The 144,179-nt window shown below is 31.3% G+C and overlaps 10 protein-coding genes across 17 annotated transcripts in view; 7 read left to right on the top strand and 3 right to left on the bottom strand.

Moving 5' to 3' along the window:
• The first annotated feature begins 2,324 nt into the window (after positions 1 to 2,324).
• LOC125064267 lies at positions 2,325 to 8,482 on the top strand. The gene is made up of 3 exons (XM_047671221.1): positions 2,325 to 2,400; positions 7,411 to 7,513; positions 8,211 to 8,482. Exons 1-3 carry the CDS (start codon positions 2,383 to 2,385, stop codon positions 8,339 to 8,341), a joined length of 252 nt encoding a protein of 83 aa, XP_047527177.1. The 5' UTR covers positions 2,325 to 2,382; the 3' UTR covers positions 8,342 to 8,482.
• A 5,670-nt stretch (positions 8,483 to 14,152) lies between these two features.
• LOC125064315 (shematrin-like protein 1) lies at positions 14,153 to 14,943 on the top strand. The gene is made up of 2 exons (XM_047671281.1): positions 14,153 to 14,206; positions 14,565 to 14,943. Exons 1-2 carry the CDS (start codon positions 14,192 to 14,194, stop codon positions 14,817 to 14,819), a joined length of 270 nt encoding a protein of 89 aa, XP_047527237.1. The 5' UTR covers positions 14,153 to 14,191; the 3' UTR covers positions 14,820 to 14,943.
• Positions 14,944 to 46,970: 32,027 nt separating this feature from the next.
• Positions 46,971 to 69,523, top strand: LOC125064179 (extensin). Of its 6 annotated transcripts, none has more exons than XM_047671096.1 (3): positions 46,971 to 47,045; positions 67,341 to 68,411; positions 68,586 to 69,523. In XM_047671096.1, exons 1-3 carry the CDS (start codon positions 47,043 to 47,045, stop codon positions 69,306 to 69,308), a joined length of 1,797 nt encoding a protein of 598 aa, XP_047527052.1. In that variant the 5' UTR covers positions 46,971 to 47,042; the 3' UTR covers positions 69,309 to 69,523. The 6 variants fall into 6 exon arrangements, with proteins under 6 accessions (XP_047527052.1, XP_047527051.1, XP_047527053.1 ...); XM_047671095.1 differs by having other exon boundaries at positions 68,499 to 69,522; XM_047671097.1 differs by having other exon boundaries at positions 67,341 to 68,993; positions 69,174 to 69,522.
• A 3,823-nt stretch (positions 69,524 to 73,346) lies between these two features.
• Positions 73,347 to 82,737, top strand: LOC125064326. The gene is made up of 4 exons (XM_047671301.1): positions 73,347 to 73,602; positions 80,872 to 81,694; positions 81,806 to 81,874; positions 82,124 to 82,737. Exons 1-4 carry the CDS (start codon positions 73,429 to 73,431, stop codon positions 82,735 to 82,737), a joined length of 1,680 nt encoding a protein of 559 aa, XP_047527257.1. The 5' UTR covers positions 73,347 to 73,428.
• Positions 82,738 to 86,090: 3,353 nt separating this feature from the next.
• Positions 86,091 to 105,211, top strand: LOC125063953 (cadherin-23). The gene is made up of 24 exons (XM_047670687.1): positions 86,091 to 86,262; positions 91,289 to 91,499; positions 91,819 to 91,962; positions 92,131 to 92,279; positions 93,024 to 93,152; positions 93,350 to 93,568; positions 94,047 to 94,259; positions 94,478 to 95,302; positions 95,520 to 95,715; positions 95,826 to 96,129; positions 96,477 to 97,359; positions 97,561 to 97,746; positions 98,150 to 98,324; positions 98,453 to 98,572; positions 98,968 to 99,188; positions 99,319 to 99,445; positions 99,739 to 99,914; positions 100,265 to 100,385; positions 100,516 to 100,682; positions 100,958 to 101,268; positions 101,416 to 101,476; positions 101,755 to 101,915; positions 102,035 to 102,288; positions 103,710 to 105,211. Exons 2-24 carry the CDS (start codon positions 91,289 to 91,291, stop codon positions 103,805 to 103,807), a joined length of 5,451 nt encoding a protein of 1,816 aa, XP_047526643.1. The 5' UTR covers positions 86,091 to 86,262; the 3' UTR covers positions 103,808 to 105,211.
• A 1,105-nt stretch (positions 105,212 to 106,316) lies between these two features.
• LOC125064324 (retinol dehydrogenase 11-like) lies at positions 106,317 to 107,388 on the top strand. Its single transcript, XM_047671298.1, has one exon. The coding sequence runs from the start codon at positions 106,408 to 106,410 to the stop codon at positions 107,386 to 107,388; it is 981 nt and encodes a 326-aa protein (XP_047527254.1). The 5' UTR covers positions 106,317 to 106,407.
• Positions 107,389 to 107,972: 584 nt separating this feature from the next.
• LOC125063955 (esterase E4-like) lies at positions 107,973 to 111,328 on the bottom strand. Its single transcript, XM_047670689.1, has 4 exons — positions 111,188 to 111,328; positions 110,889 to 111,020; positions 108,995 to 110,277; positions 107,973 to 108,263 (listed from the first exon to the last, which is right to left on the bottom strand). The coding sequence occupies exons 1-4, from the start codon at positions 111,269 to 111,271 to the stop codon at positions 108,092 to 108,094; spliced, it is 1,671 nt and encodes a 556-aa protein (XP_047526645.1). The 5' UTR covers positions 111,272 to 111,328; the 3' UTR covers positions 107,973 to 108,091.
• Positions 111,329 to 112,949: 1,621 nt separating this feature from the next.
• LOC125063954 (esterase E4-like) lies at positions 112,950 to 116,793 on the bottom strand. The gene is made up of 4 exons (XM_047670688.1): positions 116,589 to 116,793; positions 115,583 to 115,714; positions 114,231 to 115,507; positions 112,950 to 113,568 (listed from the first exon to the last, which is right to left on the bottom strand). The coding sequence occupies exons 1-4, from the start codon at positions 116,676 to 116,678 to the stop codon at positions 113,391 to 113,393; spliced, it is 1,677 nt and encodes a 558-aa protein (XP_047526644.1). The 5' UTR covers positions 116,679 to 116,793; the 3' UTR covers positions 112,950 to 113,390.
• Positions 116,794 to 122,227: 5,434 nt separating this feature from the next.
• On the bottom strand, positions 122,228 to 127,145 carry LOC125064248 (juvenile hormone esterase-like). 3 transcript variants are annotated; one of them, XM_047671198.1, is made up of 4 exons: positions 126,956 to 127,145; positions 126,468 to 126,599; positions 124,683 to 125,983; positions 122,228 to 124,273 (listed from the first exon to the last, which is right to left on the bottom strand). In XM_047671198.1, exons 1-4 carry the CDS (start codon positions 127,028 to 127,030, stop codon positions 124,090 to 124,092), a joined length of 1,692 nt encoding a protein of 563 aa, XP_047527154.1. In that variant the 5' UTR covers positions 127,031 to 127,145; the 3' UTR covers positions 122,228 to 124,089. The 3 variants fall into 3 exon arrangements, with proteins under 3 accessions (XP_047527154.1, XP_047527155.1, XP_047527156.1); XM_047671199.1 differs by lacking the exons at positions 126,468 to 126,599; positions 126,956 to 127,145 and adding an exon at positions 126,233 to 126,437; XM_047671200.1 differs by lacking the exons at positions 126,468 to 126,599; positions 126,956 to 127,145 and adding an exon at positions 126,292 to 126,437.
• Positions 127,146 to 141,635: 14,490 nt separating this feature from the next.
• LOC125064228 (cytochrome P450 4X1-like) overlaps positions 141,636 to 144,179 on the top strand; it is a 4,615-nt gene continuing 2,071 nt past the window's right edge. The window contains exons 1-6 of the mRNA XM_047671173.1: positions 141,636 to 141,748; positions 142,066 to 142,251; positions 142,582 to 142,778; positions 143,196 to 143,259; positions 143,340 to 143,538; positions 144,139 to 144,179. The exon at positions 144,139 to 144,179 is cut by the window's right edge and continues 111 nt beyond it. Of these exons, the coding sequence (XP_047527129.1) occupies positions 142,668 to 142,778; positions 143,196 to 143,259; positions 143,340 to 143,538; positions 144,139 to 144,179 (415 nt within the window). The 5' untranslated portion in view covers positions 141,636 to 141,748; positions 142,066 to 142,251; positions 142,582 to 142,667. The remainder of the gene's footprint in view (positions 141,749 to 142,065; positions 142,252 to 142,581; positions 142,779 to 143,195; positions 143,260 to 143,339; positions 143,539 to 144,138) is intronic.

Genomic DNA, 144,179 nt, shown 5'->3' with positions numbered 1-144,179 from the left:
AACCTGCATGTGTCTAATTTCAATGAAATTCTGCCACAAGTGTATTCCAACAACCCGCATTGGAGCAGCGTGGTGGAATATGCTCCAAACCTTCTCCTCAAAGGGAGAGGAGTCCTTAGCCCAGCAGTGGGAAATTTACAGGCTGCTAATGTTATGTAATGTAATTACAGGTTCCGGATATATATTGACACGTAAATGCTAAGTACTACAGTGTTATGAATATGTAGTGTGAGGGTAGCCCACACTACATATTAACATATAAACAGCAATTATTGGTATTGTTGTTTTACGATTTGAAGGCTGATCGAACCAGTGTAACTAAAGGCACAAGGAACATAATGTCTTATTTCCCGTCTTAATGACGTTGTAAATCAATATTTCTTTAATATTTAGCGTGTTGGTGATCACTAACCGTCTCTATCTTTTAATTTTTAATAACAAAACACTGTTATACATTTAAATTACCGTAATAACAAACTTACGTACGTACTTACGTTACGTTTTTGTATCGCTTGATATTCATATTATGTAGAGCTTGCTTAATAAGTACATGCTTAACTGTAGTATTAGTATATGGAATTTGTTTGTCAAGGCTTTTTACTAGCCTCATAACTGAAGTAGAATTGACATGTGCTAAATATTATAATAACATAGGTTCTTTAACTATATAAATATATTATTTTATAGTTTCGACATTAGAGAAATAAACTCTATCGTATATATATCTTTGCATGTATGTATGTATGTAATGTATATTGAATCTTGTTTTTGAATTTAGAATATTTCGGGCACCGACGGTGAATGACATCATAAACTTGACAATTGGAAATTATTCGAGAAGACTTGCTTCGATAGACTTAATTGAAGAGAGCTACTAAGTTTTAGAGGCGACTTTTGCTAGCGTTATTATGCGTTAAGAAATATTATGATTTATTCTGTTAGAGTTGTAAATAAAGGCTGTTATAGTTAATACATAAGAAATAAGAATGTAAATTTCCGGATCAACTCCTTTTAGCCAAATAAAATTGTTAAATGTCTTCATTAGGTAATCTTTTATAAGAATTAATTAAGATTAACTTAGGATTTAAGTTCGTATATAAATACAAGAGTCGAGATGGTCCAGAAACTAGAATAAATATTATATATAAATAAACAAAACCAAGTACCACTTAATTTTCACCCTAGATACCATTAAATATTTTTAAATGTATTTTTTTATTGTTACATAAAATAAATTACGTCACATATCCAGTTTATTTGCCTATCATAAAAATACAACTGCAAAATATTACATTCGTTATAATATGTAAATGAAAGGGAAAGTAATACATACGTCAAAAATCCGAGTGGTTTATTATCGTCATTCATTTAGAATATAATTTTAAATACTTTTGACTTAGAACAACGAAAGACGTAATCGTAAACTCAGCTATCTAAGAAGTTTTCAAATGATGACGTTAGAAGCGACCTTTTACAACACACTAAGAGGCAATTTTTTTGCACGCTAGTTTATTTGAGCTATACGATAAATGAATAGCATGCTTTTTATCAATGTTATGTGTGTGACTCGTCATATTTAACTATATAAGTACAAACTCAAGCTAAAAGTTAAGTTATCCACCACCATCCATGCATCCATCTAATATGTCCTTCTTCAGTTATTTTTTATGATGACTTTTTTATAGCATTTTCATTCATTAGACCGTGTCGAGTAACGATCTTTTAACAAATTAATTCTTAACATTTTTTTAAACAATATTTTTGATCACACAAAACCCCTATTTTCATTCATAAGGGCAAATAAAAAAGTATGTTCTTCAAGCTTACCTATTCCAAACTTAAGATGAGGAGCTTATTTCTTCAATATCGGTTAAGTGATTTAGCCGCGCAAGCCTAACAGACAGACAGACAGACTTACTTTCGAATTATGGATAGTAATCATCCAATTTACATACAAATCCTTGTAAAGCTTTTAAACGACTTCCTGAATGTTAAAAAACTTCCTTTGTTAGTGCAGTTAAGGTTGTAAAAGTATTTTTATATTTAAAATGGAATATTTATATCAAAATGTTAAGATTACATTACAATCTTTGTTATTACAACCACCTACATGTTTAGTTTTTTTTAGACCTATAACATCGTTTTGCTTGACAACCAATACCACCTAAAATTTGGTTCATAGTAATATTTTTTGGAAATATTAACTTTCAGGATGGTTGCTACGTATGGATAATGTTCCTGAAAATTTAATTGTAAGTATATATGTAAAATCAAAATCTCATACAGATTCGAGGGTCGCATCTTTCTGTATAAATAGTGCGCAGGCGCTGCGCGCGTTGTTTATTTAATATCTAGTGTCAGTATAAACAGCCCGTGACCACCATGCTCGCGATTAAACAGGTTCGTTGAATTTTATTGATTGGTATCGATAATTCATTAAAGACAGTGCTTTGATATAGAATTTAAATATACTCTAGTGTCATAAAAAAATCTGGAAGAATATTTCTGTTCGAATTACAGGACCAATAAAACTTATTGGGTTTTCGCGTAAGAACTCGTCAGTAGAGGCCTAGAGTTTTACCTATGTTTGAAAATATTTTTTAGCATTGTAATATCTCCTGCATAGTTGGCTGGTTTCCGTTCTAAACTGCCGCCTTTTCGGAGACTGCTTTTATTATATTAATATTTGTACTTTAAAGTATATTTTATATTAAACATATATATAAAAACCATTTAATTTTGTATCCTATCATTACCAAGAGCAATTAATAAATCAATTAATTATAAGTTTTTCTTTTTCGAACAAGAACAAGCACATTACTTAGGATGTGTGACAGATGAAATTTTGTGAATTTACAATTACCTATCAAACATGATCCTAATATCATTGTTATGTATAACCAAATTCAACACATTAGGATTTTTTTTAACAAACTTTCACTTCACCCTACAGATATATATCTGTATCTATCTGTGGTTGTGCTTCTATGATTGATAGATTAAGCATTTGGATTATTATCTAAGATTGGTTCAAAGGAAAGGCACGATTGACTTTGTCAAGTTCTAAAGTGTGTGTTATTAATCTCGTTGTGCGACGGTGAAGGGCAATATCGTGAGGAAACCTTCAAGTGTCGGAAGAAATTTCGATTATTCATATTTTTTATTATGATGACTTGAGTTTGAGTATTTTGTATGTATATAAAAAAGAGATACTTTAGATTTACGAGCTCCTTACCTTTTGACCATAGGGTCGATAAATACTTAGTAGCACTCACACATAGGACTAAGCCCTGCGGCTGCTTTCGACCCCGTCGTATTTGAATTTGCCATTCTATCAAAAATAGAGTGCAGAGTGCAACTTGAGTAACTTGTTTTCCTATAATCCGAAAACACTATCTTTTTATGTAGAAAACTTTGTCGCGAATTCGTCGGCTAATGAAAATTGAATCGCACGCTTATACAGTGTGTCCGGCTATGGACTAGCGATATTTTATATACTAATAAAATAGTTGTTTTATTAGTATCTAGAATATCGCTAGTCCATAGCCGGACACACTGTATATAGTACGTCTATGAAAAGGGAATATGTGTATTGTGTATTGTGTAGCTACACAGGACAAATTAAAACTTGTATGCGTATTAAAACGTATGTACTTTATAAATAATAGCCAGCTGGCTATATTTTATAAAGGATCGGCACCGTGTCTGACGAATTCGGGCATCGTATATATACCTTTTTCATAATTAAACTGAAGTATAATAGTATTTAACATTGTGACAATGCTGTATTTTTTAGCATACATAAGTTATTTTTATCTCTATAACGATTGTAATGCGGTTTTTATCAATTAATAGAGTGATTCAAGAAGAATGTCTATATTTATAATAAATAATATATACATACATTCATGTTATAGTAGAGAAAAGCCGAGAATTTTATCATTCCTAGTTGAAAAAAAACAAGAATTTGTCTTTAAAAGTTGTAAATATACCCGAAATTATAGGTACTTATGAAGCTAGGCCGGGACGAGTGGCTAGGTGTAAATACGTTACATGTAATCTAAATCATCCTGACCATAAACATTACATGTTAGAGGACGAATAATTTTAATCAAATTCCATTTTTGTACTAAAACCTTATTTTACTAAAATGCAAGCCAAAAACGGCGTGTATATGTGTGTCAAATGATATGCCCATGTGAAGAGGATTATGTTCGTCTTCTAATGATTGAAATTTTCATTTCGATTTATATTTGTGTACATATTTCCATGATTTCTTAAATAGGTTTCGTAAGATTTCGTAGAATTTGTTTTTTTTTTAAATTAGCTTATAGTATTTTATTGAGGTTAAAAATAGCTCAGTGCAATCAATGCTGTCCATTAATACTTTCTAGCTATTATTGAGCTCCACTTGGAATATCAAGTGAGTCAGTTTACAAGGAGATCCAATTAGGGCAAATACTTCTTAAAATCTCAGTGAGTATTGAAAACTTCTGCTATAAAATGATCTATACATAATATGTTGTTGATAACAACAACAGGGATAACCCTTAATTCAAAAACAAATTTTATTATACTATATGTATAACTAGAAAACTCCGTAGTGGAGCATCGGAATTATATTGACCTTACGATTCACGCGCTTCCGTATAGTATGTCGATGTACAGTATATCAAACGAATAAAACGAAGCGTTAATTTTTAGAACAATACAATATAGTTGTTATAATCGTTTGGAGCCACAAGTAAAAATAATTATAAGTTTGAGGTACTTTAATTACTGAAATCACAGCATAACTTTGACAACTCTAACGAGCAAACGTCAGGGCGTAAATTCTACTAACAAATTGAAATTCATTTTTTATTCTACTAACACAACAATTTAGTTAGGTGCGGCTCTTTATAAGTAGAATAGAAATATAATAGGGATAGTTTTGTAACCGATGATAAGAAAGAATTGGTTATCAGCTTCGATTAAAATGTAGTTTATTTTTGTGAGAAAAAGTCGAAGTTAAATAAAAATATAATCAGAAACGTATAACACTTATGAGTTCGTAGAAATCGCCATGTTTCGTTCAATGTCTTTAACGCACTCGTAACAGAATGTAGAGACGTACCGCCTCGAAAAGCTATCGCGTAAAGTGAGCAAAACGATTATGTGAAACTGTACAATGACTGATAATTATGTTCTCTGTATATTGTTCATTTTTAAAGAAATCATAACGACAAAATGTTCGGATTTATTTTTGTTAAAACATTTTTTTTTCCTTATAATTTTTGAGCTATTATTTATTTCTTAATCTGTATGAAACTGTAGTTATATTTCTTTAAAGTAAGTAAAATATATATATATTAAATTTCGCAATAGTTGATGGCATTGTACATAAGCCTTAAGTTCAAGGTTTGATTTCTAGTTTATGCAAATTTCATTAAATTACAGAGTACATTCCACGAAATGGTTATTAGAATTGAGTAATAATTATTTTCAAAGGCGATACTAATTATACTAACTATACTATACTATACTATACTATACTATACTATACTATACTATACTATACTATACTATACTATACGACCATGCGAAAAGTACGAAAAAGCAAGTTTTAACGGCTACGGCTTCCACTCTCCACCAGCGCTAGACAGATATCGCTCATGTGCAATCTCTATTCCTTCATATTTATATGGATGACAAACTCGTAATTTATTTCCCCTGTTACGGTTTCAAACCTCACAATCAGTTCTACATTATAGCTAGATTAGACAAACGACCCAAAACTAAAATCTGGATACACTGAGAGACAAGACTATCATAGTTGAAGTAACAGCCTGTAACGTTCCCACGGCTGGGCTAAGACCTTCTCTCCTTGAGAAGATTTGGGGCATATCCATATGGATGCATATGTGGTGGTAAATATTCATCCAAGACATCAAACATCCGAGCACGAATTTCAAAAAAATTCAGTAGTGCTGGTCAGGACTTGAACCCACATTCTTCAAATAGTTGGACTATCTGACAAATATTGGTCCAAACGATGGATCCAAATAATCGACGATCTGTTCAGCTTTATATTTTACTTATAGATAAATTCACTAGATAACTGGCCAAGGTTTGTTCCAGTAAATGTCATTACCATTCATGTCAATCGTTAACTAACTCGTGGAGTTATTACTTAGAGCAAAAAGTTCAATAGAATTAAATAACAGCGAATATTTTGTAAGTCCTATAACTTATAAGCATCTTATATTAATAAGTACGTTTGGATCGTGAGAAAAGGTCCATATAACTAACTACTGCAGTTAATTTCATTATGTAAAATGTTATATTTGTATTAGTATCGCCATAAGACAATGAAACACATTCAGACAATCCCATAGACAATTACTATTTTTTAACTGGGTTGCTAACAATAACTATAAAATAATTATTAATTATTTCCAAAGCTAAAATGTCACTTTGACGTTGCATAAACAATTAACTATTTTAGGGTCCCGTAACCAAAGAGTAAAATGGGACCCTATTACTAAGACTCCGCTGTCCATCCGTCTGTCTTCAGCCTTTGTCTCATGAACCGTGATAGTTAGACAGTTGAAATTTTCACGGATAATGTACCTATTTCTGTTCCCACTATAACAACACATACGAAAAAACACAATAAAATTAATATCCTACAAGTCCTACACAAAAAAGGTGCTTTTTTGTGTTGCCGGTTTTTATTTTTATACTAGTCTTTGATATGGAACATTTCGGTCATTCTCAAAATATCGAATGCTACTTCTGTAATTGTATTTGTTCTACTTACTTTAAGCCTGTTTAAGGTCTAGCTAAGGTCTTAAGACACACGTTGTCACCGTTGAGATATATTATCTTATGTAAGTATATTGTTACGTTATATGACATTGTTTGTAGGTACGATTATGGTTTAATATAATAATTGATATAGGTATTAGTTCACTTCTTGCCTTATATAGATCTAAAAGGTTATTCACGCGATTAATATATAGAACCTCAATAGCTCAACATTTTACTTAGCGTTGTGATAGGTGCGAGTTCGATCTAGATCTCGAGGTCTATGAAGATACTAATCCCACATAGCCCAGTCCCAGTTCCCAAGGGCCCGGATATCTTTCAGAAGGTTTTGCCTTTCAATAAAAAGATGGTAGTACCTTCTAACATACGATTTATCTGGTATTACGGTTATATTATGGTAGTTTTTACGACATCTTTATAGGGTAATATTCCTGTTAAAAGTACTTAATTACAAAGAAAATTATAACGTGCTTATTATTATTTATGAAATTATTATTAATTAATCTAATATTATGAAACACGTAGAACATTCCTGGATTAATAATATGAATGAATTCCGTTTTGCTAAGTCATGATAAAATTTTTTTATATACATTACAGATACTAGTTTTGATTTTCGTCTCGTATGCTGTGTTAACGTTCTGCGAGGCGAGACCAGACAGCGCAGGTCATGCTCCGCTGCCTGGACCGGGACTTTCATATGGTAATATAAATTTTTAGAGTATATTTAATATAATCTTTCTCAGGAACTAAATTTAAAAAGCGTTAATCTAAATAATCTCTTCATCGTATAATGCGACATACCTCTATCAACCTTTTGAAATAGTTGGTATATTACATGTTGATAAATTATTTTCAAAGTGCACAATTAGGCTTATGCTAACCAATGCTATACCATAAACGAAGAACGAATAGAATACCTTATCCATAATTTCCAGAGCGGTGTACAAAAGTTACAGCCTGTAAGTATTCCACCGCTGGACTAAGTCCTCTTCTGTCATCTGTTATGTCAGATTTTCATATAACAAACGTCATGCAGGTTTCCTCACGCGGAGAGTTATAACACCAAAACCCCGAATTTAATTATATATAAAGAAAAAAATAAGCACATGAAAATTCAGTGGTGCTAGTTTGTTTTTGAACCTACAATCTTTCGTAAAGATTCAGGTGATTTAACCACTTGGCTATCACGGTTTCAATGTATTAAAAAAATATCAGTAAAAGATTGCAATTAAAAATAACAAGTAGACTTTTACTAAAAGTTTTATATAGCCAGCTTAAAGGTAAGATGTACCTACGTTTTTCGCTAAAGGTCTTACAAAGATAACAAATATTTGGATAAGTAAGGTTCTGTCCTGATATGTAAAACAACATATTTGTAACATTTATTACCTTTACAGGTGGCATTCCCTATGGTAGTATGAGCGGCAATGTAGCTGAATACTACAGACAGCAAGGGCCATCTATCGGACGAGGAGGAAACTTGTACAGCGCCAATATAAAATACGCGCCGATTGAACAGTTTTTATAATAGATGGCGCTATTATTACTATTCATGCTTTAACCAAATTATTTTTCTTTGTTTTGAGTATTATTGCTAAATAATTAAGTACATTAAATTGTAAATGTACACAATTTAAGTAAAACTTTTTTTTAATACCTCCCTTCATTATTTCTATGACAATTTATTTTATGCATAAAAAGAACAAAAAAAAACTTAGTAAAGATGGCGTCATTAAATATTTTTAACACAGGCTTACAGAAGTCAGAAATTTAAGTGGACTAGCTTATACGCGCAGGTTCGTCGGAGTAAATTTTAATTTTATTACAACGTCCTCATTTTTTATACCTAAATAATATGTACCTATAAATTAAGTAAAATATATTATTTAAACATACTAGATTATAGCATTTTGTTTCAAACATATTTTAAATATGTCGATAAAAAAAGTATTTTAACATGATGTTATTTTTACTAGAGTGGATTGCTAATTGCTATCTAGGTTATGATATAAGTGTTGATATCCTATAAAATGTTAAAAATTTTATCGTCATATGTGGAAATGGCGTAAGAGGGTTTCCCAGCGAGAAAAATAAAAACAGCAACCATTTATTTGCATCTAATATTTGCGATTATTAAATAATTGAAGTTTTAAATTGATTTTTCATTGTTTTTACTCCATGTTCGTATAAAGTTACAATATCGGACCATCTCGACAAAAAGTCCTAAGTAATATACCTTAAGTGTTTTTTCGTATTGAAAAGTATCTACACAAGTACATTATTCAGTAACTATGTTAGTACAATATAAGTGCCATCCATCCATATAAATATCAATGTGATTTGAAATTAACATGTAATTTGTTATATGACAATTGTATTGGACACTCGTGGGAATATTCAACATACAATACGAGTATTATTCTTGTAGACTTATGGTCTCTTGACCAGACAGTTATGGAGAGTAGGTAGATGCACGTTTAGGAAGAAATTAAAATAATTTTTTTATGTATGTTGCAGAATATCCATTTTTATTACAATTGTATATGTTTTTAAAACTATTTATAATAACGCAAGTATTTTATACGAACGGACATACCTACATAACCTACATAGAAAATAAAAAGGCAAGTCTCGCAGCCCGCTTGTTTGCGGATTAAAATTGAAAACTTATTATTATTAAAATCGTAGCGATGTTTTTTTTGACGACAACTGACTATATATTAAATGATTACATAAATATAAATTATGATTTTAGTAGAGGAAATGTCGCATATGACATTCTGACATTTCACGTTGGTTCCAACGGTGAGTTTCGAGTTTCTTCTTAGAGATATCAGAACTATCACAATTATAATAATACTGTTTATTTATAACAGTATAATAAATATAATACTGATTTCAGAATGTATTAGTTGCTACAAAATAAAAAATACCAGACTATTGCTTGTTTTGAAACATGATAAATTCAGATTATTGGTTTTGGGTTACCAACAGGTGCTCATTACTGAGTTTAGGTAATCTAATTGTACACTCGCCAGTGTGGGGCGATGCGTGACGGTGGGCCTAGTAACTTCATTATGTCAGCAAACAAGTTGCCATAAAAATGACGAACATATTTCTTTTTGATTACAGATTGAATACTGAGGTACTCATTACGTATAATTATGAGTTTGATTTTTCCATTTGGTGGTAAATGGTGATTATTGGTAGTTAGATGTTCTTTATGCTGTCGATGTACCTCCTATAAAGTGAAATACATTTGGAGTTTGTCTCTTTCCCTTCAATTGTTAACTGCGATTACATACACATACCTACATATAGCCTACCAATTGTCAAAAACGCTTCGCGACAGGAGTTGATAGTTAAATGTTAGGCATGAAAATACTTAAACACAGCAATACTATGTAAGTACTTATTGCTGTTTGGTGGTAGAATAAGTAATAATAAGTAAGTGGTATATATCCAGACGGGCTTGCAAAAAGTGATACCATTACGTAATAATAGTAATAGCTATACCAATTTTATGATTTTAAAACAAAGGTTAAATAAATCAGAATCCAGTAATTCAACATACTTAATACCTACTAACTTACTAACCCGAAACCAACGTGTACTACTTAAGAAAAAGTTGAATGATTTGTTCTTTTACTAAAAAGAATCAGACGAAAATCCCAACCATATATTAGAAGCAATAAATATTCCGTACACGGAGAATCTTCTTACATTCATTGAGAACTTTTCAAGTAGCTCCCGTGACGCGAGCACGTGTTTGACAATTCCATAATCGACTCCATATTACAGTTCACATTCATAAAAATACTTCATGCTATTATAAAACTTATTGTAATGTAATATAGACGTCAGTCGCTTATATAAATTACGAAATATCTTCTCTGCTACCTACTGTATGTTCATTGTGAATTCGATACATGTATGGATGCGGTATTTTTTAGCGGTCAATGTAATATATTTGGAAATACATTATAACGCGATAATGCTTCGGAGAAAAGCATTACACATTGTTAAAAATTACAGATAAAATATAATACTGTTTTTTTTTTAATATGACAATATCATGGACAAGGCATTACGTTAATAATAAATATCACTTTGGTTATGTAAACTTTTATTATACAATACAATCAGCTCGAAGCAAATGTATGGTTTAAGTTTTTACGATGGAATGCAACTGAATAGATATAGAGCCTAAGAGTATTCAAAGGTTTTCATGTAGAGCATTAGATACAATTACAATAAAGGTTAAACGTACTTACTTTTAGACAACACTATTAACACGTCTAGTCTAGTTTTCAGAGTTATCATTTATCTAGCTACCCATCCCGTAATATAACGCGTATGTATTACACATCCTTTTGAATTACTCTGCGTATGCACAGAAAATTATGGCAGTAACTAAGAAAGATAGATAACTTTAAATACTTAAAATAACGAATTTTTCACATTATCATAATTATTAAACATTAATATGTAAAGTATATTACTCAGAACATAATTCTATAGGAGAATCAAACGTGAAATTTGAATGGTGGAAAAGAGTAACTACTGAATTTCTTGCCGGTTCTTTTCGGTAGAATCTACTTTTCATGCCGGCGGTAGCTTTACATTCAATTATTTAACGATACAAAATAGTGCTTTTATGAGCCTACTTGATAAATAATATTTAGATTTTGGTGCTCGTGGTACTATTTTAGATTTTCATACAGTATATACAAATAAATTTAATTTTAATTAATCGCCATGTCCACAGTCGGACCCAATGGTACTTTTACAAAAACGTTAAACAGTACTACTTGGTATTGTTTAGTTACGTTTTGAAGGACTGTGTAACTATAGACAAGTGACATAACATTTAAGTTCCCAAGGTCAGTTGCGCATTGGCGATGTAAGGAATGGTTAATATTTTTTTGCAGCACCAAAGTTTATGGGTGGCATTGACCACGTATCAACATTTGCCGTGTACCTGGTAGAAATAAAAAAAAAATATATAGGTCCAGATAAAACTTCTCAGTGGCCCTAAGACTCAATTAAACGTTGTAAAATTAAAATAGAAAGAAAGACTCAGTATTGTGCGAACGTGACATTAAGAATCTAATTCTAGTAATTTATGTTTTGAACTTTGACTTCATATGATTTGAAATATTCGGTCTTAATAACGTTACAGTACAGAAGCTTTCTTTAAAATATCGATTATTAAATAACTATAAAGTCTATCGAATAATCGAAAATCGTAAATCGTAAAATCAATGTCGCACGTAATACACCGTTTAGTGATTAGTGAATAAAATTAACAAAAGCCATCTCAATGACAGATGTAATGAAGAGAAACGCGCGAGGAAGGATGGAACCGCGACGACTGTGTCCGTTCTCTGTCTCTGGGTATGGTAATAAGCGAAGCGAGCTTGGAAATATATCAGAAGATTCAGCTGGCGAAATAATAACAAGGCCAAATATAAGTGACACCTTTGATCATAATGGTGAAAGACTGGGCGGATAGACTATAACTATCCGCCCAGTAATCGTAATAGCAATACTAAACATTTTTTCACTGGTAGAAAGTTGATTCCTGTTAGATACAAGGTATGAGCTATATTTATATCATATAATATTCTCTATTAATAAATTGCACCCATTGATTCATCATTGCAGTCCGTTTTTTAACATTGTAATAAAAACGATTTGACTGACTTTTACGGCCGACTGCCTGTTGCCTGCTTGGCTGTGTTGACGGATGCTATACAAAAGTCCCTTATTTTTGTTTTGTCGCTGATATATACTTATACTATTGACCACTTGGTCAACAAATCAGAATTAAAAATAACTACTTTCTCAATCATGATGATGTCTGGTAGGTGAAAAAAAAAATCGGAAAGCGGAGTTTCATCTTAGCAGTTTAATCTGACCGGTGCTTTAGCATTATAATAAAAATAAATAATAAAACTCGATTCGTTTTTTTAATATTATCGCTTTCGTCTATGGTATGTGAACAATCGTCATTCTCGAGGAAACAGCACCCATTGTGTTAAACGACCCTACTTATCTAATTACGGTCCGCCCCTGATTACAACAACACGAAATGACGTTACAATGTATGTTTTTTGTTAATACACTACATTGTAATTGATATTAAAGACAATACAATTGATTCAACAATTTAATATATGTAAAAAACAGCGCAATAATGGTCAACCGTTGAGCAAAGGCCTTAAGGGTGTTAGGCATATCTACTATCCTATTAAAATGATCAATGGTCCAGCTGGGTTCGTACACATTCATAGAATTACATCCAATGTAATAAATGAAATTTAAACCTATATAGTAAGCACATGAAAACTGTGTTAATATTGCCCAGATTTTAACGCGAAGATTAATATCGTCTGTACTCTCGGCAAACTCCGCTAATAAAGCCTCATATTTATTTAATAAAACATATAGCGTTTTTAGTTATAACAGGGTGGAAAGCGATTTTAGATTGCAGTTACTCTATTATTATTTAAAATAGCGTTCAATACGTATTAATGACAATGTTAAAGTTCTTTAGTTTAATGAGTGTGGTTTGTGGACAATATTATTTATGGCTTTTGCAAACCGTTGACGTAATCGACTGTCTTTTCTACACATACAAATAATACAAACTTAATACTATATCCACATGCAAGTTAATTAAAGTGTGCTTATTTTGTATTGTTTTTTCTATAAGAAATCAGGTTAGAATATAGTCTTTTGTAAATAAACTTTCTCAATGAAGTAGTCCTGTAAAAATAAAAACAATAAATAATAAAATATTCTACATCAACTCGCATGTATCGTTAAGGATGTTCGATTTGGCACTGATAAATTAGATATATTATATAATTTATCTTAAACAAACATCTTGATTAATCTTACACCTCAATTTAATCAGGCAACCTGATATTACGCATAAGGTAATTCATTGAATTCACTGAATCCGATATCATAATTTGTAAAAACAAAACATACTTTTTAAAGTAGACGTAGAATTCAATATGAACCACAAATAAACCTATTACTCTTTTCCACAAATTAAATTACTTAGGTAAGTAAAGAGTCCCAAAAATATGCTTCGAAATATAAACTTTAAAAATATACGATAAAATTCACCTCGTAATCAGTTAGCAATAATTTGAAAATGGAATGTGAAAAATCATTATCCATAATATCAGCACATACATTCCCTGGTAGTCTCTTCGCTTCGGCATTGCGTGCTAATCCAAACACCATGGAGGTCAATGGCACCATGGAAGGAAGCTCAGTCGACCGTACACGTCTAGGACGCAACGTTCATATAAAACGATCGTCTTCAGAACTGCGGACAGTGCGACACAGGACCTGAACCAAGATGGCTTCCAGAAAAGTAAGTCCTAATTCTATCCTAAATATATACATATGGTCGTTCGTCTATTTTACACTAAAAATCTTTTTGTTTCACTTCAATTTATTTTTGGTAAATTTAAATAATCCTCTTAGATAAGTTTGTAAAAATATTTTTTTACAAATTTGGATTTATTTTTTGTTGAATTTTCACTTTGATTTCAATTAACTTTAATAAACCTATTAGCCTTCATAGTATTCCCAATTTTTGTTAATTTGAATATTAAATATTTAAATCGGCGAAAGTTTTAAAATCATCGTTTTCCTAGAGACAATTTATTCGTGTTCCTTTATTTTTATTTTATATAAGTTTAACTAATATGGATTTATTTTCTTTTTAGATTGTTCTATTAGCTTTCGTGTGCCTGATAGCGGGGGCATTATCTGCGCCTGCACAGGAAAAAGATCTCATCTCCTCTGAGAAGGAAGATCTCCAGACCGCAGCCTCACACTGGGGTGGACATTACGGTGGTTACGGCGGTTGGGGTGGTTACGGATATTATCCGCACTACGGCTACGGGTGGGGATATCCGAGCTATGGATGGTATGGAGGCTGGCCCTATGGTGGATATTACGGCCACGGTTATTGGTGGTAATTGTCAATGAAGAATGTATTAAGAGGCTGATTTAAGATTTCCAAAGACATTTAAAGGTTAAACAAAACATTGTGTTATTTGAGTTTTAGTATAGTATATTATTTAAGAATGCATAGTTAATTTTAATATTGCAGATAAAATCATGTATCTCATTGACAGGAGTTTTACATATTTTCTTATTCACTTAATATAACTGATATTTAATTATATCATTTAGTCGCAATTTTCTATTGTTTCATATTATAAGTTTCATTTAAATGATATTATACCTATGTTAATCGTTTTGGAGTGAATTTTAAACCTTCGAAGTATTTTTTTCAATTATGTAATATTTTATCCAAATACGATATAAAATGAGTCATCAATCCAGAAAAAGATCCAGTAGAATGAAAGCCGTCGAACGCTAGATTCGTTTTGATTTGTGTACAAAGAGATTAAAATACTGTAAAAATTTCAATAATAACTGGGTTCTCTGAATTTACCTTATACACATAGTGTTATATGGTTAAAGTTTACTATTATTCATCACATATCCTTCGTAATGATAAACTTCTAAACACGAGCTATCGAACACAAAAAAATCGGACTAGTACAAATTCAGGTTTATATGAAAAAGTTTCTCTCCTCTGTATAAACTAATCTACGAATAGAGTTTACAACTACTTGCCTTATTTTATATAAATTATATATTATGTATAATGTAGTTTAACTATAATATAAGTAATGGTTTCTAGAATAAGAATAAAGTATATTACCTCTTTGATATTATGTATATTGACGAATGAAATTGATTCTGAATAAATAAGGTGTATCTAAGTTGTGAATAAAATGCATGATTTAATTTTTCTTTATTACTTACCTTTTCTTCTACCTACTTTACTTACTTACCGACTTATTTGACACAACACATTGTCAAAACATTATACATTAACTATATGATACAATTTCATAAAAATAAGGTTTACTTAAATAATTTAAGTATCGACATAGTGCCTTCTGATAAATGAATTCGGTGAAAACAATTAAACAATTTAATTTAATTTAATATATATATATATAATATCTAAAAGAATCCAATCAGTTTTGCTTTAATATTAAATCTAATTTAATAATGTTAACAAGAATAAATAACTAATAAAAGAATATTCCGTTCTATAACACAACTTTGTCATCACAAAATTTCACTAAAAAATTATCTTTTTTAAATATTATCTATATGCAGCTAGGGGTTCATCTAGGGGTTCATATCTTCAGAAGCGTATTGACAATTCTAATAATTTTTAGAGGAATGTACCTGCATTTATTTTCAAATTGTTTACCATTTTCCAGAGCAAATCCATTCCATTATTGATATGATATACGTCATAGAGATTTTTAAACGATTTGGATAGACACTATATAGTCTATTTCTACTTTTTATAAAGCCTATTATTGAGAGTTTATCTGCCAATAAATTCTCAGAATCAACCGAAAGTTTGGGAGTAATTAGTGGTGTATCGATTATCGTCTTATTGGATTATGAGAGCGATGGAACGGTGAGTGGATCTGCGTTTCCACTTTATTCGCGATCGATTATATCCCCAAAGTATTTAGCTGTTCTCTGCTGAGAATTGCCACCGAGACCGAAAACGAGCAGGTAAGCATTAGTCCGAAGGTCTTACAGTAATGAGACGTTTGTGTTCTGGGGATGTCATACTTATAATAAACTAAAAACATTACATCTGCCATACAACGCTTTATTGACTCTACTGATGACAGGTTTGTTCATTTTTCGGCCAAGGAATCGTCATTGCATTTCAACGGTAAAATACTTCTTGCATTCTTGCTTCAGCTATTTTTTATTTATTTATACTTTAGTGCAAGTAATATTTTAGTAAAACAAATGATTGGTCAGAGAACATATTAAAAAAAGAAATGCGTATTTAATCTGAGAAAATAATACCCTTGTTTTACATGAATATTTATTAATTGTGTGTGTTCTATTTATAAAGCATCTGTTAGTATACTTAGGTGTATTTTTATGAAATGTGATTATTTTTATATGTTACTTTTATTGTTATATTTACATCTCTACACACATGTTATCCTTGTCTTTCCTTAGGTTTATCTAATGATGGTGTTTTTACTATTCGATCATACATTACAATTCAATTTGGATTATTTTTTTCAAATTATACTTCATTTTTAGATGAAATTTAAATATGAGATTTATAAGTGGTAGATTCCAGATCACATCTTCGTTGATATCGGTGTGTCTTTGAAGGGGTGTTATTTGCTTCGTCGGATTTTGGATTCCTTTTCAGGTCTGCATAGTATTCAGCAAAGTGTTTGTGTATTATTATTAATTATATTGTATATTTAATCAAATATCTTGCGGTTATCTGGAGGGAAATGATCTTGAATAATTATATAATTTATTCCATTGAACAATATTGACTAAGTGTCTTTAATACATCTACATATAAAAAACTTTTAACATACCACTTTTAACATAACATTTTATAATATTTAAAAAACAAATTATTTACATTCTGAGATCATTTTACACATTTGTGTGACATTGCAATTATATTTTAACAGGAACTTAAATTTATTTGTAGAGATCCTTGGAGAAAAATGTAAGCAATTTAGTTTAACACATTTATTGTTTCAAAAATAGTTTTTTTTATATATATAATGATTACGCAGACTGACACTTATTCTGATTGAAAGTTAGTTACACTGGCTCATTTACCCTGCATACCAGAATACGACAATAATAAGTATTGCTGTTTGGCAGTAGAAAATATGATGAGCGGTGTCTTCCCAGATGGGCTTGCACCAAGCCCTACCACTACTTACCAATTATTTCGATTATTCAGTCAGTGAAACTGTTGAAATAAACTATATCGTCTTTATTATTTAGGTAGGTTCGTAACGTAGGTATTTAGCAGATGGGTGTCTTTATTGTACTACTAAATATTTGTATTTTTTTTCTTTAGTTTCCTATTTATTTTACAAACCGTATTTTATATTTCTTATTACATGTCATTAATTAAAATAAAAATCAAAACTCTATAGCAACATTGTTGCAAGCTGTAACTATACCATAAATCATATCAAAGGCTTCCCGGAAATCTTCTGTCGTTTTAGGAAAAAATAGTTTATCATTTTATACAGCTTTGGCCTTTTAACTAACCATTGATTATTTTTTTAATTAAACGCCATTCGAGTTTTTTTTTCAGCCTTTAGGTGTACGATCCACTAATGACCTATTATTTTTTATTAAACGATAATATGGTTAATATTTTCTAAAGTTGTTAACAAAGTCGCTCGGATTCTTAGATTAAATTAAATTAAATTTCTGTTGAATTTACTTAATACTATAATTACATTATATTTTTATTTTTATTACTATTACTATTATACTATTATGTTATTTGAAATAAGGGTTGAAAGTTTTTATGGGAGTCAGTCGTTTTTTAAGTTAAAAACATGAAACTTTACTTTTGGGATACTGATTAAAAATGAGTAAATACGTATTTAAGCATTTCTTGATATTTGACGCCTAAGGGGACAAATAGGGGTTGACATTTCGTATACAGGTTAGTCTGGAAGTCCGTCATTTTTGAAGTCAGAAAATTTTGGGCTACCGATTAAAAATTAGTTGATTCGTATTTAAACGTTTCTGGATATTTTACGACTAAGGAGGGAAATTGGGTTAACATTCCGTATACAGGTTAGTCTGGAAGTCCGTCATTTTTTAAGTTAGAAGCCAGAAATTTTATTTTTGGGATACTGATTAAAAATTAATTGATACATATTTTAACTGGATTGGGATACCGATTAAAAATGAATTGATACATATTTAAAACGATTCTGGATATTTTACGACAAAGGAGGTAAATAGGGGTGACATTTCGTATATAGGATAGTCTGGAAGACTATCGTCATTTTAAAGTTAGAAGCTCAAAATTATATTTTTGAGCTAACGATTAAAAATGAGTTGATTTGCATATTTATTTATATTATGACTTTAATTTAATAACTGCAGGCAACAGAGCTAAATGTAACACACGCATATTAAAAATCGAGTTGTATTACAAAGGAATGTACCATCTATGTATTTCACGAGTCAGGCATATAAAATATTCAACGGTGACGCACAAACCTGGCAAGGAATATGTAGACAACACAAATTGAAACGAATCGCAATCAAGTAACATATAATATAGTGTTTATTATAGGGTAAGCATAAACATAACAATAGTATTATTACATATCAAAGGGTAATAATCATTTATTATTATGTAATTTATATAATCAACTCATTTTGTATAATTGCTTCACGTTATTTATGTAGAAAACTATACCATTCTGTCGTCACTGTGTTTAAAAGGTAAACATCGTTTAGACGAGATCCTGTATTACGTGGGCAGTAAAAGAATGTGTAGGAGTTAATGGAGGCGCCACATTCTATTATACTAGCTAGGCTTATAGTTACCAGTTATTATTAAATAATAATTTAATTTAGTAAATTGTAAAAAAGAGCAGCCATTTTTTTACAATGTATATTTATTTAAATATTGAAGTATTACGCCTACTTATCGATTATCAAATTAAACGCTGCCAGGATTTTATTTTCATGAAGCAACTGTCATTATTCCAAGACTTAATAGTGTTAATCGTATACCTAATACGATTAAAACTATTGAGGCACCAAATCAAAACATTTATTTTAATAGGCTCTTGAATACCTTTGAAAGCCAACACCGGATCGGAATGTATATTTTACCGAAGAAATACTGAAGAACCTCAGCAGTTACTCTTTTTACTAAGAATTTAGTTGAGTAATTATTACAAATTGAAAAAAATAATATTCAAAAATAAAATGGAAACATATAAACAAAATTAACAAAAAATAAAAAATCTTGTTAGTTTCGTGAGTTAAAGTTTTCTTTATTTATTTTTTTCTTTTTTAATTGCTTCTCAGTGATTCACTTATTTCCTTTTTTTTAATTGTAATTTTCTATTTATTATAAGATATATAAATAAATGTTAATTTTATATCTGATTGTAAATGAAACACCTAAGCCTAACTAAAAGTCAACGAAATATCTCGAAAAGAACCTCGAGCTCCCAGATGATACTCGAAGGTTGGACAGCTGTTTATTGAATTAAAATAGTTGTAATATCTGTAGCGAAATCCAATATAAATATGCTGTAAGATCATAAGAAAATTATGATACATTTCGTCTTGTGAAATTATCAGATTATATTATTTTTATTTTGTGTTTAATGCCTGCAGTTATTCAATTCTACTAACAAATGATCTCAACCGAAACGTAACGTATCGTTTCCGTTAAGTCAATTTTTTATTCCACCAACAACGACTTGGTGGTAGGGCTTTGCGCATATCTATTCATATTCAATATATGTACTTAATTAGATTGACAAAAAAAAGACCCGCTGAATTTCTTTCGCTGGTTCTTCTCAAGTCAGGGTGTTTCCTTTTCCGAACCGGTAGTAGTGTTTAATTTGACTATCAATAAGTAAGTATAATGCTTCTATATTGAATAAAGGAATTTGAGTTTGAGTTTGCACGCCGTCTGGGTACCATCAACCATCAAATATTCTTCCGTAAAACAGCAGAACTTGGTATTGTTGTGTTCCGATTTGAAGAGAACCGTTGTAACTTCAGGCACAAAGGGCAACAAAATCTTAGTTCCCAAGGTCGGTGGCGCATTTGCGATGTAAGGAATAGTTAATATTTCTAACAGCGCCAATGTGTATGGGCAGTTTTGACCACTTAAGTTGGTTCAGTTATATATAGACTTATTTTAAGATGCCTGCATGACACAATGCGTCCTTAATGACATTTTTCATTTTTTACATAAAGCTAAATAATATAAACGAAATGAGCCGGTCATTTAATATCAATATTTTATTAACATGTATACCGTAGGTCTTCCGTAATTAATATAGGTATTGTTATAAATGTTCTATTACCATAAATAAAAAAAATATCGTAACGGTCTCTAATCTAGAATAGAATTGTATTAGAATTGGATTGGGAAAGACCAATTTTGTTTTGATATCTCTAATTTACATAAAATGAGCTTAGAATTCTAATAAATATTACGAAGGTCAGTTAATTGTATTTTAGGTCATAATAATTGGATTATTAAATCCGTATCTTAAAACTTGTATTTCCATTTATGTTTTTTTTTTTTTTAAAACAAAACAAATATTTATGGACTATTAAAATAACGATACTTCTGAGATAAAGCTTCTATCATACTACTCCATTACGGAATGATACATTTATCGCATCTTTAGTCCGCCAAGTACTGATATTCGCGCGAAGTTTTTCACTGCCCACCAAGCGAAATATTATTTAAACAAAGCATATGAAGTCCCCTGAAACTTTGAATAAGATTTGAAGTATCCTAAGTATATCCCACAGCTAAGCAAATGTCTTCTCCTTTGATAAGGACATGATCTGGAATTAATTCCTTCCATCACGCTGCCCCGATATTGGTTGATAGAGTTGATCAATTGAGCGGTTTCAATGGTCTGATGATGGTAATAATAATAATGAACCGAAGAGTGAATAAATTTAGGGGCAAGATATTCAATTCTATAATAAAAACACGCAGATAATTATTCCAATTAATAAATTTAATCCTTTGTTAAAGCAAAATTTAGATAATAAAAACTAAAATACTAAAGCAAAGCTTGCTTTACAATGTTTAGTACATTGCAAAGCAAGCTTGGTTTTAGTATATGTTGACATTCAAGCTGGATACATATTATATAGATGTAATTGCATTTGATTGATATAACTTGGTAATAAATGAGTAACTACTGAGTTTCTTGTATGTTATTTTTGGTAGAATCAACATTCCGAACCGATGTCGCTTTAAATTTAATATAACTCCGTAAAATGTTTATTTCGAAGTGCTTATAAAAAATGCTTACTTGAATAAAGTATATTTTGGTACCGGACAGGTTTTTTGTCGATTATTTGATACGCATCATCTTTACGATGAAATTTTCCGGAATATCCAAGTTAATAATTTGAGACACGGCCTTGCTTCCGGAAAGGTCAACGTGGCGACCTCACCAACGTACTCGCTACAAATTTATTCACGCCTTGTTGAATGTTTGTGATCATAAGTTCCAGTGATGACATCTATATAAAGATGTTCGATTTTGCAATCACTCTATATGCCGAGTCAGTAATATAATTCGTTACTTTATTCCAATGTTGAGATATTTAAACTGTGGTCTTTTATAAAAAATCTCACAATAAATAAATCATACACTGATATTTTTCATGACGATGATGATGAATACATTAAAAAAAAATGATTGTACAAGGGCTCTTCCTCACTCTCAAAATCCGACACGACGGGAAAGAGTTGAGGTGCTTTCCGAAGCGCGAGTGTAGACACTGCATTGTAACTTTGGTCCGCATTTAATTTCTCCTCAGAAAAAACAAACTTTAGTTGGCCTTAACTAGGATTTAGCAAGAATGAGACTATATGTGTTCAAGGTTAAGACTATAGGTATTCGAACAACAAACACATTTATAAGTAGTGAATGTAACAGAAATTTTTTCCCAGTTGTTACTGTATGGCGTTGTTCCCTGTTGTCTTTTCTATTTCAGGCCGGTAGCAAGTTTAACAAATACCAATAAGTATTGATTTTAATTTATGTCAGAGCAAAAGGGCTATGTTGCGCTTTATTATACCTATGCAATAAAGGTTATAATTCCATAAACATTTATGATACCTTCAACGATGTATTCTATTTATTGTATGAGACTGACTCTAATATATACTAGACAAATAATAAAATAATCATATTTTAAGTTGATGACTATTAGTAATTAGCTTAATGAGCATCTCTCATTGGTTTTTTAAAAATTAAGACGTCAATTGAAACTATATATCTATTTATAAAAAAAGAAGTCTTATTTCTAAGCCCAAAACTGATGTTAATATAGAACAATACCCAAAAGCAGCCTCAAGAGTTATATAAAAATTTCCATAGTAAGTAATATCGTATGTCTTAAGAATATTCACCTTCCATTTACTCACCGCTGGTCGACCTATTTCGCAACGTATCCCACTAATATGAGAATAATTAGTGACGTTTTAATGCTGAGAGGTTTATTTCAAGGATTCATAATTTTAGGTTCTAACGAATCAGTCGAAATGTGTAAACGTAAAAAAAACGATCACTTCTTAGAATTACAGTTAAAAAAATACTGTAATGAAAATAACTCATATCCTTAGGTACATATCTGTATTTAGTCGTTAAAAAAACAAACTGTTGGCTCGATGGTTAGCGTGCGTCAACTGATGATTGTGGGTTCAAACCCAGGCACGCACCACATAATTTTCATGTGTTTATAATTCATCTCGTACTCGGCGGTAAACGAAAACTTGGTGAAGAAACATAGTATCTAATTTTAATTAAATTTTGCCACATTTTTGCACACCAACCAGCATTGGAGCAGTGTGGTGGAATAAGTTCCAACTCTTCAATCTGAAAATCCAGCTATGGAATATTTATTTGTGGTTGCCCAGCGCCTTTATTTACATCAATATAATCAACATAACGTCACGGCTATAGTTTGATATGTATAACAACAAGGTATATATAATATAAAAATAATATAGTATAAAAATGTTCTTTTTTCAAATAAAAATCAAACATATGTGCTGACTTTCATGTAATCGCTAAATAGTATATATATTTATAAGAAACAAGAAAATTATCGTCAATCTAGATTTAAAACGGAAGGCTACTCTGGAAATGAAATATTATATTATGCCCAATTATAAATAAATATTTCGTAGATACTGTTAATTCGATGCGCAATAAAATATAAAAACTCAGGTCGCACGATTTTTATAAAAGACTGTTAATTTAATCCATTTAGATACAAATGGCTTTAAGATGTATACCTTTGCCAAACTTCTTGATACTGATATTCTTGATACTAATAAGGTTATACTCAAAGACAAGTATAAAATAGAATCGAATAGAACGCTACTCAAATTATCTAGGTTCCATTCTATTTTCAAAACTGAAGATTGTTTAGCTAATAAACTATAACATTTAACTCTCAAAGAAGTTTAAAATTAATTAACATATCAATTTACAATCCCGCAATCATCGGTTAAGATTCACTTGTTTTAACTGCTGGGGAGAGAAAGAGCTCTTAACCAAATTTTAAGATAAAAATATATATTATATTGTTCAAATGTAATACTCCATATCCTCCCATCGAGAAGTCAAAAGCATGAAACTCATCAGTTTTTTTAATTAAAATTTTACTTGGCGTATTAATTAATTTAAATCGAATATAAAAACTTACTTAAATTGATAAATTATGCATATTACTCAATACAAGATTATATTAATGATATAAAGCGTGGACTTACTACATGTTGATTTCTAAGCAAGATATTTATTAATTTAATTGTACTTTATTGACATGAAAAGAGTATTCACTGATTTTCCTAGTTCTTCTCGTTAGAATCTACTTTCGGTTGTTTTACATCTAATTCAATACACTTGTTGTTATGTATAAATGTATTATGTTTCATTCACACGTGTCCAGCAGTCACGAGTTTATTTTTCCGTCTACTGCAAAACGTGGGTTGTGGTTGTGTGGTGGTGGTGCAACGTTATAATTAGCATTTTTAGCGGACCTTGCTAAATCGGCTAATCCACACTACTAAAATTTCTTAATTTTCATCAAGTGTTTGCTTTTACTTAGTAGTAGCTTTTACTTGGTGGTAGGGCTTTGTGCAAGCCCGTCTGGGTAGGTACCACCCACTCATCAGATATTCTACCGCCAAATAACAGTAAACTGTATTGTTGTGTTCCGGTTAGAAGGGTGAGTGAGCCAGTGTAATCGCAGGCACAAGGGACATAACATCTTAGTTCCCAAGGTTGGTGGCGCATAGGTGATGTAAGGAATGGTTAATATTTCTTACAGCGCCTTAGTCTATGGGCGGTGGTGACCACTTACCATCAGGTGGCCCATATGCTCGTCCGCCAACCAATGTCATAAAAAAAAAAAAGTAGTAGGGCTTTGTGCAAACCCGCCTAGATTGGTGCCACGTTCTCATCACATATTCTATTGCCAAGCAAAATTGTTCCAGTTCCTGCTCACCCTGAATGGGACTGTGTAACTACAGTAACTAAGAAGTTCTCGAGATTTTTCTTTCATAATTTTTCACTCAGCATTTCGTGGACCATTTGAGATGTCTACCCATTTTATATTCAAAAACAGCACTGACCAAATTATATTTCAGCTAACAATTAATCAAATTCGAATGAAAAACCGAGATTCCCAGTGGTTCGAACGCATGCATCTTAACCGATGATTGCGGGTTCAAACCCAGGCCAAACCAAGTACCACTGAACTTTCATGATTTTAATTCATCGGAGGTGAAGAAAAACATCGCGAGGAAACCTGCATGTGTCTAATTTCAATGAAATTCTTCCACATGTGTATCTATTAATTCAAAGGGAGAGGAGGCCTTAGCCCAGATGAGGGAAATTTGCAGACTGTCAATTTTAATGTTGAATGAAAAACAATGTTTTGAAATATAGACTGATTAAAAATAAAAGTAATGTTTCTCTATACGAGATATCCAGGAACCACGAACGATTTGAAAACAAAATAAAAAACTAATTGTCTGACTTTATCCGTGATGAAGACGCACATATACATATGTATACATATAGAAAATAATATTTATTAGCTAAACACCAGCGGGCAAAGTCGCAAGCAAATCAAATAATCCATCATGTTTATTTAGCTGACCACAATGTTCTTGAACTCATGTTAATGGTACCAACTTAAATGCTTCACCAATTTATACAAATAAAGGCGTCTTGTACATACAATCAATTTTAAAATTTGTACATATATGTCAATGAAATAGCAATGTCATTTTCAAGTATTGTAAGGTCATGGAGTAACTAGAGTCACGTTAATTTATAATATGTATATACCCATATATATTCAATTTAGGGTAACATAAAACATGTAGCCCAACTTAAAAAAAAACAATTTGATATCTGAAGTTCGGTAGTTAACTACCTCTACTTTTTTTTTTAGCATTAGCAGCCCGTAAATGTCCCACTGCTGGGATAAAGGCCTCTTCTCCCTTTGAGGAGAAGGTTTGGAGCATATTCCACCACGCTGCTCCAATGCGGGTTGGCGGAATACACATGTGGCAGAATTTCGTTGAAATTAGACACATGCAGGTTTCCTCACGATGTTTTCCTTCACCGCCGAGCACGAGATGAATTATAAACACAAATTAAGCACATGAAATTTCAGTGGTGCCTGCCTGGGTTTGAACCCGAAATCATCGGTTAAGATGCACGCGTTCTAACCACTGCGCCATCTCGGCTACTTAAGTAGAGAAAATTCTGGTGGTGATATTATATTGCTTTAAATTGTAGCAATAAAGTATATAAAAGTTAGAAAAATATTTTATAGGAGAAGAGGCAAAAATTTATGAACGCTAGTTGCGTTAGTGTCGATTAGGTTAATCAACACTAACGCTCTCTATGAAAATGAGTAGTTAACCAAATTACGGACAGCGGTTTTAACAAATAAAACAACTTTAAAAATACTATTCAATTAAAATACAACAGATGATTTTGTTATTACATATTGTTATCAAAAATAACATTATTTACGTTGACAGCAGGCGGTATTTCATCTGTGAGCTATTTTTACAGATAATACGTGTTGAATATTAACTATGTACCTATTACGATTGTTTTAAAACAGCCACCTGGTTGTATAGACATACATAATGACATGGACATTAGAAATAAAACGTTACTTAAACAATCTCTTGATCTAAATCTTAAACTGTCAATACGTTTCTTATACCTATTATATGAGTGACTAACTCAATCCTCCACTCAGCACAAATTGTTTTAAGATTTTATTAACAGTGCCCTTTCCGTCTCAAAGTAACCTTTCCATGTAAAGTGTTTTATTAGTTTTGTTTATTTACTAAATTTGATTTAATAAAAAAAATATTACGAGGAAACAGAATAATACATTACATCACAACACCAGCGATTTCATATCGTATCGTTTGGCATTTAGCAGTTAGCAGGTTGAGGTACAGGTTAGTTCAAGTTCTACTTTGCGTAATTTATAAGATCATCAAACAAAAATTACATATTTGCTTTGGTAGTTATTAATAATAAAAAATGTGACCCTCACGGGACGTCCGGTGTGAAATATTGAAATTCCATCATTCATTACTAGTTGTTGCCATTACCATTACATTTTAGGGGTTGATTGTCATGCATTAGGCCAAAAAAGTAGCCTATGACCCGCGGCTTCACTCGCATTTTAGGGGTCGATTGTCATGCGTTAGGCCTATGACCCTATGACCTTTCTCGGAGTTCAAGATTTCTTCATACGAAATTTCATGAAATTCGGTTCATTGGTTTGGCAGTGAAAGACAGACAGACAGAGTTACTTTCACATTTATATATAATATTAGTATAGAAGTATAGATTAAAATAACAGCAACGTAGTATATGTATAGATACACATATCTAGCCCCGTAAAACAGGAGAAGAGAAAAGCTTGGTACGAGTCGCTCTTAACCTACCTATTGTGTTTCACATCAAAATATTTTTGATTACCATATATATACAGTTATTTGATGTACTTAAGAATAACTAGATAACCTTAAGTGTATTACGGAAGTTGGAATGTATAAAAACAAGAATACCATCAGCTCTAGGTTAGTCGAGCAGAATATAGTAACAGACCCTGATACGAGATTGAACTAGGAAAAGAAAACAGAAAACTTTTATATGTTACATGATTCAAGACCATGAACTATAGCATATAATAGTGCATAGTAGGTTATTATTTATATTAGAATAATATAAATTATATTAGAATATATGAATCCAAATAAAAGGTCCTGTTGACGATGGAGTCGATTGCAGGTTTTACAAAGTACGTCAAAAATATCATAACCTACAAACACATAACGAAGTATGTACCTGTGTTATATAATTAATTAGGTAAATTACACATTGCCAGGAATACCAATTAGTACTATAGGTATATATAATTAGGCTTCAATCCAATGTATGTATGCAGAGATAATTCTTGAATATTCAAGATTTGGTTCTAGTCTCGTTACATATACCAGTACTAGCGCTAGAGTTCTTTTATGCCGAATTATTTTTCTAATGAACAACATTAATCGAATTCTAAATGAGTTTTCAAAACATTTTTTAAATTCAACTAGGATTAGTATTAGCTGGGATGACATAAATCAACATCAGACATGTATGTACTGCGTAGGTTGGTTAACAAAGACACCTGTTATTAAATTTGCATGTAAACTGATTGTGATAAGCAAGTACAGAAGTACTGATAGTGCGCACGCGTAAATTCTTGCGATGTTTCTATTCATTTATGGTATGAGTGCGTATGTGGATCATTTACAAGAGATCAAACACGTGCGGCGTTAGGCTACTTGCTCACAGTTACTTTGTAACATATCAGTAGTTTTAACTAAGTAAGTGTTTATATTAAAACTATATCTAATACAAGCTTTATTTTGTGTTGCTAATTCTAGAGAAGAAAATATTTAAAAACTGCTGATAAATAATATTAATTTAATACAAGCATAAGATTAACAAAAGTATGTTAACTAAAAATATTTGATTTGATATTTAGTCTTTGGTATCATCAATGCCATGCATATGAATAGAAAATAGATAAAAATCAAGTCATGATCGATCGATTTTCTTTCTTCGACGTTTTCGAGGAGATTACTGCTCAATGCCCTTTCTGATTACGATCAGAGTCTTCATAAATAGTAACATTCCTTAAGTGTCCTCTCCATTTGATCTACAATTATTCTTAATGTTTTGCGCTAGCGTGAACTGTTACTTTTGCTGGAGTAAAAGCAGAAGTAACGAGTATTATTAATAAATTTCTTAGGTAGTTGTAACTTACATATAATATTAACATAAGGCTACATCAAAATAATAAAGAAAAATCGTTACTGTACAAATCATAACCGCGTGGAATGGTGGCAAGAATACTAACAGCATTTCCGCGTTGAATCGCAATTCCAATCCTCCCGATAAAAAATGTACCAGCGCTCCTGGCACCAGTTGTGACAATGAATCGAGAAGTTATAATTATAACGAAGAAAAATATTTAGTCAGTGTGACTTCTTCTATATAAATGAAGACGATTGAAGAAAATAAATCATTTCGTGCGAAGATACGAAAAAATTGGTTGAACTTTTATAGCTGTTTTGACCATAATATGACAAACATTAACTATCAAATACAAAAACAATACAAACTTAATGCATGTCATGAGCACTCTAATTCGCTGCCTTATCAAGACGTACCTACATTGCAAAAACACTTTAAATATTAGAAAGGTTATCAAAATTTTGATTTTGAAACAACAGTAAGTGTTGACTTTATTCAAGTCAGTACTGATACACTTTATTCAAGTAGGCAAGGCAAGGAGGGTTTACAAGCATTTGAACCTTTATTTTACGTTCATACGTCATTTTATTAAACGTAAAGCTACGACCGATTGGGAATGTAGATTCTACCGAGAAGAACCGGCGAGAAACGTATATAACGCAAACTGGTTAAATGTGGTTTTATGGTGGAGTAGCTGGCTCAAAATCATCAAATAAAACCTTCTCAATGCTATTTAAAACTACTAATAGGTTTATTTAAACATAAATCGATCTATATATGTCCTTAAGTACTTGAAATAGCCGTCCCATAGTTCGTCACCTTGAATAGTCAAACCTGTTTTTAATATTAATTTATTTCGTTTTAACTATTAATAATATTTTGTTAACGACCCTTGCATAATGCCAAATTTTTAAACACATTTCAATTATTTGATCGTAATAAAGACCATTTGATATGGCCATGAAGATGTTTTAAAGTTTAAAGATAATCATATTTTTATATTATTTTATTATACGAAAATACGTCTAAGATTATTACCTATCTACATTGATGACTGGTATTTACAAAAGAAATAAACAGTAAATTTATTATTTTTGAAGATCAAAATCGAAGGTCTCTTTTAGTTTTTTTTTTTTTGTGTTTAAAATGAAATCAAAACGAAACTTAAAATTAATTTACTATGATGTAGCCCGTAAGATAAATCGATTTTATTAGAATATGTCTGTTGTATAGAAAAAAAGCGGTATCATGAAAGTGTAATTCACGATTATTTATATATATGCATATAACTAAATTTCAAATGAGTTCCTAGTTTTGATTTCATAAAAACAAAACTGAAATGAGAATCGAGGAAACTTACTCTAGAATGTAAGCATTAGTGAAAATATTTTTGGCAGTTAGACTGGTTCTAGCTATATAATAGTAATCTAAAATGTATATTTTGTAAGTGGCTCAAAAAAGAACCAAACTGATAGTGATATTTTGATACAATAATTATACGGTCTTTTTTGGTCCATTTTGATATGACGATAATTTTTTTCCAAAAAGGCAAATTCCAGTCCAAATTTGTTTTTAACAGAACATATATCCCAGATCAATAAACAATTAAGACGAATCTAAGTATAGCGCAGATGTCAAAATCGATTGAGCCAAATTGACAAGTTTATACATATACAACAAATACACGATTGAAAACATAGCCCTCCGTCAGGGCAGTCGCGTAAAAAGTAGACTTTACCAGGTCCATACGATAAAGATTTTAGGCATTAAAATGAAGTGGTCATATGGTTCATAGGATTGAAAATACAAAGATAAAAGAAATAACAAGTCACAGTTGAGAAATAAATAATGTTAACATTCTCATTGATATCTTAATTTATCACGGAACTATATAATATCTGTAAATGTTAAATGCAACGTAATTGATACATAATAATATATAATAATGAGTAATTAGAGGATGTTTTACATACTTTAATGTAATAATCACAAAGCATCCTGTGTTTAATTATATATAAGAACGTGATATTTACTTTAAGCTCTTCGCACGTTAGTCGTACGATAAAGTATGCGTACGATGGATTTAGTACGATTGATATTTAGGAAATGTCGTGAGGAAATGGAAATACGCGTGTATTATTCGTACTGCTCACATAACTATTACTCGTACATTTGTCATTAAAAAAAATGTGTAGCTAAATGATCGAGACGAAATAGAAAAAATGTTATGGATACGACTGCAGACTGATAGTAATCGTGCGATATACACGATACGATTGACGCACGATTACGAAATATCAACACGACTATTATGATGCTATAAGACAATTTTACGAATGTAGTAGTAGTTTTTTCTAATATGTGATCAGCGCTTTATCGCTTAAATGTATAGGCATAATATTATTACGCTTATTTGTAAACGAAAAACCATTTTCGGTAATTACCTCATCAATGAATTATCATTTTCTGTTTTTTATGCTCGTTAGTTTAAGGAATTAAGCACATTATTTGGTTGGTTTTTATACTATAAATACTTTGTAATTTTTATGAAGTCAAGTTACGTTAAGCGTATTAAACTTTGTATCACGAATATGCTTTTTTTATATAGTGAGTCAAATGGTTTCATAATGATCTTAAAATTTGTAAGAAATTGTTTACAAAATTGTTTATTTATTTGAGATGGTCAAAATTATCCTCGAAACGACGGAAACGAAGATATTTTGACAATCAGTCTCAGGATAATCCATGAGCCAGAATCAGGTTCTGCATTATTATGGAATAGTTGATAAAATGTAATAAAAATACTACGTCTTTTGCCCATGGTTCCAGTATCGTTCATTCAATTTGTCGTGACTCTTTAAAAAAAAAACAGGCAATCATTTTGAGCAGTTCAAAATTAGAAGGACGATTATCTCTCTTTTGAATCCGAAGGCCATAAACTTACTACGCTTTTTTATGCTTTTCTACATCTCTAACAGTCGTCATCGATAACCAGCAAGACTCGAATCGTTACTAAGTTCATTACAGAACGAACTTAGTAACGATTCCGAAGGGCCAGGATATTGTTTCAATTGGATGTTTTATCAGGAATTTTAATAATTCTTTGTTTATTAGAAGATATTCATGAAGACATGCGACGTATGGTACCCTTGCTTTACTTGTTGATAGGGCTTTCCCGACTGCGAGGTACCACTAACTCATCACCGTTATTATATTCTACCACCCAACAATAATACTTAATACTGTGTGTGTGTTCCAGCATAAAGGGTGAGTGATGCAGTGTAATTACAGGCTCAAGGGCCATAATATCTTAGCTCTCAAGATTGGTGGTGCATTTTATTGGCAATATTTGTCACAGTACCAATGTCTATGGTCTGTGGTGACCACCAGCTCGTCCGTCTAATTATGTTATTAAAAAAAACTTAACAAATAAAGAAAACGTTTAACCTGATTGTAACAGGCGCAGGCTCAAAATTCTACTACTCTTCTAAAAATATATATAAATTATATAAAGATCTTAACTGCAAGTAATAATTGATGCCAAAAAAAATTATCATTCATCCACTAAGTGTGGCTTCAAACTCAACGGTGAAATTAATGGCATTCTTTCTAAGCATGACGGGTCAGGCCCAAGTTGATAAAATTGTAAAATGTATTAAAAATAATAATTGCAATAAAATTATATGATTAAAAAATCATAATTATTATCATCAATTCGCCAAATCGCAATCGCAACCCACTGCTGAACAAAGGCCTTACCCGAGGTGCACCAAAGTTTCCGGTTCTTTACTTTTCGATCTTCAACCTTCTTCCGATCATCGATCCTTATCAATTAAAATAAGAGTTATATACTTTAATGGCCTCTATTATGTAAAATAATCAATAAAATGTTATTACGTAACATTATATAAATGACCACCCATAAATATATATTTTTAAGTCTGTTTATTCGTTCCGAGAATGCAATGTCATATCGTATTCACATAATAATTATTTAGACCTTCCATTTATTTGTTAAGTTATTTAAAATATCCAGCCTTCGTCTAAAAACATAATAACAATATGTACTAACATCGATATTTTAATTATGTTCATTTAAATTTTTATTTAAAATTTACATAACAACATTTTTAATATATAAATATATTTTAGTAAAATCTATCTCTTTCGGTCGTAAATATTAATTTTATTATAATTAATTTAATGTATGCGCATGTAATTTGTACAGTTTAATATAAAATTAATTTTGTCGTAGGTTAAGATTAATTTGATTTATGTTTATTTTTTATGATATGTCCCTTATTTATTTCACAATCATATTAGTTAATTAATTGATATTTTTTCAAGAATATAATTGATTCTGAGAATTGTATATGACAGTTAGTACACAGACAGTAGAAAATTCCCAATAGATACAGAGCAAGAATCTTAATTTAAGATCGCAAGTTCAATTCGGGACAAGCACTTCGCAATCTTCACATGCAAAATTTCTGTCTAAAATTCAATTCGTCCTCGCTGGTGAAAGAACTTCATGAACCATGTGTTATATGTGTCAGGTGAAATGTTGGGATTGTATACTTTTATAACTCTTCTTATTTTGCGGGTGTCCAAGAACGGCGGTCATCAATTACTTCAGGTGGATCTTTTACTCATTGATATAATAAATATAAGTCGAGGAGGTTGGTAGAAAAGCTCTAAACTGTACTGATAAAAGAAGAGTTTTTTATCCAGCTGTGAGGTATCTGTTGGATATATTTTTAAAATATATAAAAAAAAACGAATTTGTAAACATTACTGTTAAGGACACTGTGTATATAAGAATATAAATACAAATTATTAAAAGAAATATATAAACATAATAGCATATCTCGGTTGATTCGCCATTAAGATTCTCTGTGTAAAAATTAATCAGCACTCCTTTAACCAGTGGAGGCAATTAGATACTCTATTGTCTCACTTCTTTTGCTTGTATTTTTTTCGCGTCATCTCCGAACCAATTGTTTTAAATGAAAATAGCGTAAAGACATTTTTTTTCTAAACGGAGTCTGAAATCTTGTTTGTTCGGTTTCATCGACAAGCTCGATCTCGTAGTTAATAGTAATAATATATATATAATTAAATTTTAAGAAACATCTGAGAATATGTTTTAAACATGTAGATTTCCTGATGATGTTTTTTTTTTATATTGCAGAGTACGAATGAAATATACATATTAATTAACCTCTTAAAAAACTCACTGCGCAAACACGTGACCTTTAAAGAATTGGAGATAAATTTTCATATAACTTCCTCAGCAGATCAAGAGTTTAGCTGTCAGTATGACGTCACAAATCCCGGATATCGGCTCTAAGCATGGCATTTACGTGGCGTCACAATTCCCCGGATATCGAAGACGGTATTTTAAAACAAAAAATAACTAGCTAACGCTTAAACTCGATATGATTGAATTAATTGATAAAATCTGTTACGAAATTACTATTGTAAATTAAACATCGTAAATATTTTCCTATGTCGACACGATGCTGATGCACGAGTGATAAGTATTGATAGTGTGTGTATGCTTAAACAAAAAAACCCTTTCGCCCTAACGTCAACTGGAGTTTGAGTTGGATTTGCTTTATCATATTAATACTGAACCTTGTGTTATAATTAATTAAAAAATATATATTTATTTAATTTATTTTTAGCACTCTTTAGCACTTCAGTAACTTTAACTGAATTGTATGTTTTTGTTTTAGGTACATATATTCTACCAGTAATACTTAGTAGAGTTGTTATCAGTTTGAATAAATCAGTATAACTACAGGCACAAAGGGTTATAACGTCTAAGTTACCAAAGATAAGGGATGGTGAATATTAGTGGGGATACTCAGTCATGGTCGTGGATATTTACAAATGTATACCGTTTTCGTTTAAGTACTTAGAGCGAATTCAAAAACAACCATGAGGGTCATAATATTTATAAATAAATTCCTCTATTTCAATATACCATAAGCCGTATACATATATTATTATACAAAAAGGTTATTTAACATTCCAATAATGTTATTCAAATAATAATATAATATATAATGATGCGCCCGATATATCCAATTCAAATTATTATTCAGAAGTTTGTAGAACCGGTCGACCATGAATATAGACTTTTCGAATAGATTTCTTTTAGAATATACGATATATTATCGACGACATCCCATCCAACAACGACTCTTGTAACAATTTAATAACTTTTTTTAAATGAAGCATTAATTCGGCTATTTTTTAGTACATTAGTCTTAGAATCTGATATTATTTTATATGCAAAAACACACTTATAGTTTTTCTTAACGGGAATTTTCTATGCGGCTGGGAATAAAAATAAATACCATAAATGTATTTAGCAATATCACGATAAATAGTAAATATTTATTAAATAATAAATATTTACTATTTATCGTATATTATAAATATTCAAATAAAACATCTTTCGACTAAAATGGTAACGCATGTTTATGAAGATACTCTTTTGAAATATTCATATATTGTAGCTACTAGGTATTTTATTATAGTATAATTTACTTAATATCATTAAATTATATTAATAACAATATTAATTAATAGCTATGGTAGTATTCAATTTCAGTTAATTACTTTGTATAAGACAAAATCTGTTACCCGGCCGTATCGCATTCAATAAAGAAGGGAAAGATTGACGAAAGTAAAAAAAAAGTAACCTAATATAACCATAAACATTTACGGACTATTTCTTTAGTAAATACGTGATTAACGAACAAAGAAAACAAATATTATGTAATTATATATATATATATATATTGATTCGCAAATAGACTAGGAGTTAATGACAGACAGACCAGACAAGGCATTTTCGCAATTCACACACACATAATTCAAATTAATTATATTTACATAACATATCTAACAATATTTTTTAATATCTCCTTCCATAGAAGCCTTTTACTTAATACATTTTAGGTGTCATATAACCTTTCGAATAAGAACCGCCCTAATATCGGTTAGCCAATCGCAGATCAAAGTTTTCGATTGGTTAATCGTAATTTTATCCAATATGATCGCAATTATATTTGTCAGTTGAGGGTACTTCGATAGATCATCTTTGATCTTTGACGCTGATTTCTGAAGTGCTAATTAGAGACTTCAACCTATCTGTCATTCGAGTTAAACTATTGATGCGTTAATTAATTATTAAACTCAAGCGAATTTGCCAACGATTTTTCATATGTCAAGATTGTCACCGTTTATTTTTTTTTTAATCGAGAAATATAATTATTCGTAACACTTCCAGGACGTTTCTTAAAACTGGTTTTTGAATTGAATTGAATGTAATCTTTTACAAAACGAGTATTCGAAATCTGATTAGTTCCTATTATTTAGACACCACACTCACATATGATATCAAATCAGTATTTCAATTAAATATTAAAATGCCCTACATTTGATGTCACGTGACATTTATTTAAACTTGTTGTTGACAACCCTATTCTAAATTTATATTTAATATATAAATATCCGATCAATACCACTTGCTAAGAACGTTGGTGATGACATTTAGTGATGGACATAAATTTACGTTACAACATTTTTTACATTTGAGAGGCTCACGAGCACTAAACAAATGAATATATTATATTGCAGATGATTCTATGATTAAGATTAATTCTAAGGGAAAGGTAGCCAAAGATCTGATAACTGCTTTATAACAATGAAGTAGTCTCCAAGAAATTATATACTCATATATATCTCAAATAATGCGAGTATGTGTTTGTATGAAATATTTTCCTCATATCCATTTAATCATTTGCTTTTCAAGGAATACATTATCGTCTTATAATAATTAAATTGATTTGATATAAACCACAAATCAATTATTTTAATAAAAATTAAAAACTAAATTTCAATGATTGTTTTAATCGTTCTTGTATAATTTATATCAAGATTTAAAATTTAATCGTTTTATATATTTAGTTCTATTCTATTTATACATTTTTACAAATTACGGATTAATTTTTAAAGTTTTATTATTCTTTGATAATAATAATTGGTTCGCAGAAACGTCTTGACAGGTTTTATCGTTGATATAAAATGAATACAATGCCTGTAGCAAACCAAAATCATCTATCGGAAGATAATCAATTTGTAATCTGTCTTAACAAAAAATTATAATCGTTCTTGCAACAAACTTAACTTTAACAAGAGTTCATGACATCTTAGTGTTTCCTTTCACTTACACGAGTGATCGTAAATATACCAACGCATGTAACGTTTAGTGTATAGCGAAAATTAATTTTAAAGTGCGTTTTTAATATCCAAATAATATATAGGTCATGATTCTTAATTATGTTCTAGTATTACATTTTCTTAATTATCAATTAACTTAAATATTAAAGTTCAATTGGCTGTTGAGAGTTATGTTTTAAAACATAAAGAATTTATATGAATATACGTTCTTTAGTTTAGTGGATACAAACTATAAACTGATTGTGATTGAGACCGTTCTCGGTGATGATGCCTATTGGGCAGGCGATATAGAGCTCACTGGGGGTACATCCACCGATTCGATGGCAATTCAAAACGATCGCAGAGACATAATTAATCAGATCAATGGCTTTACGTGTTTTCCGAGGCACAGGAGAATGGCGGCTTTAAATACCATTGACAGAAAAACCCAAAGAACAAATTATAGCGGTCTAACTGGGCTTAACGCTAGGAGTTTAGGAGGAGCTAGTCTATTGACTAGCTTATGTAGATAAGCTAGTCAATAGACTAATGACGCTGCTACCCTCTAGTATAGTCATTTATACAGAATTAGGCAAAACACAGCTAACTATATTATAAAGAACTTCAAAACATTTGAAAGTGAATTTATTTGGTTAAACTGAATAAAAATATTCTGTAGATGAATAATATGTATTATTGATATTAAATACGATTATATATATAAATAAAATGATTTTATTAACAGATCATTTATATGACATTTATCAATTTTGTATTACTTAAACAATATATAATTAATAGTCGGAAGCATAGTAGACTGAAACCATAATTTTATTTAAATAAATAAGCAAAAATGATTTTTTTTTAAATCCCATTTAAATAATAAACAAGACAGTGTAACTGAAACCAGCAATTACTTATCAATTTAGGTTCTAAAGTTCACATCCGATTGGCATACATTATTACATGTAAAGTATACTTTATGTTAAATATAAACGTGATTCGCTACAATCCTAGCCTATTAGTTCATCTACATTCTTGCCAAATCGATTCCAAATCATTAAAGTTACTTTTACAAAATATTTTAAACAAATAATCGGTGCGAGATTAAGGAATTATATTCTGATTGAAAATGATCTTCCAACAACCTCGTGATTTTGCCGTGGTTCGAAGTCGCATTTTCTGGAAGTATAATTCAAATTTTGTTTACAAAATAAGTATTTACTAATAAGCAATGTTAACTGGTGATAAAAACTCGTCTAGTTTTTTTTGTAACTGTGTATCAACTACATTTACATTTTTTAAAATGAGAAATTGACATTTTGTCGAGAGCGACATTTAAAATAAAAGAAAAATAATAATAATAAAAGTCATATTTGTTTGTAAGATGAAATATGAATATAAAAACAACTAAATTATAAAATTCAATACAAGCTGGGAAAATTTAATAATTATTTGTGAATTTTGTATACCTCAAATCCTCGTTTGGAAAAGTAAATTTTTACGCGATAAAGTTATTTTAAATAGGGACACGCCTTAATTGTTTCATAATTGAATGCCGAATAAATTGTTTTAGATATAAAATCGTCAATAACACTTGGGTTTGTTATATTTTCTTAGGCTAGTTTGATTCTTAAAATAAAAAATTAAAGATACATATTTTTCAAGAACCTCATGAAGTGGAATCAACACAATCATTAGTTATTGTTTTATAATCATAATTGTGGTCTAATGTCAAGTATTCGACGAGAAGAGTCAGATAAAGAGTAATTTCATAAGGATTCAAATTTTGTATAAAATATAAAATACCATAAAAAAGGGTAAACTACGTTTCTTAATGAAAGCAAGCTCTGAAGTGGCAGAATTTCAACCGGTTTCCTCGCGACGTTTTCCCTCATCCATGAGCACGAGATTAATTGTTAAGTACAATTTTTACCTACATTGTTAATACAATACAGCTAAAATCAGTCTTGAAACGTTTTATACATTAGTCTATTTAGTGAATCCATTTGCTAATAATTTAGACTGCTACAATGTTTTTTTGTTATATAATTAGTAGTATAGTATAGTATTCTCTTTCGTTTTTTTATATAATCATAAAATATTTTTAAAATAATTTCACTTGTTAAAATTGTGAGCGCAGTGTTCATTTTTAATTTATATACATATGAGTTATATGTTACTAAGTCTATCTTTCTTTTTTAGTATAAAATAAGTGTATTGTTAATTTTACTTTTTAAATAAATGAATCGTTTACTAATAATATGCTTATGTTCGTTGTTAAAGTAACTATTAATAAACCAGCGGTTTCGATTTTTTGTGACGTCATACACACATTGTCCTTTCGTCCTATGACATTTGCGTAATTTCGACAAACATAACGACTGCTCATTTATCAAAACCGATGAAGGTGTTTAAGCTCAAGGCGTTCATACATAAGGTTAATATATTATCATAAATAGCTGTGACTATGTCTGATAAATATCTTACAAAAATCGACGCGATATAGTTCATTTCCATATTTAGGTTGGTGGTGTTACATAACACTAAGAAAACACATATTGAAAAGCTGAGCTTCCAGGAAATGATTTTTGGTATCTTGAAATCTAACATAAATGCAACATTAGATGTTATAAACAGAATTGCCTTAAAGTTAACCGAGAATTTGAATCTTTGTTCACTTATCAATAATACAAGGTAACTTTTATTTAAGGGTGGGTACATTTGAATCATTATTTCTATTTCTATATTATATAAAGTTAACAAAACTGATTTTAGAACTGAAATTAAAAACTCACGCGACAAACTTAATAAATAAATTTATTTTAATTTGGAGCTTACTTCACCGGTGAATTATGTGACGGTATCTATGGATGGGGTACCAGTCAATTTATTATTCATCCATAAAATGTATTCGATTTTATGTATTGCTATATTTCAGTAATTACAGGTAGCACAGTACTTAGGTTAAATGTTTGGCGAAGCATTAAGTAAATGAGCAAAGTGACCACTTACCATCAATTTGACTATTTGCTCATTTGTCTACCCATTAATAATATAAAACACTCCATATATTAAATACTCATTTTTTAGCAATTATTCTAGTATTTTTTTTTAACGTGAACAACATTATTTATCATTTTATAAATATCACGTTCAAGTAAGTGGAATGAAATGAAAATCGTGTCCGTGTATCTATCTGTGTGGAAACCAGTCAGCGAGGGACATTTGTTAAGGATATTTAGCAATAAAATAAATCTTCTCGTCAACATTAGTCAAGTTTTTACTGATACTTGATTAAAACGTGGCATGTAAATGACCTGCGTCAAGACTTGTTGATTGAGTTTCATCAGTGATGTTTGTGACCATTTTCGCATTTATAGTTTTATCATTGTTTTCATTTTTATTCGATTTAATAATCTACGAACATCTGTTAATAATGATGTTGTTATATGTAATTATTACTAATCTTTGCCATTGGACATTTGCAAATTACAGCCTGTAAATGTCTCGGCTCCGATCAGGCTTTCTGTCATGCTGCTTCACGATAGGTTTGTCCATACGCATGTGGCATATTTCCGTTACCGCCGAGACAGGAGATGATTTTTTATAAACATAAATGTAGTAAGTAAGTGAAAATCAGTGGAGCTGGGCCTTGATGAAGTCTTCGGTTGTGATTCATGCGTGCTAACTGGATCATTGCGCCTCATTCGTACTATAAAAGCCAATTATTTCCTGTGTATTTCCAATGGACCAATCATCTCTTTTAGATTTTACCAGATCATAGCAATACAAATAATTTCTTTGTGGATAATAAAAGTGAGCTGGCAAGTAATCAGAAAACTGTTTAATACATCCTATAAAGCTTATTAATATCTTTATAATTACTCAAGTTATATGGATATGTTTTTTTTACTGCCTTCAATAATTTCTATTCGCCTAAAGGTTAACTGGTCTAGAGGTATTATGTTTTATTTATTTTCATTAGGATAACGAACAGTAGATATAATATTACATCAAAATAAAAAAAAAATACATTTCAAAATTATCTGGGCAAAAATTCCACTGCTTACAAGTAGTGCGCATCGTACTCACCATGCACTATCATATCGCACATTATATATTAAAAATATAAAATAAATATAAGCAATAATTAGAGATGAGAAGTTATAATACATTTTTTAACTATTATATAATTAATAAAACCAATAAAATATTCCATAAAATTAGAAATGAGAACAAATAAAATTCATTATTTTTCGATTGAACTGAGGGCGACTATCGTGACATAAGTCTAAATCTTATACTTTATTACTGATGATTATTCCAACGGTATTAGTCACTAAAGTATAATAAATAAAATTAAAATCAAATGTATCAACACAATCTATTTTTAAAAAACTCCTTTTTTAATTGATATGCAGATTTACCAATTAAAAGAATAATTAAAATTTGTTTATCGCCATCAATCAAAAATCATCGCGTGACACAAATTTATTGCTTTATTAGGTAACATTAATATACAACGCCTAGCTATAATATGATATTAAAGCATTTTGCATATACTTCCGAACAACAATTTCCATAAGAATGATACTTAAATTCTGAATCAGTTAATATACAAATAAATTATTGTAATATCGTATTAAACGTCCTTGAACCAATTTAATATTAAAGTAGAATTTCTTATTTCGCTAAAGCACTCAGCGTTTAGTTGTTTACCTCCTTGTTTAGGCTGATCGACTACCAGTTGCGGAGCTTTTTGAAGCGTTAAAAATGATTTTTCTTGAAGTCCGCAAGGTGAGGGAATCGCGTGTCCCATTTCAGGCGACCCGATAGAACGGCAGTCCTCGCGCTACTATGTGAATTTTAGAGGAGGGCAGGATCTGTTTCTATTATACGGAATTTTTGGACTGTTCTGTGTTGTAATAGTCCTTTTTATTAAGTTAAACTGTCTCTCTATAACATCTTTTGTATGTTTTGTTAGACTTACGTATGCTCCGCAATACTGAAAGTGGTAAGAAAATAAATAAAAAATGCAGAAATTCGCCCTCATCTACTTTGTATACTTTTCAAAATTGAAGTTGATCTACGCTCTCTATACTCTATGGTCTACTGGAATATCTATAGATCTAATCTGTTATATCCCCCATTTAGTAGGTAGTTTCAGGTAGTAGGTTTTTTTTTCAGTTTAATGAATCCATATTCTTGTAAAGGGTATGCAGATAATACAGATTTGGGCTTTCGTCTGACATTTACGTCTAAAGGTACATAGTTTTTATTTAAAACGTTTTATTAAATACCTCAATAATTTGACAGGAAAGCACTTAGCTTAGTATAACTAGTATCAATAAATAAGTATGAATTTCTAACTGTAAATTAAATTAAATATACTCATATACAAATATTTATGGATGTCTTAACATTACTCAAAAATGTTTACGCAGACTTTGTCATCCTGCATTTAATAAGGATATATTATTGCTTAATGGTGACTTAGCATAAATATACATAAAATAATAAATCAGTAGCGTGCGTTCTGTGAATGAATAACAGCCTCATCTTTTGGCTGGCTTGTAGGCAATTTTTCTATTAATTAATTCTTAACAGTCTTTCGCACGTGCCACCAACCTAGGGATTTGAGATTTTAGGTCCCTGTAGTTACACTGGATCACACATTCTTCAAACTGGTACATAACAATACATATAATCAAATCAAATCAATACTTTATTCATGTAGGCTTTTATAAGCAATTTGAATCGCCATTTTACAAACTATATTAATTGAAGCTACCGGTTCGTAGTGTAGATTCTACCGAGAAGAAACCAACAAGAAACTCAGTAGTTACTATTTTTCAACATTTAAAATACAAAGTTATTTTAGCCAAATAAAATTATATATGTATATAATGTATCCTGTCTGGAAGTCAACAAGTATTAGCTCCACGCCTTTCTATCCTATATTGAATAATATGCTTTTTTATTCATGTATTTGTTAGAAATTGAGTATTAACTACGTAATACTTTACAGTATCACCCTTGTCCACTCATGATCCAAAAAACTACTCCTGGATTGCGGTTAAAACTAGGACAATGTAATAAAATAAAACATTACGTAATTATTAACTCTATATATTCAAAGTCGGGATATCTGTAAATTATGTATATTATTGCGACGAACGACGTTATTCATCAAAAAGTAAAAAATCTTTATTGAATATAGAAGCATTACATTTACTTTTTAACTGTCAAGAAAAAAATCTACCACCGGTTTGCATCCATCCGCTCCAAACAAACATTGCTATAATTCCTTACGTTTTAAAAGTCTTAATATGTCTATCTCTTAGGGATAACCCACAATTACCATTTCTTATCCTTTACTTTTTACGAGAAATAATGGCTTATTTTCAAAGCAATTTAAGCAATATAGCATTAATCCTTATCCAATTCAGTACTTTAAATACATTGTGAATTTAATATAGATTAATATGGCCCGTTACAGAGTGTAATTTAAATGAATATTTTTGAAGATATTACAGATTTAAAATACGCAGGGACATAGCGGTTTACAGAATATTTTTTTTTTGTTAAAATTTTATATTATTTGAAACGTTTTCCTCTGAATAACATGAAGCTATTATAATTCTTTAACAATTCTAGCGAAAATAATTCTATGCTCATCAATCTTTATTGTAGCATTGACACCAAAATTATTAAAAAACAAAACTTCTTTATTTTAAATAAAATTTCGCATTTTTCGTAACTATTTATGAATAATCACAATAACAATACGTCGGAGACATATTTAAATATTCATAGGATATTTTGTTTGTATGAGATAATACGATATTTAATAAAAAAAAATATATACGTGGTTTTATGCTAACGGTCCAATACTCGTATAAGAAAAATAGCAAGGAGTCAAAGCTTTCTTAACAACTGTACTCAATTATATATTTGGCTCGCTAATTAAAATAAGCCGATGGTGACCAACCAAAGCCAAAGATCTAAGGTATGGTAAGTTAATCTGCAATCAACCTTAGCAACTAAAATGTAGATATACTCGTAAAATATCTCTTGCGATAATTGTAACACCAGTTTGTGTGAGCTAGCCATTTACATATCTGCTCAGGAGGAGCACCTAAATACATAAATATATATAAATAAATATAATAAACACTCATGAGTCTACTCACGCTGGGTTCTATAATGAAGTATAAGCATTTTAATATATCGTTACGGTATTTAAAGATCCGTAGTTAAATTCGGAAATCTTTCGTATCCTTCCTTTTCTTACCTTATGACGTCATCCGACATTTTCTCATAAATTCAAAAGTTTTCTTTTTTACATAAAGAAATTCCTTATGTATTTTTTTAATCAAATGATGAAGGTTGAAGTAGTTTTAATTTATAAATTTGAATAGAAGTAAGGTTTATTATTCATTTGGTTCATATAAGCCAAAAATAATACCTCAAAAACTTCATCCAAACCAAAAATACAACACTTTAGAAAATTAAGTTTGAAGGACAAGTTATGTATGTACAACTTAGACGAATACGGAACCATGATATCTAATTAAGACATAAACTTGTCGAAGTTATTATGTTGATCATGCATATATTAATTAATTTAAAAAAATATTTTCTTAGTGATAAATAATAATTTATTTTATTAATTGATATGGTGTCAACCTTCTGGTGTTTTGTTACCATATTTAATTAGACGATCAAGCTTGAACGGTTGAAATAATAGTCATGTTAAATATAATTATACAAATATACTTATATATATATTTTTTTAAATTTTAAGGTAATCAAGGTACAAGTTTACATCGAATAAATTTTTTTTTAAACGTTGAAGATTATAAAAGATTGAAGGAAGAAATGCTGCTAGCATTTATGCTACCATTCCACGTTGTAATGATTTGGACTATTTATATTACGAGCTCACAGCTTTGTCTACTAACTAACTTCCGCCTGCGGTTTCGCCCGGATGTGATCAGAGGGTGAAGGTGGGCATGTAGGGCATGAATCGTTCAAGCATCAAAATCATTATATTTATTGACAAAAGATAATAATAAGCAGAAACCGTTAATAAAATAGAATTCAATCTTGCCCAAAATATACATAAATATCCTTTTAAAATTTTTTATCTTTACAGAGGACCTTATAAAGTGTTACAGATCTCTACTATGACGTTACACAAGATAATAAGGCTTCAATGCTCAGGCTACAACAAATAATTGTAAGCCTGAGCGTGTTACGCGACGAATTCGAAACGGCGACCTTTCGCACAGAAGTCGATTGCAGAATCTATTGGTCGCTATTGTATTTTTATTTTGCGCAGCAGAAATATGTAATAAGTCACGGGAAAATTAACGACTAATTAACGAAGATTATTGATTGAATAGAGATATAATGTTATGAGGAATGATGCAATGTTTTTAATTTTAAATTAAAACGTCTATATTTTTTAATCATAATTATTTTACAATATATTAATAAATGAATTCCAACACTGTGGAAGTGAATAAAACATTTCTAACTAAAATACCATTAGGCCAGATTTAATAGTGAAACTAAAAAAAAAATTCAAACGAATTGAGAACCTCCTTCTTTTTGAAGTCGGTTAAAAATATGATTAACTAGCTGAACCTGCGGATTTCCTCACGCGAAATTTATAAAACTTTACCTACAGCACACTAAATCGCCGATTTACCTTCTCGAGGGTTGAATTATACAAGCCTATATATCAAATGTCTTCTGGATCGGTTCAGCGGTTTAAGCGTAAAAAGGAAAGAGAGAAGAGAAGAGACAGAGTTACTATCGCATTTATAATATAAGTATATTTTGTACTTTTTTGGAATAAACGTTCAGGCATTTTTATTTTATTACAAAGAACAATAAAATGATATACGTGTTTACAAAAAAACAACCATTAAAATGCCCATATTATGTACACTTCAACAAAGTTTAATATCATATTTTTAATTATTCTATTTTCAAAAAGTTTATAAGGACAATATATGAAATTACTAGTTTCCGCATTATACCGGTGCTATATTATATACCGGTGGTATAAAAAAACGCTATACGCTGGACTATAACCTATTACTGTGCCAAGTTTCATTCAGATTCGTTCAGCCATTAGCCAGCGCGATTGAGTTACAAACATCCATTCATCCAAACTTTTGCATTTATAATATCTATTCTGTAAGATTGTTATTTAAATATTTATAATAGTTATTTAATAATACAAAAACTTCTCTTGTTTTAGCAAACAAATATTCAGAGTCTAAGAAAAGTCTGAAAATAATTTCATTTTCTTTGCAGGACTAATTAAAAGTTCTATATGAAACTTTTTGTGAATTAAACGTGTCCTTGGTTATATTTAACAAGAATTTAAAATTCTAGATAGTCACGTCAATTGACTAAAGCGGTTGATTCTGCGAAACTTATATAATAATATTTTATACTAAAACTCTCCGAAACGTGTCTTCTGGTATACGTTTAATGTACCTATATGGGCTTAGTAAATTTTAGTTAGGCATTACAAAAAAAAGGAAACCTACTCAATTATTAGCATGGATTTAATTTGTATATTTATATGTATTTATAAAATTATATGAATTTTATATATACACAACTTTTACTTTAACAACGCATCAATGTATTAGAAGTGGATCGATCCTGTGACCTTGCAAATGCTAACCTTGCTGATCTTTTCTTTTATACGACCTATAAGGACATAATCACGCAAAAACATGTAATTAACAATTATTTTTTAGAGATGTTAATTGGTTATAACATCTAAAATAATATACCACTGAATGACCAATGTAAAGAAATCTAAATATTTGGTGTGCAAAGCTATATATGACGGGAGGATGCGCGCGCAGGTCAAACGAGTTGCGTCCGCGCACGGTTTGTGTTGTGTGTGAATATGCAGTGAGTGAGGACAGCTCAGGCGATATGGTGAGCCTATTTTTTTTTAACTTAGCTACAGAAGTGACTTAGTGCCTTATTTAAACGACGTTTTTAAGGTTGAAATTGTGTTCGGGATAAAAAAAATATCGTTATTATGTATATATTTTTTAATCTAACAATTATATTGGATTTGGATTTATATTTATACTGCAATTAAATATAAATGACTTTAATAAAACGTTGAAGGTCACTAATAAAAATAATATTTAATGACGATGTTATGAGAAAAAAAAACTATCTTGGACAAATATTTTGTTTAAATATTAAAATTTTGCTCAATTTTTTTTCATGGATTCGAACTATTCTGTATGTATGAATTTTGGATATTGATACCGTTTGAAATTTATATCATATTTCTATAAGTGAAAACAAAAAAATAGTAATTTTAGACGCTAATAAATATAAAAAATGTAAAATAAAGAAAACGAACAAGAAAACAAAATGTTTTAAGGTCAAAATTATCAGTATTTTATAAAAAATATATATAATTATGCGCATAGGAATTCGAGACTTTAATAATATATTTCTGGCCTTTTACCTGGCCTGTGGTAGACATTCGTATTTGAACCTAGGTCAACGATAATGATGGAACGAAACTCACAGAAGATAAGCTAAGGCATTAAAATTAATGTCACTATTGCTACTACGTATGTAAAAAAAATATGTTTTTTTTTGGAAAAAATTAATAAGTATTTATTATAGCACATACAGTAAACTCATCAGCAATAGATCAGATAAAAAAAATGATATAAATTCTATATCAGACATCGCATACTAAGTAATCTTTTTAATTCAAGGATTAAGTATGAGTGACAAAGCCCGTAAATATAGGAAATTTGCTGGAAACCTACTCTCCTCGTCACGAACTTTGAAGCTTTGTTCATCACAAGTAGGTTTCCTCCTAATATAATTGTTTAACGCGCCATGATTTAATTTAAAAAATAACAATTCTGTTTTAATTTATTCATAAATACAATCAGACACAGGAAGACTCATTTGTGCTTTTCCAGGTTAATTATTTTAAAAAAAGATAGAGACCGTAAATACATACGACAAATATTTGTCTTTGCAACATAAAATAATCATTTAACTTAAAAAAAAAAAAACATATTTTTCGAATTGAAGTTCAATCGAAACACCAATCCCCTTTACTCACTGTGCAATGTTCGCCTTGTTTCGCGACTGTCGTTTCGAGTACAGAAAATGTCAATACACGAAAAGTAAATACATTTTCAATTGTGCCTCTATCTCTGGTACAGAGTAACTTAAACATCTGCCAAGTCAACATTACGATGCTTTATATATCTCGTTTAACAATATCTTTTTTTAATGGTATCACTTTTATGTTATTTACTTTATATTTATACGAATCAATTGACTTAATTTTGGCTTCGGTGAACAGTTTCAACGATAAACCAGCTGAACAAAATGTATTAAAGTGTGCAAGTGTGTCTTGATATTTATGAATGTGACTGTGACTCTCGTATTTAGTTATTATACTCTCTTATACATCTGGGAAGGCAATCCGATACAAGTTGACATGTAGAGGGATCTGTTGCAAGATCAACGGCATTATTTCGAGAATTGTGCTGCTACTAAGACATTCATGCCGGAAAACCGTTTTTATTTTCAGGGTATGAACTCGTGACCTCTTTAAAATAATATGTGGATGTAGTTTATTATCGACACCTTATTAACAATACGGAAGCTCAGATGTCCCCAGTGACTAGAACGAAATGTTATCCAAGTGTTGACTTAAGAAAGCCTTATAAAATTTTCTTGTGATGAATTAGTTTTCATAATTCGTCTACACTATTCGGTAAAAGAAAAACACCATCTGTCACACGTGTCTTTAGAGCTGGTAGTTTAAATTTACTTCTCAAAATGAGTGACATTTAAGGGCTGTTACAGTAACAATATATCATATAAGTATAATTGCAATCTTTCGTATGTCGTAGGTCTCGTTATAAGCCAAATTATTGAAGTAGCGACGAAACTCTTTCATTGATCCGACATTATTCAAGAAACACGCAGATGACATCTTACAACTCCAATCAATGTTATATTCACTGTTACCTCACAACAATGCGTCAATACCTTTACGAAACATCGCGAGATTATTTTAAGTAAATTCTTGTTTTGTCAGTACTTTTGTTGGTTAAGTTATGTTTACTTAAAAATGCATTATTTCATTATATGAATAAGAGTAATTAATAACGATTTAAAACAGGAGTCAATATTATGATATAGTTAGAATTATATCAGGGAAATATAGTCAAGGTATTTAAGAAACTAAGTTTAATATAATTTACTCTAAGCTCACTATGCATGTTGTTTGAATGATAAGGACAAGACACATCATATAATTTTATTTTACAATTACCAACACACCATTTTAATTTTTGGTAATTATTCATATCAATTGGAGTTTAAATGATACATGCAGGTATCTTAAAAATGACAATATATAGAACACAAGGAGTATAGAAAACAATTGAATATAATTCAAATATTTTCTTTGATAGAGTTACTGTTTCTCCATCCAAGTCGTCATAAACCTGTTACACTGTATATGTAGTTATGGAAATAATAACTTATCCCTGTTGACAGTTCAAAATCGCAAAACATGTGGCTTTAATTATAATTCAATTTATTTTACAAAATAATATAAAACCACATGCCTTGTATGTCGTTTTTAAAAAGAAAAGATATCAAAAATTCTCTCATTATTATGTAACGAACACCTAAAAGTAATTATATTTTGAAAGTCTGGACAGGTAAAATAGTATAAAGCTTGTACACATAAAAAGTTATCCGATTTAACAATACCGTGATACGTGAACAGAAACACAAAAGTTAAAGTCTTTGGACAATTTAACGATAGTTGTAATTTCGTCACAATGACTTTTGAGTATTAAAAAATCTATTTTTAACTAAGTAACGCTGTATCCATTGTGGATAACTTTTCTCATACCAAACGCTCTCTTTAAATAGATAATTAATTTACTGAATCGTCGTTCGTTGCCTGTTTTATTTTCATCTATCTTTACCTTTGCTCATAGAGCTGGTAATGTATTTCGTACAAACCACTCCTCACTTTTCCAATATTTCAACAAACATACTTTATCTAAGATGTTATTTGTGTCTATAATTAAACTGAATCTTCACTGTATAAAATAAAATGCAACAGTACAATTTTCGGCGGTAGAATAATAATTGTAAGTGGTGCTTCTCTGTACCATCTGGACACAAAACTGTATTATCAGCGAAGTTGTACTGTAAATACCATACAATATAAAATGATATATCTTACGATTTAACAAGCGACAACAACTATATCATTATAATATTTACTAATAAGAAGATACAGTAGATATATTGATGATATATATATTGTTATACCGGAGTTATTGCTGTGAGTGAAGGTTTAACAGATCACTGGGATGTGTGACGTAATAAAGGCCGTTGTGAAAAGGTTACAGCGATGTCGACTTGTCGACTCACGGAGTCAACAATTTCGATCTTTTATTGTAATTTCTCTTTAAATTGCTTTAACAATATTTTTTATTTTTATATTATATTGTATCTCAATGTAAATAAGTTATATATTAAGGAAAATAGCTCATTTTTTTTAATGTAAAAATAGTTAAGAGGTCAGAATTTTTACGTTTTTAATATTGGTTGACGTTTCTGGTAAATGGTTTCTGGATTCGCTTTTAAGAATAGTATTAGGCAGTAGGTTAACAAAATGACGGTTTTGTTTAAGATGTCATTTATATTAGTTGACCTTTTTCAGTGAGCCTTCAACTGACAACATTGTTGCCTCTTCTAGATTCTTTGACATAAAATTTATTTTAACCAACTACGCGAAACTGAGTGCTGTAATGTATTTATATCTAAAATGTTAGTTTATGACTTGATATCAGTACAAAATAATTAAAGAAGAAATGACTTTTTATTTGGAATTAGTATGACAATAGCTGAGATGGCTGGCTAACCGCTGGTTAGAACGCGTGCATCTTAATTGATGTTTTCGGGTTCAAACCCAGGCAGGCACCACTGAATTTTCATGTTTTTAATTTGTGTTTCTAATTTATCTCGTGCTCAGCGGTGAAGGAACAAAACCTCGTGAGGAAACCTGCATGTGTCTAATTTCAACGAAATTCTGCCACATGTGTATTCCACCAACCCGCATTGGAGCAGCGTGGTGGAATATGCTCCAAACCTTCTCAAATGGAGAGGAGACCTTAGCCCAGCAAGGGGAAATTTACAGGCTTCTAATGATGTATGTAATAATGACAATAATTTAATAAGAACCTCTTTTTGGCTTTTATTTATACCGACAGGACACAGCTTATTTCGCCAATGTCAGGCTCGATGGAGATTGATCGGTTCGGTCAAGATTACAAGCTGATAAGATCCTATTTATTTTATAAGACTGTGTGTATAATAGAATGAAATTTTACTAGTGTCAAACGAAGCTTTGATGCACACTTATATAATAAAGTTGGCACGTTTACGTCTCGTGTGTTACTGAATTTAAACGTATAAATTATCTAAACGTTTTCACTTGAACTTTAAGTTCTTTTAACTTTTCTATTTGATATGACGATACGTTTTAATACTAAAATAAATGTTATTAGGTATATATTCTCGCTAATTTAACTTAATTTCACTTCCCCTTGGTATATTCGATATTTTAAAGGTCCAAATTATACGCTAGTTACTTATGCAAGTTATAAATTGGTACAATAACCTATCCGAATTGCAATCATAATATTTATTTAAAACACTATCGTTTTTTTTTTAATTAAATTTTGGGTTATATGAATATATAACCTTATTTAAAAATAATTAACAATGGAGTAGAAATAATAATTGCTAACAATTGTACGTCGTGTAGGTACAGATAAATGAAACCGCGTTGACGACGCAACTTTAGAAGGTGTTTTGAAACACCCGGTGTGTATCATCGGAAATTTCACTGATTAATATTACCCAAACCGGAGTTTATTAGTAACCGGAGAGTCTACCACTCTTTAACGAAGTTCAAGGACGTTTAAATCCGGGCAAAGTTTATATTAGAATTAAAGCAAATTTTATTTTATATATTATTTGTAATTCCATTATATTACTTTGAGCAATAAAAATATCCTATACTAGTAATTGTTTACTAGAAATATAATTAATGTAATATTCAAACTGGTTTTAGTACTACATTTATAAACGAAATTCGTTTTTGTTATTGTTGAATGTTGAGCTAAAATTTCTTGTCTTTTTCCTGGTAAATCAAGGGATGCAAGAGAAGGCAAGGGATTTTTGAATTACATGGAAGTTTTGAGAAGCATAAGTGGACTAGTGTTTGTGAACTATAACAATAGTGGTAGTTCATAATAATAGTGGCCAAAACGTGCTGGAAATCTTAGAGCTTAAATTGCTATGGTTGTTATTACACCGGTGAACTTATCCTTCAGGTATCTTTACCTCATATGGGTAAAATACCCAGATGTGTTTGTACCAATACCTATTATTATGCTCTAGTTACTAAACACTTAGAATCAGTAATCAATACAAGGATACAGCCTAATTTTTTTTTCATATAAAATCAACCATTGAAATCGTTAACAATGATCAATACATAAAGAACATATTTTTCCTATCAGTGAACACGAGGAACGTTTCTTCTTCAATAGAACAATGATTTGAATACATATCTTTGAATCTGCCTTGCTTCAGTTCAGAGCCGCAGTCTTGCGACATGGTCGATAACGTTTGTCGATTGTTGGGTGCTTGAGACTAATGACTTCTAGATGACTATATTGATGGCGCTCAAGCAGAGAAAGATACGCAAATGTCCTTCTTATAAGTCATTTTGCCAATAGATATTGCTAACGTAGCCCATACGGCCCAGTTGGATAAAACACGTGGTTCTTAACCGGATTACGATTTAAAATGTTTACAATTTTACACGTTTGAAGTGGTGGTTGAGGTATTAAAGGTTACCGAACACATCTCCCCTCCTATGTCTTTTTCAGAGTTCCTGACAACGTGAGTTTCATGATGATTGGTCGAGTTATTGGCGTGACAACAATCAAACAAGCTCACTTTCGCATTTATGATACTAATTAGGGTTATGAATAAAGTAATAGTATGTAGTAATATAAGTTATCCCCCTTTAATTGATCTCATTGATATTTGTATTGATGTTTATATTTATATTGCTGTATTAGATGTCAACCATTCTTATTTATCTAGCCCTAACTTTACATCAGAAACTACTCAATAAATCAGTGTTTATTTTATGTATATATTTTAGAATTAAAGAGCACACATTAAAAGTATATTATTAATGTACTTTTAATGTGTGCTCTTAATGCAATGTAATACTAGATAGCAATATTTTGTTTAAAAAATATATTCTTAAGCATGATTTAATCCTCAGATTTAATTGAAAAATTGGATAAATTTTCGGAACATTTTGAATTGTATATGTAGTTATTTACAAAAAATACATAACAGATTTCTGTAAAGACGTTATAAGCGTGTGATTTTTTATTAAATGGTTTAATTTGAATTTAAATTAGTTATGTAAAATCGTATTAAAAATAATCAGTTAAACTTTAATATATAACCATCAAAACAAGTATACCTATATATTATATGTAACTTGATGAATATTCAAATAAAAAAATATTGGTGTCAATGTAACGTCTCCAAGTTAAAAGTAATCGCTTATAAATTATACTCATAGTTACAAATTATTCACAAAATAGTTCTTAGACATTACGCAAGATGGCACCTTGGAGATGACAGCTGATTGATATGTAAATAATATTCAAGATGGAGGCGTATGAAGATGTCGTAGTTAATAAAATCGACTTCTAATTAAATTGTTGTAGCAATGGACATTCCGCCGGCTTATTATCTATGGATAATGTTAACTTATTAAAATAATCTATACAGATTCCCAACCTCGTATACGTAAAATTCATCGATATCTTACAGTCCTCAGTTAAAGTTAAATTTTAAATCTTTTCTTAGCGAATTCTTACGTTGTAAAATAAACCTGTAATCCCTATTCTCTAGACTCAGTAGTTTAGTTAGGACTAATGATTTTTAAAGTAGTTATATATCACAGATAATATACATATATTGCATATATACGTATTAAATTTATTACCATATAATGAGTTTCTTAATATTCTTTGACTTATTATCATTATTCATAGTCATCACTTGAAGCGGACACAGTTTCCTTCAGATATCTTTATACACAAAAGTGTGAGCGATTAACAAAATTATTCGATCGTAATTAGATTTGTTGTAACATCCACACAAAAAAACAATCAAATCGCATAACTTCCAAGTTTACTAGGAAAACATACAATGGAGACGTCTCAAACATTTGTACCTATTTAAAAATATTACAGTTCATTTCAACCACTGTTATTATTCAAATTACTATTTTAGGTCACGCTGCTTGTGTTTAAGTTTATAATTACAATACAACTATAAGTTATTATAAATTATTAATGTGAATTTAATGATGCTGCGTGAACTCACGTGCATTGAATCTTTACATTGATGTACATAATACTAAGGTATTATAAAATGAACTAAAACTGCAATTAACGCTTCATTGTTCTACTCGTAACACCTGATGACTACATATTATTGCATTCAAACATTTTTTATTTATGTTATTCATGTGCTAGCCAGTAAGGCAGCGGCGGTATTAAATCTGCGTTGACGACATTAATACTCTAATTTTTCTTTCTAAGAATTTCAATGTTCACTAATAGTCTACGTCTTTATTTAAACATATAGATGATATATAATTTTGTGTAAAGACGGCTTTTGTCTTGCTTTCGCGCGGTTTTAATATTTGTTCTATAATAACAGCGCGTTGATGTCTAATACTGACAAATACCTTTATTAAGTCAAAGTTTGTAGTTACGAGTAGGTGTATATTGTTTATAGATTTGACGACATTGTCATGGACTTTTTATGATTACTTATCGTATTTCTTTTGAACTAAGTATAACATCGCTTTGAATTTATTCCATAACCACTTTACTTATTAAGATAATTTAAGTATATACTATTACTATATAATACTTAACAATAGAAATATATAAAATATTCGATGTCGTGGTGGTGGTAATAAGAAGGGCCTGCGCAGTCTTATCATCAAATACTGTTGCCATATCTTAAGTATCACTTGGTTTTATGGCTCGGTATGCAAGCCCGTCTGCAAAATATCTTTTATTAAATCTCCTTCTATTATATTCTTAATTTAAAAAAAATATAAGAAGTAATGTTTTTTGCCGTATATCTGTGTCTAATTATATTATTTCATAAGTATGAAATATATGAGTTTTGCATATTTATTAAAAATATTTCATCTTAATGAGTCACAACACAAGATGGTCTTGATGTTACTCAACGTCGAACTGGTGGACCTTGTGCGAGGGAATCCATCAATTTTCGGAAATCACTTTCTCAATATTGCGAAACACGTTTGAATTTTAATAATGTGACAGAATACTTTAAGGTCAATGATAAAAAATAATCAGGTGTTTGTGTTGTACACAAAAAAAAAAAATCAAATTAACATGACTACTGTGTTTAAGTATTTTCCTATAATGAACAACAATATTATTTAAAAATTGCAAACAAGGGACTTTTAAATTAAGAACGAAGATATAAGTTTTCATGGGATTAATATTTTAAATTGGGATGGTTGATTTTAGTTTTATTTGATTTCTATTATTACTGAAAAATATCTTAGCAGTTGCATATTGCAGACACTCAGGTCAGCCAACTTACATTGCTTGTTGATTTTTTTTCAAGTGTTACTGCTAAACTTCTTTTAAGGATATATTTATACCAGTAGTGACAGTAATAGGGAATTTTTAATAATTATAAGAGTCAGAAGAAGTTTTCTAATCTTATATCGTCAGACGGTAAATCATTGCGCTATTGACGCTTAATTATTTGGTTAGTATATAACAAACACAGATAAAAAAGAAAAAAAAAAGGTGATATAAAAAATAAAATACATAGGAATAAAAATAATTAACTTTCACGTTGTGTAAATATCTCCATATTAATAGTTTAACGTAATTTAATATTTAATGATTAGTGCCTACAGGAAAGATTATATTGCTACTTCCACTAAGACGTGAGACTTAATGAAGTTCATCACAATCATGTTTATCAATACATTATATAAATATACGCCTTGCTCTAGCCGAATCTCCTCTATTCATCAAAATATCATTCACAATTATTTATAACCAGGATTTCCGCAAGAGCATTGCAATGCACAATATTTACTAAAAACATAATTATACTAAATAAACTTAACACCAAACAACTAACAGTCACAATCGAAATTAGCTTATTAATATGAAAAATTATTCAAAGATTCAATGTCAACGCCCATACAACGCTCCGAGATCATCGCAGTGCGTATAAACCGGTTAAAATATTCCACACCACTTTCGTTCTTAACACGTACATCGTAAAAGCTTAAATTTCGTGTACATATTTATTGACAAGAATAGTTGTAGATTTTAAAATATAGAAGCAAATATGCCAAAGGTCGCTGAAGAGTCTTATAAGGAAGAATAATACGGATCTTTGGGTATCCGTGTTGAGTAAAAAATAGCTTTACTTACTACATAATTTAGTCACTTTATCAAGTGTTTTGATTAACTAATACGCTGTTTTGTAAATGTCATATTATTATAATTTTTTTGTATAAAAATATTGACTAGCTTGAAATCTAGTCTAGATTCTGATCCCTTTTGATAAAATATTTAAAGGTTTTGATTAAATAGTTAAAGGATTTAGAATTTATGAATTTCAATACATTAATTGCTTCTGAATGTTATTTTTTATTTATAAGTATTCATATCTGTTATTTGATATAAAAATTAAGATCTAAGAACAAAAATCACAACAGAAAAGATAGAAAAAAATTATCGACATCATACTTTAAAAAAAAAAACTTGTAATACTTTTGTTCACACCAAATGATATTTCAATAAAAAAAAATGCTCCTTATAATATATTTTTTTGTTTATAAATAATATTCTTAACAAAAACAAAAATAACGTCACAGCATCGGTCAAGGTCAAAATAGTTTACCTATATAAATTTCGAATTTAGACCACTTCCATATAAGGTATTGATGTTATCATCGTATCCGCAACAGCTCTATTAAACAAAGATTATTACAATAAATCAACCGGTATTCAAGAATACCAAAACACCTACATATATTACAAAATTGAATTTGGTCCTGGCGATGTTGGACTAAATTTGTTTTATAAAATCTAAATTTACTTATACTTAAAATGAAATTAAAGATATTTCATAATTTTTGTTTTTATATATAAATATCTCGAGATTATACCACGATATTCCTTTTAACGCTAAGCACGAGATAAATGATAAAACATACATCATAGTCGTGAAGAATATTATGAAGAGTTTTCCATTTTATTCTAATATAAAGAAAGTATTTTTTTATATTAAATAGATAAACAATCGTCACCGAAAGTATTACATATCGTTCACGTCTCGTATGAAGAAAGCAGCTCTAATTGATTGTATAATCTTTGGATCCTTTGAGTGTTTAAATGGCAAGACAGACTTGACCGTGCATACTGCTTATATAACTTTATTGCTTACCCACTTTTATCTAAATATCACTTACAAATGTGTGTAACTTTTCTGTATGCATTTTGCATATGTAGTGTCTTATACAAAGACAATATTTTTGCACACTTATGTACAATTTATCTTTGAATTCGCTTGTCGCTTACTATTAAATATAAAGTAGCATGCTCTTTAGTGTTACTTTATAAAATTACTAGCAATAAATATTACTGTTTTAAGATTACCCTTAAATCCAGATTACATGCACTCATTTTACATACGTCTTTCAATTGGGCTTTATATAATGTGCTCAAAATAACACTAGATGAGTATTTAAGCTCACTCAAAAAAAGCATGCTTATGCCTGAGTTCGTTTTCAAATTCGTGAATATATACGTTAAGAATTTCGTAATTTAAGAAGTAATTGATTTTCATTATCAATATATTAAAGATAAAGCTGCAAGCAAAAATAACTGACAAATGTCAAACCAATCCACAATACTTCAAGAACGTATAAGCGATAATCATTCCTTGGATCAATATGCGACCACTGATTTCATTACTTCTACATATCACGTACTTTTTTACAAGAAATATATTATTGTTTCTCGTATTAGACATTAAAAACAGTTCTAATAAAACTGCGGCATTATCTAAGGAATATATATATATATATATGATAAGCTTCAAATAAAAAAAAAATCAAATCATGGCATATCAACGTCAACAATTAAAATATGCTATTATTATTGACATACAAATGGAACGTTAAACGTGTTCTTATTGTTTTTATAAAATGTTTATAGATATTTTATTGGATCGTTAAAACATACTGAAGAACACGTTGAAGTTTCAATAGCGGCCGTAAGTGTCATTTTATTATTATATATATATTTAAATCTAACGTCAACAATGACTATATCTTTATTATTATGTAAAGAGCGATTTATACACAAATACTTCAATCTCAATGAGTATAGCCTTCGTCCGTCTCTGTGCATCAAAAACAATGATTAACCTTCAATTTATTAAGGTTTTAAGACGCAATGAACAGACAAAAGTATGTCTCTTATAATTAAAGCTTAAAATGTGTATGAGAAGGTACATCTATAAAATATATATTAATGCCGCTATTACCAAAGTCGGTCAAGAGAAATAATCGTCACAAATCACAAATATAACTTGAAAAAAAAACAACTATAATCTTAACAATATTATTTACATTAATGACGAAAAAAATTTTATCGGAAGAATATTAATTAATATTTTATGTAAATATTTAGTTATTTTTGGAATCGTATATTATGTAGAAGTTATATCACGATTCCATTGTGATTATAAATTTAAAGTGAATACAGCATCTGGTATGTTTAATTAAATATTATCATAGAAGCGGAAGACAAGATAACAATACGACGTGAATACAAATCGCAACGTGCTAACCCACGTGATGACATAATTAAAAATACTTAAAAGTTTTTCTAACTAAAACGATAATTGAAACTGACAAAAGTATTTATCTATCTATAAAAAAACATAAATAAATAATATATTAATCTGTACGATAAAAATATCGATATTTGTTTAAGAATGATATCTTACTAGTCTTATCCTCGTGAAATTTATAAGACATTATCTATAATACACAAACCATCACCTCTTATTTTAGCCCTCTCGAAGGGTGAATTAGAATAACTTTAAAAAGCCTTTCATTTCCTGCGACTCAAACTATCTCTATAGCAAATTTCATCTAAATCGGTTCAGCAGTTGAAGCGTGAAGAGGTAACATATTTACTTTCGCATTTATAATATTCCTATAGATTGTGAAGACTTTGTTCGAATCCACTGATATCTAAGGATTTATCAATTTGATGTCAAACAATCTTTGCGCTTGGATATAAATGCTTCTTAATGTGTTAAACTGCATAATATAAACTTTACGCTACAAAACCACAGAGACTGCTATATTCTTGAGGAATAAACATCCGTAATGGAACAGTTTACAAGCGCGATAATTCGCGTAATCAATATCATAGTTACTATCTAAATCGTTTAACATTAGATACATTTTATCCTAAGCTGTCTGAAACCACAGACTGACCTCTGACCCGTATCGGACGCTTTCAAAACGTTGACTTGAAAGAGATCGTCTTTAATATTTCCTAATTCTTGAAGGTCAAAGTGAATTTTTATTATCATTTGATCCTAAGCTCAATTAGAAGGTCGTCATCGTTTTAATATTAATAATAATAATAACATATAATACTAAAATTAGTCTTATATGCATATGACGTACTTAATAAGTGGGTGTTTTTTTATCGTGTATTGTTTTTAATGGATATTCATGTGTGACAAATGCCAAAATTGAAGTTGGTAGAACTTTGTGCAAGCCTATCTGGAACGGTACCACAAACTTATCATTATCAAATATACTTCTGCCAAACAGCAATGTTGAGTATTGTTGCGTTCTGCTTTGAAGGATCGAGCCAGTATAACTATAAATGCAGGGGACACAGATCTTAGTTCGCAAGGTTGCTAGCGCCTTGATCCGTTAAGGGACGATGATAAGGTAGATGTGTGGTTGGTACAACTTACGTTCAGGTGGTCTTTTCGCCAGGCTGCTGTATAATTAAATAAAAAAAGATAAATCGTCATATCTGCCTATAGATTTCTTCACAAGGTTATTAATGGAATCTATTTCAATGGACTGCATTTTCATTTTGTTTCTGCGGTTTTTTTGTCCCATTCAAGTACTAAATGTTCCATTTAATAAAAATAGTTTACCTAGGCTGTATCAAGTAATAATTTTAATATTCACAGATTAAGTCTTCATAACTTTAATAATTAATGTAAATAAACAAACTGGATTGTCACTTAACATGCTTAGATAATAATTTATTATATTGTACATACATACATAATAATTTTATAGTGAATGCATTTAAATAAATTACATAAAGCAATCAAAAAAACAGGGAAATAGCACAATGTAGCAAAGATGACAACTTTCTGAAAATTTTGATTCGGGTAAAGAGACCAATGCTTGTGCCCGTTTGCGATAATATTGAAAAAAAAAAAAACAATTGAGAACCTGCGGTGTAAAAAGTCGCAGATTCGATACTGACATTTGGGCTATTGTTGTTCCTACTATCTTTAAGCCTAATTCGAAGGGTAAATAAGAATATGCTATACGACTGATTCATATGAATGGTGTGTAGCATAATCAACTATCTTGCACATACCAGTACGATTTGCTTAGTTGATAGACCTATATGGTCACTGATTCTCAGATCCATGACGTCAAGTTATTTATCTTATAATCATGATTAATTAACTATCTATTTAAAATCTCCTACTAGTAGTTCCTGAGATTATATCTTCAAATATAGTTTGTATTTTGGGTTATAAACTTTATGATGAACGAAAATAGTATCGGATGCCTATAAATATTTCTTAATAAAATAGTGTTACTGTTTTCGAAGTATTAGTATAGCCTAAAACTTTATGTATCATTTTAGGCAGGCTACCTGCTGGGCCAAGGTTAACGGATTTGTCGTAAAATGTCAAGGACTTTAAGGAAACTTCATATTACAGTGATTTAAAATATCAATGAAATTTCGATTACAACATGGCATATTTAAATATATATTTTATATATAAAAGAATTAAGCAATAAGAATTCCATAAAGATTTATTTTTCATTGAATCATACCTGTGTTATATGGTAAAATAAATTCATACGAACAGCCCATAAATTTAACCCTGTTATACAAAAGCAGTTCAGCCTCATTCCCTGTTTAAAGATATTCGGAGCTTTGTTTTTTTTTTTTAAATAATATGTATACCTGTTAAGTATTTCAATATTTTTAACAAAATGGTTTCCAGGGATAACGATATTATAGCGTAAAGTAAAACGTAAAAACACAATCTTTATAAATCTTTTAAATATTAATGAAAATAACATGATGAAGTGTTAGAAAAAAAATTAGCGTGGAAAGACTTGCGTGTACACGGTGCAGAGAGTATTTCCAGCATCTAAATATAAAATAGGTCATAGTTGCATACATCACAATGTAAATGTCTTATATACATGTCTAATGATAAAACATCCTTTGGTCGGTGTATTTCATTCGACTGATGGTCGGTATTGAGTAATATTGCTAAGGGCCTGCGCGGCCATATATGGTCGCGATGACATCGAAACAGATAGGTACTTATTCTCCACGCGTATTATAGAATTACCGGCATTTCTTTACATCGTAAAGCAATTATAGCATTTTTACTCTTCAACCGAATCAGAAAACGTCAAAAAACCTGTAATGTTTTAAACTGTGATGCATGTAATTTTTTAAAATGGGTATTTATTAAAAACGGTTCCTCATTCGGATTCGGTTTTTAAAATATTTTTTAATTGGCTGATATTTTTAGTAAGAAATTAAAAATAGAAAACGTCAAACAACCTGTAATGTGTTAAATTGCAATTCTAATATAGGTATTAATTAAAAAGAGGACCAAGGCTAGAAAATTCGATTTTAAAATTTTCTATATAATTTTCGTTTCGAACTTGTAGTAAGAAATTATGTTTTGTCATCTAAATTATATCTCCTTCAATAGATATAAAAATAACTACAGATATTTTAACGTTTTTAAAATGTAATGTGAAAAAAATATACACTAGAACGTGACTAAATATTCTATACAATAAATCATTAGTCAGAATTGTTAATATTCAAAGCAATACAGAGCTATTTTCACAACCAACTATAACGAAATAAGTCAACAATAGACATAACCCAATTCTTGGACAACCTTGCAGTGAAATGTTTTCGAACTATTTCTCTATTACTTATATAACAAATTTCGCACGGTGTAAAATCGTTTTACTAAAATATGCTCTGTACCAGTTTTCTTAACATTCCGTGACGCGTTTGTTTGTTAGTTTTGCGTAATTTTGAGGTCAGGTTCATAAGATTACTTATAGTTTAAGCAAGCTCACTGAACTGCATATATTTGACTTTGTTATGTGAAAAACACATAGATTAGCGATGAAACATTGACCCCGTGCTTGTGAAATTAACTTTTGGCAGGCATCCGTTAGGTCTTATGTAAGATCTTAAGTGTAAGATAACAATACATATGGCTCGACGCTCGTCCGCCGATGTAAAATAATACTTCTAGTAGTAATGTCGTACCTTCATGACTTATAACTCTAATAATGAAAAAGTTATGTTTTGAAATCTAATTCTGTTCACGTTTATTAAGATTATTGATTTTATTAAACTATTTATATATTTATACTTCAATTTTGATAATCGACTTCCGTTCTCCAAAGAACTAAAGATATAATAGAATAATATATATTATACCAATTTGATGGATATTATTTTATACATTTTAATTTGCATACCAAATCAAATCAAACATTTTTTATATACAACGTATAGTTTGGAATTACTATAAAAACTTTATTTTCTTTAAAATCTCGTTGAAAATAATAATATTTACTATCGATACGAAAGCTTGAAAAAGTACTTTTGAAAAAAAAAGTATTTGAAATTTACGTTTGGCATAAGTAACTCGCTAGAATTATCATTGTCCAAGGTAATCAATTCGGTAACATTTTTACCGAAAGATTACAATATTCTCTATGTATAGTTCACAAATTATATTTAATATATATTAAAGTCTTATGAAATTTGTAATTAAAAACAGCAAACAATATACCATGGTGCTGTCAATCATTTTGATTAACTTTTTTTGTAATAAAGGTCAAACAAAGACATGACTTATGTATCTATGTTTATTACAAAAATTGATCTATACTTTTGAATTGTCTCGCTATTTGTAATATACTAACAGGCAATGTAACATTAAAATACAACCTTTTCAATGAAGTAACAGACTTCTTAAAATTGATTTATTACCTTCTGGAGGGCACGTTTGTCTTACTTTGAAGATCCGCTACTTGCCCTTTGACTTAATAGTGTATTAAAAGACGTTTAGTTACTTAATTTGAGATTAATAGTTATGTTATGTATTTGTATACTATATATTTATGAATACTTTATCAACAGTAGTCATGGAGTCACCTAATTATTATTTATTAGAATTAAAAATCGTCGTAGAACTCGACTGTCAATAATCAGAAGTTGTTTAGCGAGATTGACGAGTTACAATTAAAATACAGGATTCATATAAACGACCATATCCACTTATATTTATTTTTTTTACATTAGCATTAGCAGCCCGTAAATGTCCCACTGCTGGGATAAAGGCCTCCTCTCCCTTTGAGGAGAAGGTTTGGAGCATATTCCACCACGCTGCTCCAATGCGGGTTGGCGGAATACACATGTGGCAGAATTTCGTTGAAATTAGACACATGCAGGTTTCCTCACGATGTTTTCCTTCACCGCCGAGCACGAGATGAATTATAAACACAAATTAAGCACATGAAATTTCAGTGGTGCCTGCCTGGGTTTGAACCCGAAATCATCGGTTAAGATGCACGCGTTCTAGCCACTGAGCCATCTCGGCTCCCTTATTATATTCAATAAATAATTAAATCAAATATATGTGTCGGTTTCAAACATTTCGCGTTGCAAAGTACATATCACTCTTTTTGAACACATTTATTCTTTAAACCCTAGGCAATCGAAGCTATGGAAGTACTTATAAGATATTGTACATCGTAGCCAAAGGCCTTTAAGAGTAGCGTAGGGCAATAATCTCCAAAATTTCTTCTTAATTAGAGATCATAGCTTAGCAGTAGGATACTAATAGTTCACAATTTTTACGAGCACTTGTAGGTGTTGAATGGACACTTCGTTAGTTGGATTCACCAGTGAATGTACAAGTATTGTCGAATTAACAACTGATTCGCCTTCGCCTTAACGTCATTTAGTATGAGTCCCGTCATGGGACAATTGAAAAATAGTTGTAAAAGTTTTGTAAAAGTTGTTACTTAGTCATGCAACTTCGTCTTCATCATAATTTTCTAGGTCTTTGTTTTTATTTACATCATTGCCTCGGATTTTTGCAAGGAATGTGGAAATAATAAATAATTACTAAATATATACAGAAGAGCGGTAAATTACAAATGTAGATGTCAATTGAACATGCGCCTCTCGTGCGCCATTTGCATATAAAGTATACTCAGCCAACTACTGTCTAGAATCAACCCACTTATATCCTACTCATTCTTAAAAAGATTTACTGACGTGTTTATCATCAAGTAGTAGGTATAAAATTTTTGAGTTAGTTTATTGAATTAATAATATAACATGAGTTAATCTGATGGCTAATAATATGAACAAGAAATTCAATTCGATTCGAGAAAGGTTATACTAGACATCGAAGTGTAGCTACTTATACGATAATTTGATACAAAAATACCTTCTCTAAAACGCGCTAGTTTATTCAGTAATAAAAAATGTCTCCTCATTTATACATATAGATTTTGGGTTATCTTACCATTCTGCGCCTCGAAAATTATTTGAGCAATGACTCATAAGTAAACTTTTTCTAAGGAAAAATAAATTTATGATTTTTTGTATTAATCCGTATAAAATAACCTTCTGAAACGTTACCTTAAAACCGCTTAACAGATTTGTCTTATATTTTAACGGCCATTGATCCTCTATTACATCACCGGTGCCCCGACCAATGGACATTTAGACCAAAACCAAATTACCTAGTTAATTGGTTTTTGATCAGCTTTTTAGTAACTAAAAGTTAGATACAACGATGCGTGACATCTGTCCTTTAATTTTTATGAAATCTCTATTGATTTCGTGAAACCCTTTTCATGGAAGTGTATTACAGAAAGGTGGGGAGTTGCTTGCGATTAGAAACGAGTCGCGCGGTGCTATTGCTGGCTGTCAGATGGCACAAACAGACGGCCAACTTTCGGCTATTTTCCAAAAGGATATAATGTTAATGTTGCTTATTAAGATGGATGTTACAAATCATAAGCGACTATTAAAAGACTCGCTAGTTTTTATTTTGTCTATACATGGACGCTTGTAATTTCTGATGCAAGGATAATTCGTTAAGTTAGTTCATATATTTCTTAAACTTTTGTAAATCACTAAATTACTAAACGTATATAAATACACCTTACGTAACAATTTCGTCACAACGATGATTAAATATTAATTAATACCTATTTACTAAGATGGTAGATCTGATTAGGTAAACGTCTTAAAATGTATGCGTATTCATCAAATATTTTGAAACACGATGATCAATAAGAAAAATCGACTTGACATAGCATTTGTCAATGTCAACAACCGAATTACCCGAAGAGACAACTACGTAAATATACATCGGTATATTTTATTGATATTTAAAATGAAACAATTAGCAAGCATAGCATCAAGACCCATAATAACTAGTGACTAGCAGACGTTAACATTAACCGAAGATTTTTGCCTTAAACTCCTTTACACCGCCCTTTTACATAGACAACATAAGTAATAACAAATGTTAATTTAATGTATTATCTGTAGTAATAATTTCGTGTGGATCTACGATAGACACGATCGAAACCTATCGACAATTATAGATCGTTAAAAATAATTATATTTTAGCCGCCAACATACAATCCGCAAAATTCGTATAATCGAGATATTTCAATATTAATTCATAAAATTCAATAACATGAAGTTCAACGGGCGGCCATGTTTGACTTTTACGGGTGCGTTCAGTAAGTATGTACCAAATAATGATTTCGTGCTAGGGATACGGTAAACACAATGGAAACTTATCCACTATAAATTATTAATAAATGATAAACTGTATTTGTTTAGTCTTATTTATTTTACCCTCAAGCTCATATTAAGATGTTAATATATATTTATTTTCTCATATTAATAAATTAGTTAAAAATACCTTAATATATTAAAATAATCACATAACGAGGAACATTTGTTTGTTTGTATGTAGGGGATAATCTGCGGAACGAATGATCCAATTCTTAAATATATTTCACTTGTCGATAGTTTGATTACTTTTGAGTGCTAAAGGTTGTAAATTATATTTATATAATTGAATTTTGTCTATTAATTAATAAAAAAAAACATGAATTTAGTATTCGTTGATTTGGATGCGGTATATTTATAAATTAAATTGAATATAAATAGTTGGAGTTATAATTTAATTATATTAATAATAGCTTATTATATTTTACTTTTATCACTGAATATGTTTCGTCGTTCATATACAAATAGCATTCTAGGATAATAAATAAAATTACTTTTGTTTTCAACGTACGCACAGCTGATACTGTTCACCTACCATGTGCGTGACCTCAGGTCAGACAATATTTAAACTGACGTTGCAAAATCTAGAGGCAAGCCTTGACCTGCGTTCGCGACTAATTTTTTTTCTTAACTATTAATTTTAAATGAAAAATATTCATTTATAATTCATCAATGTCGATAAAAAATATTAGAAAAAATAATGTATTATTTTGTTTAATACCAATTTCAAAATCTCATGATATAATTATTTCCCTTTACAAACTGATTTTATTTATCTATTACCTTATTTATTAATTATGTCATTTATTAATATAATAATTGTAATTATATTAATATGTATTTATTTGAATTACAGAGGCTGTCACTGCACATCGCGGTGGTCCTGTTCGCGGTGTACCAAACCTGCAGAGCGGACCGACTATACCGTGCTATCCCAAGCAATCCAAATCAAAACTATGCTGTCCTAGGTTCACCTATATCGGCGGATTTAAATGAGGATGGATACTTTTACCCTAAACCGAAAATACCATTCCCGCCGCCACCACCAGTAACTAGACCGCCACCACCACCACCAACAAGACCACCACCTCCGCCACCACCATCAACAACTCGGCCACCACCTCCACCACCTCCACCTCCTACAAGGCCACCTCCACCACCACCAACTCGGCCACCTACTACGGAGAACGGATATGTCTATGAAAAGCCTCGTATACCTTTCCCACCTCCGCCAAAATCAACACTACCACCGCCACCACCACCCCCACCTACAACTAGACCTCCACCCCCTCCTCCTCCACCAACTACTAGACCTCCTCCACCACCACCTCCTCCTACTACTAGACCTCCACCACCACCAACAACTAGACCACCCCCACCACCACCTACTAGACCTCCACCGTCAACAAGTGGATACTATTACAGCACTCCGAGAGTGCCATTCCCTCCTTCAACAAGACCGCCACCGCCGCCTACTCCAAGAACAAGACCGCCTCCTCCACCAACTCAGCCACCTACTTATTTACCACCTGTTACAACTAGACCTCCACCACCTCCTCCACCACCAACAACTAGACCACCACCACCTCCACCCCCACCAACGACAAAACCTCCACCGCCTCCTCCACCGCCAACAACCAGACGGCCACCAACAACTACGACTAGGGCACCAACATACAGCACTATATTAGACAACTTCAGAACAACTGGCTATGAATATCCAACTCCTAAAGTTCCGTTTACATTTCCAACCAGACCCCCCCCACCTCCAACTACGCAGAAAACTATAACATATTTGCCACCAACACGGCCCACAACAAGACCACCACCCCCACCCACTCGTCCAGCAACTTATTTACCGCCGCCGACGACAAGAAGACCTCCGCCACCTACACAACCTCCAACAAGGCCACCACCTCCACCCACTCGTCCAGCAACTTATTTACCGCCGCCGACGACGAGAAGACCTCCGCCTCCTACACAACCTCCAACGAGACCACCTCCACCACCAACACGTCCAGCAACTTATTTACCACCACCTACTACAAGAAGAACTCCGCCACCTACACAACCTCCAACGAGACCACCTCCACCACCCACACGTCCAGCAACTTATTTACCACCACCTACTACAAGAAGAACTCCGCCACCTACCCAACCTCCAACAACACGACCGCCGCCACCAACGCGTCCGTCAACATACTTACCACCTCCAACCACGAGAAGGATTCCTCCCACACGACCAACGACACGACCACCGCCACCCACAACTACTAGACCGCCAACATACTCGACAATAATACCTGAATTTAGAACTACTGGATACGATTACCCAACTCCAAAGATACCGTTTACTGTACCAACGAGACCACCTACAATTCGCACGCCACCTGTTTACATTCCTCCATCAACTACAAGAGCTCCTCCTGTGTATTTACCACCTTCTACCACTCGAGCTCCACCTGTGTATATACCGCCTTCGACAACTCGAGCTCCACCAGTTTATATTCCACCTTCAACAACAAGGGCTCCTCCCGTGTATATACCGCCGTCTACAACTCGAGCTCCTCCAGTTTACATACCTCCATCAACTACACGAGCTCCCCCTGTATATTTACCACCTTCTACTACCCGAGCTCCTCCAGTTTACATCCCACCCTCAACTACAAGGGCCCCTCCAGTTTATATACCCCCTTCGACTACAAGGGCTCCTCCAGTGTACATACCGCCTTCTACTACGAGGGTTCCATACACGACACGGCCGCCATTCGTGCCCGACCAAGGATACTTCTACGACAAACCTTCAGTACCTTTTGTGTTCTAACCTAGTGTAAAAATGTTATTAAGATGCCATAACTATTAAATATTATTATTGTGATACCAAACTGAGTGCTGAGCGCAACATATTGATTGTTGTTGTTGTTTTCATGTACGTTAATGTTGATGTATTGATTTGTTAAATCTAATACTAAAGTTAAAAGGGATATTGTTGCGAAATTTATTTAAACCAATGTCGCACTCTTGCTTTGTAAATGTACAAAATATTTCATTAATCTATTGATGTGTTTATGTATAAAATATATATAAATAATAATTATTATAATACTCAAAAGTCTCGAATGCGAAATCGCCACTGCCTTAATCTATTTTTAAGATTGTAAAATTATATTTTTTAAATAAAAATAAATTTAATAATGTTTTATTTTTACTTGATACAAGCTGAAATATTCTATTCTACAAGTTTAAATGGCTAAAATTTTTATTCATCCCAGAATGGTAAAAAAAATAAGTCGATTAAATTATACATTTGAGGTTTTAGTTGATAAGAACTTCGACAATAATCTATTTTCTTATAATAGTTTTATTTTCTTTCTTTATTTTTTTAAATTTAAATGTCCACTACACTTTTTTGGACAATTGTATTTGAATAAGAGTCAAAATACATAAGTTATATGAATTAAAAAATGCAGTCATTAGGACAGTCGACATAAAGTAAAATTCAAAACTTTGTGATAATTGTATTTGAAATACTGAACTATTTAATTTAATAACTCATTAATTACAATTATTAAAATTCGTCTAGTTATCACATCTGTTGACACTCCGAACAATGATAATATACATTTTTAAATTGTTTATTATTAATCAAAACAGGATGGTCTACGCAAGCTCAATAGAAACACTGATACAACTTATATTAAGTTTGAAAAGATTGTTAGTTTACTGTTATATTATTTATTAATAATAATAATATATACAACGTATTAGTTTATACTATACTTCGTCGTTTGCATGTACATAAGCCATTACGCGTTACAACTCTGGCATCGCACGCATCACGAGCATGTAGCGACTGTCGCTGACGAGGATTCATAAGATTTTAAATGAAATTGCCATGTCTCATTTTTTCTTTATTACATGGTATAGACGCCTCTAGTTTATTATTGATAGCACACATTGGGATGAAACGATCGCCTCCTGGTTATTTCTATTCATATTAAATAAATGTAAATAATAAAATTGACAAAAAAAAGAGCCGCAGAGTTTCTTTCGCGGTTCTTCTCAGGTCAGGGAATTTTCTTTTCCGATCCGGTGTTAGTGTGTAATTTGACTATCAACAACAATAAATAAGTGTAATGCTTCTATATTTAATAAAAGTATTTGAGTTTGAGTTGAGCTAGTCCATTATATTTAATTTAATGTGACGTTATCCATCAACCATTTAGAAGACAATCAAGACACTTCTAACGATGAGTCATTTGTCAAATTGTAAAAGGTAATTTATAATATATGTGGGACTACCATACGGAAACATTAACTTATATGATTATATATACAGTCTGCGGAAATCGTAACCTTACTTTTGGCTTCGGCGTACTCGAATACAAAAAATCTTGTTGAAGTTCATCCAACTTTAAAAAAAGAAGAGCAATTTTAAGGCAATTTTAAAATTAATAAATTTCTTCAAATGGTTTATCGTGTATAAAACTCATCAATCAAGAATGCTTTCAGATAATGTCATATCAAGAGGCTATAAATCTGTTTTGTTTGATTTTCTTTACAAAAAACACACAATGTGAACGATCCGAGTGATTTTGAATTAAATAACACGAGACCACGAGTTTTACTTTCAACACTTTTAATATTTACTTAAAAGTCAAAGTGTTTTTACAATCATTTGATTAAGTATAAGGAAAAATTTTAGAATATTTCGAATTTTTATAAATCTTACAAAAATGTAGATGATTTTTTATACTTTTTAAAATGTGTTTCTTTATATAGCCTGTAACGTGTTACTGTTAGCCTTCTACTTCCTGTGTGCTAGCTCGAGTTTAAGCCGACCATACTCGTATTTTAATTACTGGGCTATCTCAGCTCAATACAGCCTTACTTCCGTCAGCTTATTATAGATTTATTCACTTACGAAGGAGCATCTCTCTACGTTAAATTATTATTATTGGAGTGCATTGGTATGAGTAAGTATCGTGCTTCCTAGATGACTAAGAAGTCATCTCGACACAAAGACTACTCTTGTTAATGCACCAAAATAAATACAAATTAGATAATATTTTAGGTTTATTTTATAAAAATAATTTAACTTGAAGGGCGCCTTCGTGAATGTGTATATCTATACGTTTCGATTTTATTGCGCTAAATTGTCATTTTTTAGTAAATTGGTGCCAATTTCCACTTTTATTTTTTAATCTTTTATCCACGTTAGAGTAATTATTTTTAATAACTCTTAGCCGTTCAGTCTTAGCGTTCTTCAAATAGTCTTAAAATTCTATACATTTCAAGCTTATTTTAATAATGAAAAAATTCTAACATAAGACTGTGTCGATAGCAAGGGATTTTTTTATTTCTTCATCTCAATGGAGAACTCATACCAATAAATAAATTGACCAAAAAATTTACGTTTAAACGGTTTTCATAAAATCATAGGCAATGGTATCTTACTCTTCTAATGTGTATCTCCTATTGCCTAAAATGTTCCTATTATTATTGGGTAATAATAACACAAAAATATTCAGTATACCTATAGCATATCATTAAAATAGTTTTATATTTAAGTAAAACTTATCATAATTATAAAAATGTAAACTAAAATAATAAATGCAACTAGGTTAATTTAATAATAAAAAACACGTAAAAAAATAGTTTTAATTTTTTTACTAATTAATTGTACTTAATGATTATATATATAGGTATAAACTATTATTTATTATTAATATATGTAGTTATACAAACAAGTTTAATCAATTAACTATATAAATAGGCAAAGGTAAAACAGCTCAGTACCTTTTTCTCCTGTGTTTGTAAAACGATTTTAATATTTCTTGGCTATTTGTGTTTTTATCAACGGAAGTTTCATAAATGGATATGAGATTAAAAAAAAATATTATGCATTTTCCGATTCCGGTATATAACATATTATTCTCAAATTTTCAATAATGATTATTAATTTCGATCACTGGACGTACATCGTACACGGATTATTTATTATTATACGGATTATGATTATCTGTTCCATCGTAATCAAGATATTTTTTAAATTTAATTTTGAGTGACAGAATTTTATCAAAACATATTTTTGTGTAGAATTAATACCTATATAATAATCTAAGCTTATCCTTAGTTCGTAATGGGAAAATATTTTGTAAAAGGTCGGTGGCATATGACCCGTGCGATATGAAACTTACGAAAGTAACGTCAAAAATAAAACAAACGTTTTCACTCGGTGCTAGGTGGGATTAGAGCACTGTCCGTGGCTAGCACGCACCACTGCCCAGCACACGCGAATTTACAGTGATGTTTAGTTGTAATATCGATAGTACATTTCAATTATGGCAATATTTTGGGCAGTTGAAATTTTTATTTATAGTATTTTTTTAAATTAGATACTTTATGTATTATTTTTTCTATTTGCTTGAATTCGTTATATTTTTCGTAAATATTCGTTAATGTAACTTAAATGTAGCCTTTATTAACTTTTATTTTTTTGATATTTATATGACTCTATTTGGGATATGCGAGATTTTTTTAAGTAAATCGTATGAATAGATAAATTAACTGTTTAATTACATTAATTTGCATTGGTTGTTTTTTTTTAATCTGTTTTATAATAATAAAAAATTCCTGAGCCATAAAAAAATATATATTTTTAGAACCTGTATCTGTAAAAATGCCTATGTATATATCTTTCAATAGTGTTTTCTTAACATTAGTAAAATAAAAACTTAATTGAGTCAGTCGATAAAAATGTAAAAGTTGACAGCTCATCCCTATGCTATAAACATCTCTAAGAAAAAAATAATGGCCGCGCTAACAAAGAATCCGGCGCATTTTTCAGTACGGACGCGAGCGACGCGCGTGTTTTATCATAACAAGAACAAACAACGATACATTCTTTAAATCATTATTAGTGATGTGAACCAAACAACAAGATGTCGACAGACGAGTCTGACAGCATAACTAGTTCCCAAATCAGGCGTTTTGGGTTGTACAGAACCATTGATGCTAAGACGGAAGAATTTCTAAGGCTATCTAGGAAGAGGCAAATGAGACAGGGTTGCGCTTGCGCGGCTATTTCCACGACGATAACCGTTACCGTTGTAGTTGTAAGTATATTTTAAAATATAGTGAAAGTATTATAATTATCGTGTCTTTGTATATTAATATTATAATTATGGTAATGTAACCCGTTACGTATCCGTATAATTCACAATGACGTGTCTAATTAAATTCACATATCTTATTTACTCAAACCATTCTTTTGTAATAATAATCGTGTAATTTTGTGTATTATTTTCGTAATCTATACTAATATTATAAATGCGAAAATAACTCTGTCTATTGCTCTTACACGGCCAAACCGAATTTGATAAAATTTGTTATGAAACAAACTTAAACTTCATCATCTACTTTTTTTATGTCTAATTTGACGAGCAACCTCTAAAACATGAGCGAAGCCTTAGGTGACAACTAGTTATCTTTATATAAAATAGACAAAGTCCGAACCGATTTTTGTTTGTTTAGCTGTTAACGAGCTTAAGTATCTATTTTTATCAATATATAGAAGCAGAAAAAGAAAATGTTCGAAATATGTTTTTTTTCAATAACGATTATGGTCATCCTTGCTCATATGAAGGTCTCATCTATTATTTATTTATCTTTATACCCTTAAGAATGCACAGATCTTAAATATGCAAAAATGCACCGTTTTATACAGGTAAAGTTTAGAGTACGTCGTAAAGAAATGTGAGAACTAATTACTTGATACGAACGAAAATCTTGATCGAGGTTATCTTTCCTTATGACCATGGATTAAAATTTTTGTCAAGGTTCTACCTTCTGATTAATTTCGGTTTCTATAAAAAATAGTCTGCTGTGCTTTGCTGAAACCAAATTCTGTTGAAAGTAATACGTGTGACTTAATTTTAAAAATGGTAGTTGTATAGTCCGAGATGTATGTTTCTGTAGGCATTTTTTTCACCTATGAATGACAGTTAATTTTGTTTTAAAATGATAGATTAGAATTAGACATTATCTGTGTTTCCGCGTTCAACAACTAATTCGATTGTTACTGAACTTTCATAGTATGACTGATTTTAATGACATACGTAACTTTATAGGTATAACCTTATGTTGTATATATTTTTGAGATAAATATTATAAATATAATTACTCACTACCATCATTTGGTTCGATAATGTTTTTAATATATAATAATTTATGAAATTAAAAATGTATCATTACTCTTAATAATAATTATTTTTCCTTGAGTCAGATTATCTAGTCAGTATAATATTGCGCGACTAGATCAGTGATTTTCTCTCCTTATATGTTAAAATAATATTCAATGAATCGGAAATGCTATTCAAGAAGGCAATGTTGCTGTCACATTCCAAGTAGCTATGATGGCTAACATTAATTGATCCATCTACATATATTTAGCTATTTCCTAAAAATAATAATTGTTATGTAAATAAATTAGTGAGCATCTTTGACTTTATTGAATGTCACTTTAAGTCGGACTTAGTCCATGTCCCTACATGCATATATACAAACTATAATAATACGCATATTTTTTGGAAAATGAATGAAAACCGCAAGGGCCTTGTATTTTTGTGTACACAAAAATATGCTTGATTGCAATTAATCTAATATTATGAGCTTAGAACTTAAGCTATCAGTAATAATGACGATCTCCGTGGTCGAGTAGTGTGTACACCGGTTTTCATGGGTACGCTACTCTGAGGTCCCGGGTTCGATTCCCGGCCGAGTCGATGTAGAAAAAGTCCATTAATTTTCTATGTTGTCTTGGCTCTGGGTATTTGTGGTACCGTCGTTACTTCTTATTTTCCATAACACAAGTGCTTTAGCTACTTACATTGGGATCAGAGTAATGTATGTGATGTTGTCCAATATTTATTTATTTATTATTTAATTTAAAAAGTCCATGAATGATGGCAAGATAATTAAAGAATTCGTTGTTTGGCTGTTTTTCGTGAATAAGTAAATGATATACGGAACAAAATCATCATGACAGATGCATAGTATAAAAAAGGAGATATATTAGAACATACTATTTATACATATATTCTAACTTATCTCATTTTGGGACCTTCAAATATATTAAGCTTTCAGTAACAATTTTCAATAATATAAGACAACAAGAGCCTAGACTAAAGAGCTTTAAAGCTTCAGTTGTTTCCATCGATAGAGATTTTCATGAATAACTCACTGATAAATAAATAAATAAAAATAACTATATTCAGGTGAAAAATTAACATAGTCACAAAACTTCCAGAGGCCCCGCACTAGGCAAGACAGGCTGTCTTGCGTAATTTCGTTTAAACTAGAGCTCGGACGATATACAATCCCATAAAGAATTAAATGACAACAAAATATCATGACATTAAAAATTTATATAATTAAAACAAAGTATTGCACATGAATGTTTTCCAAATTAATAACTGTTTAAAATTTAATGACGTAACTAATGTAATCTTTAGGTAATAAAAAAAATATATACAATATGTTACGTTTTTTACAACATTTTATATAAAAACTCCCCAAATATTATTCAGATCCTGATCTGAATTGATATACATAATTTATATTTATTAGAAAAGGCGATTATTAGTAATGATAATCTATTAATTCATTCATTACATTTTTAGCATAAGAAAGTAGACGACCACGTGCCCACCAGATGATAACTAATCTTTTCTTAAAAACACTGTAAGAATAAAGTAGAAATTATTCCTTACGCCGACCATGTGCCGTCAACTGTGAGAAAGATTCCAAGATAACGTATATTTGTGTTTGTAATTATACTAGCGTATTCACCCTTCAAACCGGAACAAAGCATTAAATGTTTGGCGGTAGATAAACTGATGAGTGCACGACCAATCTAAATAAGGCTGCCTAAAATCCCTTTCAATAGGAAAAGATACCGAAAAGACATATAACATAGGTATTCGTATCTAAAAAAAATAGGGAAAAAAAGTATAATGCAAATACATGCTTTCCGCAAATTTTCCACAAAAATTATGGTCGACTACTAATTATGGTAGAAATAGCCTGTAAATGTTCCACTATTGGGCAAGGACCTCCTCTCCCTTTGAAGAGAAAGTTTTGGAGCTTATTCCACCACGCTACTCCAATGTGGGTTGGTTGGCTTACACATGTGACAAAATTTAATTCAAGACACATGCAGGTTTCCTTACGATATTTTATTTCACCGCCGAGCACGGGATGAATTATAAACATAAATTAAGCACATGAAAATTCAGTGCGTTTGGGTTTGAACATGCAATCATTGGTTAAGATGAACGCGTTCTAACCACTGGGCCTTCTCGACTCTGAAGTTATCCTAAAACTACCAGTATGTATTATATACATAAATGGAATTCAAAACAAATTGTGTCAACAATAAATATATCACTCTTAAAGCCTTCCTGTGTTGTTTTGTAAACATTTAAACTGATATATTCATTGTATTTTCTCTCGGTACATTGTTCACGAGTTTTTGTTGCACTTGTAAATAAACGATGTTAAATTAGCCTTGACATAATGTCTTTTTTAACCGTTAACATAATGGGTGGTTGATTATATTTAATGAAAGTTTAATTATCATTCATTGATATGTGGAAATAATATTGTACAAAGTAAACAGTTCAACAAGCGGAGTTTATAATTTATAGGGTGATTGAGCCAGTGTTATTACAGGAATCAAGAAAGTAAAACAAATTGTTTCGCTATTCTATTCATTGTGATTCAAAGGGGAAATGCAGCATTCTTGCAACCATTCCGGGCAGTCATTTTTACAGTGCATACTTATTTAATTCTTCCATGCATATACAAATAATTGATGCTCATGTAATATTTAATGTCAGTAATGTTTTATACATACAAATCACTGTCGAAATCAAAAATATAATAGGAAGAAATTTGGTAGGGAATTCCTTGTGGAGTATAGGTGAATATTGAAATGGAAAATGGAGGGTGGAAATTTGTATTTTTAATATTATAATTTATGAAAATCGGTAATAAGACTTACCGAGATAATGTGATAATCATTGTATTCGAATTACTAATAATTCTGAAGCTTGAATGAATAAAACTCGTTACATGCAAGGGCACCCCCAAGGGTTACTCTTGATGATTAACTTGTTAATGAAAATTCGGTAGGTTTTTGTATAGATAATGGTTCCGATAATATATTCCATCGTATATACGCTAGTTGCAAATACGTAATAATTCTTGTTGTTGCTTCTAGTTACAAGTTATAGCTCAAATTAGATTTATAAACTAGACTAGAAAAAGAAACGATTAAAACCCGAGATGTTATGTTTAAAAAAGTCATAACTGCACGTGTTGTATGTAATGTTTCTATTTCATATGAATATCAATAAAATCAAGGAATCCAAAAAGATTTTAATAAATTAAAGTCGAAACATAAATAACCTAGAGTTTTATGTAATATATAAATTTCTATTCGAGACCATTTAATTTCTCGTAACACTATTGGGGCTTAATTCTCGTTGTAACTTAGTATGAATGTATGTAAATCTGATGAGTATTAATTGTTATCAAGAAATTATCGCTTCTGTTAATTGATCGTGATTATTCTAACGAGAACATCATATTGACAATCTATTGTAACGTAGCTATGGCCGACTGGACATGCTATATGAAAGTTGGCAGATACATTACAATTGAAAGTTACATTACAATTATGTTCTCACATTAATATTTTATTATATTGCACATGAATATAACTGTTATTGTTTATAAAAAAGTTATATGAGTAATTGACGTTACTATTCCTTTTGTGTCTGTGTTTATTACTAACGATATCAATTATCTTTTTAAAATTACAAATAATGTCAGTGTTTCTCGCTGTTATCTAATTTTATTTTAGACTTTTCTTTTGTTTGTGTTGTTTTAACTAATGTATCGGTGCTTCGACAAAAAACAAGGTAAGTAAACTCTTAAGCCCTATTTTTTAATTTTGATCTGTGTGTTTTTAAATTCCATTTTACTATATGTATATTATAAAAGATATTTGGAAATCAATAGCAATATATATTATGCAAAAATAAAATTTTAGGCTAATATTGATTTAACAGATATAACTTTTTATGTTTTTTTTTTATTTTAAGTTTTATCTCCATTATGTAGTAAATATAAGTTTATGTTATATAACTTACTATGCAATATTATGCTATTTATTTAAAACACATGCACTAATTATAATTAATGTTAAACAAAAATTAACGGTTTTTTTTTGCTTTCAGAGCTTTATTCTGATATATGAATACAGCACGATCTCCGAAGTTACTTCAAAAACTACTTTGGCACCTAATTGGCTCAATTTTATGAATTCTACTTCCGATGACTTGCCTTTTGAAGTCAAATTGGACAAAGCCAAATCAGTCCTTGACCCTGCGACAGTGAAATTCATTCCACTTTTATTGAAAACATTGAAAAAACACAAATATTTTGATAATATTTTAGAAGAACCTTCCAGTCCAAATCCATTAGAAGATATGAGGGAAACAAGAGAAAATATATTTGCAGATACAAGAAATTGGATGCGAATGCCAACGTCAAGGTTGTATACCATCGAATACAAAACATCGCCCATTGTATATTTTAAAAATCCAACAAGGAATATTGATTATTTTAAGAAGGTTAGGAAGATAAGAGATTATCAGAGGATAATGAACTACGTAGATAAGATGATAAGCGAAAGAGTCACTTTTGGTTCTACGCAACCAATGGCTAAACATATTTACGATATTCACAAGAATTCAATGGTAGACTTAACAACACCAATGGTGAAAGTTAAAGGATATGAAGTAACCACGCAAAAGACACACAAATTAAAAACAAAACAAATATCTTCTAATGAAAAAAAGAACTGTAATTGCCCAAAAAGTATAAACGAAATCCTTAGCAAACTATTTTCTGGCATTAGTTCATTATTGCCCAATTTTACCAAAACTAAGTCATCACTAGGCACAAAGCCTTGTAAAAATTTAGATGCTAATGTGCCAAAAAAAACAAATGCGCAAAAAATACCTTTGAAACCAAAATTAAAATCTGTTACTAAATCTTATGATTTAAGGGACAGTGTAGTTGTAACATCTCCTACACCATATATATCTCAACAACCGACCACTATTTTGCCTAAAATAGATTATACGCTTAATGCTATAATAGCATTACTTAAACCTAGTATACAACAGAAAGGTGTAAATAGAAATAAATTACAGACATTAAAAATCAAATCTACTAAAAACGATATTGAAAGAACAGAATCAAATTATATGTTAGAAGATACTACAGAGGCAAATAGTGCTACATTCTTGTTTCCTACTTCAGCGATTACTATTAAAGATTTTATTTTGAAATCTCACTCTTTAAAACCAAGCAAACCTTTTTCAAGATTCCCAGTAATTTTTAAAAACGAATTTGAAGACAATTATGAAACCACGACAAATATTGGTGAGGACAAACATAACTTAAGACTTATGGAAAGTAAAAATATTACGAATGAACGAAGACTAAACACAAATGAAACCGAAGGTGAAGAAGGTTATCCATGCCAAGGCTGTAAGGAAGAAAGTAATAAATTACTAGAGAAAACAATAGATTTTTCGTCAACTGTATCTACTTATGTCAATACAAATTCGAGTAGGCAATCATATGGTAAAACAGAGTCTATAACTATAGAAGTAACTACCACACGTACTCGTTCTGGTAGTGAAATAAATTTAAAAAATAAAACAACGCTTCCTTATACAGGACAGGTATCACCTGAAAATGAAACTATGGAACAATACTTAAAATTAGATGATGATAATTTAGAAGAGGACACAGAAAAAACCTCTTACGAGGAAGGAACGCCGGAAGACGATATTAAGAATTTAGAAAATATTTTAAAAACATTAAATAATTCAAATATATATAATGAAACTACAACTGAGAACTCTGAATTATATGAATGGGAATTAATTAAAATCGAAGATAAATACGATACAAGAGAAGATCTAAAATCAATGATACCTCAAGATAGAGCTAGTTATCTAGAAATTCAGCGTAATGAATGGAAACAAGATGAACAACAAGATTATGATAATAATATGAATCAATATTTATTTGAATAAGTTATAGTACTTATATATTAGTACTATAAGTTATAATACTTCTAATAAAACTTTTTCTTACTCTAATTCTGATAAAGATGTGTCTTTTTTTTATGAATTAACTACTTTTTTCTTTTAACCGAAAAGATAAGCATATTATATAAATACGAATAATTTGCTGTAATACTACTAATTACTAATTACTAATTCAGTTATTTAATATTTCAGATAGTTCTAGTAATCTACGAATATATGATTGCAGTAGAAACAAGTTTTGTACAAGAAAAGAGATCTTTTAATAAAACAAAATACATTAATAAAGATCTACCAATAGCTGACAGACTTGATAGAAGCTTTTTCGGATTTGATCAAGATTATTATGAGAGAATGCCGCTTCTCATCAATGCTTTACAAGATATAAGCCACACAGATTCAGAAACGCGTATTAGTTCTCAAAGGAAAAAACAATTTTCTAAAAGTTATACCATTAAGCCGCGGTTAACTACTGTTTTAAATAGATTTGTAAGAAAAACTAGTCCTAAACCCTTCATATTCGAGTACAGAAGTCCATATCCAATGCCTTTTACAAAGGTTAACACTAGCCCAAGCAATTGGATGGAACAATATCGCAACGCTCAAAGACTAAAAAACTTACATGATGTAGTCAAATACCTAGAAAGAACATTAAATGCTAAGTTTGGAGATATCTATGTACCAACAAGAGCACAAATAGCATTGTCAGAAATGTATGTGGGACCCGTTGAAACGAAAGAAATTAATGTCAAACAAAAAACAGTGACACATAATTCGCCACAGTCTAATCATTACACGGATCCTTTACACATTTTTAGGCCGAACAATCCAGGAGAAGTTAATTTATTAGCAGATGGATTTAGATTCGCACCAACCTTTGTTTCAAAATTTAATGAACAGAATACAGAAATTAAGCACCCTGACGCCTCGAAACAAAGTTGTGTAGGAACAAAATGTTTGACCTTTAATAAGAATATCCCTAAGAGGGTTGAGCTTTCTAGTGCTGAAGAAGTTCTAAGTACTACTTCAATGAAATTAAATAATAATAAACTAAAATCGCTTGTTATGTTTAATTTGCTTCCCATCAATAAGTCTATTTCTCAAGATACGCTTTATAAAAATGAAATAGATCAAATTTATATAACTACATCGAAACCTCTATTTAAATTTAAAAGAAAATCTACTGTGCCCTCGAGGCGTATATCATACCGAAGGAAAAAAAGACCAACATTATTAAAAGAAAGAAATAAAAATAACTTTATTTCTCAAGTAAATAATGAGAAAAATACACAATACTTTAATCATCACACTACAATTGAAAATAATAACGACGCAATAAATATCAATGAGGCTAGCAAAAATTACTTTGATGGTACGACCAGCTCTGTCATCGAAGCAACTTCTGTAAACAGCCACATTATTAGTTATCCAAAATTAAATTATTCAGATATTGAAGATTACCATATGGGAAGCTCAGGTGTAATTCCTGTTGAATATGGAAGACCTCCAATATATTCTGTAGTCACACCCATAATACCGCTATCTGAACTTTTCATGTCCACTACGGAAACCATTACAACTATTCCTCCTGATATTATACAATTTAGTCCTGAGGACGCTAAAGTTCCAGATCACTATTTCAATATCAGAAAGTCTGACATAGACGAAGTCACAGAGACTGAGATAAATAATTGGAACGATTCGGAAAGTACCGTGATAAGTAACGATGAGTTTGAACCTAATACACTTATAGTAAAACTAAGAAATATGATTGAAGCTACCTCAAAAGAAAATACAGCCGATGAAAATTCTACTACTGAAAGTTCTGAAACAAGAGACGAAGAAAATACCTACACAACAATAGAAACTTATGTTCCACAGATAAATGGACACTACAGAGACGTGAAACATAAAAGTTTGATAAGCTTATTGCAAGAGAGTTCTGAAAAATATAGAAAAAAGAGAATCGAAAATTTATTAACGACACGAAATCCGACATATGTTCCTATGTACGTCGAAATCAAACGAAATAGAAACAATACGGCTAGTAACCAAAATTAAAAAATTAAATACATAATATATAAATGAGATGCAGAAATGTTTTCGATGGCCCACCGACTATGATTTTGTCTTAGCTGTAACATATTTACAGTTGAACGAAAATATTACATTTGCACTTTAAGATTGTCATTTAAATACTTTACTAGTTTGTAATACATATTTTTGTAATTTGTAACTTCTTTATAAAATTTTATTAATGAAATAAAACGAGTTGGAATTTAATATATGAAAAGCAGAAATCAAAAATTGGTCTCTTGTTACTGGAGGCCAAAAATATCAATACAATTTATTTCGTTGGTTACTAGTTGAAATAAATATACGTTTTTTTGTTATTTTATTTTCTTTCTATATTATTGAAAAATTCGTACAATAAGTTGTTCATATTGCTTTTTTTTTAGTACTCATTAGAAAAAAGTACTACTCAAAATTTTCTATCATTTACTCCTAATTTGAACGTCACTGTCGTCTTTAGTTTTGAGAAATCAGTTAAGTAATCAAGTCTTCATTGCTTAAATTTTTTCAGTAGGTATTGTTCAGATACATAAGAGAAATCTGTTCATTAATTTATTATGTCAAATTGTTGTAATCACTCAGATTGAAAGACAGGACTCCTGATAAGATATTGTGACTTATTCAAAAAAAGACTGAATCTTACTAATAACTTTCCAATTTTGATTTTTATATTTCCTTAAGTAATTTCAAAGTAAATTTTAGTGCCACTTGAATGTTCAATCTTCTATCTAAGAAATTATATAAAGAAAATAAATATAAATTAAAACGCTAACAAAAATTAATGTAAAACGAAACAAAAGTATGCAGGATCTTTTTTTATTTCTTTGAATTTTGATGACAGACCCGAAATAAGATCACCACGGTAATGATAATTCATGGTGTGATAAAAAATAGGAAATAGATAATTATACAAAAATAAAGAAAGAAAAAGACATAAAGAACTGTCTGACTACGATCCTCAGATATGAGAATTACTATTATCATCCTGTTCCTGTCCTATCTGAGGTCTTGGAATCAAACCCCAGGTCGGGCCGACAAAATTTTATTAGATTTTTCCGTTGAAACTTCTCAGTAGCACACAGTTAAAAATCTTAAGCTATTACTAGAGATAATAATGTAACGACATCTAGCGGTATATCTTCATATTATGGACTCAAACTCTACATTATCAGAGGACTTAAGCTATTTCCAGTAAGTTAACAGAGATGGCAGCACAATCATTTATTATTTGAATATTAGATTTAACGTCATTAACTTACGAATTAATCTATTCATTTTTCTTGCCAATATGTTATCAAATCTAGGAAGAAGACTTATTTTAGTTTCTTTATAACTGTAGCATCGTTTTGAAACTGCGAATATTTGTTATTCAGATGACAACCCACACATGTATTATAGAGGAACTCCTTAATGTTTTACTTATTTTATTAAAGAGTTATTGTACATAATTAAGGTGCAAGTGTGCACGAATTTTTACTAGTTTCATTATGTCTAGTTTACAATAAAACATACATTCATTGATTGCAGCAATTGACTTAGTACCTCTATTTAAAAGTTCACGATAAAAGTACCTAGTGATTAGAGAAAATAACTACAAGTATATATAAACCCATTCATTCGTTCAAACTGATCATTCGCAAAAAAAAATAAAATAAGTACAACTATCGGCACTTAACTTTTAATAAGCTTAATCAAAATATTTGATTTTTCGGTCATCTCTTCAGAAAAGTTGCACACGATACGAGTTCTAACTCTGTAGACTTATCGTATGAAAAAGTGGTCTCAAGCATTTTAAAAAGAGTAAACCTAATTTAACAATAAAAAGTTTAAGGAATTTGACTACTTCACATTAAGAGTGCTTGAATAATGTCAATATTTAACATCTTTAGCTAGGCGGTACAGGATAAGGATGCACGTGACATTCAAACATAAATGATAATATCTTCCTGACCGAAATTGGTCACGGTAGCCATGGCGACCAGCCTACTACACAGGATACATTGTAGTGCTTGAGTGTGTACACAAACACGGATGCACTCTAATGATCTGATAGGACTGTAAGTCCGACACGACCGGAGTGTTCAGCCGCAGGACCAACGCCTTTGCGTGCTTTTCGACCCAAGTTAGTGTACAAAATTCAAATTATTAAATATTCCCTAGACCGACAATGCCATGCCATCATCTTTGGGAACTTATATGTTGTGTTCTTTGTGGATATTTTTTTTTAAATATTGGTAAGCGGATGAACAATTGTTATGATACCTGGTAAGTAGTCACCACCAGCTATAGACACCAGCGCAGAGAGAATCATTAACTATTCCTTACATCGACAACGCGCCACCATCTTTGGGAACGAAGATGGTTTGTACTTTGTGCCTATTTTCTTTTAAATATTTACAAACAGGCGAGCAAAAGGTATGGAATCTGATGGTAAGTGGTCACCAACGCCCACAGAGACTGGCGCTGTAAGAACCATTCCTTACGTAGCCAACGCAATCTTAGGGGTGCCTGTAGTTATACTGGCTCATTCACCCGTCAAACCGGAACATGACAGTACTAAATATTGCTATGTGGCGGTAGAATATGTTATGACGGGTACCAATCCATAAAACTGGCACACTCATTCTTCAAATCGATAAGCAACAACACCAAGTATTTCTGCTACACGGCAGAATATATGATAGGTTGATAGTACCTAATCAGCAGACTTGCACGAAACACTGCTACCTAATTGTGTTATTTAACTCTAAATCATAGTGCTAAAAGAAACGCCTAAATTACACTAATGCTAAAAAATTGAGTACCTTATGCCATAAGATAAAGCAAATGCTTTTGCTGTGAAGTCGGACAAGTTTGTGTTATACTCAGGAAGCTTTGTCGAACATTTCATCCGGTTTATTTTAACGTATAGGGGAAATGCGTGAACGTCAACATCGTAAAATATTTAATATATCAGCCCTATTTAATAATAAAAAAGCAACATATATATTTAATATTTCCAAAAAGACGAAACATATATGTAACAAACTTATTCAAAGATCTATCTAGGTATATACAATAATTATTTCGCTCCCATGACCTTATAAATGCAACTATTTCACTCGCCATTATAAACATGACCCAACCATAAGACTATCTCTTTCCAACTATAGTAATATACAATTTCTATCTCAGCTCACATCTTAAGAGAATACCCCGTTACTTTTACCTGTGCAAAAAGGCGCTATCTGCAATGGCTTGAGGAGCATGCGAGAATATATAGTTGTCTCTTTTTGGCTTGTATAGCAAGCGTATATGCGTGAGAGAGTTTAATACACAACAAATTGCGTCTCAAGGACCGGTGGTGCAAGTTTTTGACAGAATGTTATTAACTAAGCGGAGTTGACTTCGATGTTTGTTGGACGAAAGATGGATTTTTTTAAATAATTATTACGTATTTGTTTTATATAATGTGTTTAAACGTTTTTGTGTAAAATGTGATTGTGATATGAGTTTTGTGATATTCGGACAAAGGTACGTATTTGGGTTATAACAGTAATATGACAGTTAGGTAAAGGTGCGTGTATACGGAACTTTCTTTGCGTAACGTATTGGTTAGTCATCAAGGTTATATTGTAGTATAAGATTTAGTATTGACACAAAAATGCCACTTTAGGAGAGAATCCGGCATATAAAATATCAGTATATAATAAATTATATACAAACCTTGAGTTATTCAAAATAAAGATAAAAACATATGTATGAGTTATGACTCTTCCAATTGACACTCATTTCATTTTCTTGATAATATCCAGAGATAAATAAATATGAATACATTTCTATCTTAGTGATTCTTTGTGGTCTTTCATTATTATTTCTTGTATATTTTAATTAATAAAAACTAGTTAAAAACCAATACTTCGCACGCGTTGAACTCTTTATATCTGATATGAGCTCAATTCACTTGCTTGCTTACATCGTATTAGAAGTAGTAGGTAATTATTATAAAATATTTTCCTAATTTTAAATAATAATTAATTATAACTTTAATTGTTATTTGGTAAAAAATTTATTCAGAACTTTGTGCAAAGTGATAACTGTTTATTGTACAAAATTTTAACCAATGAATTAAAAATAAATCTTGCTAAAAAAAATATTATATCGAGGAACATCCAATTTACACAATTCTCACGGCACCATTGTCTACAGTTCACTGACTTGGAGGCCGTTACGAATGTGTTCATGGTGTACATAAACATAGGTCTGATACAAATTAATAAATTAGTAACAATTACAAAAAGTGGAGGTTGACTAAGGTAACACAATTTGCTTTTTATAAAGATTTTTATTTACTTGAGAAGACAAGTACGTTATGTTACCCCTGCATATTACCGCTCATAGTCAAAGCATTTTCCAAGCAACCAGTAGTTGGCGAACATTACCTTAGATAAAAATGTCAAATCATTTTTTTAACCAGTTAACTTTTTTATATATTTATACACATATATGCAAATCAAATATATGTTTGATTAGTTAATTAGTTTTTAATAGTTGGTATATACAAACTCTATTCCAACCACAAGAGGAAAAAGCTAAATAAACAACATTTGACAGCAAATTGACGCGATATCATTGGTTGAGAGCTCGACTAATCTATGATATTCACTAGGGATATGCGAAAAAATGGCGTTTTGAACGTCGACGAAACTGTTATCGCAATTTTGGAAGTAAAATTAAGGTGGATATAGGTAGTCAAGTGTAATAGTATTGTATTATAAATAAAGATATATTAAACATAACGTCTTAGTTACTATTAGTGCACAATATAGCTGAGTTATTAGCAAATCGCATGAAAGACGTATATCTGTTTTGTTTATCTTTATTCCTACTTCGATTGGAATAGGCTATAAGTCACTCATCATGTTATGTCGTGTGAAAATTAAACAGTACGTCGGTATCTACTACGTGAATTTTCGCTGAATATGCGGGTATCCATTATATGAAAAAATATTACTCTGCGAAATGAGTCATATTCTATTTTATGGCTAATACAAACAAAGGACAACAAAAATATACTTTTATAGTTATGAGGAATTTCCTTGTATCTTTAATTTAGCTTGGATACTCATGTTTTTCCACATACACAAATCTTTCTTAATGTTTATCTTTGTTTCATTACATTAATTTTATATGTTAACATAATGTAAACACGACTTAAAAAAACTCCCATAGTGCTTAAATAGTGTTTTCGCTTACAATTTAATCAAGGTCCATGATTTTTATTCAATAAACTCTAATTTTATCGAAGATGATACCAATGTTCGTATCATGAGGCTATTAAATAATTAAGTGTTGTTCTAAATTTAAAAACTGAAATGATTTGTATTCATTTTTTATTTTAGTAAGTCATAGGACCGAATGTTTTAAATGATGGTATGACAAATTTCTCTTATAGATAGTGAAACTTAGCAGTATAAGGCACTTCTTACAAAACTAATGCGCTGCTAATCATAGAATCGTAGCTATTATATGCTTTAAGCCTGTAATTAAACTATGTTAATACTTTGAAAAAAACATTAACATTTAATAGGGACTGAGCAAAGCTCTGCGACAACTACTAAGTATTATAATACCCACCTAGAAAATTTTGCGCAAAGGTCAAAGTACTAAGCATCGGTAAAAAAATCATGCCTTTTGCGAGTAACCATAAAGGCACATTTTCCATTCGACATAGTTGTTTATAAAGAAAGAGATATTTAAGGTTCCGTATTTACTTGAGAATGGTAGGTACAATGAAATAAAAAAGGCTTTCAAAGATTGTTCCGCGCTGCTGTTTTTTTTAGTTTGTATTTTTATTGAAATATCGTATTTTAATGACGCGATTGCTTTCGGAATATTTTTGGAATAAAAATATTATTTGACATTTAAATCCATGTTTATATATTTTTTATTATTTATAAGTTTACGTAGGCAGACTGACACATAAACCACCAGGATGTAAATGGAAACAACCGCCCATGGACATTGGTATGGTAAGAAATATTAAACATAGAATACGCCAATGCGCCACCAAACTTGGGAACTAAGATGTGATGTTCCTCGTGCCTGTACACTGGCTCACTGACTCTTCAAACTGGAACAAAAAAATACTAAGTACTGCTGTTTAACCATATACTAAGTGAAGAATGGTGGGTGTACACTGTATATAGGTAAGAGGGCTCGCACAACGCCCTGTCAGTAGGGTTATTATTTAATAATAATTTGATAAATATTATTATTGTATATAAAGCGGACTTATTATGAATGTAACATAATGAAACAGCTTAAAATATTTTAGTAGGCTAATTAGGTGTTCATTCAACGTAATTTATTTAAAAGATTTCCTGGATAATTACATGATTTTGACATGATATGATTATAATGATATATCTCAATAAAAATAAATAATAAGGATTTATTTTGACAATCGTAACTTTTTAAATAATAATTATTTAACGTCAGGTCAATAATACCGATAATAGAATACAACCATGCCGTTTCGCTTCGAGGTGTGCATGTTGATTGACGCGTTAAAGAAATGTTTCTGTAAGCGGTTGCGACATGCATATTTTTATATTAAAAATTAAATACTACAAATATTTTCGATAATATTTTTTTGACTTGACTATATGTATATAATTATTAATAATTATTTATAGTCAGTGTCACTCGGGATACAAAATCCTTTTTGGGCAGTCATTTAAAAATACTATAGAAATTCGATAGACGTGTTTAATTTATAATGAACTGAACCAAGTGATAATTTGATATCAGAGTAAGTTGCTTACAAATGAGGAAATATAAGACGTGATGTAAAATGTATACGCAGCAAAACTTAAAAGAACGCAGGTGACACAATCTTATACTCATACATAAATAACATACCTATTTATAGCTTAATGGAATTCGCTACGATAGGATTACCAGATGTTAAAAATGTGTGTGATTGCATTTACTATAGTAGAGTACAGTGATAGCCTGTAAATGTCTATTCTAGCTTTTGGGCTAAGACTAAGGAGAAGGTTTGGAGTTTATTCCATCACGATGGTGCAATGCGGTTTGGAAGATACATTTGTGGAAGATTTTCATCGGATAAATAAGTAATCCCTCGCGATGTTAACCTATTGCCACCTCTCTATCATAACAACCTGACCCTACTAGGGAATATATTGTGTGTTATTTACCAAAAAAAGAAACCATTATCCCGTGTCTAAATAAAATTACCTACTAACGATGATAAAAATGTTCGTTACACTGTGCAAGACTTGCAAATAATAGTTCTACACTTATCTTTAGTAAAATTATATATAGCTAGATAAGATGTATAAGTAACGGACGAAATATACAGGTAAACAATGGCTTCTACGTCGATAAAAAACCACATTGACCACTATGTAACCAAAGAATACTAACTATTACTCCGACGCAACTGAACAAAATGAGTGCAAGTTCTGACCGAAACGCCACTCTCTTGATTAGAACTTATTGCAAAACCACAGCATTTTCCAATAATTAACCGACTGCTCTTAATTTAGGGCCGGTTATATTTAATAGTAAATTAGCCAAATCTAGGCGAGTGTTTCTATAGTTCGTGTATTTACTTGGTTTCAAAGAAAGAACGCTACATTATATTATTTAAAAAAAAAACAGATATTTTTTCTTTAATTTTAAATTTCTGATTGAATAACAGCGGATTGGTCAGACAGTAATAATAAGAGAAAAATCACCGAATTTCGACAAAATTGTCAAATCAATATTATTAGCAATCAAATAAGAGCATAACGTAATGTTATAAATATTCACATATTACAAAACATTTATTTAATAAATATTTATCCATCACACGACACTCAAATGTTCCTTAAAATAATCATCGTGTTTGACTGTATATTACCAATATTTTAATTTGAATTTGGAATATCATATTATGGTTTTATCGATTGAATACCATTTAGTAAACAACTTAGGAAGCCAACTTATGTAAAGTTATGTTAAATTTCCATATGCATCCAAGGGTCCGTTACTTGTGCGACAAGTGATGGAATTGTGCCACTTTCAATTCTAGTCAACAAAATACCGGTTATGCGCTATAATGACAAGGCCAAGATATATGATTTCCTCCGGGTCTATCAAACAATAGCTATTTTAAATGCATTGTAATTACACATTCATAATTCGACAAATTAAATAGTAAGAATAGTTCCGCAGTTTGTTGATATTTTAGTAACGACTTCTTGACCTGTTTCGTCGACTTTGTTAACTTGTATTTTCTGTTTTATTATATATAGGTATATGTATATACTTTATACAAAATAAAAATAAAAAAATTATTAAAAATCCGACTTCTCCGTTTACTATGATTATCGTTGTCTTCGAAAGTACATACTTTTAACAATCTTAATGTGCTGAAATATTTATAGTAAATAATTTTATAATGAACTTATCTATTGTTATTTTAATGTAATTGTATTTACCATAAGTTATATTACAGCTAGTAAACACGTCATTTTTATTTTTCTAGATGGCTGAAATACTTCTTCAACGACGGAAAGTGGCTGCAGTGCTAATCGAACCAAATCCTTTGATAATATTGTTGATTATTTCTTTGTTACAACTATGTGTGGCTCAAGTTATAAACAGAGCGCCTCATTTTATCCCGCAAACTGGAGATATGTCTAAATTTAGTTTACCTGAGAATACTCCTGTAGGAACGCCAGTATATCACTTAAAAGGTAAATAAATATTAGGTATATAAATGTAATTTGAATTTTGACTGAATTGAAATTCTGATTGTTTTTTCTTTTGAAGACCTGAAAGGTCCGGTCAATTATCAAACTCATAATACCTTTTAATTTTTTTTTAACAGAAGAATTAATTTTAGAAGTGTATTAAGAAAGTATTCTATTAACAACTTGGCAGGAAGCTTTGAACAAGTTCCCATATATTCACGTTCTCTGTGACTGCTGCTCTGATAATTTGGTCATAAAACTTATGTACTAGTTGTTAATTCCTTTTTTTGTTTAGACATAACTAATATTTTATTATATTTAGGCATAGATCCAGAAAATGGTCCATTAAGGTATTCCATATCGGGGCAGTACTTTAGTGTGGATTCTGCAACTGGCGTCGTCACATTGGCTAAGTCTTTAGATAGAGAGGAGCAATCAGCTCTAGAAGTCATAATCAGTATTACAGGTTTGAACCTAAAATGTTATATTTACATACTTTAAAGTAAAATTTTATTATTAATACATATTAAATTATTTTATGATTCTGTTTTAGACGTTGCTCTAGCCTTTGATTGTTATTGCTTGTTGTTTTCAATCAAACCAAAGAATTAAAAATTAAAATTAAACATTTCAGATGAAGGCATGGAAGACACCGAACCCAATACAGTATCTCTTCGACGTGTCATCCCCGTGAAAGATGTGAACGACAACCCGCCTATATTTCACAACAGGCCCTACATAGTCAATATAAGTGAAGCAACCGCTGTTGGAACTGAAATCGAGGTGAACTTTTCAATTTTCCAATTGCTATGCGATATTCGAAATAATTTAATAACATTTCAAAATAAAATACAAAATCATTAATGGTGTATACAAAGTAAAATTTGTAGCTGATGTTGATCGCGATTTCCGAAGTTCCTTGTATAAACTTCTTGATATTAAAGAGTTTTTGGGTTATTTTGTGTCTAAAGATTTTCAGTAGCAGGATAAAGTTTTAAAGATGGTAGTTTTAAGATGCCAGTAAAGTACGTAAAGCCGTTGGTACTGTGTCTGAACTATCTTAGATCGTATCGTACTGACGACTATTGGAATATGAAATTAAGAGAATAAAGATTGCGTCTATGCTTGTAGACAGACTTGTGCAATTTGTTTCGTTCTGCCAAGTTGGCTGTTCTCCATTGTGAATGCCTACACTATATGAAATAGGTTATGAGAACATCATTTTATGCCACTAGTATTCATACGTGGCGTTACTAAAAACGTTGATATATTATTTTTCAAAAACAAGCTTTTATTGAATGCCCTTACTGAACCAAATAAAATTTTGTATATCTTTTTTTGTCACCACCACCAAATGTGATCAAAATTTAATCAAAGCTTAATAGTTTTAGTGGAATTGGTATAATATATATTCAGTTATAAGATTTGACCCACACATTTAAACAGGCGAAGTTTTATAAAATATTGTAATTTAAAAAATGTACTTTCAACACTAAGAACTCGTGAAAATATTATTTTTATCTATAGGTATCACCGAAAATAACAGTGACGGATCGAGATGAAGGTGAAAATGCAAATATAAAAGTAATATGTTCTGCCAAAGAAAGAGGAAGCGATGCTGAAGCATGTTCCGTCTTCAGAATTGTTACAGATATGGTAAACATTTAAAGTTCATTTGGTACAAATTTCTACAATAAAGGTTGAAATGACAATTTTTTAATGTATATAATAATAATAATTGCATGGTTTTTATTTCATATATATTTAGGAATCAACAATGATATAAACTAGATAAGAATATCACGTGCTAGGAAAAAAATCTGCAGGTTTTAATTCATTCGGTCATTTTAAAGGTGACACCAAACGAATACCAAGTCAGAATCTTCCTCGCGAAACCACTTGACTTTGAAAGTCGATCAGCTTACATAATATCGCTGGAGGCTTCGGACGCATCTGACAAACCTCTTCGAGCCACAGCTAGTGTATCAACAGCTATACGAGATGTGCAGGACCAACCTCCGGGGTTCGTGAATGCGCCATATTCTGCAACAGTTGCTGAAAATACTCCACCTGTAAGTATTGAGAAAAGTTAATCTTGTAGATCTTGTAATAATCCAATATTTAATTAATAATAAGCATCTTACACCGTTTATTAAAACTGCATGAAAATACACTTGGCACACTATTACGGATTCTGACATTTTTTAGCTTGTATGTTAATGTCGAACATCCATTAGTGTATAAGCATAACCTTTGGCAATTAACGAAATCGCTTGACCAAAAATCCTATCGCTCTTAAGACACCTAATCTATTACAATCTTAGAAGGAATAAAGATAAACAAACCTTTTATTTTCACATTTCATGCTACTTGCAACCGTTTTGCTATATTAGTCAGTACAAAGGGTTATGAATTAATAAATTGTAATATATTATCAAAAAGATTCAGGCAATCCTTTTACCGTGGCAAGATTCGATTAAAGTAGTTGACAAAATTAGTTATTTTAATGTTTTTTTCTGTGACATTTGTTATATCAATTTTTTTTTATAGAACACAAGCATAATGGAAATCGTAGCCAAAGACGGGGACACGGCCAACCCACGTCCCGTGTTGCTGACTTTAGAGGGCGACATATTACACTACTTTAAGCTGGATCCGGAAAGGTCTATAGGAAGAGCCACGCTGGTGACAACGGATGTTCCTATAGATAGAGAGAGCGATGTAGTTGTGCAAAATGGAGGCGTTTATAGTTTTTACGTAAAGGTAAGACGTTGTTACATATTATAGCTTCAGCAGTAACTTAATTATTACAGAACACAATTTATACTAAATAGCACACTTTTATGGTGTATCTTGTCTTTAGTTTCTATAATTACTAAAATAATTTTAGTTGATTTTCCTCTATCAACCATAAATAACATGAAAATACTACAGTTTCTTATGTAATATAGATAACTAAAATTTTGATTTATTTTTTACAGGCAACAGAATTAATTAACAATGAAGTGCCATCCGATTCCACAGTTATTCCTGTGACAATAATAGTGACAGATGTTGACGATCATATACCCCAATTTAATCGAGATTTATTCGACATTTCGATACCTGAAAATATTGAAAACGGAAGTCCAATCCCAGGTCTATCGATATATGTTGAAGATAATGACTTAGGGCATAATAGTAAATATGATTTAAAGTTACGCAATGTTTTTAACTCTGAAGACGTATTCTCCATTAGTACAGACCACGGTGAAGGAAGAACTCCTATTAGCATAAAAGTAAAGGATTCATCTAAATTGGATTATGATATCGAGGACGAAGATAAACGATTGTTTAATTTCGATATTGTTACCTCAGTAAACAATAAAGAACTTTCATCTGCGAGAATAAATATCAAATTACTGGATGTTAACGATAACGCTCCTGTGTTTGACGAACCACAATATAAATTTAACGTGTCCGAAAGTGCTCCAGTTGGTTTTAAAATTGGTGATGTACAAGCAACAGATAAAGATTATGGTATATTTGGAGAAATTGAGTATTCTCTTACGGGATTTGGATCACATTTATTTAAGACTGATAAAAATAGCGGGGGCTTATTTGTAGCAAATATATTGGATTATGAAACACAAAGAAGTTATAGTCTAACCCTGTTTGCAAAAGATGGCGGTGGGAAAGGGACAACTACGAGTATTTTCATTGATGTTCTAGACGCAAATGATAATGCACCTATTTTTGAAGCTTCGGAATATAGTCGTACTATCAGAGATGGTGCTACTACTTTTGAACCACAGCTAGTTGTGCGGGTAACCATTTTTTTTTTAGATAATTATACGATCAGTCTTCATGTTGTTAATAAAATAACTTTTTAGTATATTTTATATTAATAGTGTGTATTTTTTATGCCAATGTAAAAAATACTAGATTATATATAGTTATTATTGTTTAAGTTATTGTCTTCTTGTAGTCAAATATCCTCTATAATTGTTTGGCATAATTATTTACATGAACTCGATATTTTAGGCAACTGATCTAGATGGTCCGACTCAAGGTGGTGGACGAGTACGATATTCTCTGGAGTCAGACAATAGCATCGCACACAAAGGAAAGGTGTTTGCAATTGATGAAGATACAGGAGAGATCACTATTATGAACAAAGTGGAGACGATGGACACTCCAAGAGGTCAATACGAATTGGTGGTTAGAGCTACTGATTACGGTTAGTTAATGATTAAAATAAAAGTGATTAATTGAACACTACATTTATATAAATATGTTATACTTTTAATTATATTTCCTATCTTTTGTTTTAATAAAACACGTTTTTAGGAAAACCAACGAAATTTAACGAAACGAAAGTTTATATAAGGGTAGGTGTTCCTGGTAATCAGCGACCAACATTTAAAGGAAATTATCACAATTACAAATACATAGTCAATCAACGAAATCCAGAAAGCAATGAAGATTTTACATTTGATCTTAATCCGATGAATTATAAAGCTAGTATTAGAGAAGATGCCTCACCTGGACAAAATGTTACTACAGTTGTAGCGAGTGACCCTGATGGCTTGGACGATCTATTAACATATCATATTGTATCTGGCTCTAAAGATAATTTTGTAATTAATGAGCGGTAAGAACCAAGTATATATATACATATATATTTTAAGTAGTTTAGGCCAGTGGACGGGCAAAGGCAATATATATCGTTACATCGCCCATCTGACAGTTAGTAGTTACCGTCGTTAAGAAATATTAATATTCCATCCTAAAAAGCAATTCTAAGTTTTGCTCTTTGGCGGTAGAATATCTAAAGAGTGGTTGGTTGAATCTTGAACAAAGCCGTACCACCAAGTAAAAAATAATTTCAATGCATAGTTATAATATGTATACTACTTATAATATATTATGTTGACTTTTGCACCATTTCATTTCATTTAACATTAAAAAAAATTAAATAATAAATAATATATTTTACAGGAGTGGCTTGATAACTGTTTCTAATGATTCAATTCTCGATCGAGACGTAAATCCAGACCGCTACGAAATAATAGTTTCTGCGGTAGACAGTGGTATACCAATTCCAGAAACAGCAACAACTACTGTCTTTGTAACCATACTGGATGTTAATGATAAATCTCCAAAATTTAACGTTACTGAATCAACAACATATATATCTGAAAGAACTAGAGTAAATGATGTTGTAACTAAAATTGGTGCTTATGACTCAGATTTAAATGCAAAACTTAAATTTAGTCTCATTGAACCGATAAAAGCATTTTCAAAAGCAGGCGTCCAACTAAAATCGAATTCACCATATGATTACAAAAATATTTTTAAAATTGATGAAGATTCTGGTGAAATATTAGTTAATGGTAAGCTAGATTATAGTCAAATGTCTATAATAATTCTTACTGTAAAAGTATCGGATATCAATGCAGAAATAAATAAAGACAAACAATTTGCTATGATGGAACATACAATATATATCCAACCGTATGCAGATAAAAATCCACAGTTTACAAATCCAGGCTGGACTAGCTCTAATCCTGTAATACATCATAAAGTAAAAGAGGATCAACCTATTGGAAGTACCGTCCTTGTACTAATGGCAGAAGATCCAACATCAGGTCATATGGTGTCTAATTTCAAAGTAATAAATTCACAGACTGGTTTATTACAAGTAGATCCTTTGAGCGGGCAAGTAGTTTTGACTAAACACCTGGATTACGAAGAGTTGACTAATCCAAATTTGACCCTTACTGTTCAAGCTACCAGTAACGATGGTAGTAAACATAGCACAGCCAAAATAATAATAGAAGTTGTGAATTTAAATGATATCGCGCCAGTGTTTGATAAAGAGGTATATTTTTTATTAGTAACATTTGAATCAGTTTTATTATATATAATACAAAACATGTGATAGATGTAACGATTCATTTTCTAGAACCTTAATAATGCTTCTTTCTTTTTACTTATGTTGCTATATTTATGTGTATGCAAATTTTTTAAAATACTGGAGTAAAATAACTTTTTTGTAAACTGTTTATAATTTATATTGCAGCTTTATAAAGTGAGTGTTCTAGAATCAATTAAACACCCAGATCAGATAATAACAGTGAAAGCTGTAGACAACGATGCAGTTTTAACTGAGGAGGATAAAACAAGCGGGTACGCTGATGTACGTTATACATTGAGAGGAGACAATGCCGAACTGCTTACTATTAACAATGTTACGGGAGTAATTAAGGTATAATCAAAATTAAGAAAAAAACATAATTCTAAATATTGAAAGTACTGTCAGCTAAGATCTTGAAAATCATTTAACCTGACAAATTAGTATTGTTTTTGGATGACAATCAAACTGCTAGTTTTCAAGTGTGGTATTAAGTTGTGGTAATACGACCTAGTCTAAAAATATGCACAAAAAACGATCTGTAAGAGTATCATTTCTGTCCATAGAGCACAAATCGCGCTAATGTTTATGAATCAAATCAAGTTTTACATTGGTACATAGGTAGTACTCGTATTCTTTACTAAAAACTTCGGAAATATGAATAATGGATCGACAAACAATTTTGCTAAACATTCGAACAAATGAGTACAGTCAAATTAATTTTATAAGCTAATTAAATTGTAACTTGAATTTTTAGGTAGCCCCAAATAAAACGTTAGATCGTGAACGGCAATCTGTTCTCCGCTTAGAAGTGGAAGCATTCGACACACCTAAAGGTGGGGGTGATCGTCTTAAATCTGTAGCTACACTTCTAATAGACGTGTTAGACGTAGATGACAACACGCCGACCTTTGAGAAGGCTCTATATACAGGTAAATAGAAGCATTCCCTGAAAAAACATGCTAAAATTTTTATTTTTTTTAAATGTTATTAAGAAAACAAAATACATAATTAATATAAATTAGGTACAGTCGTGAAAATTATAAATTACTTGTTTTAGCTGTTGTACCAGAAAACGTCCCAGTGGGTTTTACAGTTACAAAGTTAACAGCAACTGACCCAGATGAAGGTCTTGGTGGTGAAATTAAATACGAATTCCTAGATGAAGGGGAAGCTAATGGTTAGTGATAAAGGTTTTAAATATTTTTAATAAATGATATTATAAATCATATAATATTATAGCTACAAAATTGCATATTATCCAGGATTCGTAAGCACAATGGTCTGTTGGAGTAACTTTAATGAAAACAATTTTTACACATCATCGTTTCATTCTTATTTTCGACAATATCTGGTTACAAGTTCATCTATTGAGTACAAGTACGGATTTTGCCAAATAATTTTCAACCCGATTGTTCTATTTGACGCCCACTGAATATAACATATAATATTTTTGAATTCGAAGTTATTTTACTTTTTAAATAATATTATTTCAGATTCGAATATATTAAGACAACAATATATTATGATGACAGCCTACTAGCGTTTTAATATTTAATCGTTATATTTTTAAAGGTTTGTTTGCTATCGATGGAGCCACGGGCGTGGTGAGCACGCATGCCGCACTTACAGGCCGCGGACGTACGGCGCCCTACCGTTTGCTGGCGGCTGCTACGGACGGCGGCGAGCACCAAGCGGTCGCATCGCTGGAGTTGTACGTAGGTGACGTCAGCGCTAACGATGGCGTACCCGCCTTCATCAGACCCACGCCCGGGGAGGAGCTTAGTGTTAGTGAGGTAAGAAAGTATGTCAGCTCGAAGACATAGCTTGAACGCAGCTAAATAAAAAAATAACCTAAACTATCTCAGATTTATGTAAACAATACATACTCAAAATTAAGCATCTAAATGTCAAATATTTATCCAGAATGCAACAATTGGCACGACGGTGTTTCAAGTGGTTGCGACCGACCCTGACGACCCCACGCAGCCTTCCGGGCAACTTATGTACTCCATACAACCAAGTAATGCTGACGCAAAAATATTTGCTATCGGTGAGTCTGGTATAATATCTTACATTTTTATATACGTCTAAATAGTCAAATCACTTTTTACTTTATGAAATAACACTTTATGACATATTTGTAAAATATATGATTTGTCAATTTATTATAATAGTAAGAGTTACTATCCTTTACTCTACATCAACGTGTAAAAACATTGCAAGTATACATGTATGTAACAAACACTTATAAAATATTTTACAAATATGTCATACAACTTTCGGATTATTTGTAACGCAGAAAAATACTAGTAAAATAAGTTTAACCATCCTATCACTCCCCAGATCCACACACAGGGCTAATAACGACACGTCAGACATTAGATCGTGAACGTCAAGCACAGTACACATTAGTTTTGGTGGCAGCAGACGGTGGGCGACCACCTCAACAAACCTCACGCGTAGTGCGTGTGCAGGTGGCTGATGTGGACGATCATCGACCGCGGTTCGCAAGAGCTCTGGTGAGGTTTTGATTATATTTATCTATTAGGTATAGTAAGTTTTATATAAAAAAATTTCTTCATTGAATTTAGAGAGATATATTCAAAGTTTCAATATTGTTCTGATGTGGAATTTGCAATATGATTATTCAAGTAGATTTTATTTAACAAACCTGCCAGCTAGGCATATTTTATTTTATAATCAAAGAACTATTGTACTGTTGTTCAAGTAACATAAATGTGCAAATATTCAAATTGACACGTTGATAATTAGAACTAGGTTAAAATAAGTTTATTAGATTTCTTTCATCAATCGATAAATATAAGTGAAGCTAAAATAAAGAATATTAAAATAATTTACATTTTTAAAGGACGATCCGCCAGTACTAATGTCTACGAATGAAGAAGTTCCAATTGGAACTGTGATTGGACAGCTTGAAGCTGTTGATGAAGATATTGGCGAGAATGCTGCTATAGATTATACCATAACAGGTAAATACAATAGCAACTGAATGACTGCCGATAAAGAATTCCAAACAAATATAATATGTTACAATATTATTTGATAAATCGCAAACATATATAACTTCAAGCTCTTGGTCAATTAAAATTTTTCTTGCAGCGGGCAATGAACTCGAATTGATAAAAATACAACGCACTAATGATAGTAAAGCACTTCTAATTGCGGCTGCGAGATTGGACAGGGAGGCTGTTTCAAGACAACTACTTACCGTAAAATGCTTCAAATATGGTACCAAGCCGAGATTGAGTAAATCTTATAATAGATTGGTTAGTATTTAAATTAATAATTAATCTTGAAACTGCTTAAATTGAAATTTACTAAGAATATCGTGTTTGTCGTGTTGTTATATTATGTTTATTATAGAAACCTAGACCATAGTAATCCTATTATAGATTTTTCCATCGTATCAGGATTTATTTGATATTTCCGAAATTCTTAATAAATGGTAATTATAATATATGGCATAATTCTATAATGTTTTGGTATGATCATTACTAAGAGAAAATATACTAAATCAGTGGTGTTATTTTTCCCCTTTCAGGATCCGACTGAAATCCAGGTGGTGATCAAGATACTGGATATAGACGATCACCTACCAGAATTCGAAAGCACCAATATGACAATCGGGGTCCGTCTTAACGTACCGGTAGATACAGTCATAGCCACAGTTAAGGCCATAGACAAAGATCCTGATGCACTCCTTATTAATTATAAAATCATAAACATGACTTTTGAGTCGCCTATAAAGTCGAAATCATCGAATAACGTAACTGATGTGATTTTAGTAAATAACGTGACAGGAGAAATTAAGATTATGAAAAATTTGATACATTACGCTGATGGTATATTCAGGTGAGTGAAGTTGGAAGCCTCTCTATAACGTTAAACGGTTATGAGTATGTATGCTCATACGTCATTCGTCGTAATTTTTTACCAATATATCACCGCTAAAGAAACATATATTGTAATATTTTGTATAATTTATTAATGCACTTTCAGATTAATCGTACGAGCTAACAATTCCAACGAAACAGACCGATACAGTGACCTTCAAGCTGAAGTAAGTAATATAATTATATAATTTTGTCAGCAGACGTTAATCAAATATATTAATTTGTTTAATTTAAAATGAACTAGTAAATATTACTAATTGTGCTGATTACCATTAATATTCTTCTATTGAGACAAGAATTTAATATCGAGATGAAGTAAATTTGAGCTCGAATAAAACTAATAAAGTTTTTTTCAAATGTTCTCAAAATTAATATATATAAAAATATGCCAACCATAACATACCTTACAATAACAATACCTTTATATTCCTATACAACCTTCAAGGTCGTAGTGGTGCGTGAGCGCGACTTGTTGAGGCTGGTTGTACCCGACGGACGGTCCCGCCTCGCTTCACTGAAGGAACAAATATCGAAAATTCTTGTACCTCGCAACTTAAAACTGCAACTACACGACGCTCCACATGCAGCTTTCTATGACAACGTTGGGTGAGTTTTTGTGCTCTTTAAATTTTAAATCTAGTATTTCACCGAGGTGTGTCCGAAATCAGGATACATCATCATTAAATTCTTATATTAATATATTATAACAATCTGTCATCGGACAGGCCGTGTTTTCAGTTGCGCAAGACGGACACGGGTGAGGCTCTAACTCCGAAGGCAACACGAGCCGCTATGCGGTCTGCGGGTGACGAGTTACAAGCGGTGCTACTCGAGCACGGTGTGCGTGGTGTAGCAGGCTGCGGGCCCACGCGCAGCACGCAGCACTCACCAGCACAACGCGCACTATTGCTTCTAGCTGCAGCATTGCCGCTAGCTGCGCTTACTGCTGTCATAGCGCTGTGCTGTCTGCGCTCCAGAGGTAAAACTAGATATACTGGCACGTGTGGTGTTTTGTGTGTGTATCAGAAGAATTAATTATTTGTTAAATCTACCTTAGTTTTAGTCAAGTTTATTAGTAACATATAAAGTTTACTATAATATATCGATAATAAATAATAAAACAAGTTGAACCCACGATGTTAAATCATGTAAAGCCTCCTCGAGAGCCGTGTTGATTTATTTTATTGTTATTAAGAAGCAATCGCATAGAAATACTCAAGCGTCTCAGATACTGATAGATTAGGTTCCTACAAGCTGCTGCTGTTGCGGATAGTTAGGAAATGGAAGAAAAAGAATAATATTCAGACGCATCATTTATTCAGAGGGGATGTTAAGTGAATACTAAAGATGCTCCCATTCGAAAGATTGATTTTAAGCAATATAGCATTCATCCTTATCCAATAAAGTACCTTAAATACATTGTGCATTATGGTGCATTGTGCATTATAGAACATTATAGCCCTTTACAGCATGTAATTTAAATGAATATTTTCGAACATATTACAGATTTAAAACGCAGGGACATAGCGGTTTAAATTGTCTAGTGACAGAAAAGCTGTGATCGTTGTACCTATATAAAATATAAATAAATTCTGAGTAAGTATATTTAGTATCAGCATTGCACCCATGCGAAGCCGGGGCGGGTCGCTTGTTAATTATAATTCATGAAATTTAAAAATACATTATAAATGTTCATGAGTGTGCAAATACTTCATGTTTAAAAAAGTCGATGATATAACGGGTTTTTTGCGATTGTAATTAAAGCGCGCACGGCAGCCGGCATCTATGCTGACACATCGTAATTAGTAAATATTTCTATTGTAATTTCAGTAGTTTAAGACGACATAATAAAATCACTTTTTATAATAATTCTCCAACAAATATATTTTTCTATAACTTCTAATCAACTCACTATTTCTAGTGACAGATCAATCTTTTTTAAAAAAAGAAGTATGTATATGTATTTGTGCGAGTATTAATAAAAAATAGTGTGCCAAATAAAATAATATTTATTAAAGTTTAACAAATTATTATACATCTAATTATAACATTAATTTTATAAATATATTATTATGTAGCAGTAGGTGTATTTAAAATAAATAGTTTCGATTATTATCGCACTTAACGTCAGTTTATTGAAATGTGCAGTTACACTCACCTGACGCGCTTGACTATTTCTGAAGACCATTTTTTACTATTCTGATGAGCTGCCCTAGACTCACGACCGTATGTAATGTGCTTATATATGGTGGAGGTTTTCATCGGGATGCAAGGAATCCCCCCTACTGTTAAAAGGCCGCGCTCGAGTACATTCCAAATTTCCTCATGTTTCCATACTATAATTAATTTTCACGAATTTTTTAAATGTGTTGTTTTAAGTGTTTTAAATGTTGTCTACAGCCAAGAGTCGCATGCGCGCCGCGCTCCACGCCGCGCATGACGTCCCGCCGGCAAGCCGCGCGCCGCGCCTGCTCGCCGAGCCACTTTACTCCACGTGACAACTCCTCCACAACACTTATACATAATATTGTCGTATATAGATTGCGTCGTTACTTGCCCACATCCCACATTTATACATAGATAATTATTTTAAAATTCAATGAGCCAATTCAAAAAAAACCTAACAAAGAATTTGCCCATTTTTATTAATTAAAAATGTATATTGCCGTTGAATATTTACTCGCTTAGATATATTTTCTTAATAATGAATTTAATATGTAATGAAAAAAAGAGAGAATTAAAAAAAATACATTTTACAAAAGTAAATTGAATGGTAACCCAAATTATATGTTGAATTGATATACTGAATGATTTACTCTTTTACAAATTCTATAAAAAGACGTAATTAATAATCTGTTCAATTAATTTCGTGTTTCGCATGTTTGAGTTAAGGCGGTATTTACCAAAGCATATTCGCTTAGCGATATTGCCTTGTTAGACTGATTGGGTGTATTCGTAAAATAACAAACACGTCGCATACACGTAACAATTTGTATGTGAGAGCACGTGAAAAAAGTCATACACAAGCCAACAGGACTATAAATATAAGGAGTACCTATAAACTATGCTACATGCCTCAAAAGCTACATAACTGTATAATTCTATAACTTCAAATTATAAATATAGACCAAGTCATTGATATATTATATTTTGTGTTTAAAAAAATAAAAAATTAACTCTACGAATTTATATTAATTGTAGTTCTAATAAAAAAATGTGTACCTTTATTAATAAATAGTAAATTTTTGTTTATATTTAACTACTGAAATCCATTTGGAATACATTTTTATTGTTTAAATAATTCATCAATAAATTTTAATGTATGTGTGTGTGCTTAGATTATAGGCAAACAACTGCGTTATATGAGTAATTGCTTCGAGTTTATGCCGTTTTCTTTGAACTCACTGTTTTAGGAATTAACGTAGAGCAATTTTTCAAGAACAAACCCGATCGTAAAGTGTCAGAAAGTGATATGCGACATTGATTACAATAATCGTATCACATAGAGGATACACGCATTGAAAACGCATATCACCGTCAATATTACGAATTACAATTTCACGCGTTAGATACGAAGTGAGCGCTTACGGAATAGCGCTGCAGGTGCGACTTACAGGCACATAGGGCTGCCAATCATACTTTATGAATATTAAATATACTTGATTTATAAGGTTACGAATTATACGAAATTATAAGATGTAATATAATAATTTTCATAGATTGTATGTTATTTGCTAAATGACCTTGAAAACGAAACGGTTCGTACAAATGTTTCTACAAATCTGAAGTAAACATATAATTGTGATAATTTAATAAGAGGTTAAGTCTAAGTCACAACAATATGAATATTTTTTTTTTATATTTCCTTAAGGAATTATTGTAAAACTTATCCTTGTATATAGAAAATAAAATATTGCTGTTTTACAAATTGTATTTTTTTCTTTTCAAACTTTCACTACCTACAACTATAATAATTTAATTATTTCTGCTGTGTTGGCAGTCATGTTTTAAATGTTAACATAGTTTGATATGTCATCTTAATATTATTACGTGAAGCTATAAATTTGTACCCCTTTTTACCCAAATGATGCGGACGGAGGTGTATAAAATTAGGCACTATTAAAGTTTACACTGATAAGATATGCTTTAGAAATACGTTAAAATAATAAAAATGAAACCCTACACACACTATAACTATATACTAATATACTATACGTTTATGACACACGTTTATCTACATAATATTGAATATGAAACATTCATAATTTACGTTCATACTGCCAATTACAATCCACGTCATGTCAGTTTTTTTTTTTCATTTGTTTTTTTTTTATTGTAGCATTGACCTGGTATCGTCTAGTTGAGCCCAATTTTTCCTATGTATATCTTTCGAATCAATGCATAATAATTATTTTATTTTATGTAACATTGAAAATTGAGTTCAAAACGAGCATGAATTAATTCAATTAATTAACATAAAAAATACGTTTTAACTTATAATAACTACTTCAAGGACAAGGTTCTGTACAATATTACGAACGAGGTGCTCCACCCGTTGCTAACCGGCCTATAACTAACCCGCGTTATAACTACGTTGATGCTGCGCCCCGAGAATTATAGCAGCGTGATATTATATCGTCCTTAACCTTTCTGAATATATTAGTTATTTAACACAAACATATAATTTAAAATAGTAATGCTAGACACTTAATATTTACACGGACTCATTAAATCTTTTATCCAGTAATTGTTTTTAATAATTTATTGAAAAAAAGTTATTTCATAAAAGTAATAGAAATAAATATGCAAAGTACACTCTGAATATGTTTAGTATTAGCTTTTCTTTCGTAAAGTATAATTTTTACAGAGTTTTTCAAATGCTACAAACAAATCACGAGGCACCCACTCTATTGTCTAATAAAGTTGAGGTTATATATTATAGGGCTTTTTTATCGACAAAGTACAACGAGCAAGGTCAACAACATATAAATATACATTTAGATGTTCCCCACGCAACGTGCGTAACGTATAGTTTGTTAGATCAAATTAAAATCGAAGTGATTTTTTTTTATAAAATATAAATAAAGAAAATATAAACATGTTTATTTTAATAATGTTATTGTGTGTATTTATCATAATATGTTTAATAATAAGTAATTATCAGAAGAAACGTAATGCAATGTGTCAATCAAAAAAGCGACTCAATGGACGTACAACAATAGTCACGGGCGGGACTTGTGGAATTGGATTACAAATAGCCCTTGATTTTGCTAAAAGGGGTGCCAAAGTTATTATCGCCTGTCCATTTAATGACGAAGGTATTGAAGCTCAAAACCTAATCATAGAAAAAACAGGTAACCGAAATGTGATTTTCAAACTTCTAGACTTGGGGTCCTTGAATTCTGTTCGTCAATTCGCTAAAGATATATTAAAAACAGAAGACAGATTGGATATATTAATGAATAATGCAGGTGTCGGCGTCATAGGAGATTTTTCAACCGATGATGGTATGAGTTTTATAATGCAGGTCAACTATTATGGGCATTTTCTTCTATCTATTCTCCTCCTTCCACTGCTGATAAAAACTGGCAAGGAATCCGAAAAAAGCAGGATAGTAAATATGACTTCGATGTGTCGTTACATTGGTTCGTTCGACGTGGATAATTACGATAAAATTAGCTACTGGTTTAAAATTAGAATATATTCGAATAGTAAATTGTGTTTTGTATTATTTTCAAGAGAGTTGACTAAAAGGCTTGCCGGGTATAATGTGGTCGTGAACAGTGCAGACCCAGGACTTGTTGGCACGAAAATATACGATAGCTACAATGTAGTTATTGGTTGTATCTTGAGATATTTTTTAAATATATTTTTCAAAAATTTTCGGGAAGGTGCACAGACGGCTATTCATATAGCATTGGATGAGAAGTGTGGACTGCAGAGTGGAAAAATATATGAAAATTGTGAACTTGTTAATTATAATTTTTTTGATAACATTGATTCCGCTTCAGATAAATTATGGGAAAGATCGATAAAGCTTGTTAAATTAGAAAATCATGAATTAGAATTTTCAAAATAAGCTGTTAATAAATGAATTATTGTAACAGTTATTTTTGTTTTATTTCATGTAGGTATTATCTCAACGTATTAATATTGTCAATATGATCACAAACTACATTACAGATTTTTTTTGCCAACATGTTAAGCAAATAATAATAAGGCTTACTTTTCTCAAATGAATGCCCCGAACTAAAGGCAAGTTTATATTGAGACATCACTGTCACAAATGATGAGTGTCAACAGTTACCTTTATTATCACAGTAGCTGCTGCGGCTTGGTTTGTTATATGCCTGTTCAATTTTTGTGTTAATCTTTTTGAGCGTGTGTATATCACGTGAATATTTTGATACGTATAGAATATACTTCAAATGTTGAACCCAAGAATCATTATATATTTTATCCCATAGCTCCTTTAGTTATAATAATGATACGATCCAATATAAAATTGTCATTATTTTTAAACAACGTAGGTATATACTCGTACTGTTTTAAATTGTACCAATTTATAACTCCATAAATTATTTGAAATCTTGAGTATGATCACTATGATACATAAATTTATAAATATCACCAAGTCGGTATAACACTAAAAGACACATCAAATGTATTTAACAAATTATATTTACATGGCACGGCCGACTTTAAGTGTAAAATTCCAATCACAAATATTTTCGCGTATTACAGTTACATTATTTATTGCTTTACCTACATTCCTCTCTGATTTATTCCAAATGTTGAACCCCAGATTCCTTATATATTTGATTCCATAGCTCCATTCGTTCTTTATCAGCGAATCGTCCCACTGTCATCGGCTCACCGATGTTAAGATATTCTCTTCCCTCCCTGGTGTATGGTTGCCAAGAGACTCCCAAGTCGTTATTAGGTGTTGGTTGACTGTAATTAAAACTTATTATATTAGTCATTTAATTGTCAGAAATAGCTCGTAATAAGTATTTTAAAATTAAAAAGGAAAAAAATATTGGTCGTTAGATTTTATTGTAATTACAAAAACATATGTATGTATGTTAAAAATGTATGGGAACAATGGTCTAACGTGGCCTATAAAAAGAATTGTTGATACTTTTCATTGGTAGGAATATACATAAGCAAAAGCTCTGTGAACAAACGAATTTATTGTCCATCGTATTTATATTAAGTTAGTCATCATACCAATACGAATTAATATCCACAAACAAAACATCTGACGATTGTTTTTCTTTCACACATAGTCCAAACCAATTAAAACTTTTAAGCAAAGAATATGGAGAGCGATGTGGATGAAAACTTCAGAAACCTGAAATATTTAGTCACCCACGAATTTGCTAGCGTTTCAGTTTGGTCGACAAGTGCTAGGTATAAAAAAATAATCTATGTCCTTCCTTCGAGTTCATGCTTTCTTCATAATTAATTTCATCAAAAAGAGATAGAGTAACTTTATATAAATATAGATTAGGATGCTATAGATTTTAGATATGAAAAATAATAAAACGAATAAAATACCAGAGCGATAGCTCGAGGAAAATAAGCCATATACATTAGTTCCTTTGAATTATTAACGTTAGCTTAGTAAATAATACTGTATAACGAAGCAAAAGCGTACTAGAGAAAATAAATTGTTGTCTTACCCAGTTTTTGCGAAATCCGTCCAAAGTTTTGTCACTTTAAACACAATCTCTCTCAGATTCTTCTGATTTTTGTACAGTTTTTCATTTAGGTAATTGTAGAACATGTAAAATAGTTCATCAGCATGACTAGCGCCTTTCAGGTCTCTAAGACCTAAAGCTATTTTAATGATATTTAAATCTGTCTCATAATTGAATCTATACATATACGATACTCCGCACGTATAAGAATACAAATGCGCGAATCTATGCGTGCTATATGCAAAATGCATATCTGTTTGCATGTCAGTGATTATATTTAAATCTTTTTCGGTTATATTTCTATCGCCGACGTAAAATTTTTTAATTCTATCACCGAAGTCAATTAATTTTTCTCTCGAAACTCTCTCTGCTAACTCTCTTGGCACGTAGAAGGAAGGCTCTTTATTATAAACATCCAATTTTGTTATATGATCTTTAACGATTACTAAGCCCTCTCCAGAATTATAGCCAAGCATAAGAGGAACCGGCTTAAATCTTTTTTGAGCAAGGATTTTTAAGGGATCTTCGTCTATAAACGCTTTTACATTGGGAAATTTCTTTTCCGTTACAGGTATGAATTGCTCTGGAAGACCTCTGTACATTTCATCAGGTGTTAAAGTGGCAAAAGTAAGATTAGTAAGAGAGCTCGCATTTAAGCCTCTGAAAAAAGTAAGCAACTCCTGAACGTCATTTGTGTCTTTCCCTAATATTTTTCCTGCCCGAAAAGCTCTAGCTTTTGAATCTTTGCCAATAGCCCAATCGTTAATCGCCACACCGCTTTGTGCAATCACTTTGTGAAACAGTCCTTCTGACATTGGAGACAACAAATGGTAAGTAACAGACGATGCTCCGGAACTCTCACCAAAAATTGTAATACTTCCTTTGTCACCCCCAAAGTTAAAAATATTATTTTGAATCCATCGGAGGGCGGCAACCTGGTCTTTCATCCCGGCGTTGCCAGGTGCTTCTGGTATTTCTAAAGATAAGAAACCTAATAATTCCAGCCTATAGTTAATTGTCACTAAGATAACATCGTGCTGCAAGAGAAAATCTGGCGTAAACAAGTCACCAGAGCCCTCATAATAAGACCCGCCATGAATGTATACCATGACCGGTATTTTAGCATTTTTGTCTAGTGACTTTGTATACACATTTAAGAATAAGCAGTCTTCGTCCCCTTGGAATGTCGTGTTAAATTGTGCGCAAATAGAACCAAATCGTTTCGCATCACGAACGCCTTTCCATGGTTTTGGTGGCAAAGGAGCCTGAAATGTTTTAAATATTTTTATTTTATGTTCTGGTTTTTTTTTTTATAATGTCAGAATTTAAAAAAATATAAACGTTTATTTACAATAACAATATGTATATATTTTTATGAACTTTTTTTTGCAATTAAAAAAAAAGTGGAACATGTAAATCGGACATTTGGTATTATTTAAATTAATATTTAAAATAACGTTAGATATATACTGCTGATGCTTGTGTTTATCTGAAATATGTACGGAATGATAATAAAAATTAAAACACTATTTAAAACACTATACATTAATTTTGAAATGCTTTAGCATTGCTTCAGTGCTATTTTTTTTGTAGTTTCAAAAAATATAAATATTATCCGTAATATAATACGTTAATAAATTAAACTAACTTTCAAGAATAATTACGTTTTTAGTGATTAAATTTAAGAAATAATTATATGTTTTATTCCCATAAAAGTTCTGTTGATTTAATTTTATTATGGTGATTGGTCATCTCGACAATATTCACCAGAGAATTATAGAATATATTTTGACATTTGGATTTGATTGATGTATATACCTAAGTACTTCAGTACAAGTGTAAGGTTTCTTTCAATATTATTTAATAGCAAGCTTACCTTAAACCTAAGATTTCCAACAGGCGGCGCTGCATATGGTATTCCTTTAAAACTAAAGCAAGACGATCCATCAACTAGTTTTTCCACAGAACCTTTAAGTTTTCCTTCATTTACTCTTACTATGGGATCATTCTATATAAAAAAGGTCGAGTTATATTACATTTTCCAATTATATAAGTACTTCCATAAAATATTAATTGGTCCATATTCTTGCAAAAAATACCATTTCTCTGGTATCTTCACACTTTTTTCATATTATTTGTTATTATATTATTCGAATATAATTAAAACCAACTTACATTTACATGTGTTAACGCGAGCGCAACATTTATTTGTAAGTAATACAATATAGCACAAACTATAATATTATTTGAACCAAACATTACTAGAAAGTAACACTTCCTTCAATAGTGATGAAATAATAACTAATATATAAATTGAAGTACGTTTTATTTTATACCAAGAATACGTATCGAGTAGGTAGCCTAGATGTTTTTTATTGATGTTTTCCTCAAACTATGTTTAAAAACCCAATAACATCGAAACGAGTTCCATATGGTCTTAATCTAATTTTGTTTGTTATTAAAATTATATTCTATCCCAATTGTATTTATATTATTTCTTAAATGTTAAAAATATATCGATTTACGACTTTTTGATCATATGATATTATTATGCATTGTTACTAATTCAACGTTCGTTTAAGAATCGAGATTAGAATGCAATACAAAAGTGTTGCCCGATTAAAATTATGTCCCACATTTAAGAAACTTAATCTGGTCGGATTAAATATATATTTTTTTATTCATCTTTATGATTATAGTTTCCAAAACACTTTAAAAAAAAAACCGTTCTAATGTTTATCCTATAAATAACTAAAATCCTACCTCACATCAATAAAAAACTCGTCCGTGTATCGGATATTCGTATGAAGACTATATCGATATAGTCTTCATACGAATATCCGAATGACCGAATAGTCAAATGGGGCTTTAGTCACGACCGAAGAACCTCATAAGACGTAGTTAGAAGAAAATAAGTGTAAATTGAGAATTGATGTGGCCTTTTGTACTTTATACAAAAAACCTATAACAATTGCGACTTAATTCTCAATAACACCTACGCAAATCTTGTAATACCTATTGACATACACTTACTCAAAATGAGCCGTGACTTCTTTCATCGTCGTTGTTTGACTACTAGTAACTATTTTTTTATTGATATCACGTGTTTACTCATAAAAACATAGCATGATATATTTGCAGGTTTTCCCGAACATATTTTACAAATATTCCAGGGAGGTGAGGTTTAAATAAAGAACTCTTTGTGTTTCCTTTCCTTTCCGTTGGAAAATTGCCAGGAATGACAATTCTTAATTCGATCCTCATAATGAATAAATAAAAGTAAATATATCAGTAACGCTTTTTTATTATAAACATAATTTGTTAAGACAGTACTAATAAATAAATACTTAAATAAATACGAACACTAATATATATGGATAATTGTGTTGTGGTTAACGCCTAATCGAATGCAAAAGTACATGAGTTGTACAGTACCGAGATCACTTTTTTTATCTTCAATGTTTGGCAATGATACAATTTTATCTAATTAACAAAAAAAAATTGTTAATAATTAAAAAAACTCGAAAAAGAAACATACATCTTTGTACTTTCGAAATTGTTTTCTAATGGCTAATCGGAATTTTTGCAAAAAATATTTTTTTTTTTCAGATTTATTTTTGTCTATTCCCTGAATTCAAATTCGCTAGTTATACTTTCTTAGCTGCAGGTGTAACTTACAACTTATTTAAAGCGACACGTCTAATACGTCTAATAAAGCAAATTATATTAATAGAATTTATTTCCTATATAACTGAAGAATAATATAGCTTTCTACTATTGAATTCCTTTTCAAATTTTTGTATCATTCGTACCGGTGATTACTTATATATTATATTGTATAACAAGCAAATTTTATTTCTTTATAATATTAAGAATAGACTAAGATAACTTAAACATCAAGTTAGTTCTTTAAATAAAATACGTTTTTGTTTCATTTTCATTTATTCGATTAATTTAGAAGAGAAGTTATTACGTAAATACCAATTAATTTATTGTAATCAAAACGTTGACCGCAAGTCGTCAACGTCCATATTTAAATTAAGGTTTGCATACACATAATATTGATTACTATCAAATTTAACTAAACGATTTTCGTAACGTGGTTTGAAAAGTTACTGACCAAAATATAGTTATATATGAAAATTTATTCTTACAAAATACGGAACATGATTGTGTGTGTTTACACTTATGTAGTGTCAATAAAGGTTATCATTATTGACATAGCTAGAGACATGTTCGTTACTAACTACTTATTTAATTGATAAAAATTGTCCGGATATTCACTAATACATTTATATATATATAATTATATATAATTTTTTTACGATATAATCTCTACAATAACAGTAATTAAATATATAATATAAAAATGTATTAATTATTTTCCAGATATATGTGGAAGGCCAGCCTCAGTGTAAAGTTCATCCCAAAACTGCATCCTTTGTTTATCTGCATAGTGTCCCAATGAAAAGGGCTCCTCAATATTGAAGAACTCTTTTCCTTCAATTGTATAAGGTTCCCAGATAGCTCCTAGATTGTTATCCGGAGTTGGACGACTGTAATAAGAAAAATACTTTATTCTATTAAAATCTTTAATACTTTCTTTTTTCACGCACATTGTTTCTAGAACATTTGAATGAATTTTAGTCGATAAATTGACCCAACAATTAAAATTAATGGTTTCGCCAAAAGGCCTGTTTTAAGGTCTACGCGTGCCTGTCCCTAAAAAAATACAATGTTCTTTACTTCCGGAATACCAAAATTGTATGACAATTCTAAATCCTTCTATAATTACACGATTAAAATACCTCATTTTAGTTCTTAACCAAATTATATAGATTAATTGGTTTGGAAAAACCATTACCGGTAATTTACTATTAAGACCTAGGTGACAAATCGATGAATGGAAAAAACCCGTCTATGTGAAGTATAAGGTAAATATTCAAGAATTACGTTAAGGAAAATACGACGTTATCTTTAAGGGGTAGACAAATTCTTTGTGGTCAGTCAGAATACCAATAAAAACTATCAAGTATTTCGATTTTAAAATGCCAAGATTCTGGAACTTAATGGTAAAACCAAATATAAAATAGTAAGTACTGAAGTTTATGAACTCAGTGATCGTAAATGTTTTCCGACTCCATGAAATGTGCTATTCAATAACCCAATTTTAGTGTTATTATAAAAATAACACTTGACATCAAAAAACACAAATTACCCAGTTTTAGCGAAATCTGTCCATAATTTCGTTACTTTATACACGATGTTTTTCAATTTCTCTTGACTTTGATAAGCTCTTTCATTTAAGTAATTATAAAATATGTAGAAAAGTTCATCAGCATGACTAGCGCCTTTCAAATTGGTCAGTCCTAAAGCAATTTTCAGAACATTTAGATCAGTGTCAAAATTAAATCTGTACATATAAGTGGATTCACACAACTCCGTATACAAATGTGCAAATCTATGAGTATTATACGCGAAATTGATATCCGTTTGCATGTCACATATTGTATTTAAATCATTCTCAGTTATATTTCTATTTCCAACATAGAACCTTTTGATTCTGTCGCCAAAATCTATCAATTGTTTTTTTGTAATTTTTTCAACTATTTCTCTAGGCACATAGAACGACGGTTCCTTGTTATAAACATCTAGTCTAGTAACATGATATTTAACAATCACTAATCCTTCTCCTGAATTATATCCAATCATTAGTGGTACTCTATTCACTTTACCTTCAAGAAGAAGCTTTTCTGGTACCTCGTTAAGAAACGCTTCTACTTGAGGAAAGTTTTTTTCAACGATTGGTAAAAATTTTGCCGGTAATCCTCTATATATTTCATCAGGAGTAAATGTTGCTGCAGTTAAGTTAGTAAGAGCATTTGCATTAAGACTTCGGAAGTAGTCGAGTAGAACTTGAACGTCATTTGTTTCAATTCCAAGAATTTTTCCAGCACGAAAAGCTCTTTCTTTCGCACCTACCGCTTGAACTAAGTCGTATGTTCCACTTTGGGCTATGGCCTTATGAAACAATCCTTTTGACATTGGAGACAACAGGTGCAAAGAGACACATGATGCACCTGCACTTTCGCCAAATAACGTGACGCTATTTGAATCACCTCCGAATTGAGCTATGTTATTCTGAACCCAACGAAGAGCAGCTACCTGATCTTTCATTGCTGCATTTCCAGGTACATCTGGCGTTTCAAGCGATAAAAAACCCAATACTTCTAATCTGTAGTTAAACGTTACCAATATAACATCGTGCTGCAAAAGAAAGTCTGGTAAAAAAAAGTTTCCCGAGCCTTGGGTGAATGAGCCTCCGTAGATAAATACCATAACTGGTAACTTAGCCCCTTTGTTTAAAGATTTTGTATAAACGTTAATAAACAAACAATCTTCATCGCCTTGGTATGTTATATTAAACTGTTTGCATATAGGACCAAAATCTATTGCATCGCGTATACCTTTCCATGGTCGAGGCGGCAAGGGTGCCTGAAATTATAATGACAGTGTTAGTAGCTGAATTAATATTAATTTATTTAAAAAAGTAACAAATATAAATATTACCTTAAATCTAAGATTTCCCACCGGCGGAGATGCGTAAGGTATTCCTTTAAAACTATAGTACGGGGATCCATCTACCAGGTACCCCAATGAACCTTTTACTTTGCCCTCTTTTACCGTTACTATTGGGTCATTCTAAAAAAGTTTCAACTAAATTTAATCCAGACAATATAAATTCTAGATAAAAAAAAAGTCACTTCTCATATTATTATATTATTTGATAAAATAACTACATCTTTAAACAATGATGGTTCAAAAGTTCAAGTTCAATTAGAATATTATTTTAATCCAAAAATCTCAGTAGTAATTGTCTATTGTAACATTTAATATATGTTTTTGATATTACGTCAGAGAGCTATGTGTGACTAAAGTGTTAGTCTATGCCGGTTACTCTTACAATTTTATAAACATAAATCGAGTACTAAGAGTTATACGAGATTTATTTGAACAAAAAGCTAAAAATCGCACTTTTCTTAGAATCGAGTCTAAGTATGCGCAAACTTGAGTCATAAAACCTCGAAGGGCTTCATCATCAGAGCAGTCCAATATTACCAACTGATTTCGTAGTCATCCATATTACATATGCATATGATCGATGCACACAATCGATACGACAATTATTAAGTATTAAGGTTAAAATTTTATCTTGACCTTTTAAAAATTATAATACACATGTCAAAAAAAGATTGATAAATAAGGCATTTTACTCAATACAAAGTTATATTAAAGGTAACAAAGCGTGGCCATAATATTTATTGATTTCTAGATATTGACATTTCTGTAATTAAAATGGTGGAAAAGAGGAACTACTGAGTTTCTTGCCGGTTCTTCCCGGTAGAATCTACTTTCCGAACCGGTGGTAGCTTACATACTTATAATAAAACACTGAAACATGATGATTCAAAAGTGTTTTTATTAGGTTCATAAAAATAAAGAATATTTAGATTTTTTGATTTTGAGTACATATAAGTATACCAAACACGAATAATGTAAAAATAGATTAACTCACGTGTTGTTTTGAAGACGATACCACAGATATTTGTAAACAAACTACGATAATACTAAAACGTTTCCAATGTGACATCATAATACCTAACATTATGCCGGATATAACAACATAAAAGAAAGATAAACGAGAAATATATTACATTTTAACAATAAATAGGTGCATGGAATACATTCTACTTGAACACAATTCATTGGAAATATGATTACTTAATTGATATTTTCCTTATAGAGAACTCTAGGACTTTCCTATGTTGCCAGGCTTAAAATTATACTACCAAAAAAAAAGAAAATTTTAAATAATAAATTATATGTAAGTATATACTCGTATATTTATAATATCACAATTATATGTAAGTATATATATTTTATAAAAGAATAACTAAGAACCCAATAATTTTGACAAGAACTACGTCGCGCGCTATTGCATGGTCTCCACTCGCGGCTAACTAAAGAGCGATTATCTTTGTAATGGTGAAATTTCGTAATGTCACTTGCCTCATTTTTAAATTGGGTTTTGTGTTTAATTTTAAATGTGCAACCTCCATTAAGATCCGCGTCTTAGGACGTGGACCCATGTCTACGGTGTGGCGCCGTTCGGTAGTGCAACGGTAATGCACCGCCACCGGCAGATGTACCGGCAAGTGCTCACTATTATTGTGTTGTCAGTTGCATAGTGCGGTAATTTTTTGCATAAAATGGCCGACGATTTAGATTTTTTGATTTCACTAGTGGAAGCAAAAATTTTAAAACTTTTGACAAGTTAAATTTTGGTATACGTGTTGAGTGGGGTGCCGGTACACGACGCCGTGACGCGGCACGGCGCCGCGCAATTTGCCGGCGGCGGTGCCGTACCATTGCACGGCAAACGGCGCCGCACCGTAGACATGGGTCCACGCCCTTACACCTGTCATGAGGGCAAACGGCTTGTGTGCCTTGACGTTCTCTTAAGCAATCATGCTCCTCCGACACTTCACTTCATAAAAATAGTATTATACGAATGTAATAGACCTGTATTGAGAAGGCATAGTTTATTGATTTGTTCTTGACTAATCAAGTAGAGAAACCATTATATACTTATTACTTATCCTTTATAACGCAGAAGATGCAACAGTTGCTTTTTAATATGAAAATGTACAAAATTATGCCGGATTAGCCGTTTTCACTAGTTTTTTTAAATGGATTGTGAAAAATTTTACAATTCAGTAAGATTTTAACGCTGTTTTACTCATAAAAATGTTGTTAAATGAGCTATAAGCTATTTTTGTAAACATTACATAAATGAACAGAAAACCTTATTATTATTATCTTTAGAATGTATTAATAAAAAAAATATGTGTTACTATACTATTTCTAGAAATGAAGGAATTAAAACCATGCTAAATGCGCACAATTTCACGGTATTTCCTCAAAACTACATAGTAATAAATACCAATACTATTATAAAATTTTTGTTTTTGTTCACGGATTTTTTTTTTACTTTAAATTACGTAGGCTTCAGCGGGGTTGCATCGCATTTAAAATTACAAGTCAAGGTTCCCTTGGTGTTGTTTTATTCATTAGACTGATAACAATAAAACAATTTTGTGACAGCTAGCATAGCAGCAAGGAACAAATAATTACGTAAACTGAGGGAACTTTGCTGTTCTATTTCTCTGACATCATCTAATTGCTTAAAAATTTTGTGAAACGAAGAGGAGATGCTATGTTGTAAATTGAGTTTTTGAATAATATTTCTATAAACACCGAAAAAAAAATGTTTCAATACAATGATTATATATATCATAATAATATTATGAGTAGACGCTGTTCCCATCGTAAGTTTTTTTTATTTAATTAATTTAAATTAATTAAATAAAAGAAGTAATTAAATAATAAACCTTAAAATAATTTTAATAGTTTTATTCAAAACCTTAATTCACCTTAAATCTAACATTTCCAACAGACGGTGTTGTATATGGGATTCCTTTAAAACTAAAGATGATCCATCAATTAGTCGTCCATAAGTATACAATAAACAAACATTTTTGTATTCGGTAATTTCACGTTTATTATTAAATAAACTAGCTCATTTTTTATGAAAACAATCAAACAATACTAAAACCAACTCATGGTTATTTTTATTAATGTTAACGCAGATTTTATTTGTAAATAAAATAATATGGTACGAATTATAATATATTTCGGAGATTCTCTTATCCACATAACTGGCTAGATCAAATAAAAAGAAAAAAATAAAAAAGAAAACAAAAGCGCGCAAAACCGAATTAACCGCCATTTTTTTTTTCTTTTTGGGCGCGGACAGTAAGGTCAATATTGGCTCGACTTGTAATTTGTTAAAAGTTTTATTTGGATTTGTAAACTCAACTGAGTCAGTAATTACTTCAATATGTATGATTTGGTGATTTATTTATGTTAAGACAAATTCGAGGTTAGAACTATTTTTGGTTTATCAGTAAATTGTTTAAAGTAATTTATATTCTTGTCTTTTTTTAATCTATTTCACTTCTGTACGCTAACTTAATGTTATTTCAATTAAACATCATTAAAATGTACCTACTACTTTCTTCAATGGTGATGAAGAATACCGGATTTTGTATCTAATAATTTAAATTGAAGTATATTTTACTTAAAGAATGTGTATCAAGTAGGTATATTTAAATTAATATGATCTTTATTACCTTCTTTTATGTCATTCAAATTTTATGGTCATAAAAAAAATGTTTATTGTTTTTAAATTAAATAGTTATAAAACACAAGGAATAATTTAATATTCGTTAGAATTCAGTTCAAGTTAAATTCTAATGTAATTTTCCTTTTAATGACTTAGAAATTTTCATCTTTTTTAAATCCCTTGCTTATATTATTATCTAGAATTACCTACGGAAAATTTTAATTAGTTGGATAAAATTAATAATTCACTTACTAACGAGTCGATTTTATAAAAAAATGGAATATATTTTAAAATATTTAAGAACTATATTATTCACATTATATCTTCACTTCCGTTGATACTCACAAGACGACTCGCTGACGGCGTACTACTACACACTTCTTGTCTTCGTCGGCGGCGTCTCGTTTATTACGTTCGAGCGCATTGAAGCTAGTGTCTCTTCATGGACAAACAGTTCTTTTCAGAGCTAATACATTTCAAACGATATCGCATGCAGCTACTTGTTTCAAATAAAACAGTTCTTGTCAGAACTATTCAAGTTTACATTCGCTGACGTCATCTATTGTTGCAGGCGCTTGTTGTTACTAACGGCGTAAAGACGTACTGCTGCAACGCGTTACGTGTTTTCCCCACATGAATTGGGAGAATATGTGGGACAGGACGCCTAGCGACTAGCGTGCTCTAGTACACCGGAATACCCGCTTAAAACCAGCGGTTCCCCCTCCGTCTCTTCGGCGGGTGTCACAGGGTCGCTTTCGCACGCTACCGACCGACTGATATTAATAATTATGCGCACTATTTTAACTATAATATCCTAATACGTATAAAAGCTTATTCAAATGATAGGAAGATTAATGATAATTAAATAACTTAGTCGTTGAATATTTGTCGAAATACTTATATAATAATATACATTGGACGAAATCTCCACTATTTTAATATTTTGCGGCTTAAACTAAGGTATGGATCTTTAGAAACCAATATTAAAATAAACTCAATAGCAATAGTACCTATAGTAATTATACTTAATCATATTATCCTTTTTTTTGTAACTCTGCATTGATCTTTTCATGCAGACTTAGGCATATTGCAGTTATATAGAAGTTACATGTCTGACTGTCCGTCCTTCAATATAAACGGTTGATGTAGCTCCTAATTCTAGCCATTAAGGGTAGCTAGGTCATATGTTAATATATGCTCTTGGATTTTTATAGACAATTACATGAAAGGAACAGTAAATACCATTCTATCCAAATATATTTTGGATAGAAACGTTTGCTTGCAAAGCACTTGGGCATATAATTTTCAATCGAAGTATATTGACATAAGGTTAACTATTAAAAAAAAAACATATCCATATTGTAAGGAACTTGCCGGTCCTGAAACTGTAAACATTTATCATGTGTTAGTTATGAATTAGTCTTATTATTTTATGTGCGTAACTAGCAAACTAAACTAATCTAATAACTAATCTTTCGTGTACAATAAATTTTAAATTGTGTCAATTTTTTTTATTGTTGTTTAACAATAAAAAAATCACAATGCAATGCTCCTTGCGATTGTCGACAACTCAACTTTTAATGAGCCTTGTGATAAATAGTCTTGAGGATGGTGAGAAACCTCATTGACAGGCTATAGAAAATTCAAGTTTACACAGAAAATCGGAACTACTTATCGACGACAATATAATGCTACAATTTTCTCACCAGTCCTCCGCGAGCTACCTAATTATTATTTTGTTAATTAAAGACCTGAATAAATATTATTCTTATCTGTTTAATTATTTCAAACTTACATTTATTTAACAATATAATGATAATTGTACACCAAGCTAGTTCTTGACATACCTAATCGTTGTTTTTCATTTGAATTTATAATTAATTTATAGCAAAAACCAGTTAATTTAACACTCACAAAACGCTGTTTGGTACTCGTTGATAATTAAATTAGTCTTCTCCGGAATTTATTTACTTAAAGTACCACATTATTTTGAATCTGAAATATAAATCCTGAGTAAACTGGCATGGGCCGAATTCCACTGATAACTAGTAAGTATATACGTATTTGTGTGTCGGCATATTTTTGAATTACTGAACTGAAATAAATCCATCAAATTGCTCTGAATCTGCTCCAACGGTCATCGGTTCTTCAAAACATGCGACCAACCCAGAAACTAATCAGGGTGCTACTTTTGCAAGCTTTATTTCTAATTTTGGTACTTGTCTGGATAACCACCTTTTTGACTTTATCCTCAAGCGAAGCTCCAATCTATCAATCCATCGCTTACTTTATATTACTCTGAGCGAACTTAAATTTATTGACTAGTCTCGCATACGTTTTGGCAATATATGTCATGACAGTCACATTAGATAAAAAAAAATCTTATTTAAACACGATATAAGCGAAATAAAGAATTGACAAAGTTTGCCAAATGCTGTCTTTCCAATTCTAAACGATTCCTTCGATCAACCTATGCTGTGACCTTATCGAAAGCCGATTTGCTCAGGGCTGGTTTGAAACTAGTAAATGTTTTAAATGTTTTGACAGCATATCATTAATTTGTCATGTCGTTTAATGAAGACTAATTTAAATAATTATCATGCAATGTTAAATAATTGTCAGTAGTGTCATTTAAACTATCTCCGTGTATATTACACTGATCCGTTACTACAAGAGGGGATAGACTTTAACATTTATTATATTACATAGTCAGGAGTACAATTTTTTTCCTTGTTCTATTTTATATTATACAACCTAACATTCGGCAGACGTTGTCGTGTCCTTCGTATGCCCAAGTATTGTCGGTTATATATATTAAAAAAATTACTGGAAAGCGTTGCATCTTCTGGTAGCATTTTACAATAAGACAAAAGAAATAGATCTACTGATATATGAGTATAGATATTTTTTGTTTTTAATTAAATTTATTTTATTTAATTAGTCAATCGAAAAGAATGAGTGATAAAAACATTTAGATAAAAATTTTGGCCCCATTATTTATTATACATAAAATTTATAAAAACATTAAAAAATATAAATGGAATGAAGTATAACATATTCCACCTAATTACAATCACAGATTATGATCACCTTATCTTATCCTAACATACTTCTGACAATAATAATGTATTTTTTTTGTAATTAATTTACATATTAACGGCTTTACCTTAGATTATTTACATATTATCTAGATAGCGATGTCGCACTACAAAATAGCTAAAACTAATGATCCAACTTTATAATAAATTTAAACCGACCCAACCAATGCCAATAGTCATACTACTGTACTGTACTATGCGTAATTTTTTTTCGATACATTCTCAGTTTTGACAGTCTATCTAGAGATATAAATAATCAAAGGGCTACGAACGTTGTAAAGGGGGGAGGGGCGTTGTCAGTCAGTCTTCTTCCGAATGTCAAATCAAATATGACAGAAACGGACAAATATGAGTATAAGTAAAAGGATACAAAATGTTTGTAAATAAAGTTGCAAATCTTTGTAAGTAGTATTATTTAAATATTATGAATATGATATACGAAGTTGTATAAAAACATTCATATTATATCATTTGTCTATATCAACTAGTAGTGAAAATAATTAGTCTTAAGTACTTACTCATTAATTTTAAATGCATAAAGGTATTCTTTTTTATTAACAGTTGCTTCACTGTACTTAGTCAAATCTTGAATTCAACTTTAATGCTATTTAATGGTGCAAGCCCATCTGGGTAGGTACCACCAACCCTTACCTTTTTCAACCACGAAAAAGCAATACTTAGAATTATTATGTTCCAGTAGGAAAGATGAATGAACCAGTGCAATTACTAACACAATAAATATAATCATTTTCTCATAGTTTGCGCATTGGCGATGCGAATAGATAATATTTCTTATGACGCATATGCCTTCGGGCGATAGTGATTACTTACCATCAGGTATATTTGACCGACCCACCTATTTTATATTTAAAAATATACGTACAAAATTATGTAAATACCTATACAAATAATTATTTCTATTATCCTCTCACCAATATATTTGATATTTATTTAATCCAACACAATACTTTTAATAATAGTATTTAACCATTAAAAACTATACAGTATTCTTACATACTGTATATTACAAATGGTCATCATAATTTATATTATACACCCCGTACAAGTTAGCTTGATCTGCATGACATTTGAGCTAGTGATAGGAAACTGAAAATAATTAGTAGTCCAAAAAATAACGTTTTAAAATACTTGTAACTGTGATGAGATGTGAGCGTACGTGTGAAATTCTTTATTGCCCTAGACATAATATAAAACATTGAGTAGATAAGCAACGGTGGGTCAATATTCAAGTACCTATTTAATATTACAGGGTTATTTTTGGACTTCTTGCTAAATTTTAATAGGTGGTTCAGACCATGAAAGTAAACAACTTTCCCAAGATACACGGGTAGAAAAGTGAAAAAAAAAATCAGATCTTCATACAATAACTTAATGATTTTTTGTAATCGATATTTGTAACAGTTACTGCCTGTTATTCGTATCTCATCCCATCCGTCCGACCGATGTAACATTTTACAAGCGTCTATTATTTTCAGTGTTCCAATTTAAATTTTGAAGCACTTAAAAGGTCATTTAAATTTTCGTATAACGCTTGCATCTTTAAGGATTTTTGTGTTATATGTATTTTTTTAATATTTTAACAAGTTTTTAAATCATTAAAGTAAGAAAATAATATGTTCGTCATTGCAAAGTTATGTCGATCAGAAAAATTTACACCTGTCAAAACGATTGAGCTAACTTGTACAGGGTATAGTATAATGGATTGTGATATATTACAAACTACTTTTACTAATACCAGGCAGTCCAGCATCAATAAACAGTTTATTCCAAAAATCTATATGAATTTTATCATCACTTGTTCCCATGGACAATGTTTCATCTATACGCAAATACTCTCTGCCCGATTTTGTGTATGGATTCCATTTGAAATTAAATGTATTATCTGGAGTCGGGTTTCTGAAAAAAAACGATTAATATAATAAGTGCGATGTATCTTGATCACAATATCTAATCAGGAATTGCAAGTTAATTATATCCTCAGTCCTATAAAAGATGTCGCACACACGTACTGTACTGTACGTGTGTGCGTGCATAAACATACAAACTAAAAACATAAAATGGAACAAAATCAGTCTTCCTAATCCAATCGCGCTGTATCTTATAATCACTTCAATTTACAATAGAAGTTGAATTATTCAAAACATCAAATATTTTACAGTAATAGCACTTCATGGTTGTGTGGTATGTCAGCGTTAAGAATTAGAATTTGATCAAAGTTGTATGTACACATTTTTAGTAATATCACTAGTCAGTGTTACATATTATGGTAGTCACATGTAACCTTTTAGATAAAAATAAAATTTACCCAGTTTTAGCAAAATCGGCCCAAAACTTTGTGACCATATATACATGGTCCCTTAATTTCTTCTGTTCTTGACATTGTTCTCTACTATTGATATTATTAAAGATGTAGAATACGTCATCTGCATGACAAGCACCGTCAGAAGCTTCCAATCCTAACATTATCTTTATCAAATTCAAATCTGATACCAAGTTAAATCTATACATGTAAACTGTTTCACACACATTAGTATAGAAATGAAGAAATCTATAAATGTCATATACAATTAATTGTAGTCCTCCAATGATTGCTAATTGTTCAGTTTCATTTTGTGTGATATCTCTGTTTTCAAAATAGAATTGCTTTATGCGATCACCTAATTCTTTTGCCTTATCCTCTGATATTGCCATACTTATTTGTTTTGGCAAAAAATATGATGGGAACTTATTTTTAACTTCCAATTTTTTCAATTCATTAGGCACTGATATTAATCCTTCTCCAGTTGTATAACCAGTTAAAAACGGAATTTTTTTAATTTTCCCTGACATTAGCATATTAATAGGATTTCTATTAAGGAATGCTTCACAATCCGAAAATTCTTTTTCAACAACAGGAGTAAAAATTATCGGCATTCCTCTCACCTTTTCCTCTCGCGTCATTATATTATATGTTATTCCTGCTAATTTATTACTTGGTACGCTTTGTAAGAACTCCAGTAGTTCATAAGGATCATTGGTGTTGTTGCCTAAATATTTTCCGATTTTGAAAGCATTTTCTTTAGCATTATCTTGAAATGCCCAATCTGCTAAGAATGTTCCACTTTGTGCTATCGCTTTTTGAAATAGTCCTTTGGCTATAGGAGATATCATGTGGTATGTGACTGATGCACCACCAGCACTCTCTCCAAAAATAGTAATGTTTTCTGGATCACCCCCAAACTGGGCAATGTTATTTTTAATCCAATAAAATGCTGCAATCTGATCTTTTAGGCCAGCATTACCGGGTACTTCTGGAATATCAAGACACAGAAAACCAAAAGCCTCTAACCTATAATTAATAGTAACCAAAATAACATTATGTTGAATTAAAAACTCTGGACCGAGCATGTCGGAATTTCCAGATCCGGCTTGAAATCCTCCTCCATGAATAAAAATCATAACTGGTATTTTAGAGTCTGATTGTAGTGATTGTGTGTAGATATTCAGAAAGAGACAATTTTCACTGCCTTCTAAAATATTCCGAGTTAGAAGATCAGTCTGGGGGCATACTGGGCCATGGTCTATTGCTTTTAGTATCCCATTCCATGGCATCAAGGGCTTAGGTGCCTAAAAATTTGATTAAGTTGGAAGATTAAAGAAGCAGTTTATTTCAAAGTTAAGAAGTTTACTTATAAGAAATATTTAGTTTAGAACAAGAAGTCATAATTTTTTTAATTTAATTGACTTTAATACTAATAACACTAAAACCATGAAAAATTTAAAAACATTATTTTGTACAAGCAGCGTAAACTCAGATTTACAAAAAGTTGCATAATATTTGCATGTCATTAAATTATAAAAAATATTATTACATACCCAATTCCAATCAAAGAATAGATAAATAAATATTAGATTTCAATAACAACTTCACTAACATTCCAAAAGCACGTCTTTTAATGAATCCATAGTGAATATCATTGATTATTCAAGATATAGCATCAATTCTCCTCATTGGAATAGGCAATAATTTTAGTATGGATTTAATATTATATAGTTTTTATATATTTTGTGCCTCTGCAAGTCAACAAGTGTTTTCCTGATTTAATCTCACCATGAACCTAAGTTTTCCAATAGGAGGTTGGGCATATGGTATTCCTTTGAAGCTGTAGTATTTTGTCCCATCAGGCAAGTTTTGAATAGTACCTTGTAATTTTCCTTCTTTTACCGTCACTATAGCATTATTCTTAAAACATAATTTAGGATACATTAATAAACATCATAAAGGAATATAATATATAATATGCTAATAAGAATATATGAACTAAAGAGTTAAATTAAAATTAGGTTTACTCTCCCATTAGAAGTTATCACTTCAAAACGGATTATTTTTAAATTAAAGGCCGTGAAAAGCGATACATTATAATATATGAATTTAATTTTCTTTGCCTTGACTGGCACCAACTCTAAAATTTATCTCAATAAGTGTGGATCAAGTATTGTAAATATCTAAATACTAACATTGCATATTGTTTCACGTAGCTTCTCCAATATGCAATGAAAAACCAGCAGTATATAACAGAAATAGGGAATTGAACTTACCATTGCACTTGAAGTACCAAAAAACCTACAATTAAATAAAATATTCGGAAAGTTTCTGTTTATGAATAAATTCATCCTGTGTTATACTTAGAAAATATACCAATTATGAAATAAAATGGATTACCAACTTTAAAAATAATTAATATTGACTACTTTAACATACGATAAAATTAATTTACACTTTATATTAATTATTATATGGTACTGTACTGTGACAACTACAATTGAATATAAAACCAAAAAGTTAGTTGCCAATGTCACAATCATTCTAGTTTCTATTTAATTACTGTGTTTTATGTAACAAAAAGGAATCGCAACATACAGCCTGTCATGTCACGATTTAAATTAAAGGAAATAAATTTTACCAATAACGGAACTATTCATACTCAATAATTATTTAATTACTTCTCATAATTAAAAATTAATTACCCAATAAAGAAAAGATTTAAAATTGTGAGCTTCACTGAAAAAGATGAAAATTAAATCTAAATCATTCTTGCCAGTGTATAAATTGAGCTCGATATAAGCTTAGACATTTATACAAGGACTAGGCACGTAAGGTCTTTGAATCAGCCAGTGATGGAACGGTAACCTACACTAGAGAAAATATTTAAATAAAAACCTGTTTATATAAATTTCATCTATTTTGATAAAGAAGTTCTTTTTTATATAGATTATTCTTATTCTTTAGGAATACAAAATTATATATAGTATTTTAAACATTTTGTCAAGTGTCATATTTTGTCAACCTTAATCAAGATCTTTTAGTCTTAGTCAATATTTAGAGTACCTAGATCAAGGTTATGGTCGCTACCGTTATTAAATACAGATAACACTGAGACACCCCTAAATATATGCCTAAGATTATTCGCAATGATAAAGTCTATCTGGTTTCTTATCGGACTTCCATGGTTTAACTTTTCTGAGACTTGTTAAAAGAGAAAATACACTTTTTATAATTTGGGATAAGCAAATAATTCCACTTTATCTGGTGGTTATTGGTAGTGGAGTCCAAACGCGAAGACAGCCGGTACAGTTAAGAAGAATTAACCGCTCTATCCGTCCTCGCCATGCTATCCTGGAAGATCTGTCTTCACCCTTCTTTTTCCCTAATATGATGTACTTAGTTTTTCCGGGATTCAGTAAGAGATTATGAGATTCTGATCATTGCGTAATATGACTCAGATCATCATTCAACTTTCGAATAGCCACGTTAGCTTCAGAAGACAAACGATATAAATTTATATATCATCAGCGTAAATGTGGTATTTGCAGTGTTTAATGCTGTTTACAATGTCAGCACAATATAGCGCAAAGATAATTGGTCCTAGTATAGAACCTTGCGGAACGCCTTTATTGAAGGCACAACAGTCTGAAATCGCCCGGGAACCGTTCCCATTAACTACCTAAACCATTTGTTCCGATTACTCAAATAACTTACGAACCATTTAATTGTTTCAAAACTGAATCCGTAAAATTTTAATTTGGACAAGAACAGAGCTCTATCAATGAAAAAATCAAATTAATCAAAAACATCATTAATTATAGAGACATAAAAAGTATAAATAATCATAATAAAATAAAAAGAGCGTTTACAATACATATACAATAAGTTTTCACTAAAAAAACATAACATAGGAATATACCAAGGTAATTTTTGACAATAATTTTACAGATATCGTTTTCCCATCGTACACGTTGAACTGCCGCATCCGTTTCACGTCGTATGAATATCCTCCCGTCACCACTTCATATGTAACGCCAGCTATGACGTTTCCCCTCTTCCCTGGTCGTATAAAAGAGAAGGCGGTTAACTCGTGTAAGATGTTCATTAAGTATGCAGTGTGACACTACTAGTGGTAGTGCCACACTGCATACTTTCGGGTTGCAACCGAATGGGCCGGCACGCCCGGGGAAGTAACACTCTCTCACTTAAAATCGGCGTGAAGTGGTAGCTACGCTACTGCGTTTCGTCCGGTATGTGAGAGTCCCGGAGGCCCGATCCCCCACCCCCCCAAAACATAATGGTTGTGCAGAATTTGGTTTTATTACCCCAGGAGGGTACCATCAGCGACTGCGGTGGAGAATCCCTCTCATCCATGCTCATGACGTACACAACCTGAGCAGAGATGCCCAGGCTGCCCTTCGAATTCTGGGGGGGGGGGGGCAATTTTGGGCTCGCCACTGTTCGGGGCAAGCGGAGCAGGCATCATAAGGCAACCCCTACCACCCTCACCGTGGACTTCTGCAACATAAGGGGACTCAATTCCAACTTGAACGCCGTTCACTTTCACCTTGAGACGGCGAAGCCGGCCTTGCTCTTTCTTACCGAGACCCAGATATCCTCTCCTGCCGATACGACTTTTCTCTCTTACCCCGGGTACAAATTGGAACATTCCTTTGTACCACGAGCTGGGGTATGCGTTTACGTCAGAGATGATATCTGCTCTCGACGCCTCGGCAGCCTTGAAGGGCAGGACCTATCGATTATCTGGCTGCGTTTAGACTGCGACGACCATCCGCGAATCTACGCGTGCCTTTATAGGTCCCATAGTGGTAATGCCGAAACCGACCGACTGGTTGAGCACGTCCAAATGGCTAAAGATTCCGTGCTGCAGCAGATCCCATCCGCAGAGATCGTAATTCTTGGCGATTTTAATGCCCACCATGCCGAATGGCTTGGATCGCGCATGCTCATGATCATGCGGGTAAATCTGTTCTCGACTTCGCTTTAGCATATGATTTGACACAATTAGTCCCCTCGCCAACGCGAATACCAGACGTGGAAGATCATACACCTTCCCTGCTGCTGACTTCCCATCCGGATGGCTACCAAGTTAACGTCGATCCCCCTCTGGGCTCGTCGGACCACTGTCTCGTCCGAAGTACAGTGCCGGTAGCGCGGTACTCACGAAACTGGGCTAACGCATCAGCGTCTCGTGATGTAAATACCAGCGCATTCAGAAAGGAATATAACTCTGCCTCTAGGTCCTTCAAAAACGTGATCGCTAAGGCGAAGACGGAGTACATTGGCAGAATTGGCGAGAGACTGGTGCGCCTCCCTTCAGGAACACGTGCGTTCTGAAGGGAATTGCGTGTCGTGCGTTTCAGAATATGAATTGGAGCAATGACTATGTAATTAGATTTATAAATCCATTACGGGAACGCTTCTGTATCCGATATTTATCATTGTAAATAATAATATGCCTTATATTTTTTTCAATTATCTTCGGACTTGAATTTACACTGGCTCACTAATTCTTAAACCCAGAATGAATTATATGTAGAGTGGGCAGTAATACCAAGTCAACAATGTTTAAATTCTAAATGAGCCGTTGCTGTTAATCCGTACTTTTATTAAAATTTCAATTAGTCAAAGCGACAACTGTTAAATTAAGTACAACTTGGACGGTACTTATCAAACATTATCATTAGCTCAGTCCTAAAATTAACGCCCAAATTCATAATCTCTGAAACTCTCAACATTTGCCCCCCGTCAATAATGTAGTCGTGATAAGCTGGAACATGTGCCCGAGAAATGGTGATCACCGCACATTTTTGTGTATTAAATTGCAACCGATTTTCTTTACTCCATTTTACTACACTATCTATATCTTTTTGCAGCTTCGCATCATTAAAACAAACTGCAAAGGTTTGCTTCCCTGAATTACACCCAATCTTGTCAAATATTGTTCGTTCATAAAAATGTTAGTAAATGTGGTGAAACCAACTTATGCTAACTTTTTGAGTAGTACATCGTTATCTACTAAATCAAATATTAATAACATCATATACGATATTGCTCCGTATATAGCAGTATTTTTTAACAAAAATTAAGACACGGGTTTATTTCCTCACTTGTTAAAATGTAGTAAAGTTTTACCACTTTTTAAGACTGGAAACAGAAGCGATCTCAGTTATTACATACCTATTTCAATACTATCTTTAATTAAAATATTCGGAAAAAAAAACTTAAATCAACTTCTCGTCCATTTCGGTACAAAAACAATTTTTCATAGTGAGCAATTCAGTTTTACGAGAGGTCGCTCGACATCTGATGCGGGAATAGCACTTCTAAACATATTTACGATGCTTGGGAAAAAACAAAGAATGCTATTGGAGTATTCTGTGATTTGTCTAAAGCATTTGATTGTGTAGAACACGAGACGCTTCTTTATAAGCTCAAATACTACGGTATTGAAGGTGAAGCTTTTGATCTCATTGCTTCATATTTAAGTCAAACTGTTCAGCAAGTTTTCATTAATGGTTTAAAGTATTCTGGATCTACGTTAAAAATGGGTGTTCCACAAGGATCATTTTGGGTCCCTTTCTATTTCTAGTATATATAAATGAACTTCCTTTCTATATTAAAGGTATTTGTGATATAGTGTTGTTTGCCGACGATACTTCACTGATTTTTAAGGTCGATAGAAATAAACTGACTATTACGATGTAAACGGTGCATACTCAAAAAAACAAAATGTGTAAATTTAACCTACCCAATGTTAGAAAGCAAAATAATAATATATTCTTAGAGGAAAATCCCTCTCAACCTAGTACATCGGCGCGATGACGTCAGGTGGAAGGGATAGCAACACGAGAACGGAGCAATACCGTGCGGCGCTTCACTTTTGCATCGGCGCTGGGGCGAGATGGTTGTGTGGTTGTGTTCTCTTTGCTGTTCGGCTGTTATCGGGTCAACATCTCGGCAACGTCATTCTGTCCATTGGGTTTTTTGTTAGATTGTTCCGTAATTGTTGTAATAGCTTCAGAGGTGTTTCATTATTAGTTTTCGTTTAAATTAATTTTGGTTTGTTAAATTTAATTGCTTTCAAAGTAGATTCGTTTTGTAAATTGTTTTCTTGAGGGTAGTAAATAAATTTGTATTTAAAAAAAATACTTGTGGTTTTATTTCTAAGAATATCTTTAATCGGCGGATCTTGATGTAGCCGATGCTACGGTGTTTTTATGAATAGCATTGGATTCCAAACATCAATGGATATTGATACCGTTGGTCTAGTATATTTTGGTTATTTTCACAGTGTTATGTCATATCATCACTGCGCTTTCAATAATCGCTATGAAAAAAATGGCACATAGTGTTATTTATTTGAGTCCTTAAAGTATTAATAGCTAGTGAGCTATGTAGGTTTAGAGCACATATCTACTTCATACTTCCATCGACTAAGCGAAACTTGCTGTTTAATGTCACATAGCTACTTATTAGAAGAATTTTAATAATATTGATGTATGTAAATACAAAACAAATATTTTTGTGTAAAAAGGACATTAAGGCTTTATTCAACAAAATAATCAATAAAAGTGAGAACAATATGTGGAACGTAAAATATTAATTGTTCAAGTTTTTATAGAATAATTGGTAATCATGTTGCATGTATTTCTTTAGGCTTTGTAGGTGATTAAATTTCGTAGAGTCATTTTTTAATAGGCTATCATAAAGGGTAATAGGTTCTCAAAAGGGTGCTGTACGTCCTCCTTTGGGGTAAAGTATTCCACTCATCTGTATGGCGTAATTTGTACTTCACTTCGCGATTGAAATAAAGAAGTCCTCTTATCTCTGCTACTCTTGCATCTCCTTTTTTCCTGCCTGGTCTTAGATTTGAAAAACCACCACACACATCTTCATAATAATTTTAAAAAAATGTGTAGTTTAACTGATGGACAATGTAAGGCTGTGATGGTCTGGGTTGTCTCATACACGATATATAGTCAGACGGGGAAAAAACAGGCCCTTTACACTTTTTTCCCAAAGTTGAATGTACGCTATCTACCTCCATCATCGTATGCCCTTTTTCTAATATTATTTGGTCTATTAAATACCTCTTCATAGTGCTTGAGGTTAGACAATGAATTGCACAGTGTTTTATTTTTGTTTTAATAGGCACATTAGTCGGATATTAGTATGATTTTTTTGTATTGACAACAATATTTTTCAACGAATCAATAATACAGCTAATTACGTCGTTCGTAGTCGAAGGACTTAAAAAAAAACCGAAAGTACTTTAAAAGTGAATTTATTTTAATTCACAAACTTATTTTACAAATATTAATACTAATTTAATTAGACTACTTCATGTGTTGAGGTTGTAACACAGAATGCCCTCAGAACCAATTATTATATTATTTATATTAATACTTTTCTTAATTCTAAGAGACACAGAAATTATAAAGAAAGATCGGTGTGGTCCGTTGTTGGGCGGCGTGATGTTGCGCAAGGGTTGCTGGTACCGGGCCGTCGTCGGTGGTCTCGGCGAACGTGATGTCCTAATGTACCTCCATAGTGTGGTCGCATACATAACAAGCTTGTAATATTTTTTGCTGTTACTTCTCCATCACCTTCATGCCAGACATATAAATACACGTCTTTAGTATTTTTGACATAAAAAGTATAGTTATGTAGCCCTAATTTCTTTTTGTAGTACTGCTCTGAAACAAGGAGTTTAGGACACAGTAAAACACCTTGCATCCATAGATACTGCAATAACATCATCTGAAATTTAGTTAATAGGTTCTATTTTTGCGTCTCGAGCTTCATTTTTTTTAATTATGTGAAGCTGATACACATCATCAGCAATATTTCCTTGTTTGTAGCCAACACAAGTTTTACTTTGATCTTTACGTGGCTTAAAAATTTAAACTTTCTCCTCTTTTAAAATATCGTGAAACTTTTTTCTTTTTACTGCATACATATTATTTGCCTGACACCAAGAAGTATACACAGAGTGCATTTGGGTAAATGATTCGAAAGATTCTTATTTATTCTTTGAACAGAATTTCCGTCACTACTTTCTGAAAGATTTATACTATTAGATCTAATCCAAAGCTGAAAAGTATATTTTTTTAAATCAAACGGCGCAAGAAACAATTCCTTACAAACTCGTACCTATTCACCGTTCGTGCCTGGTAAATAGCAATCAAACTTACTTTTTGTGTACATTTTTTCTTACTTTGTTGAAAATTCTATTGCTTTTCGCATTTGACTTTTTGACTTCAAGGTTGCTTATGAACCGTCGCTTCCGTATGCTAAAACATAATCGCGCAATGCAGCTATAATTCAAATATAAATAAAACCGTCGGTTGTAGTTCTTGCCAGTTCTATTTTAATATTTAAATTCAGAATATTAATATATAAAATACAACAAACTACTCTTATAAATAGCTAATAATGTTACAATATCGTATCATTTAAATAAAAGTGTCTTAGTGGCTTTGCCGCGTAAGATATTAAAAATTAAAAATAATATTTTTGTTGTGTAATAATTAATTATGTTTACACAATGTTTAATTGTGGTTGTAGTCATCTTGCTGGTGGTAGATCGCTGGAAACCAAATAAATTCGTGAAATTACATCAGAAACTTGGTAATGATTTCACGTATTTACCTATTTTTGGAAATGCATTAACTTTCGCAGGAAACAATGAAGGTAGGTTTTTTTGAATCATTTCTAGTACTAACTTGTAGTATTACCGGTTTCTTATTAAGTGGTATTTAATCAATATTATTTTATTTTTAAATGTGTATAATATAATATTTATATTTGAAGCTCCTAGCCCATTTTTATTGAAAATATTATAGGAAAATATAAATAAAAATAACAAATACCATTTTTTAACCAGAATTTATCCGGAGATACGATAATGCCCCGCCAAGTCTTGCACGTGTCAGATTAAGTAAGAAATAAATAAATAATTAGACAATTACAAACAAGGTTTACACTATGTAGACAAATTTACGGGAACGCGAATGGATTTTTTAAAAGAATTAAAAAAAATCATTTAAATTTACTTTAATAAATAATAAAACTTAAACTAATTACAATTAGTGAAATGACCTAGCAGAAGCTCGTGCTCAAAGTGTATTCAAATTGAATATATTACACAAGATGCCAGATTCCCAGAATGAATGCAATATATCGACAGGGTGACATTCGCGTGAATTTATCTTCATGCTGATCAAGCATTTACTTGCAATGTTCTCACACCTTGAGCCAACATAACTATGTATTGTATGTTTTAATCATTTATGTAATAACAATAATTTAATTTAAGTTATTTTTGAATTGTGTTGATAACATTGATCCCATCAAAAATATAAATGTAAAAATGAGAGCCAAGTCCAATATTATGATATATACCTTGGTTGTTGACTTCAACGACAAAAGAAGTGAGATCTAAATGGGTGCCAAGTACAATGGTCCTTCCTGAAATTTATTAATAACTACATAAAATATCATTTCTTCTTATAACTTAGGATAATATATTGTTGCCTAAGGTGGTGTTGTCTTGACCTTAACCTTTGTATATAAATTATTAGTAGGTACTTATTAATAACAAAATTAATACAAAATGGTTTTTGTTAAACTATTCTATTTTCCTACGTTTACGGGGTATAATTGTCTTTTTGTAATACGTTCTATATTTTCTTGTACCTTAGAAATATTCGCGTGAATTGCCTATTCAGTGTCCGGTTTTTTTTACGCGTTTTCTGTTTATACTTAATTTTGACCTAAATTGATAAGATGTACTCCATCTAAGGTTTTGACTCTGGAGAGGCCAACGTAAGCCTGCTCTTTACTAAATATCGAGGAACCTATATCGAGAAGAGTACTGTCAAGGCGAAGGCCTTGTGATTTGTGGATAGTAGTAGAATATGCTAGGCAAACAAAGAATTGTTTCCTTTGAGCATATTCATTACTTAATATCTGAAACTTGATTTTGTCTTCTAGTTCGTTTAATTGTTATTTTACGTGCGCTATTGCTGTTGTCGACGTCCCAATGTACCTTCTCTATTTTTTCATTGGACCCATTCACCAGTCCTTTGCTGACATCAGCATGCTTGCTCGATACACGAAACCTATTTTTTGTTGTATACTAGTATAATCAAACAAAGAATATGCAATAAAATAGACTAGCCAGCTTCCATCGGAAGGCATTGGAATAATTCTTTTGAGCGCGGTTGCCACTCGCTCGGACACGTCCGCGTCAAGGTTTTATCGCAACGCTCCTATCCCGCTGCTCCGGAGTCGCATCGCGCGCCGGGTACTTCGGTACACGGCGTGCGACGCAAATGCCTATTATAATTGTTTTTTAAAGTATAATGATTTTACACCATTGATGTCCGCTAAATCCCAGTTAATAACTTAATAAATACGAAAGTCGACTATACCCATAAGTACTAAAACGGAAATATTTGGATTTCAAATAATTAAGGGTGGTATTCAACTCGTTATGTATTCAGGTGCAGACCTTAAAATCCACATTAAGACCGGCTGTCATAAGTTTTGATTGCAGGTTCTTACATCATTTTTTTTATATATGTATTACAGGAACTAAGTATATATATAAGTGTTCCTAATAGACCCAGTAAAATGAAAAATTATCATAAAATGTTAAAAAAATTCCAGTTTCAGATTTTTTCCTTTGTATTGGCCTAATTATCTACTTGTATGCCAAATTTCAACTTTCTATGTCATCTGGAAGTAGGTTATAGTTTTGATATATAGGTCAGTCAGTGTTAAAAGTGACGATTTTTAGACGTTAATATCTAAATAACCGTTTAAGATGCGTTTATGAAATTTGAAACACATATGTATCTCACGAGTCTCAATATATGAGCCAATTTTGACACGTTTATGTTAAATAGTTTTTGAGTTATGAGGAGGTCAAAAGTGGCTCCAAATGGTTCGTGTAATATTAAACACGGTGCTGCTCGCCAGTTCTGTTACTTGTACTTGGCTGACACGCTACCGCGTGTCTAGATATTAAATAAGAGGGTACTTTGACTTTTCTGTTCATAATTGTGAGTCACGTGATTTGTAGTATAGTAATATAGAAGCTCGGTACATACTACTTTTACTTTTCACTTTGATCTTGGACCAGCAAGTCGCTGCTAACATTTAAGGTACGATATAATTTTGTGATATAGTATAATTGTTATTGCTTGTTAAATTATTGATGAATATATGAATTGTGTTTTTGCAATTATCAATATACAAAGTTAGTATAATTGTATTTTACTAACATGACTATATTTTTGGACATTGAAAAAGAGTAACTACTGAGTTTCTTGCCGGTTCTTCTCGGTAGAATCTACATTCGGAAGCGGTGGTAGCTTTACTTTAAATAGTTTGTTAAATGACGATTCAAAAGTGCTTGTAAAAGCCTACTTGAATCTTTACATAGTATAAAATAAAGTCGCTTTCTCTGTCCCTATGTCCCTTTGTACGCTTAAATCTTTAAAACTACGAAACGGATTTTGATGCGTTTTTTTTAATAGATAGAGTGATTCGAGAGGAAGGTTTTTGTATATAATACATAGATAATATAGTTAAGTAACACTGATAATTTTAAAAGTTTCTAATGTGATGTCGTAAATTTATACATTTTTTGCGCTTACATTGCAAACGCTGGCTGAAAACCCTACGAGATAGATCAAAATAATGTACAACAGCATTGTACACCTTAAATAGGTTTTCAAAAATGTCCGCGATCTCTTATGGCTAACTCACAATAACCATTTTTTATCCTTTACTTTTTACGAGAAATAATGGCTTATTTTCGAAGCAATTTTAAGAAGTTTAGCATTAATGCTTATCCAATTACATTACATTACATACATTAGCAGCCTGTAAATTCCCCACTGCTGGGCTAAGGCCTCCTCTCCCTTTGAGGAGAAGGTTTGGAGCATATTCCATCACGCTGCTCCAATGCGGGTTGGTGGAATGCACATGTGGCAGAATTTCCTTGAAATTAGACACATGCAGGTTTCCTCACGATGTTTTACTTCACCGCCGAGCACGAGATGAATTATAAACACCAATTAATAAGCACATGAAAATTCAGTGGTGCTTGCCTGGTTTTGAACCCGAAATTATCGGTTAAGATGCACGCGTTCTAACCACTGGACCATCTCGGCTCTTATCCTATTAAGTACCTTAAATACATTGTTCATTTAATATAGATCAATATGACCTATTACAGCATGTAATTTAAATGAATATTTTCGAAGGTATTACAGATTTAATACGCAGGGACATAGCGATTTGTATTTTCTAATGACTGAAAAAACTACATTTTGTAGTATATTTAGTATCAGTCACCCGTGCGAAGCCGGGGCGGGTCGCTAGTAAAGTATATTTGATTTTGATTAAGGTAATTGGTTTTATTGTAATTACTTATTAATACAATATTACGATTACTGCAGCTATTGTAACGGCTAAATAACTATTCGTGTTTCATATATAATCTTTTATTGTCTTATAACCTTAAAATATAATAAAATAATAAAGAAATTGAAATTATTCTTAATATATCCTGACATAATGTATTAAGTCTCTATAAAAAATCTAACACACGCCTGTAACATGCCTTTGTAGCCAGTTAGGGAAATTAGGACCCTTGTAACTTCCAACTGTCCCAAATGATATAAATCCAAAGTGAAACCTATTTTTTGAACTATTTTTTAAACCTACTTTATGAACTATTGCCAATCGAAGTTTTCTAATTTTGTCATTCACTCACTCATCGATCATGATAATTTTGTGATACATCCAAAAGACGCAAAAACTTCAAGTTTTTATTTTAGCTAGTAAAAACCATTACCATTTTATTTGCGGTCGGTAAACCCTTCCTTTGGGAAAAGAAGGGACTCTTAATAAATCTTATGATTCATAATTTAAAAGTAGAATTAGGAAGGAATGAGAAGCGGTTTATTTAGATTTAATGGTAATGTAGACAAAAACAAAGTAATAAAAAAAAATTGCCGATCCATTTAATTAACTTTGCCGTACAAAATAAAAATCTAAAACAGGGAAAATATAATCGTAATAATAATAAGAATAAAATAAGCATAACATAACATGTACCCATTATCTTTGTATAATTAAATTGTTTCAGATCGAATGAAAACTTCAATGAAAGCAACGTTACAAAGCTATAAGAGAAAACATAATGCGATATCTCTATGGTTTGGACCTACGCTTGTGGTCGGTGAGTAACAAAATAATATAATATAATTAGAACCTGAAACCTAGCCACAGTTTTAATAATAAAAAAAATTGCCAGTTAAAGGGACTGCCGATAGAAGGGAAAACTTAGAACTTTTAGTAATAAAATAAAAAAATTCTAGATGTTTAAATTAAAATCATCAACATCAATCTGGTTTTCACAACTATTGACACTCCGAGCAACAATTATATGGTTTCTATTATATTACGGGCTGTACAAGATCATGATAAAATTTAAATACAGTTTAATTGAAATAACAATTAAAATAAAATACAATCATATTATTTGTGGATAGTATGTGTTTTTGCATACGGCTACGAACAGCACTACACCGTCTCTTCCCGCGGGTGTCGTAAAAGGCGACTAAGGAACTTTATACCAGAGGATGGGCAGCAGCATCCATCTGAGTACTGTAACATCATACTGCGATCGCCAACCCGCATGCCAAACGTGGCGATTACGGCAAAACCCCCCAATTGTTGGTGCACCAAGGTATCGGCCCCTAGTCCCCGGCGGCCCCGCTATTCCTGGTTACCGTAACGGCCATGGTAACGGCGGGGCAGCGGGTGCCAAGAATCCCCGGCAGAGATCCGGCTACCACAACCAGCGACGGCTGGCCCTGGCAACATATAACACGCGCGCACTACGAACTGACAAGAAGATCGTTGAACTGGAGAAAGTATTAAGCAATTTGCATTGGAGATATTAAGCAAGTTGCATTGGAGAAAGTATTAAGCAAGTTGCACTGGAGAAAGTATTAAGCAAGTTGCATTGGAGAAAGTATTAAGCAAGTTGCATTGGAGAAAGTATTAAGCAAGTTGCACTGGAGAAAGTATTAAGCAAGTTGCATTGGAGAAAGTATTAAGCAAGTTGCATTGGAGAAAGTATTAAGCAAGTTGCATTGGAGAAAGTATTAAGCAAGTTGCATTGGAGAAAGTATTAAGCAAGTTGCACTGGAGAAAGTATTAAGCAAGTTGCACTGGAGAAAGTATTAAGCAAGTTGCATTGGAGAAAGCATTAAGCAAGTTGCATTGGAGAAAGTATTAAGCAAGTTGCATTGGAGAAAGTATTAAGCAAGTTGCACTGGGGAAAGTATTAAGCAAGTTGCATTGGAGAAAGTATTAAGCAAGTTGCATTGGAGAAAGTATTAAGCAAGTTGCATTGGAGAAAGCATTAAGCAAGTTGCATTGGAGAAAGTATTAAGCAAGTTGCATTGGAGAAAGCATTAAGCAAGTTGCATTGGAGAAAGTATTAAGCAAGTTGCATTGGAGAAAGCATTAAGCAAGTTGCATTGGAGAAAGTTTTAAGCAAGTTGCATTGGAGAAAGTATTAAGCAAGTTGCACTGGAGAAAGTTTTAAGCAAGTTGCATTGGGATATTATAGGATTATCTAAAGTACGAAGAGAGGGAGAGGACTCGATAATTCTCAAATCCGGTAACTTGTTTTATTTGCGTATATACACTCACCTAAATAAATCAAGTGAGTTCAAACTCGATAAGAAATGAACGAAAATGTCAATTTACATGCGTAAATCTGTCAAAAGTGTTACTCGTACTACCAAAATGTCGAAGGAATGTTATTTCGACTTCAAACTCGATAACGTTAATTATAAAAACTCGTACTACTTATTTTAGTTCCTCTGCGTTTACGCTTGGGGCGCTGATAGGATTTCTATAAAAATAAAACCGAAAGTAAATTACTTGAAGTTAACTGTCAAACTCGTAATAAGGGTACTGGAAATACTGTTATTAAGCATGGCGGTGACGGGAACACACGATATTTCACACATTCAAAAAGCGTTTAACGCGCATAACAGACGGCCGCCGCGCGCTGCGCATGCGCCTGTCATGAGCATGTCGGTGACGCGAACCTATAAGATTTTCCTCTACCAAAATGTGCCTAACGCGGCTATAGAAGTTTACACTCCAAAAATTGTTAATATTCAAATGAGAAAAGCAAAGCTATAACATAAAATATAGTCTTTGAAATAACATGCATAACATTATTGTACATCATTTGATAGTGTTACTGTTGCTATAAAAGTGGTTTCCTGTTTTAAAACTTAACAAATGTTATTACTTAGTACTTCTATGGGTTGGTAATTTTCTGCAGAACACAGTCCACTTATAATCGTAACATGTGCCCCTGCCTGTTATACGTGTTAAAAAAAAATTAAACTCTTAGACTTTCTATTTCTGTATCTATAACATAACATATTAACATATACATATATGTTAGGAAATTTTCGAAAATAATTTGAGCCCTTCCCTTTCAATAAAGTGAATCGTAAAACGCAGTGCCCAGCTACTGTATATCTAGCATATGTGCAAGAGTGGTAAAGTGCTTGTAAAAGCCTACTTTAATAAAGTATAATTTGATTTAGAATTTAAAAAGATTTAGGCCTTGCAGCTAATTCCATCTCGAAACTGAAAATGTGTGCCAAGCACGACATAATCCTTGGGTTTCCTTTATAGTACACTGCTCTTGATAACATTCTACAAGCAGTTAATTTATTTATCAATCAAATATCAAGTTTTAAGTCTAGTAACATTTAGAACAAGAAATACTTTTAAAAAAGTACACATAAATGTGTCTGCGCATGTGTGAATGATAAAATAATAATTAATTCTTTACATAAATCTTTACTCTATTTCAGCATTATCAAGTGCTGACGAAGCAACCGTGGTATTAAAGTCAACATTACATAAAAATCTAGTTCATAAATTTGCGGAAAATCTCACCGGCCAAGGATTAGTATTCGCGCCAGGTAGGTATATTACTGAAATAAAAATAACTTCTATTAAGTCATAAGTTATACATAGTGAACGAATTATTTACATTATACAAAGAAGGATGGAATCTTTTACCTCAATGATGAGTTTTATCTGTAAGGAGGAGAGTTCCCAAAATGTTGTCTTTTTTGTTTTGTTTTGCTTTTAATTCGTAAAATGCAATACTAAACTCATACATTTACTCAACTTACCAATCCCCTTTTTGAGCAGCTTTTCTTTTCCTACTATATAACAATCAGATAAACGCATGTATCCATAAAAAATAAATAATTTTGAACAAATTTTGTTGCAGTTGATATATGGCGTCGAAAGCGCAAAATCCTCGTACCATCATTCGCACCAAAACATGTCAATAAATTTAAAGCTGTTTTTGAGGCACATAATAAGACTTTAGTTGAAGAATTTAAATCTAAAATTGGAAAAGGGAACTTTTCTTGTTGGGATGCCGTTGTTAATTATACGTTGGATTCTGTTTGTGGTATAACATTTTATAATACATTTTCAAAGTCTATACGATCGTCATGGAACGAACAATTCTTAATATATGTTCGGTAAACTTAAATACCTGCGTAGTTTGTCTATCTGCCTGTATATAGCCTGTCTGTTTGTTCCATAATAAAGTCATACTGCAAATCTGGGAATTGAACAATAACGTTTTTATTAAATCAAACGCGCACAAAGTCGCGGGCATAGCTAGTATATTATGTATATATATATATATATATATATATATATATATATATATATATATATATATATATATATATACATACGTATATTCTAATTCTGATATTATGTTTTTCGTTAGAGACAGTGTACGGAATAAACGTGGACTTGCAGCGGCAGCCGTATCATATATTTTTAAATGCTTTTGAGGAATATACTAGAAATTTCATGTCTCGCGTATTTCAACCTTGGTTTTACAGTGACATTATTTACAAATTAACGCCGTTGTTTACGAGGCAGGAGCAATTGAAGAAAATAATTCACGGATTCATAGACGACGTAAGTGTTTTCATACGATGTTATATTTGTCCTTGTTTTATTTTTTATGATCGACATTATCTTCGTTTAAAGCGATCTATTGAGATAGTTCGTCAGAGTACGAATTTCATCTATGTTACTTGTTGTCTAAATAAATAATTATGAAAAATATATTACATTCTACGAACCAAAATTATAATTTATACAGGCATAGGTTGAAAAAACAAAAAAAAAACACCGCAAAGATATTTCTATGCGGTGAATGTGTATGTGGGATATTTGTGTGCATTTTACATAGGATAAGGCATAGATCGATAGGATTGTGCTAAGTTCATTATTTAAATAAGGGGTGAGATAATAAAATAAGTTTGCCAATAAATCAAGATCAGTGTGTGAATGAATAATAGTAATTATATGACAAACATAAAATATTTTCAGCTCATTTGCAAAAAGAAAGAGCTGATTAGAGAAGTGGATGGAAATGAAGCAGAGACTAATGACCGTAAGATCATTCAGAAAATATTTGGCGGTATATTTAAGATTAGTAACAAACAATTAAAAGATTTTTTTTTTTGTCAGCAGCTCATATCAAGCTTAATTTTAAGACATTCGTAGAGTTAATGATCGAGAATTCTAAGGATGATGCGTATACACAGGAAGAACTACGGGATGAATCACTTGTACTGCTGGGAGCCGCTAGTGATACCTCCGCTGTTGGGATTTGCTATACAATTTTATTGTTGTCCCAACATACTGATGTACAAGAAAGAGTTTACAAAGAGTAAGAAAGTTTACGTGTTATTATTTATCGATGAGTCAATCTTTTTTGATTGTCAATCTTCGCTGAAGTGTAAAGTTGGATGTAAAAGAATACAATTATCTGTTGGGAAAAAACTAAATGACTTTCCGAATAATTCATTATTATTTATTATAATACATTAGCATTTTTACATACATTAGCAGCCTGTAAATTTTCCACAGCTGGGCTAAAAGCCTCCTCTCCCTTTGAGGAGAAGGTTTTGAGCATATTCCACCACGCTCCAATGCGAGTTGGTGGATACACATGTGGCAGAATTTCGTTAGAATTATGCACATGCAGGTTTCCTTACGATGTTTTCCTTCACCGCCGAGCACGAGATGAATTATAAATACAAATTGAGCACATGAAAATTCAGTGGTGCCTGCCTGGATTTGAACCCAAAATCATTTTTAAGGTTAAGATACACGCTTTCTAACCACTGGGCCATCTCGGCTTTTATTATAATACGATATACTAAATAATCACAATGAATTGATACATAGTTCATAGATTTAATTAAGATCCAGTCATCTTAGTTACTTTTCGTCAATCCCACATTTTTATACATTTAATAAATTTCAGAATAAAAGAAGTTATTGGTGATTCAAACAATCCTCTACAAT

The sequence above is a fragment of the Vanessa atalanta genome, chromosome 5 (assembly GCF_905147765.1).
Source record: "Vanessa atalanta chromosome 5, ilVanAtal1.2, whole genome shotgun sequence".
Classification (NCBI taxonomy): Eukaryota; Metazoa; Arthropoda; class Insecta; order Lepidoptera; family Nymphalidae; genus Vanessa; species Vanessa atalanta.
The sequence above is the reverse complement of the archived record's forward strand: the minus strand, read 5'-3'. Positions and strand labels throughout refer to the sequence as shown.

Excerpts from the sequence above, each read along its gene's own strand:
- LOC125063954 (XM_047670688.1), bottom strand. The coding sequence starts at position 116,678 with ATGTTAGGTATTATGATGTCACATTGGAAACGTTTTAGTATTATCGTA. Across the intron at positions 115,715-116,588 it reads TATCGTCTTCAAAACAACAC|AATGACCCAATAGTAACGGT; the intron begins GTGAGTTAATCT and ends AAACTTTTTTAG. Across the intron at positions 115,508-115,582 it reads TGGGAAATCTTAGATTTAAG|GCACCCTTGCCGCCTCGACC; the intron begins GTAATATTTATA and ends TTATAATTTCAG.
- LOC125064324 (XM_047671298.1), top strand. The coding sequence starts at position 106,408 with ATGTTTATTTTAATAATGTTATTGTGTGTATTTATCATAATATGTTTA.
- LOC125064267 (XM_047671221.1), top strand. Across the intron at positions 7,514-8,210 it reads TGGACCGGGACTTTCATATG|GTGGCATTCCCTATGGTAGT; the intron begins GTAATATAAATT and ends TTACCTTTACAG.
- LOC125063953 (XM_047670687.1), top strand. The coding sequence starts at position 91,289 with ATGGCTGAAATACTTCTTCAACGACGGAAAGTGGCTGCAGTGCTAATC. Across the intron at positions 96,130-96,476 it reads AATTTTGTAATTAATGAGCG|GAGTGGCTTGATAACTGTTT; the intron begins GTAAGAACCAAG and ends TATATTTTACAG. Across the intron at positions 99,189-99,318 it reads AGGAGCTTAGTGTTAGTGAG|AATGCAACAATTGGCACGAC; the intron begins GTAAGAAAGTAT and ends ATATTTATCCAG.
- LOC125064326 (XM_047671301.1), top strand. The coding sequence starts at position 73,429 with ATGTCGACAGACGAGTCTGACAGCATAACTAGTTCCCAAATCAGGCGT. Across the intron at positions 73,603-80,871 it reads TAACCGTTACCGTTGTAGTT|ATAGTTCTAGTAATCTACGA; the intron begins GTAAGTATATTT and ends TTAATATTTCAG. Across the intron at positions 81,695-81,805 it reads TAGTGCTGAAGAAGTTCTAA|ATCAAATTTATATAACTACA; the intron begins GTACTACTTCAA and ends AAAATGAAATAG.
- LOC125064248 (XM_047671198.1), bottom strand. The coding sequence starts at position 127,030 with ATGAATTTATTCATAAACAGAAACTTTCCGAATATTTTATTTAATTGT. Across the intron at positions 125,984-126,467 it reads TTGGAAAACTTAGGTTCATG|GCACCTAAGCCCTTGATGCC; the intron begins GTGAGATTAAAT and ends TCAAATTTTTAG. Across the intron at positions 124,274-124,682 it reads GCCGATTTTGCTAAAACTGG|AAACCCGACTCCAGATAATA; the intron begins GTAAATTTTATT and ends GTTTTTTTTCAG.
- LOC125063955 (XM_047670689.1), bottom strand. The coding sequence starts at position 111,271 with ATGTTTGGTTCAAATAATATTATAGTTTGTGCTATATTGTATTACTTA. Across the intron at positions 110,278-110,888 it reads TTGGAAATCTTAGGTTTAAG|GCTCCTTTGCCACCAAAACC; the intron begins GTAAGCTTGCTA and ends AAAACATTTCAG. Across the intron at positions 108,264-108,994 it reads ACGGATTTCGCAAAAACTGG|TCAACCAACACCTAATAACG; the intron begins GTAAGACAACAA and ends TTTTAATTACAG.